This window comes from Cebidichthys violaceus, unplaced genomic scaffold (genome assembly GCF_023349555.1).
Source record: "Cebidichthys violaceus isolate CVI_PGR_0920_01 unplaced genomic scaffold, fCebVio1.0.p SCAF_2, whole genome shotgun sequence".
NCBI classification, from domain to species: domain Eukaryota; kingdom Metazoa; phylum Chordata; class Actinopteri; order Perciformes; family Stichaeidae; genus Cebidichthys; species Cebidichthys violaceus.
The window spans coordinates 11,403,399-11,525,294 of NW_027176372.1; the positions used below are offsets into that span (position 1 = coordinate 11,403,399).

A 121,896-nucleotide genomic window follows, 5' to 3' on the forward strand; every position below is an offset into this window, starting at 1 on the left:
ACACGTTTATAAATAAATTAAAATGAATTTAAAAGTTAAAGACACAAAAGAGGAGGGAAGAGTAAATCATGCCTACACGTATGTTGACTCAGCAGAGACTGTAATATTAAATGAGAAAAGTTGATCTACAGGAGAATAAATGTTTGAAAGCAATAGACAATGACTTGGAGCCTTACTGCATTTTTTCATATTTTGAATTGTAACCTGGCGCCTGAGTTTCCTTCACATAACAACAGACTTTTCAACTATAAATTGATGCTGAAAATTCATCAGAATGCAGGAAATTAAGTATTTGATGCTCAAAAAATTCCAATTCCATGCCTAGTATCTGTCCCTCCCTTCCAATGTTGAAACCAAACCTACCCCCTTGGTCCTGGATATAAAAAAAAAAATCTGAGGAACGTGTGCACAGAGAATGAATTTACAGTTTGAGAAAGGCTGTCTTCTTCAAGTCTCATAATCTGGATGATTTGGATGCACTGTTCTTTGTTTTCCCACCTTGTTTAGTCAGCACATTTTTATGGTCTGCCTAAAGCGCTCTGTAGACATGATGCATCACCCTCATGATGAGCCTTGGGGCTTCGCATTCATCCTCATCTGTGAGTAAACCTCAAGGTTTATAATTCCCCTTCTGTCCTTGCATTCCTCTGTTTTGAGATTGTACTCTGGCCATTAGGTACTTTGTCAAATAAGTCATGGAGGGCCCAAGAACATATTTTTTAGAAAGACACACAGTCTCTGAGATACGTGTCATGGGAAATTGCTGCAGCTCAAGTAATTTCAATATATCAAGAAAGTAGGTTTAGCGCAACATTTCTTTACTGTATTACATCTCTGTTGCAGTTGAAGGACTGTTCTCCTTCAATGAAATAATGTTTCTTTTTGTCTTTGAGTGTGGAGTTATTACTAATCAAATCGTATTAGATACTCAGCCCATGCGCCATCAAAGTTCACTTTAAACAACTCCATATCCTCCACATCCTCACATTACATCTTCTGTGTGTAACCTGTAGAAATATATAAACAAGAAATTGTAGTTTACTCGTATTTCCAGACCATAAACTGAATTTAGTAAAATCTGACAGCTAAGTAGTAGCTAAAGACACAAAATGTAAACTTTTGAGTTACCAGGAGTCATATTTCTCCTGTTTGTGGATACAGATTCTGCATTCACATGTAGAAACTGTAGGCAACGGGTAATATTGACTAATCACATTAAGAGCAGTCTTTGGTTGATTACAGATAAACGGTCTGTGTGGAGAGCAAAAGAGGTGGAATGCATTGGCCGAAAGGCAATCTTGGAGCCCACTGACTTGTAAAATGGCTACTTGTGAAACAATTTGGTCGTACAAGTCGCTCAACTCCAATTCCAGTCTTGCATCTCAAATTGCTAATTGGACAGTGACAAAAAAAAGTAAGCCATGGCCCAAATTTCCACTGGCTACACAGGAACCCAAGAAATAGAACCCCTTGCCCCCAGAGTCTTATGCGTCGGTTAACGGGGCTGACCGCCTCCCCTCAACTACCGCCCCCGTGCCAACCTAACGTCAAGTTTAATCTAAATCTAATTCAATTAAATCTAATTCGTTAAGCAGTCTGTCTCCAGAAAGCACTGAGAAGAAACTGGTATCAACCCTTGATCAAACTCCTGACAAGACAGAAAACAAGCCGACTTCCAAATTGTCCTAGCAATTGAGCACTACAGGGAGAAGTATGTTTGTTGTATGTTTGTATTAGTCAGAGACAGGACAAGGAAGCCTATTCAAACTATAGATCAAAACCATGAGTGTAACTTTTCGCTGATCACTTTGGATTGATGGACTGTGGACTGTGGAATCTCTGTATGACATGTTTTTACTTCAAGTTCTCAGTTAGATGAGAGATGTGATTGCAGGTGTGTTCATGCTAACCAAATGACTATACTTGAGTTATTAGTCCATTTCAATATGTTGATTATTGTTCAGTGTTAACAGTAACATGGATAATGTGTCTGCCTATGCGATGACAACTTGTGATATACACATACTGTCAGTTCGGGCTTTGGGACTGAAAGAGACAGAGAGAAAGCCGTTCATTTAAGAGTGCATTGATATTCATCGCCCTTGTCCTGTTGTATATTGTGATTGCCGATCAATCAGTAAAACACTGAAGGAGAGCTGTGTGTACTGTTGGTTCTTTATCGAGCCACTGCAGTACCGGTGGCAACACCATCACTAATGCTTGTTGTTGGAGACACACTAATTAGGGATGTTAAGAGCAAACTTATAAATGTGCCAAGCATCATAGTTTGTGACTCAGCCCAGAAAATGACACAGAACCATCTGGGCATCAAAGAGATCATCATTAATGTGGGAACTAATGGCATTTTAGTCAGTTTGTTGCCTCTGACGTGGAGGTTGGAGTCATGTTCTCTCAGTGATCAGCTGAGGACCAGAAGCGTCACCTCAGCACCTTCTCACCGAGCAGAAAGGAAATATGACACTGGCCATAGAACTGCTTGTTAAAGGTGCTATATGAGATTTCTGTAGCCTCTCATCAGCTCTCAACATGGCGACAGCTGAGCCAGCGGCTCACAGCTAACGGTGCCAACAGCACAAACATTTCAAATTACTGCAGGAATGCTGACATAGCTAACAGAATTTACATGAGGGGGAACTGGAGGCCACCTCTAAGTTAACGCTAGTGGAGACATTTGACTAACAGCCTTTAAACCCAAATGTCACTGCCAACCTTCTGCATGATTAGTGGAGTCATCAAGCTCCAGGTAAACGAAACACTTATGATCCTTAAGATTTTCCTTATATCAAACCCTGCTATTTGTATTTTTATAGCAGCCATTTTTTATAGCAAAAGCTAGTCAATAATTTTGTTTTCTGCCTTTGCTATGCAGTATTCGTTTTGCTTATGGGCACAAACAATCCACAAGAAACAATGCTCGCACATTCTGGACATGATGCAGAATCTGCTGCTGCATGTGCACATTTTATACGATGTGTAAGACGACATTTGACCACGAGTATAATTTTGATTACTCCTGTCAACATTATTGACCGTTTTCTTTATTCTTATTCACAAAAAGCGTGATACAATGAATTTTTCATTGAGATGCACCATAAGCTGATACTAAAGTTGCTCTTTGTTAAACAATGCATCTGCAAATGTTATTGCTTTCACTAAGGATTGATACATGTAATTTCCAACAGTTTGAAAATACACCAGCTGTTTCCAGCAATGATTGTGTGTCACTAATTCAACACAGAAAAGAAGGTTCATCTTTTTGTCATTATATCATTCTACAGTCCATAAGTCAGAATAACCAGAACAACATTTTTAACCCTGCCCTGTCTGCTGAATACACCACAACGGTGTGGTTGTTAGTCCTCATTACAATAGTTTGTGCTGAATAAGCAGAGTGCTTTGCAGCTACACAGTTGGAATTGAGTTTAAAAGGTTTCTCTTTTTGCTATGGCCTCCTTTTTTCTTCACAAGCACTTTTTTCACAATACTGTGCCAGAAGACTGAAATTTCTTACTAATTATTTGCTCTACTCATTCCCCTCATGCATTTCGCATTATGAATGCTTTCAGAAAACAGCTAAGAGTTTGGCTTTTTTTTCATATTGTGATATACAGCGGCTCAAGAAACCTACCACTTTGCTATGTATAATAGTAGACCTGCATAATTCAACACTCCTCTGACATTCACTTGTCTGTGCATGTGTGTGTGACACACAATGGCCCCTGGCGCTGTAGCTTTGCTTCAAAGAGGGGCTTTTACTGTTTAAAGTATTGGTGAAAGGAGAATATTGATTCCAGCACCAATAGTCTGCGAGGCTCTTCTTCTGTCACATTGTGCTGAATAAATTTACACCATCAAGTGCCTCTTGAAGTCTCCTTAGATATAAGACTGAACCTTCTTATTGAGAACTCCACTCAGCAGGTACCAAAGAATAGTTTCACCTTAAAACTAGGACATTTGAAGATTCATTCTGCAATTGAAGGTCTTATACCACAAAGGTGCAGCAGTAACATTTGATTTTCGCATCATATTTGCCTTCAACTCAGTGATGGAGAAAAGACAGTAACCACTGAAACCTTGAACCACGAGCTGAAATTCTTGCACGACATAAGTTTTTTTCATTTTTTTCCTTTACCTCTTTTCACCTTTTATTGTTCTGTTGTCTAGGCTGTGAATTGTTTTTGGGCGGTGTACAACCACAGATGGATCCGCAGTGGGGTTCTGCTGGTGATTCATATTAATGGACCTGACCCCAATCACTCCTTCCCTTTTTCTTCTTCCAATCTTTCTCCCCCTATGTCCCTCCCACTGCGCACTGTCTTTCTCATCCCTTCCTAACACCCAGGAGACAGATGGACCAACACTCAACTTCACACCATTTAGCTTTTCAAGGCTGCTAAAATAGTGTGTGTGAAGAGGTGGAGTGAGTGAGCTGGGGAAAAAAAGGACTGTGTTTGTGTGTGTGTGTATGTGTGTGTGTGTGAACGAAGAGAGAGAGAGGCATTGCAGATGCAATGCCTACATAAAACATGTCTGTGTGCTTGCACGTCGTGTTTAGTGCATGTAGTTGTGTGTTTGGGTGTGTGTTTGTGTGTTTGTGTGCACATGAGGGTACTGGTGTGAGGTTGGCAGGCAGGGGAATGTGGGGAGTAAATGAAGGACTTAGTGCTCTACACGACTGACTGGTCAAATGTATGATGCTACCTTGAGCTTCCCTGGCTCCAGTCAGACACTCAAGCTCTTCTAGTAATAGAGACTGAGTGCTGCTCTGTACCAAGTCAAAGACCTCCACTGCACTGCCTACATACAGTATAGGTAAATGGTGAATTAATTGTATAAAAAATGTGTTTCTATTACAGTAGTTAGAAGCAGGACACATTGGCAAACATTGTTTACTGTCATTTCTGGCAATATATAATACATTGCGGATTAAATAAAGCTAGTGTGTTTTAATTGTTTTTTAAGTTTTGCCATTATTTATCATGCAAGTACTTTGTATTTAGTTTATTTTTATGTCTCTTCTTCTGAGACTTATGTTTTATGTTTTATGTCTTCTGTATGACCTAAACCAAAAAGGTAAACATTTCTACTCAATTTAACATTTTTGTCAGTGAACAACTTTATTGGGCAAAACAACCACAAAATGATCATATTATTTTATCATTAAGATTAGCATTTTAATGCTCTGTTCTATTCCAGTGTCCCGGTAAGCCTTGACAGTGTGACAGTAAGCCAGCATGCACAATAAAAGGATCCTGAAACTGAAGCAGCTAAATGGAATCCAGCCATCATTCACTGTATTATTTACTCATTGGTTTTCTCTCCCTTTGACAAGTCAAGATGTAAAAAAAAAAGTCCTACTACATGCAGTGTCATATTTTCATTTTGTATGGAATTAAGGTCACAATACAAAACAACATAAAGCTTTTTTAAATCATGCCTTCACCCTTCTCTGCTATTTATAGCTGAATAGACATTGTGGTGAGAATGAAAATGTGTTTCATATATTAACCTTTTAAGGCAACAAGGACGAGAAGTCCTCAAGGTGGTCTGAAACATTGAAATTTGGACATTTACAATTCCATCACAAGTGGGTAAGCTGTGAGAGTGTCTTTCTCTTCTCACTGCACTGCACCTTTAATTTTAAGGTGTGTGACATCATTGAATCCTACGATTAATGTAAGATAAATGCAGAGGACCCTGAGTCCATCTAACTTCACTGAAACCAATCCAAAGCTTTTGGCCAATTGTAACAGGATGTCTCCCTCTATGTAGGATTGACAAGCTGTACTTTGATATCTGAAACCATGATTCTCTCCTTGAAGTAGATGATGAAATGTTGGTGCAAGGGCCACGGTAATGCAGCTGCTGTATTGGACCACGGCGGCAAAGGCAGAGCAGAGCCACAAGGACAAACTCTCATTTTCCCCATTCAGTTCTTTGTTCTGACCCTCACCTGTGGGCACAAGTTTTGACAGTAACTGAAAGAATAAGGTCCTAGACACACATACAGTGGCCAAAATGAATTTTACCCACAGGTCGATTGGCCCCAACCTCAATGACAGCATGTGGATGTGACAGGGCCTCAGGGTCAATGCGCGTTATCTTCAATAATAGGAGCAAGGGAGGTGGATCAGGGACCAGGTAAAGACACCTCCTGGGACTACAGCTGTGGGGTTGGACAGGCCATGGCTGACTGCTGGGAAGAACGTCGGACACGCTGGAGGGACTATGACTTCCAGCTGGTTTAGGAGGGTGTGGAGACTCCCAAGGAGCAGCTAAAAGATTTTAATACTCTATATAATGAGAATGAGACAGTAGATGAATGAAGGATTTCACTGCTGCTACTGAAATTAGAAATACTTACAAAATAAGTTATTTAGAGATGGTTTTTAGGTGTGTCGGTTTTCTTTCTGCAAGTCACAGGGGTTGTGTGGGTGTATGAGTAAGAGATGTTCATGCTTGACTGGGACCTACAGGAGTGTGCCTCAGTGATATTCTGCTTATCTGCTTGTCCACCATTTGCAAGCACATTGGAGACTCCCTATCTGGCTACAGGGAATTGAAGCTGCTAGTGCAGAGGCCCAAATAGCTTGAACATACACTTACTTCTTTAATATTGCCAAATATTTGGTATGCAGCAACACTGAACTGCTCAAAACGTTTGATACACAGAGTTTGGGGACTTGTATCCCAACAAGTTTCTGCTGACCTTGACCGTCTAGTCAAAAGCCACTGATCTAAAGTAAATGCTTCAAGGCTATTTCATATATAGATTCAGCCTATAAGAGAGCAGTGAAAACAGACAATTGCTATAGGACAAAGAGCCCAAACGTCAAACTTCCTCAAGAGTTTGCTTTTCAGCTCTTTACAAGCCAGCGTCTGTACAGATAAAACATACAACACTTAAACATTGGCACATCCCACAAAGCAATCTTTCTTTCAGGGTATCCTCGAGGGATCTTTTTTGAGACCCCTATAACTTCATTCAGAAGAGCACGTAACTTAAAAGTCGTCCATTCATTTCTTTTCACACCTCTGTTGTCCACTTGAACACTGTCTCCCACCACCGGCTTTTATCGATGTGGTCAGGTTACCATGCTTACTGCTCTAGCTCCATGGATGCAAAGGGGTTCGTGCACACAGGTACAGGGAAGGAATTCAAAATTCAAAGCTGCAGTAGCTACCCATTATCAATATACTGAAAGGTCCCTGCAGTTTGGTATATGTCGGCCAAACTAAACAGAACTAAAACTGAGGATTGCAGAAGATAATAATGCTATTCACACTAATAATATTGAGCGTGCAATGGCACATCATTGTGTGAATGCAAATCATGGATCGGCCCTTTCGCTGAAATTCTGGGATATTGAATAGATTTCCTCATCCCTGAGGACAGAGAACATTGCAAACAAGCTGTTATGCAGAACAAGTTACAGGATTGATACAGTAAACTCAATTGAATCACATGGATTAAATGAGGATGTTAATGTGTGTTGTTATCTGAGGGTGTTCTGAGAAATTAATCCAGCGTGTGTGTTATGATTGTTCAGTGATGTTCCCTTAAAAGTTTATAGTTTCAATGATATTTATGATATATATGATGTGACGATATGACAATGGCTAGACGTAAACAAGGGCCAGAACCTGTTGGAGGCATTTTAAACATCTACGCCACCTCTGTCTCGTTTTACTCTGATAAAAACATGATTTATGTCGAAATATTGCTTCTTCTGCCACCTTAAAAGCCTTTACTCCAATCTTGTGCTCCAGATGTTATCTTTCCAGAGCTGCTTGAACATAATATATTTGTAATATGTAAGCAGGGTTTTTTAAAGTCTGACACTGGGGTAAACTTCAAACACTTTGACTACAATTGTGATTATTCGGTGACAAGAAACGTTACAATTTCACAAAGGAATAGATTTGCTATATAACCATGGACATGCAGTTATGTATATTTTTAGAGTTGGGAAGGTGACTAACGTAATAGGTTAAAGATTACTTGATACCCTGTTAAAAATGTAATCAGTAATGTAACTATTTTAATTACTTTATCAAACTTTGGATTAATTTATAATTTGTTTATGTTTTGATTACTTTTCTAAAAAATGTGACTAAAAAGTGGGCAATAAAGCTGAACAGTCTTAAAATTATATACATATTATTATCATAGTATTGATGTAATCAATATTAAAATACAATGGAAAAAAAAAGTTATAGTATGTTAGGTCATAAAAAAGTCACAGTATACTAAGACATTGAAATGTCATAGTGTAGTATGTCAACGTATGGTGTGATGAAAAACATTATAGTATATGTAAAAAAGTCATGAAAGTCATAGTATATTTTGTTGAAAATAGTCTAGCATGTAAAAAAGTAATTAAACTGAAGGTAGATATAGTTATGTCAAAGAAAAGTCACAGTATAATAAGTTAGAAGAAGTTTTAAAACAAGTCATAGTAAAGAATGGCGAAGAAAGACTTTAAAAAGTCATAGAATAGTATGTTAAAACTAAAAATAATATAGAAATAATTAAATAATTGTATTTAGTATGTTGAAAAAAGTGGAAAATTGTATAAACCTCATCAGAGAAAACGTAATTACAAATGTCATAGTATAGTATGCCAAATATGCTAAAAATATGAATATAATATGAATAAAAAAGTAAAAAAATCGCATAGTTTAACATGTCAAAAGAAGGCCTAAAATAGTCATACATAAGTCATAGTATAGTATGTCCAAAAAAGTCAGTTTATCATGTCAAAAAATTGTAATAGTATGGTATGTGAAAAAAACATATTCAAAAGTCATAGTTTATTATATCCATAAAAGTCATAGTGTAGTATGTAAAAAAAAAAGGTAAAGTATGACAAAAAAGTCATAGTATAGCTTGTCAAAAACTTGATACGTTGTTAAAACCGACATATCATAGTGTGTCGAAAAAGTTATAAAAAGTCATGGTTTAGTTTTAAAAAGGTAATTAAAAGGTCAATGTATAGTAAGACCAAAAAAAAACGAAATATCGTCAGTTTTCTGTTGTGTTATAGTATTAAAAAAGCCATAATATATTTTTTAAAGAAAATCATAAAAAGTCCATAGAATAGTATGTCGAAAAGAGTCATAAAAAAGTCATAGCATGTTGAAAAAGTCATTAAAAAAATCATAGCAGATTATTTTTTTTAAAAAGTCATAAAAAAGTCTTAGTATAGCATTAAAAAATAAGTCATATTATAACATTTTGAAAAGAGTCTTGAAAAAGATATAGTGTAGAATGTCAAAAAGGCCATAGAATAGCATGTCGAAAAAAGTGGTAGTATAGTATGGTGAGAAATAAACATGATGCAAAAGCTCTCAAATGTCTTAAAATATTTTATTGAACTGACACTAATTCAGCTGAATGGCTGGAGCTCCTTCCCCATGGATGGTTCGGAGTTCTAACAACAAGTCAAAGGTTTTACAGAGTATATATGTTTCACACAAAATGCACTTTATTTCGTCCCCCCGTAGACACCAATGCAGAGTCCCAGGACATGGCAGGTGCTGTTATTCCTCCCGGTTGTGAGAAAGAGTTAGTTTGTCAGCTCTCACAACCATCAGGTTGAGACTATAGCAAGTCAGAAATAAGTTCAATCAGGAGAGACTTCATTAGAATTTAACAATAATTTATTATACAAGCATACAATTGTAATAGTTTTGGCGATTGGACTCCATCCTGTAGTAGGATACCCGAGGAGTAGGGATGTTGAGGTCAGATAAGGCCTAATCCCCCTGGAGTCCAGACACTATTGGTGGGGGTGGTGAAGGGAGTTGCTGCAATCCGCTGATGAATGAGGAGCATGACTGTGATGCTCATTAAAAAGTCTTATAAAGTAATATAAAAGTCATAGTATAGCCTATAGTATCGTATGTCGAAAAAGTCATAGTATAGCATGTCAAAGAAGTCCTAAAAAAATCATTGTATAGTGTGTCTAAATAAGTCATAGTATAGCATGTCGAAAAAAGTCATACTGTAATTGTTGACAAAGTTATGACAAAAGTTATGGCATTTTATATCAAAAAAGTAATAAATAAGGGATAGTATAGCATGTCGAAAAAAGTCATACTGTAATATGTCGAAAGGAGTCATAAAAAAGTCAAAAAAAGTAATTAAAGAGTCATAGTATAGCATTTCGAAAAAAGTAATGAATATAGTTTTACTATATGTTGAAAATAAGTCATAAATAAGTGATTGTATAGTATGTCAAAATATGTCATTAAAATGTAATAGTATGTCCAAAAAGTGTCGAAAAACTTATTGTAAACGCAGAGTAGTATGTCTAAATAAGTCATAAAAAAGTCAGAGTAACGTATGTCAAAAAAGTCATAAAAAAGTAATTGTATACTATGTCAAAAGAAGTCATAAAATAATCATAGTATATTATGTCAAAAAAGGTCGTAAAAAGTCATAGTATAGTATGTCGAAAACAGTCAAAAAAAGTAATACAGCATGTCGAAAAAAGTCACAATATAGTATGTTGAAATAATTCATTGTATAGTATGTCATAAAAAATAAAGAAAATGTATTTATTTTCATACCTTTTACTAAATCAACACTGGATCACAAAAAAAGTCTTACAGCATGAAATGAAAGGAATCGGTGCACCCAACAAAGAAAAATATTTCAGTTTTTATTGTAAGTTTACTTGTAAAAGATGTTTATAGACTTTAAGATCAGGTGATCGTTTGTCGGGACATTTTCAACACATGGATCAACATAAAACTCCGCTCCGTTCAAAACATCAGACATTTTTATTTTAAAAAGTTACATAAATAAATGTAGGAGTCATCTCTAAGTCACAGAGAGTATTGTTGGAAGAAACAACCAAACGGATTATGAGTATAATGTAATGGATAAATTAGAAGTTGCGCTTTGTAGAGCCTGCTGGAAGAATTTGCAAATTTGATTCAGTTCACTTTTCAATTAATTTGGACCAGTCCAGCAGCTGTAGTTAGTTTTGTAGTGAGGGGCTATGGAACAGAAAACCCCAAATTTGAACGCATGTTTTTATTGAAAATGTAGCAGCATAATCTGAGGGCCAACCTGACATTGTATTGTTAATACCTTTGAGTTCATACAGTAGAAGATGATGGACGACGTTGACAACATGGATGCAGGGGCAAAGTGAAGTAGTTCTGCCGTCTTCACTTTTGGTCGGGAACACAGCACTCATCTGGGGAAAAAAGAAAAGAAGGACGACATGAGAATTTGCATCGCATTCACATACATGTGTGCCTACTACTACTACTAGTACAACAACTACATCAAACACTACTATAACAACTACTACTAACAATGGTTCTTAAATTTTGATGACGAAGCGTAAATGTAGGGAGCCAGCATATGATTGACATTGACATTTTTTATGACATACTATACTTTTACTTTTTATAAAATGTATTATAACATACTATACTTTAACATTCATGGCATTTCAATGACAGTTATAAGGCATACTAGACTTTGACTTTTATTTATGACCTTTCTATGGCTCTTTCATGGTATACTATAATGTAACTTTTTTGTGATGCACCATACTATAATACATGTAATGCAATTTTAATAGCCTACTTCACTGTGACTTTTTTATAAAAAAAATTTACAACAAAGTAGTATTACATTTTTTACAACATTTTTGTGTCTTTGATGGCATACTATACTATGATGTTTATTATGACAATTTTTATGACATTTTTATGGCCCATTATGCTATGCTATATTTTTAAGAAATCAGTTTTATGGCATACTGTAGTTTGACTTTTCTATGACATTCTATAAAATAATTCTTTGTAGTATACTATATTATAACTTTTTTAATGACATTTTTATGATATACTATACTATGACATTTGATGACTTTCATGGCATAATTCACTATGACATTTTTATGCCATAGTATATGACTCTTTTATGGCATACTATACTATATTTTTTATGAAAATGTTATGGCATACTAGAGTATGATATTTTGTATAACAAACTATACTATGACTTTTTTATGGCATTTTATACTATTATATTTCATGACATTCATTATGGCATTTTTATGGCATGTTTATGACTTCCTATATTATGATCTTTATGACATACAACATCATGATTTTTTTAACACCATTTTTTATGGCTATACTATATACTATACTATGACTCCTATAAAATATACATCCTAAATTTTGACTTTTTTCATGACATAATATACTTGACTTTTGGCTTTTTAACGACATGTTGATAGCATACTATACCAAGTTCTTTCATGCCATAGTATATTATGAATTTTGAAGGCATTTTCTTGACAAAACTATACTATGACTTTTCATGCCATTTTTAAGGCATACTCTACTATGATAGTTAATTATTATGAAATTTGTATGGTAAACTATACTGTGATGTTTTTATGACCTTTTTATGGTCAACTATACTATGCTATTTTTTGTAAATCTGAAATTGCATACTGTACTATATAGTTTTAATAAATACATATTTTGATATTCATATTGCTTTGAGGTGTAGGGCACCCCCCAGCACCGTCTCCAGAGTGGTCTCACACTTTTTCGTCACTATCCTGATCGATTTCATCACTTTCTGCTGTATTTTGCTGTATAAAATATGTTTGTTACAATCATTGTCATCCAATGTCTTTTTTTCTAGGATTCCTGAGCATATTTATGGGTGTTTATTTTCGATGCAACCTCAACCTAAATGGAACATGTAAGTCACACAGAATATTATATATATATATATATATATATATATATATATATATATATATATATATATATATGTGTGTTCAGATTTGACAGAGTTAAGAGTCAGCAAGAAAGTGCGAGTTTTGACGCAAATTGGCGCAAACGGTTTGGAATCAGCTACAAAACACACACACACACACACACACACACACACACACACACACACACACACACACACACACACCTGCAAGAAAAATGAAATGTTAAAGTCTCAAGCATGCTGATACCTTTCAACATGCATAGCACACAAAACCAATTATACCCCTCCTATAACGTACACATGCATGCACACATGAACACAGACACACATGCACACACAAACACAACCTCAGCCCAACTTTTATTGAACAAGAATCCAATTACTTAACCCAGCTTCAGGTTCTGTGCCCTCTTTGCTCTTCCACCTTGACAAGTCTGCGTTAATATCTGCTGACAGCCTATGTCCACCATGACCACACACACACCTCACACACACAAGCATACAGCTGATCCCCATAAGAGTCTGATTAAATGAAAACTGTGATGCCCATTTTCTCCATCCCAGGGTCAATGCATACCAATGAGAGACAGAAATCACAGTCCTTGGTATGTGCCTGAGTGTATGTGAATGACAAAGAGAAAGAAGGGGAATTTTCATGCATTCCTACAGCACTGAATAAAGCCATGTGGATTTTTTTCCATCACCTTTTTTAATGTCTCCTGTTCATAGGTCTCCATGACATCTGGATCTTTATTGTTCCCAGTCCATAGATCACTTATTAAGCCTAGTAATGAGGAGGTCATGCATAATTTCATTTGCTCTAGCGCTACCTGGGGACACTTTCTTACTTCACTAAAACCTATGATAGTTTCCTTTTGAAAGGCCATAACTCTCTTTCAGTAGCAGGCATTGGGGTCACAGATGCTAAATGGGCCATTTATAGATTCCTGGTAGAAGGAGAATATTGTGTTGAGTCGTTTCAGACCTCTTATTGAGGCTATTTGACTCCACGTGGTTCAATTTGCTCCCGGTGATATATCTGATAAAGGACCAACCTTTCAAATCATTCTTGTAGCGTTGCTCCAACACACACACACTCTTCCACACCAAGTGTATAAAGGATGTTTAAGAAGAGCGATTTCAGTTAAGCAAATTGAATATCAATGTTATCATCCAATAGATATTCTTACAAGCAGTGGTCCGTGGGGACTGCCAATAATTATGGTTAAATACAATTATGTCCAGAGCAATAGGGCTTCAACCAGGGCACAATTTTGAGCACAGCGGTCCTGCATGCTGTTTTGCAGCTCAATAGTCACATTTTAAACCCATTTCCATAATAATAATAATGGATGTATTTAGCCACTACATTAACACCACCGACTGTATTGTTTGCATTGGAGAAAAAAGCATACACAACCTATAATTTCCCTTTGTTTTGTTTTGCTTTATTTTCATTTGTTTATGTTTGTATAATGCATGTGATAACCCTGCATCGCTCGCAGACGCGCCACCCGACTGGCTTTCATTTGGAGAAATATCAAATCACTGCATGCATTTTAAAAAATGTATGTCCTTGGAGGCGGTTTATATGACAATCAGAGACTCAGAGATGGGGGAATGCTGTCTGTATGATACTGCACATGCCATTTCCATTGGTCAGTTGTCCTGCAGGGATGCTAGCCAAGCTTATCAGTCTGTTACAAATCAGGCAGAGAAATTGCAGCAGTAACATCTCTTCTTTTTCTCTCTGCTCTCGCTCACCAGGATCACTCAAGGGGATTGAGGCGCTAAGAACAGCACAAATCTTTACTTCCTTTTTTGCCTTGCATCTACCTTTGATTTTTCTTCTCTTCTCCCCTCATGCCGCAGAAAAGTTACATGGCCATGTTCTGCTAAATGTGAAACTTTAGTTAACTCATGTGATGTGTTCTAAGCAGCATTGATGTTACATTATATTTGATATTCATATTGGCTGCAGTTTTCAGTTCATGATCCAGCATTAGTTGATCCGTCTTTCGCATATTCCACATCAGAAATGGCTCACAGGTTAAATATCCCACTGCAATGCCTCCCCTCTCCCTCACCTAAATTCCCATTCATGACTGCAGTGATTTTACAGACAACACGTGAAGGAAACGTGGGTGTAGCTTTCACCCAAATTTACCTAAAAGTATGATGAAAGGAATCACAAAACATTTTATAAGGTTGGGCCCTTGGGAATTTGAGTTGCAGTCACGGGTCAAATGTGTTTAATGATGTATTTTTCCTGTGGATAATTAGCCACATGAAAGAGGCAGAGATACTAATTTCACCATTGACAGTAGCCTCAGCACTGTCAGTGGTAAAATTAGACCTGAATGGGACCTGACAAAAGGATCACAAGATAAATCTGAGAGGTCACAAGATGATTGGCAGTATAGAAATTCTCAAAATTATGTTTAATTGATCTGATATTTCTCAAATCTCAGCTTCTTTCCTTGAAATACTGGAGAATTTTAAAGCTAGGGCTAGTAATCCTTAGAAACTAGCAATACTACACAAAAGATAAAATAGGACTCGGGCTGGCCTAGCAACAGGAGACCGGAGACTGTTGTGCTCACACCTTTGCAGAGACCTGGCTCCCTCGTGGCCTCCCGGATAGGGCCGTTGCACTTGATGTGCGGACCAGCAGAGCGCAGGACTCCGGAGGGTTTGCATTGGTGATGCTTGTACGACATAGCATGACTGTATGACATGTCTTATACCTAATGCATAATAAAAGATGCAGCTCCTTTTTGCCCTCATCAGCTCTCCACTGCTGCAGGTGGTGGTGGATGGTGTTTGCGGGTTGGTGTTTGTGTGTGTGGGTGGGGGGTGTTTAGAGGCAGTTTTCAGCCCCTCCATGCTTAAGAAAGCACCATTTCCATATTTCAGATTCTGATAATGGACTGCCTTGCCATCACCAAATTACCCCGACACCACACTGCCAGCCAAGTGAGTGAATTAGTTAATGTCCAAAAATGGCGGTATTTGCACTTCCCTTACTTTTAATGTGTGTGTGTGTGTGTGTGTGTGTGTGTGTGTGTGTGTTTAGGGGAGCTTGTGCATCGAGAGCATGCTTAATGACTTTTTCACCTCTCACACGTGCCTTGAAGACACATTTCAGTTTACATTTGCGGTATTGAATTTATAATTGCTTGTTGGCCATATAACTTCCTTCATAATGAAATGCTTTCATAATAATCAATAAAGGAAATAGAGCGGGCCCATTTAAATGTTGCAATAGGAGAAACCCATCAAGCTGAACCGATGCTTTCAGTGCTGCAGTGTGCTTCCATATCAGTGAGTGTAGCATCTACAGGAGTGGATTCCATTTCAAAAATCTCCACTTGGTGACTTCTATTTTTCTTTCCTGAGTGATGACATGCAGGAGGTGAGGAAGGATGGATGTCTGGCTGCGGTGTTGGAACTGGTCCTGGCCCTTAGGTGCCCCCTTGCCCAATCTCTCTAGCCAGCTCACAGTGATTACTCTCATTTAGTCAGGCCTATTTGTCTTCCCTCTAAAGCCCAACCTGCTCCAAAGATGTAATTCCATAAAAGCATGCAATCAATACACCAGAAACTGTACTCTCATCTATCATTTTTGATAAAAGAAATAAAATAAAAAATAAAATGTTAGGGAAAATGTTAAGTCTTTGCGCTACAGGCTCTGTGGATGTGGGACATACTCAAACATGTATTTGTGAGTGCATGCATGTTTGGGTATGTCTATGTTCAGACACAAATATTGCAAATAAGCCAGGAGTAGCGCAGGTTAAAAAAAAAAATGCTGTCTCAGTCATGAGTGCTGGCACACACAGGTGCACAGGAGAGCTCCGTCCACTGGATGGCACTGTTATGAGGTTTAGTTCAGTTTTGTTTTCAAAGCGATGGCAACAATCAATTCATGGGTGGTGTACTGTGTCAAAAACGAGGAAATATTAATTTCTTTGCTCCTGGAAACCTTAACATTTCCAGGAAAGATATAAATACAATATCCACACAGACACGTATACCCACACACACGGGCCTCATTAATCTCCTCTGTAACAGGACTCTATCCTCTGGCTCCAATATTACAGTAAATGGTGATGCTTATCTGCAAGCAGTCCTGCCCTTGAAATAGGTGGTGTTCCATTCCCAGCTAATTCCACAGCCATTAAATGGTTGGCACATTTTTCACAGGTATATAAATTGCTTTAAGCTGCGGCTTACTCTCAGCACATTGAAATACAAACACGGATGTTCTCTCCTTTTATCTTACTCTGCCCTCTGTCTCCCGAACCCCCCTCCTTTCCCATCGCTCTTCCCACCCCTCCCTGCCACCCTTCCCTTCTCCTTACAAGTGAAACAAGCATGGATTGCCTTCTAGCTTGCAGCAAGGTTGAGGTAATAGCTTATTAGGAGCCAATAAACATCAGTCATTTCCATTTAAGCTAACACCCCAATCATGTTCATAACCACCATGACATAGATATGGCTGAAAATCAATGGCACATTTTACTAGGGCGTCCCCTGTGTCTTGTGCGATCTACCAGATCAAGGAAGTGAGGGGACGCTCTTTCTCATCCGAACACATGCAAATGCATTAATAAATCAACAACAATTTCAGCAAACGCTTGCAGGCTAAATCAATAGGACTCAAAGACAAATAGTCCACACTTACTTACCTTTTATTCAACTTTAGCGTAGCATTGCACTGTGCTGATCTACTGTATTGTTTGAACGCCACACCATGCTAACACACTCTGAAAACGCCTGAAGGCGGCCTCTCCTCCAAAGAGAAGGGTTGTAGATCAGACATTCACATCACACCCCGCATCCAGACCTGACAGCAGGACACCTGCAGCCTCACTGATGAGGGGATGAAGCACTCCTCCCCTCCATACTCTCACATTCTCTCATCCATCCATTTTATATTCTCCTCTCCCCGTGTGCCCACAGCCACAGAGCAGCTGGCCAGTTATTTGTGACCTGCCAGTCTGCGGGTGTAACAAGGTTTCGACGCAATTAAGAATACATTTCCCAGGTACCAACGCAACAAATCACAGGCTTGAGTCCCCGGATACGCACACACATCCACTTTGCCACACGAGTCACACAAATCAAACGGTACACAAATGGCAACATGAAATAACTACTCATTGTTAGAGAAGAAAGGGCAATTATTAATCGATTCCATTTGTGTTGGGCTGAAAGGGGTTCAAACAGACCCATTCTTTAGAGGAAATATTTGCTGTGGTTGTACAGCTTGGCTGGCATAATCACCACCTATTATGTGTGTTGATTTGAAAATAAGAAGCAAAGTGGTCAAATGCATCACAGGCAGCCATTACTGTGTCAGAAAAATAATCCACTGTATGCGATAAATTATAAATATGCACAAAGCAACATGAACTTTTCTCTACGTGTTGATTTTACAATCTTGGCGGAGAAGTGAGGCCGGTAGAAAGAATGTGTTTTGGTTTAGCACGGAAATGGAACGCTGTCATATCAGAATTACAACCTAGAGTTTTCCTGTCCGGTCCAATCTTCTAACCATAGTGCAGCAAATGGCAAACAGGCGAGGATGGAAGGTTTTTTACAATTATTAGATCTTGAATTTTTTTTGTATCAATTTCATTTGGGAAAGTTTGACAGCCTTGTCACTTTTATTATCGGTGTAATGAGAGGAAACATGACCACTTATTTGAAGTTGCATGAATTTGGATTCGGCCGGCTCATTTTTAGCCTTGCATTAGACATGTAATAGTTTCTGGACAAATAAAAAAATACCCATTAAACCTTCATCAATAAACTTGCACCTATTACGTTTTTCTCTTTCACTAAAGGAAGCTTTTGCACATACAATAAACAATACATGTAGGCTATATGGAGATTGTTAACTTTTATTGCAACAGTTATAAAATAGTTATGTTTATGTTTTTAAAACCGATCAGAGCACAACATTTAAAGAGTGTGAGAAATTGCCCATATTACAGCATCAGTCCGGGGTATGTGAGCTGTAAATAATAACACTGAAATGTGAGGGCTGGAATATAAAACATTTGAATTAGTGCACCATGCCAATGAAAATAGCAAATTCAATAGTGATAATGTACCATGCCATGTCTCTTCCCCACATACTACTTCTGAAATGTTTTTGTCTGGATCTAATCACATATGAGCATATCAGTATTAAATGCAGCCACTGTCAGCAGAGAGCAATCACAACAAGCCTTAATAATGAAGCACAGAAAACCTGCTGAAATAATCAATAAACATCAATATGCTATCTAGCGTCATACAGATGACAGGTATTGTTCACACGGACTATGTCTCCAAGCTGCGACACGAAGTTCAACTGACGCTGCTTCTCATCTCGTGTCACATCATAATTTGGCATCGGTTGATTAGACTTTCCTTCATTTATGTTAATTGCAGGATGGGTGATTTCTTTTTATACTCCGCTCTTTCCTGGTTGGCAATTTTCTGGAGTCTACTAAATCAAACTATTAAGAAAATCATAAATTCACTCTTTTATTGTTGTTAAGAAAATGCACACTAAACCGCTTTCAAATTCCACAGTGTGCAGTGAAAGATCCCTCTGATTACTGATTACACATTGTGCATCATGCAATTTAGAGAAGTTTCTCTGGTTCTAAATTGTTTTTAGTTTTTCTTTTGCGCTGCAGGCCATGAGATTTCATTTTGGGTTTAGATCATATATCCCATAATGTGACTGATACAACCCTCACAATACATACTCATAGCATGAAGCACACAAAAGACCATATTGATCATATGTATGGACCAGAAAGGGATTGGAGTGCACCTCCTCTCCTCTTCAAAGTTCTTCCCCCGACTATTCTGAACAACACACTTATCTCTGCCTGATATAGCTTTGTACTGTAAGAAGCACATAATAAGCAAGCATGCGCCATTTGTGTATGCGTGGGGGTTTTGTGCGCGCACATGTGTGTCTGTGTCTGCCTTTCTCACAAACCAGACTCAGCGCAGAGACAGAGGAGGGGGGGTGTGAGGGTGTGTGTGTGGGGGGGGGCGAGTTCGACATCTGCAAATTGAATTCTGCCCAAACGTGACAGTGATGAAGTGTTGTTCATAGCAGCCGTGATTGTCTCTATCTTCACTCCTGTCCGTGAGTATTACAGCAGGTCTGCCTGCTCTGCAGGCCACAACCCCAGCCCCAGCAAGCTCATCTATTAATGACAGTATTGAAAAATCAAATTCATACTAGATACATGTTTTATTAGCCAGAGCTGGCAGGAGAGAGGGTTGGTGTTTATGTGCCTCCATCCTTCTCCCTGTGTGTTTTTCTCTCCCTCTGTTTCTCCTTGTAAGATCAGGTGTCCTTAGCCCTCAGGCCGGCTTTTAATAATAGCATAAGGTGCCGAAAATTGATCTGGCTTCACAGGCGCAAGCTTTTAGGATTATGTCAATAATAAAACAAAGTTTGGCCTTTCCCTATCCTGTATTTCTCTTCAGGCGAGCAGAGGACCTCTGTGTTGCACTATGACTCTCTTTGTGGCTTATACCTTTCAAAAGAAGGGAAAAGGAGGAGGAGGAGCACAGAGGAAAGGGAAGGAGGAGAAGGTGTGGTTACCTGGGGAGATAATAGAATTTGGAGAGAAACCGAGGCGCAGGTCTCTCAGCGGAGCTACGCTTCTCCTACAGAGTGTAAAAGAGCGTCAGGGAAGCAGAGTAACTTAAGGGGAAAAAAGTCAAAAGTAAAGAGGGATGGAGGGTAGGTCCTCACAACAGAAGTCATGTTGAATAAAGAAGCGACTGATCCAATGGAGAAAGTAAAATAAAAGGAGCATGGGAAACATGGTTAGCAGCTTACGTATGTTCAACAGCAGTGCTGGATGCCCTCCAGGTGTGCTGAAAATAGTGCAGCAGAGGAAGGATTTCAATACCCGCTCTTCAAACAAACACTTGAAAAGGTAAAGTGGAAAAATATGGCTCACCACATCCAGTTCCTTGGAAATCAATGTTCTCTGAAGTTTGGGTAACAACAAATAGTATGCAGCATATGGGAGAACCTTCTTTTCTCCGTTCTCTGCTGCTTTTCTTTGCTGTGGGTGGGTTTTCTTTTCTTTCTCCTTTTGGTATTCTGGACACAGAAGCACTCAGGCCCAAGCTTCCTCCTGTGATATGTGCTGTACTGCTCTCGTTCCTCTTTTCCTCCGCACCTCCACATCTCACTAAATGGCAGGCGAACACAGACAAGACTCAGCTGGTTGACTGACTCCTTCAGTTCACACCAACAATGGCTGGCGGTGGGAGACGGGGCTGCTTCGATGGATATAGCCCTTCATAAACTAGAATCATTTCTCTCCTTCTTTCTCCCTCTCTCTTTACGTCTCTTCCTTTTTCTCTCTTAGCACAGGGAGCGGCTGCTGTCAGAGTCTGAGTGATGTAAGGGTAAACTTGCACTGACCTCTCTTCTGGTAATAAGGATGGAGTGACAGAGCCTTCATCATGACACAGGCCAGCAGAAAGGGAAAGGGAGATGGACTGTATGTGTGTGTTTGTGTGTGTGTGAGTCTGGGGTGTACACAGCGTTCGTTAAAAAAAAAAAATGGGTGGCAAAAGGCATCATAGTTTATGAAGGTTAAGCAAAAAATGTCTCTAAATTTCATCATTCTCAGCAAAAGCAGCAAGAGACGACAAAACAAAGAGAAATCAACCTCTCAGCGGCCGGGAACTTCTGAGGTTTAGGGGGAAAATTACATCAAAGCGACAAGCATCCTGGGTAATACTGGATGAGTCTGGTTGCTATGGTGAAGTCCAGCCAGTCCTTTCTGTCTCTGCATCTGACATTAGAGCACTCGGAGATTCGGGGGCCCCTGGTGGGAAAAAAGCTACTTAACATTAACGGAAGGCCCTCAACTCCGCCACTCTGCTTTTCACCTTAATTTGACTGAGGAGCATTCTGCTGTTTATTGAAATGTACAGAACGAGTATAGTGTGTACAGACCAGCCAGGCAGGGGAACTAAGCACGAGGGTAGTTTGGGTCAACAATGGGAAATGTTTTCATGAGTTTGCATGTCCCCTCTTAATAACATAAGGCTTCCTGCCCCTTGAGCCATTAGAGTGAAATGAGTGAGCACACCAGGAACAGCACTTTCTCTGATAACTGGCAAGCATGACTCACGCTGCACACTGAGCCATATTCTCGTTTGACATCAGCTTTGAATAACGGAAAGAAAGAAATAGTTGGAGCTCTTAGGAAATAACTATGTAATGTGAAGCCTGGAGCCAGTTAGCTTAGCTTGGAATCAGTTAGCACTGTCCTTCGTGGCAACAACTTACCGAAGTCACTGTAAGGTTGCAGGCAACAAGTGGCAGATTTTGTTAGCTATAGACAGGGCCAGCCAAATTAAAGGCCAGTCACTTACCAAAGACGGGTAAAAGGAAACATAGAGAGGGGTGAAATTACCTAGAGCCTACAACAACAGCTCTCACATGGTATAACTTAAGCATAATGTACATTTCCACAAAAATAATTCCATCAGTACGACAACAGAGCCATGCAATACTCACCACTTGCTTACCTGTTTCATTGACCTGTTAATTCCATTTTTCCATTTCTGCTTTTCCCAACCAGCATTAAGCTTCCATCAATAAAACGTAATACTTCCTTCTTCTTCTTCTTCTTCTTCTTCTTCTTCTTCTTCTTCTTTTTCTATTTGCATTTCATGGCATACCAAGCACAATGCCGCCTCACTCTGGTTGGACCAGTACATCTTATTCATCTCCTGATGGTCTAAATCTCTAAATACTTACTAAAAGCCTACCAATGAAAAATCAGCTGCATGTGTGGAGTTGCATTTGAGCTTAACATTGAAGGACTGGAATTCATTCATGAATTAAAACTGTATTTCCGTTAGAGAAAAGAAACTGAGGTCAGCAGAGTGGTGAGTATGAAATGACTCTGGAATTAGTGTTGTGGAAATGCGAATACTGAACAGGGAAAACTAGGAATAAAACTCTGTCTCTGACATAAACCTGTTCCAAATAAAGGCCCGGTTTGGTTTACCGACTCATGTAACTCTCAGCAAGAAAGCAAAAAAAGTGTATTTACAAGAGACATGTGGCTGATGAAAGGTCCAAATCTCTATTAGCGAAACTGTGCTTCTTGTGTTGACTTTGTCCTGACTTGTCCCTTTCCCAACCCTTGTTCAACTATAAGGAGCCTTAATGCTACACCCACCCACACACACACACACACACACACACATACACACACACACACACACACACACACACACACACACACACACACACACACACACACACACACACACACATAACATAATCACAAACTCAAACAACAAACACTCTTCTGCATGGCAGGATATCATGAAAGCTTTTATCACACACTCCCACTGGTCAGTAAAGAGAGTGAATGAGTGGGACTGACCTTTCTAGAAACACTAAATACCTGAGGCTTGCATATGTCCTTATTTGTGTGTGTGTGTGTGTGTGTGTGTGTGTGTGTGTGTGTGTGTGTGTGTGTGTGTGTGTGTTTAAGTCAGAGAATGAAAGAAAAGGAAAGAGAGAGAGAAAGAGAGGACTGAGTTTTCACCAGTGGTGCAGCTATCAGCACCAATATGCATCAAGCCCAAAGCAGCCGAGCCCTGATGTCATGGATGACCTTTACGAGATCAGACCTGCCACTTTAGCTACAGATCAGTCCAGGAAGAGACCCACTCACAAACACCTCTACTGCACTTTACCAGCATCCCTCCATTCTCTATTCCGATATACATGTCCCACCTGCTAGTGTGTGCGTCCCTGTTCATGTGTGTATGTTTCAAAGCAAAACAAGACTTTGGGGAGCCTTTAACAAATAAAAGAAGACAATTGAACCCGTTGAAGCAGCTGGACATCCACTTTAAGATTTTGATGCATGAACAAAATATCTTCTTTAGGGCAACTGCAAAAGAAATCAATCTTGGAACACTCTTTCCTTCGCATCTGCAGCACACAACTGTGTGTCAGATTGAAGAAAAGTATCTGAATGTATACACTTGTAGTTAATAATAGGTAGGAACAAAAAATACTGTCAAGAGTGGAAAAATTGTACGCTGCTGCTTTTGCCCTAAATGCAGGTGGTACACTCACTTTTATCCAACAAACCACTTTGCTCAAGCAGCTCAGCGGCTACAGAGGCGCACTGCCTTGAGCTATCTTCCCGGGAGCTTTCTGTGATGCTGCTAGAAGATATAAGTTGGGTCTGTTTTGTTGACGAGAGAGTATGGTATATCTGCAACAAGTCCTTAGCCTACAGGGGATGAGAGAGTGAAGATGAAAAGAGGCGGAAATCATAGGGAGGAACAAACTCGCAACTTTTCTTCTATCCTGAAAATAGCATGTGTTGAGTGAGTGACGCAGTGGCCTTTAAGATGAGGATACATTCCCCCTGAGAGTGACAGGAGCCAGGGAGGGAGGTGGTGGAGGATCAGAGGAGGCTGCAGCTGCGCTCTGCAGCCCAGCTTGTTGACAGGTCATTGCCTCTGCAGGCTTAGCGTCTCACATTGTTTCATTCCCATTTAAGCCTAATCACAAACATTCTGACAGCCCGACTCCATTTTCTCATTTCAGAAAATCTTGTGAAAGCCTGAATTCCATTTAATCTTTCCTCTTTTCATGTGCTGAGCCTGAATTCAAAATCCTATTAGAACCACTACAGCCAACAAACTTGTAAAGAGCCATGAAAGCGAGAGACCTTGTTAATGATGCAAAATTGCAGTACCATTTACAAACAAAAACAAAGGTTTTCTTGGAACATGATGGCAATTGCTGCTCGTGCTTGAAATCTACAAAGGCACATTAAAGTGTTACAATTATCCCATTTGTTGTCTTTAAGATGAAGTCATAATCCCATGATCTATAAACAGCTGTATAGGTCACTATTACAAGTGATCTACTGATTAAAGTCTACTGTTTTGTCCCAAGGGCAAATTTACTTGGCATCTCGTACCAGCACTCATCACTTAACCATCCACAAGAAAGGACGTTATCATCCAAGGACCATCTCTCTCCTCCCCCTCGCAGTCATTAGCATAAGCTATGCACAGCAGTGTTTACCGCATCTGACATCAGCTGTGATAGCAGTGAAATTGATTGCTATTTCAAGCTCCATAGTAGGTTCCTGTGGGTAATTTGTGTGACTTTCCTGCAGCTGATTTTGATGAAGTGGTTTCTGTCTGGACCAGGGGACGACAGCTGCAGAATGTAGAATAGCTAACTGGTGACCTGCGAGTGATACACTGCCTCGCATCTATACTGTAAATGTAAGGTGCATAGTTATGGAAACTAGCTCCTAATTGATGTGTGGAGTATCGTAGACTAACCAGTCCTGGGATCTGGTGCTCTAGACACTCGTTTTGAAGAATGACAGATATTGCAGCCACATCACCATTCTTCAAATTGTGACATGGCAGTGGATAGGCCATTGTTTTTGTTGTTTTCTAAAGCATGAATTGATTTTGGGCCACTTGGGGGGCGGGGCAACAAGCTGTAAAACCCAGCATTGACGTATTATCTCCTCATTATTAGCAAACAGCCTTCCTATTTTTACACATCCAGCAGACACTGAGCAACATTATTTAACAACTTGGATTCACGATTCCGGCCACTTGATGAATGCAGTTTGTCTTTGTCTTTGTATTACACATAATCATTTGATCTATTAATAATAATAATATAAATACATACATGCACATCCTCAAACTGAAGAACTGACTGAATTTTAATGTAGCTTTAAAAATTGACAAAAGAAATTGAAATCACCAGTCTTAGACCCAAACTCAGCAATGGAAGAAGTCATGCCACTCGAAGGTCTGCAGCTTATTCAAACTTTTTTCTATTCAATGTAGAAACAGAATACTTATCAAAGGGTAGAGAAACTGATATGTGAACACAATCATGAATCGTGAATAAGGCAGAATCTTAAATCCAGCTCAGCCAAGATTTTTTTTTAAATCCAAATGATAGCACCTGGGAATAGTCAGTGCTGCAGTAGCTACCTTAAATATTGTATCAACCATAGAAGTCAACTGGTGTCTACTAATGTGTATGCCCAAAGTATTGATCATAGCGAAAAAACTTATGTGAGCTGAAAATAAAACTCAGACTAAACTTTTAAGGACCCCTTTTCAATATGTGCTCGTGTTTTTTTGTTTTTTTTCAATCCATAGTACAGCTAAGAAATACATGAATATACCACTGACAAATCCCCAGTATGTCAAGCTACACTTACAACACTAACTCCATGCAAAATTAGCTGACAGGAAGTGTCAGTGGAGAGCAGGGCCGCCTTTCAATCAGAGAGTCGGCGGTTCGATCCACTGCTACTGCTCTACTAGTTGCATGTCAATGTGTCCTTGAGCAAGCTAAATGACTGTAATGTAATGTAATGATATTTCAGATAGAATATGCAAACAAAATGAAATATAAAGTAGCCACAAGAAGACATAACAGGGTAAATACCAGCTTTTCACACTATTTTACAATAGTTCTACACTTCAAGGACAGAATGCATCTGCAGCTGAAAAGATGCCTAACATGTTGCAGTTTACTAACGTGTCATGCTGTTTGGTAGTCTGCCTGACCCGTGGTATAGTCTTACATATACTTATGTTATGTGAAACTTATATGGTTGATCATTTTGGGGAACATCCCTCCCTTCCTGTGTCTGCGTCTTTGCCCATGATGCTTTTAGACACCATTTATTGGGGCAACAGCAATATTGTGTTGTGCCCCAGTAAGTAAATCAGTAAACAAGTAGGTAAATTATTAAATCAAGTAAAGCTTATTATTGATGAAACAAAGTCAGTACATATACAGTATCTGTGCCCAGGAAAAGGCACAGGGTAGAAGACTGCCACTATTGTGGAGCCGGGCACAATTGGTCACCTGAAACACCGGGAGTTTTTGCAGATGAGTCACAAAAAAAAGTCTGTTTGGTAGTTTTACCATACACTGTTGAGTGTGGCAGGATAATAAATTCATCGTATACTACAAGTCCATCTTTCTCATCCTCTAGCAGTTTAACTTTTCTGCAAACTTTCACACAATGAAGAATGTTTTGCACATGGACTGAGTTAGTCGGCCTGACAAATTATGCTGCCTTCAAAGTGCTGAGAATTACAAGTTGCTCATATGGACAGATACCTTGGGTGACTAAGTGGCTAAGTGGAGAGCAGGGCTGCCTTTCAATCAGAGGGTCGGTGGTTCAATCCCCAGCTACTGCTCCACTAGTCTCATGTCAATGTGTCCTTGAGCAAGACACTTAACCCCAAAATTGCTCCCGTAGCTGTGTCTACGGTGTGTAGATAGATAATGAATTGTAAGTTGCTTTGGATAAAAGCATCTGCTAAATGAATGTAATGTAATGTAATGTACCTTGGCAGGAGCTATGTTTTAAGAGAGGCTTTTAACTATTATATTTTAAAATACATTTTTAAAGGGGATAAAACCTAATAGTATTTTATTCTGCAGAAACTGTTTTTTTTCTGACATAGTATCACTATTCAAGTTGATCTGCAAAATAAAGTAGAGATGGAGCAACATTAGCTGTCATTTGAAGTCAAGTGTCTGAGCACCTGATAAATATCTTGCTCTTTAGCCGTTAAATACTCCACTGTGTTCACCAGCTAGTCGCTAACTTTGTCTGTCAGCTCTTTAGTGCTGAGAGGGTTTATTAGATTTATTAGCGCTTTTACCCTGCAAACAGCTGCATGCTGCTGATGTAAATGACGCTGATGAGAGCGGTGGGTGTGAATCAAAACAGTTAAGTTGCGAGCCATAAAACCCGAAAAATAAGTTATTAGAACTTGAAATGGTCCATATGCTGAGGGGAACTGCAGTCGGGTGATAATTACGTCTGGATTCATCACTGTGAGGCGACTCCTTTCAAATACACACAGTTATTTGATTGTAAAAAATAAAGTTAATTGGAGCAGCTTTAAAAAAAAAGAAAGAAAAGTTATGTCTCCAGTATTTTGTTGTTTACATGTCAATATTATGAGAATTGGGTTGCGCAATGAACAAAATTTGCAATTTCTGAAAGCACAGTAGAAATCCCCGTCATAGAATGTGTATTCTGGGCCGTAGGATGTAATTTATATGGTTTACAATGCAAACACTTATTGTATGTGACAACAACTTTATTGATAAAATAATGTTTTAGATTTAAAAATCAAATTTCATGTTACTGTTTTAAACTGCTTCAACCAATTGGTAGGAGTCACTAGGTTTCAGCAATAAGGACACGATCAAATTGTTTGCCCAAATGCAAATGGTTTTAGATTGAAAAAAATAAAAAAAATTTAAAACTGGATCAATCCAATGGAAACTGAAGTCATCGCATTGTAAACACAAATACAACCTAGAACCAAACTCAATTCATGTCAGGCGATTATGTTTTCTGTCTGTTTTGATGTAGGTGTGCTGCTCCCAAGTATGTAGAGAGAGTGATTTGCATGGCTGCATTTCAGATTATTTTTTCAGACACCAAATTCCAACCGTAGGATTTCCGAAGTACCCCAACATTTCTTAGTGCTTTGGGTATAAAATCACACTTTTACTTCAGTGTGATAATTTCACATACAGGTGCATGGATGTAGCCTGATTTAAAATGTGTGCTTAAATCTCTCTCACATTTCACATCACCGAGTAGAGTGTTGCATTAGACGTGTCTCTCGATCAATCCCCAGAGTAGAAGAATGGTGTTGTCAGAATTGTATATGCTAGTATTTATGTGTATATGTGTGAAGATTCATGAGGGCATGCGTGAATGTGTGTGTGCAGGCATCCATATGCACGCATGCATGCGGACATTCGGGCCTAGGAGCAGGTAATTACTGCACTGTGGTGAAACATCATTATTCACTCATCTGCCCACTAGCACCATCTGTCCTGCTGAGCACCACCTCATACACAATCAGCACCACACCAAGGACAACTCCACCCACACACACACCATCCATCTCCTCGAGCACTGGCTTATAGGACACCGCTCATCACTTCACCTTTCTCTCCATCTATCCTCTATCAATCTCCTTCTTTTTTTCTTTTACCGTATACAGTCTATTCCCGTCTATGCATGACGCTAGTAGGTTATTCTGTTGCTCATTAAGTAATTGAATTTGGGACTGTTCTTGCAGAGTTTCATGTCTCACTCTGATGTATCAAGAGCTACAGCCATATTTCATGTTGCAGTTTCACCTTTTAGCGTGCATTAGTCCAGATGAGATCATTAACAGTAAGTTTGTAAATTGGCAACGATGCACTCCAGCTGCTGTTGGTTGATGGCAAATAACTTCACGAGGAAACATGCGGTTATAATGTTTAGAAAAAAGAGAAAGTAGTGATAAAAGTAGGCAGAAGCAGCACAGTAGGTTAAGACAAATTGAAAGCTCTGACTACAAAATGGGCAGGAAGAGGAAACCCACAACTCAAACTCTGCAGGATACTCTTGCACGTATTGAAAATGTGCAGGCTGCAATTAAAAACAGTGAGATGACTAAATCTATCCTAATGATGTGCCTTATTACGAGTGTCCATTACTCTCCACTTGCTCCCCAATGCTCTGGAGGGAAAAAGGGAACTTTAATAGCAATTTGCAGTAATGCACCACGCCATAATTCTGACTCTGTCTGCTGGCTGCATCGATGGCTGGGTGTAATTGCCGTTTTACTCATAGCTGATGGATTAGAACATAAAGTTACAAGAGAGGAACAATCATGTCAAGGAGATGGATGGATGGGCTCACAGAAGTGAGTGTATGTGTGCGTGTCGGGGTCTGGTAGGCGGTTGGATAGATACTGTAAAGGCATCAAGCTGCAGATTTGGATTGCTTCTGGGAATTTATCCCATTTCCCGACATTCTTCACCCAGTGTCACTCTGATGTACAATGTGAACAAACACATACAGCTCACACACACACACACACACACACACACACACACACACACACACAAAGAAACTCTTCAACATAAAAAGTCCTAACTCAAACACATTTTATAATTTTCTAATTAATCTTGTCAGTGTGGTCAGATCAAGGAGATAACCTCTTCTCAAGTGTGTTTCATAGGTATTCAAGTGTCTCCTCCTCCATCTCAAAGCCTTGAACTAAAGGCTAGTCTGCAACAGAACTTTTAAGTTTCGTACCTGTCAAATTTGATTACCAAGGCCTTCCTGCTTTGCTGTTTCCCCGAGGTCAGAACAAAAAACAAAAGCGCAGAAGGAAAGAGAATAAGTCAATGCAGTCATAAATGTCACGTATTCAAGCATCAAGGCCTCATAAGCAGCAATGTTCAGTATTTTTCAGAAAAGTATATCTGCACAAAGCATTGATAATAAGACATATATGCAGAGGCCAGTCATCCATCACTGCCATATATTATAAAACACTGTAGAAGTATAGAAAGAAAAGACCCTGTAGCCTTAAAGAACGTCACAGTGACTCGATTAAAACCTTCTTTTTCAATAAGCTTTAAATATTCTGCCTTAAAAGTATGCAGCACTGTATTGGACTCCATCACAGCGCTGGTTATTTCGTCTTGCACTGAACGATCTACAGGTTGCCTGGACCGAGTCTGGACTGACATCCAGCCTGTCGATGACCACTTTGTCCAGACGCGCCCAGACGATTAATGCTGCTTTAAAATCTACGGCTAGGTAAATAAATAAGACGCCAAGGTAAATTAAAACTCTGATGCAATTACACCACCACTTCCAGTTAACCCCCTGGCAATTACCAAGCTGTCAGCTGGGATGGATAGGAGTGTGCATGGCAGCACAGGAATGTGTGTTTGCAAGCATGTGCGCATGTTTATGTGAGTGTGTGCGTATCCAGCTGGCCATATAACACCCCACTGCTGATGCAAACTCAATACGCTTAATTAAACTGCACAGAAACTCTATCAGCATACCGAAGTAAAAGCAGCAGGATGCCGCCACAATTGAAAAGTGCTCTTTCTTGAAAGGTCAAAGGTCATTAGTTTAACTGCGTTGATACATGAATAACATTTTTTGACAGCGGCCTGATAGAAATGCACCTTGAATGAGACAAATGCATGCTTTGGAATGACAAGAAAAAGATTGAATTGAATTGAGAAAGACACAATCACGACTGCCGATTTAACTTGAGCCAAGGATGAGTTAGAATCATACAATAGCGCTGATGCTCCAGCAATAGTCTTTTGCAAAACATCAAAGGCTGTAGCTATTTGGCTAGAGAAAGGGAGAGAATGAGACAAAAAGAGAGAAATAAAGAGAGAGGCGAGATGAGAGCAAGGTCTTGGCTTGGTTTCAGACACCCTGCAGTTTGTGTGTGTGTGTGTGTGTGTGTGTGTGTGTGTGTGTGTGTGTGTGTGTGTGTGTGTGTACACCCATCCCTGGGGCCTAGCTTTAAGGAGCCATTAAAAGCCAGATACGAGCCAGGCTGACCTCCTTGCACTCCTAACGATTTTTGATGCCAGTGGAAAAAATCAAAACATATCATCCCCCCTCACAGCCATATTGCTATCATAGCACTTTAATGAAAAAGAATGCAGGGTACTGTCCCAGAGGTCCCGGACAGATAGAAAGGTTAGAGTCTAGAGTTTAGGAGGAATTAGAGGGAGGGAGAGGCTCACAGGACATGGATGATGACATAGGACAACATCAGCTTCCTTAGGGAAGTCCAAGACAATATTTGACCTCCTCAGGCCAATGTTAAACACTGTCCAAACCAATGTCAAATGCCATTCGACACACATGCGTGCACTGGGTGTATGTACACACGCAATCGATCTTGAGTACGGCCATGCAGGGAGTAGCAGATCAATTGTGAATCAAGTGCAAGCACACGCTATTTGCAAAACGCTCTCCTGCAAGGAAGGAAGGCAAACACAAAAAGCACGTCCTCCCTTGTAATGTTCATGCAGATGTGCAAAATTGCACACACACACACGCACACATAAACAACACATTCTCTGAACCCAGTCTCCCGTCCAATCAACGCAAAGCTAATTATTGTGTTTCAGTGGTGTTGTTCCAGCGTGGTACTAGCTCGCCTGTTGATGGCGTCTAGGCTTAAATTACTGCTTTAATTACTGATGCTAATGTTTTCCCTGCTATTAAACATTTATGCAAAGTGGCATCCGGAGATGTTCAATCCTTATCTTCACGGATCCCCAGAGGGCTGCGGGGTGGAGGGGAGTGGTGAGGAGGCCAGGGACTGAGGTGGGAAAGTGCCGTCGCTGCAGTTCCACCCGCTCCTCCACGGCAGTTTGTTGTAAAACACCGGCACTGGCCTTTGGCTTCAGGCCCAGGGAGAGAAACATGACTTTACTGCTGCTGGAAGAAGTGTGCACCCTCGCAAGCATATTATACGCTCTCAGTAGTCCTGAGGGAATTAGACACACAGGGTGGCAGAGCAGAGAGGTTCTGTGGGGTGTTGGCTTCAGGTGAAGGCAGCAAGATAAAGGACAAAGAGAAAACGTGAGGTTGGAGGTAGACAAGGAAGAGGAAGTAGAAAAGTACTTACTGTACATTATGTGACTAGGAAGGAGTCATGTGAGACGGACTGAGAGAAAAGGAAAGGGAATAAAAGTGCAAAGAGATAGTGAAAGAAGCAAAAACATGAGCCTGCTATAGCACATTGAATGCTATTCTGAGCTTTACAGACATCTTATCTTGGCTGTAAGTCTCCCGTAGTGATACTCAGGCTAAAGCAATAACTCTGGGGTTCAATGACTGTCCTTTATTGTTCACTATATTCATCCTCTTCTCTTTGTCTCTGCATAAAGAATACAGACAATTAATTCATCAGGGTGGCATTGTAGCTCAGTTAGAACACCAAGCAAACTACCCTCATAGACTACTGTGGCAAGTTTGACAAACTTGATAAATACATGCAGACACTTCAATTCTCTAGATATCTTGAAAGATAGTTTGCAACATATTGTATTCTTACTCCTTTCTACAGAAGCAAAAAAAAGCCAACGTCTTGATCTGAATAAAATATGAGAGCTCCCCCGGACAAACTACTTGCAAGGATAGTTGTAGCCTGCAAAGAGTTGACATAAACCGCTAAAAAACAACAAAAGAGCTGAATTCACCAGTGTCCTCACAATAACCTCTCAATTGTTTCATTTCATTTGGCTCAATGTTAGAGAGAATCCACTTGTTTTTCCAAAGTGTGTGCCCATGATGTCTGAAGTCCGTGGGGTATCTATGTGTTTATGGTGCAGATATATCTTTGCTTTCAAAGTGTGTATTGCAGGATGATCAAAGTCTTGTGAATGCAAGCTATATTGATAGATAGAACAAACTGTACTTAAAGATATATGAGGAACTTAGCATGTGCATGTGAGCACTGTCACTGTGGGCATGTTAGCATGTTTAATTGTTGCACCACCGGCTTAACAATCACATCACAGAACTTCCAGCATGGCTGCAGACTGTTCAAACAGACTGTGAGGCGAATGTTTTAGGTGATGCAACACATACAAATTCAATGGAACCACATAATTAGATCACACCAATTTCAAATTTGTTAGTGTACTGACAGGTTCTGTCAGAAAGCGTTGCAAAAGTCATAGAAACAGCCTCGACAACGACACACTGACGGAGTGACACACATACAGACAAATCACTGTTGAATTCCAAATCTGTGGTGCATTGTTTATGTTTTTATATTTGCTTAGGTAATACTGAGTGGAACAGAACATGATAAACATATATGTAAGTGTTGATAACAAGTATAGTATAATAATTATTATTTTAATTGTGGTGAAATCCAGGACAATTTGGTTGTGACTGATGAAAACCGTAACATTTTAGTGTTTTACACATAGGCTGTAAATAAGAAGTTGACAAAGTCACCACGACGTCATCCTTTGGTTGACACGAGAGGGTGGAGTAAAGTACGACTGAACGCTGAATTAGACAAAAAAAGGTTACAATTATTGTCACGACCTGGCTCTGCAGCCGTGACACTAGTGAGAGAGACGCAGTCAGTTTGCACCAGTAAAGAGTTAATTGTACATGGCACCAGACATATAAGTCGCAATGGTGGAAGACGAGCCGCCCTCGCTGCTCCATTGATTGAAAAGAGGGTGGATCCTTATACGGGAGCACCGGGCCCAGGTGTCTCCAGTTAATGATCACCATGTCTGGTCCTGCTGGCTTAAAAGAACATAATACATAACCCAGACAGGGAACCCTCACAATTATGTATTTATTTCATGAACTGAAAACACTTTGTGAAAGGGTTACAGTCCCAGAACGGACAACAAACCGTAGTAGCGACCTGTCAAACACAAGGTAGCCACACCCTAAAGCACACTCTACTTTATCGTCAATGTTACTCTAAATAGGACTATAATTTACAAAATAGACATCATGCTGTATTGGAAAAGACTTGAAACAAGCGACTGAGACCATACACATATTTTTACAATGTTCACTGAGGTTAAAAATAAAAAAAAGTAGGTTAATTTTCTCATTGACTTCTATACAATTGGACTTTGTCAACCAATGTCCCCTGTTGACCATTATAAAGAATACAAGTTTAAGAAAGTTCTGTATTGGCTGCGTTTTCAGACCCAGCTTGAAACCAGGACCACCCAGACATACCGGGACTTCTGGACACCATAAATTAGATATTAGTCGCCCAGGGTGGTGAAGGGGCGGTACTGAGCAACTTCAAAGTGTCTCAATTTGATAAAAAAATGTTGAAACACTATCCCAGGGCTTTATGTGTCTGCTTCATGAACCTACAACCGAGAGAGTAAAGAAGAGCTATAGAAGGGAAATAACAGAAAGAACGGAAGTTTCTGCTGAGTGCTGAGTTCAGTCAGAGGCTGAGCTGACCACCAACACACACTCCCACACACATGGTTAGCAAGTCTGTTGCTAACTTGCTCACAGCTAACGCCTGTACAGTTGGTATATTGGCTGTTTGGGGCAATGAACACTGCACACGATCCAGCAGTAACATTCACACATGACACAGGGCAAAAATTTGCTTAGCGTCTGGTCTGAACACGCTTTGTTTTTGTTTTCTTTTTTTTAAGTTTGAGTGACATTGCGTGTACATGTGTGCACAAAATGTCAAAGTTAGCATTACAGCCTGAGGGAGCACAGTCTATCTGTGCAAGTGTATTAGCTTGTGCTGTATGTCCACCACTAAGCCTTATCAATGTCACAGCCCCACTTACTGGCGTTATTTTGATGCATAAAATGAAAGTAGTATCCCTTATTTAAAATCTGAACAGGCAGCAGTATTCTAACTTACTACATATTGAAAGTAGCTATTGTGGGTTTTTAATCGCAGAATTCAACTCAATGTGAAGTTACATTTGACATTAATATTCAGGATTTGTTACCTTAATTAGCAGTCTTACCGTATAATTATCAAATCATTTAAATATACCCTTTTGAAGTGTTTTATTCCACTCACCACAGGGAGAACTCAGGCAGGTACACACTGAGAAATCCCTTAAAGTCCTCAATCATCCTCTCCATCACCTCCCTGAGCCCTAACTAATGTTTCCTCTCTGCACAAAGAGCAGTACTCCCTGGATCTTACTGCTTGTTGTTTCTCAATCCCAGTTTCATTTTCCGGAACACATCTTCACATCCATCCCTCTGTGTGTGCACTTGCAGTGACATGAGCACGAATGTTGGCTGTATGGTAGCATGATAGATAATAGAATTCCACTGTGTGTGTATCCACTGAAAGGCTATTTCAAACCCAACAAAAACAGAGGATTGTGCTGACAGAAAGGAAATCTCTTTTGTGTTGGTCTGGGATAAAGTTTGTTTCCACGAGCCTCAGGAAGTGCTGAGTACAGAAGAAGCAGAAACCTCTCTTCACAACCTGAAGCTTGCATAGCCAGCGTCCTACCTGCCTGTATCCGTTCCTCATTGCCCAAACAATACTTGAGGACTTCCAGCGACACAACAACGAAGTCCAGTCCGGTCTAGTCAAATCCTGTCTTGGCTTAGCAAAGGGTTCACCGTCTAACTGAGCTCTGCACAGCTTGGAAAAAGAACAGCGTCTTGTGCTCACCATCAGAATTCCTGTTTTCTATATTAGTTCTCTGTTGGTTTTTTTCCAGCTGCACACGTTCGTAGATACTTGTTAGTGCAGACATTTGTGCATATGGGTGGGCAAAAAGCACAGTGAAGAAAATATGCTTTAAGCAAGGCTGTTATAAATGGTAGTTTATCATTACCTCACTTCTTTTTTTTTATTGGATTTTATTTGTGTCGCTGTTTCACTGCCTACCCCATCAATTACCCCCCAGGTATGATTAAATTGGAAAGTGCTGTGATATTGAATTATGCCTTTGCGTTGTTTCACGGTGAGTCATTAAATGACTTGTGATTTTCCGCAGTCCTCAGTTAACCACTTATGACACTCCAGTCTGGTCAGTTGAGTTGTGGATCACTGAGAAAAGGGGGAGAGAGTGAGAGAGAAATAACTTACGCTAGTGGTACATGATCGGAATATTTCTGTCCCTTCCTGTCAACTGATACTAAGTGAGCCAATGAGGTTGCTTTCTGATGAAGCCATTTGCATCTGTGAGCTGTAAAGGTTGGGGTTTCTTTTGTGCACGCACTTCCATATTACTATGCACCACGACTTCACTGAATCCCAGGGCAGTGGAAGCTCTAATGTAAGTAGATGTATTGTGAGAAATCAAGCTGTGCTTTATAGTAGAAAAAAAGATGTTTATTAAGTGATTTTTATAAGGAATATAGTCAGAAAAATATTTTCCTTTAGAAAGGCCTCTGTGCAGCAGGCTCTTGTGAATCCCTTCACTTGTACTCATTACCTCTCAGCTGCAAACATACACAAACACACGCACACAACACATACACAATTCTGTTTGTATTTACCATATATTTCTGAGCCCAGCACTTTGATCTCCCTCTATTATTCTCTAGAGTTTGGTTTTCTCTTTTTCAGGGAGGGAGCGGAGTCAGCCTCTCAAGAGGGATTCAAAAGTTCGCCAAAACATCCCCAAATGAAGGAGCTCAAGTCTGTGAAAACTGTTCAAGTACAAACAAGATAACAGAGGCACCATAGGTGCAGGCAAACAGGATCTAGGGCCTTAACAGAGGGAATACAGTGAGAAACTGCTCTCAATTTTCAAATTGTATAAGCATGGTACTGTTAGAGGATAAGAGGTGTATTTCTAGAGATGTTTTCAATGCAGTGTTTATCAAAATGTGCCAGATCTATTTCAGAGGGCATTTTTGCTCAGTGCACCCACACACATTGCTATAGAGCTATACAGAACATGGAGTGGTATAGATGGAGTCAGGGCTGTTATGCCCCTCCCTATTCAGAAGTTATAAAACTGACCTTAACTAATGATTTCTGGTAACCCCAGGTAAATGTCACCAGGGGAATGGACTCCTTTTACTGGCAGCTGGATCCATATGTGTGTCAAATGTCAGGAAAGGTACAAACGTGGGCATGTGTTTGTGTGTGTGTGTGTGTGTGTGTGTGTGTGTGTGTGTGTGTGTGTGTGTGTGTGTGTGTGTGTGTGTGTGTGTGTATGTGCTCTGTCAGACAGTGACCTCCTGCAGCCCTGAGCCGAAAGCGCATCCTCAGCAGAACGAGAACGACGTGAGAAGCCGAGTCTGCAGAATGCTCATAGTTTACACACACATACCGCCTCAAGATTTAGAGCATTAAATACCACACACACAGCCGTACACATGCTTGCCTGCGCACGCCCGCATGCACACACACACACAAACACAAACCCGATACACATACATACTGCAGAGCGGCCTGTGTTTTACACTTTCTCAGCAACATTTATCTCTGCTTTATTTCAGGTGATAAAGCACCCTGATATAACTCAAAGGGGCAGACAGTAGGACAGCATGTAAATGCAGCCATGAAAATGAAAACTGGGCTTCTGCATAATTTCAACTGCCCCCAAAAGAATCGACGTGCTCTGCCGCAAGGAGATATATAACTACTGCTCTTCTATGTCAGCCTCTGCCAGCATGGTTATGCAAACTGCATGCAAATGGGTGTAGTTATTGGAGGCTCTTAAAAAAGAGAGATATAATTGAATATTAACATGTAGAGACAACTGTTAACTCATCGTTTTGACTTTGATTATGGCATAATGCAATGCCGCATTTGTGGTTAATGCAGAATCATCAAATATTCTTCATAAGGATTGGCCCCACGGTTCAAGACAACTATTTTAATCTATTTTCCTTTTAGAAATCGTGGTCGTAATGTCTTAGCGGGACAACCAAGGTCACAGCATTTTGCAATGGACCAACATAACTAACTTCAGCCATCTGCATGCGGCTCGCGAGGTTCGGGTGTCTCGAGGACTCATTGTTTGTTTCCTGCAGCATATGTCACTTTGCCAACTGGAAAATGTAAAATCATGCAGCCGATGAGCTCATAAAATCCCGCTCCCACAGGTGTTCTATAAAGTTGTTGTTGCAGAAGCTGAGTGTTTTATACTAGGAGGTAACCTTCCATCAAGACACTAACCATCCCGCTGAGATTCACAAGGACGAGGAGGTCACGAGAGGCGCCAATAAACGCTGTCTTTTCTTCAGGTGAATGCTCAAATAAAATCTGCTGGGCTGCATAGATTTTGTGATTTCATGAGGTCATGACCTGTGTGTTTACACCTTAACAATTGGTTCTATCGCTGATTGGTTATAGGGTCTTATTTTAAAGTACCCAATTATCTGAGCAGATTATGAAGGGGTTTATACTACATCTGCCTTTCACTATAACCTCTGGCTACAGGATTTATTAAATCAACTACTCAGTCACATGATGACACTGCCCAATAAAGCTTATCAAGCCCATTTAATGCACGGCCCAACATAAGGTGTAACTAGCTGAATCTGTCTTTTTCTCCTGACACCCTCTAACCTCATGGCTGACCTGCTGTCTGCATAATGAGGGAAGGATGAGGTAAGAGGACAGTTAAACAACAGGAGCCGACCCTGCCATGTTTATGGTGACCACATGACATCACCAGCTTTATTTAGATTGATTCAACAGCATCAGTCACAGTTATAGAGGAAGGAATTAAACGTGACACTCATCCTTAAATCCTGATTTGAATTAAATATTGGAGAGTGAACTGGGTGGATGAGAGTGAGAGGAGGCTCCAGATGGGATGAAGATTTCAATATTTGGTGATTTAGTGATGGCAATGGATACATTTCAGGGAATCATAAGTAACGGTTTAGTATGAAGTTCTATGTATTTAATATATCTGCAAAAAAATTCAGTGACTTGTCAACAATTAATAAAATGATCCCATGTTCTCCTCAGCTCCATGGAGCTTTGTCGTGTCTTTATGCTATATTGCACTCAGTAGCTGGTGGAGACCAAAATAGAGAGTGAATTTTGCACTTAAATTCAACTTGACTTCACTAACATGACTAAAAATGATAGCTTATATTGTTCAGTGTCTGGTGAATGTATAAACAGGTAACTGTTTTCTAACATAGCCATATTGACTTTAGCTTCTCAATAATTGTTGTACATTGTATCTTTGGGATTTAGTTGAGACTATTTTTGGAACATCTTTTAAAGTTGAATAAATTCATCATTGGTTTTTAAAAGGGATTCAAGAAAAATTTTAAAAGGCCTTTAAAATTATTTTTTGTCCAGTGTCATTGCATTCAAAAGTCCAAATTCAAAAACAAAGATGTCCTTGGTTCACTTCGAGAGTGCTGCCATTAAACCAAACGCTAACATTTTTATGTTTAATGTTTAATGTTTCTTCCTATGATATGAACCCCCCCCCAATGGATATGTGCTTAGGCAGGAGGGATTCATCTCCTGCTGCAGGAAATGGCCTCGTATTCTTTAATTCATCTGTCAGACTAATTGTCTACCAAGACAGCCAGGAGCACAATGCATCAAACAATGTTGTCCCAGCACAACATTAGTTTGGCAAGTCCAACAGAGAGAGACAAATAAAAGTCACAATTCACATTGATAGCGGTATCAATTTTGTCCTTCCCAAAATTTAAAACTCATTTGCAGGAGATTATTTTTGCTGTGCATGTTGCTTTATCACCAGGTTGTTAAGATGAAAAGCAAGCAGAAAAAAAAAAAATGTTAGTTACTTGACAATCATCAATCTTTTGGTTAAAGCTTATTTAATATAGTCCAAAGACAAATGTGTTTATGGCCAAACTAGTCAAGTCTACACACAAAATGAAAACTCCATTATATCACGAAAAACTATTTTTGTCCCCCCCAAAAAAATCTAAGTGCCAAAACGAGATGTTTTGTTTCTCAGTTGATGTGTCCTCCATCCAAGTGCTACTTTAGCATCTGCATTGTCCCACATTGCACACCACATGCGCAACAAACCCTCACACACAAATTGCATCCAGAAAATTACATCACTTCCCTGCCGTTGTCTGAAAATTACATCTGTCCCTCATACATTCCACCAATCACTCCCCAGGTCTCCTTTTTCTCTCCTCTTCCCCTCTCTTTCCCCTTGCCTCACTATTTTAGGCTTTTCCCTCCACTTTAACTTGCCCTAAATTGCCAGGCCTGAATTGCCCTATGAACAGCGTGGGGTGGACAGGCTGGCAGGAGGTATGTGTGAATGCGTGAGTCTCTGTGTTATCACCATCTCTTTTCATTTTCCTCTCCAAGTGGTGCTGTCAGGAGCCAAACAAGATATCACTCTCCGCCCGCCCCCCGACAGGGAGTCGCAACACAGCATAGAGGAAATGGAATAGAAGAATAAAAGACAAAGGTAAACAAAATGGTTGCCTTCCAGACTCCACTACCTCTGCCGAACAGGACTAATCCCACGATTCTCTTTGTTCCTTAATCCCATCAGCCACTGGGGCCTTGCGTGGCTCTCTGGGTGCAGATAATGGCACCATGCTGTGTGTCTTGATGAAGTTCAGGACCTTAATAAAGAGAATTCACATGTATGTGTAAATGCAGGCGCACTCACAAGAGAAAAGCGACCTCCTGATGCTACAAAGGTTTAACCTTTCTCCACATGATTCTGTAATTGTACATTTCCAATTTTGCCGGTATCAACAACAAAAACTTTCCCTCTCAGCTTGGTTTCACTCCGTGTCCCTGGATATTTTGCTCAGCTCAAATAACCTACCTGCTCTTTGTTTCAAGGTAACTTTCTGAATATGACAACCCCTGACTTTTAACGGTTGTGGCGCGGTTTCATTGCTCAAATAAACCAGCGGTCAAGGAGAGCTGTGACCATCACTGCCAACACTGTGAATCAATGTGTTTAGAACTTCATGTCGATGTTGTAAAAGCAGCCGCACACGGCACAAACAACCGCCTACATTAAAGGCACCACTGGACTCGCGTTTTAATAACTTCATCAACTGTAAATCTAAAGCCAGCTCCAGCCACAACGCCACGCTGCGAGGTGAATCAGGTGCAGCTTTTCTCCAATTACAAAGCATGTCATCTCACTCAGTCTTGTGCGTCAGGGTAGGAAGATATAGGTCATAAAAGTGTGTGATTTAAGCCGATTGCTTGTGAGGATCCGGGCTTGTAACAGCTTCCATTCAGGGAAGGCTAAATGAGGGCACAATGATGCACAAGCAGAGTCACAGAGCTAGTCTTGTTTCACTTGGGAGCCAACATGGAGGGAGTGTATTTTGAGCAAGCATTGTCCAATATAAATACCTCACAAAGAATATGCCTGCATTCATTGTTTTGATGAAGAATGGCATAAACCGGCAAGCTGGCGCGTTTAATGAACGTACAGCCTCAGACGGACGCAGCCGTAAAGTATTCTCCGCTGCCCTGTTCCGTGAAGTTATAAAAGCCAGTGAGAGTAAAGCATGATAGGTTTGTCACAGAGGCAGCAGTGTATTTTGGGAACAATGGGTTTGGAGACCTCCGAGTGCCACCAGGAGGTTACAAATTCAGAAGCTCTAGTGCCGCAAACAGCTTGAGTGGTGCAATTTCATGCTCAGAGTAAATAAAAACGTGTCGGAAATCAGCAACACCATCCACTAATGTTTGTTACTTGGCATCTAGCGCGCCATTTGCAGATGAGCAAACAGTCTCCATACAACATCCCTAGAATGGTAAAAGCCATTGAACGAGTTTTTCTGCTCTCCTCTGTGTTTATAGGCACACAAATAGCCTGGTGCTGGAGTGATCACATAAAAGTCCAGGACATTTGTTATGACCCCGAGAGGATTCTGGTCATGCATTCAAATATAAAGTCCTTTCATCCTCCCTAGTTCCTCCGCAAACTCACAAATGTGTAGGCATGTGCTTTCACCACAGTCATCCAATGCGGCATCCATCTCTGTAACTCAGCATGCAGGGGTTACTTTAGGGGCAACCTGCTCATTACTCCGAGTGTTGTTAGCCAAAGTACACACGCACCAATTCATCAGCACACACCAATTGGTCAGAGCCACTCACTTGCTCGCTTGTTAGCCAGTACTTCATGTCTGAGAGTTTAAGTCTAGCGTAAGTGCCGGCATGCTTTACGTGTGTGTAAGCATATCAGTGATGCAGTGCTTCCTGAGTGTATTTCATGGGATGTGAAAGAGGTGAAGTGTAGGTGCACCATTGTCCATCTGTAATTTTTTCTTCCTCTGCCTGGCCATTTCCAGCAGCCCACTCTTTCCACAGCAGACGATGTGTGTGCGTACGTGCAGACTGCCTAATCTGTTGCTGCAGAGCTATGGCTGGGGGACTGCAGAGGATATCCTTTATCAGACTGATTAGAGAGGAGGAAAGGAGCGATGGACGGTGGGAGGGAGAAAAGACGGATAGGAGGGGGGATAGAGCCTTCTCAGGTAAACACACCCCAGGCGCTGTTCGATCCCAACACTTAAACACACGCATGCTCAAAGCCGCAATCCAATTATTCACCGCGAAACTCGGCTTTCAACAAGCTCTAACCCCATTTAAGAGGTCTCCTCACCCAAAGGATCCTTTTTAATAAACAGTGGCAAACAAGTGTTGACCAAAAGGCAGCAAACCATTGCTCTGCGCCTTCCCTGTTAACTACTTAATTAATCAAGTACTTTGGCTATAATGATCCGGAGTTCATTCTTCAAAGTAACTATTTAGAAGCGAAAGTGTAAGAGAGAAGAGTAGCTTGGGAAGCCTAAAGAGAGACCTAGGGATATTGTAGCAAATAAACAGCCTGGTAGTCTTCTGTATGATGGTAATATGGAGTATTAAGAAATGCACTTAAGCTGCCCAGGTGCTCACACACCCAACATGCAAACAACGCAGCTTAAAAATTTACAATTCACGCAAGCGTTGGTTTACTCTATATAAAAACAATGCCTTTTTAAACTCCATCTTTTTTATGTGAATAAATAGCATCTATTGAGTCCAGACCAGAGGGAGAGTTGCTACCCAGAACTCATTTACATAAACACTTACTGTTCAATGCACAGAGAGCGGGCAGGCTAAAGTAGATTGACTCTCATGTACCCATCTCATTAAACATTTATTAAACATAGTTAAAGCAGAGATTGGGTCTTATTGTAAGAAAACACAGTTTAAAAGCCGCACAGAGAAAATGCAATAGACATTTAGTAAATAAAGATTGCATTTTTCGAAAAGTGGAGGGAATTGAATTTCACTGACCTGTGCTTGCATCACACTTGCTGATATGTTGACAAGTAGTAAATAGCAGCAGGTCTCAGACCTCTCCATTTTCCTATTTCTTCCTTTTATGCCTTTTGCTCACCAACAGCTCTCCTGTAAACCATGAAGCCGGGGCCAGAGGGCCAGTCATCATCTTGTCGTCATCTTGTCATTATCTGATGGGAGCACCGATAACTTCCTTACTGCTTCCTTGTTGGGGTGGGAAGGGTCAAGAGGTCGGCCTGTGTCAGAAATGGAAAGGAAACTGTTGGAGCTCGAGCTGTGCTATATTGATGGCATTGACATATGTAGCAGACTGTGATTTGAATTCGCAAATCCTCATTATAGCCTAAGCCTGTCTGAAGACAGCATTATTAACATAGTGAGAGGCATGCATGCCTCCATGAATACTAAAGTCCTGTTTGCCTTCAGTGGAGGATTTGCTCCCAAATCGATTGGGAAAATATGTACTCTGCATCAGTATGAGTTTGAGAACTTGGCATTGTTGAAGTTAAGTCAGTGTTTTTCACCTACTCAGCACATTAGCAAAAATGTTAAACTCAAGGTTAACATATTCACAGTGGACATCCTTTTTGTTAGTCAATGATTTATCATCGTCATTTTTTTTTTTTTTTTTTATCAGTCTATTTTGATCTCAGGCCCGTCAAAGATCACAATTTCACAGAGAATGATGATCTGGGCGTGACTTCTAGCATTTGAGTCAGCGCCATTTTACTCATCGTTGTCTAATTTACAAAAAAAAAAAAGTCATTATGCATGCGCAGGCATACATATGCACACACACACACACACACACACACACACACACACACACACACACACCATGTGATCTCCTGCTTTGGCTTGCCCTTGCTCCTCTCACTGTTTGCAAACAGAGCTGCCCTGGAAGCCTCTGGCTGGCCTCTCCGCTGCTAATCAGAGCTCCCACACACTGGCCTTTCTAATGCTCCTGCCACAAACACAAGTGCAGTATCCAATATTAAAACAGACAATAACCTTTCTCAAAAGGATTTTTTTTTTTTATGTGGCCAATAGGCCGATGTTATGTGCCATCATTTTATATTGTAGAGTTAAGTCTTTTATCCAGGGCTAGAATATCTGCGCTCCACAGTGAAGCACAGATATTCTATTCTATTCGTGGTGAAGCCTGGTGATATTTATAAGAGTCCTGTAACATGAAATCCCTACTTTTAAAGCAATAGTGGGACATTTGGGGTATTAGGCATATTCACTTTCTTACCAAATGTTCAGTAATATGCAGCCAGGAAACTGTTAGCATAGCTTAACAAAATAACAGGAAACAGGGGGAAACAGCTAGCCCGGCTCAGTTGGAATCTACCTAAGCACCTAAATTCACTAACTAACATGCTATATCTTGTGTGTTTAATCCGCACAAAGGCCGTCCTGAAGCTTTGGCGTCGCTATGAGGCTGGAAGGCATTCAGTGGAGAAGTCACTGTTCCTACCGGAGAGACAGTCCAATACATAAGCCCTTAAAACCACAACTTGTTGTATTTACACGTGCTGGTAGGCCGACTTTCTTGGGTTACAGTCAAGCTAGCTGTTTCCTATTGTTTCCAGTGCTAGGCTAAGCTAAGCTAACTGGCTGTTGGCTCTGAGCTTATATTTATTGGTTGGACGTGAGCGTGCCATTGATCTCCTCATTTAACTATCAGTGAGAAAGTGGACAAGCATTTCCCAAAATGTCCAATATACTTTATAGTGCATTTCTGGATCCATTTTGTTGTTTGATGCTGTATTTATTCTTAGTAGTTGATGTTACATCATGTTGACATTTTTCAATGGCAGGTAGCCTTGACAGGAGTTAGCCTAATACAAAAAAAAAATACATATGTCAAGTGTTAGTGTCAGTTCTTCAAAATTGATGGGAAACATTTCTCTCTCTCGACTCACTATTTTGCCCAATGAAAATCACACTGAAAGATACTGGCATTGATTTCTGAGTTGATTCCTGTCTATACAGCAACAGTGACTCCCATGGTTTCTCAAGTGCAAACTTTTGCTGTCTTGCTGCTGCTGCCCACACATAGAACAGCTGGATGCAACAAGTCCAACCAAGTGCTCTGGAGATTAGTCAAAAGTCATTATCTGGAAATACCGGATATCTAACTGGGGCAGCCAGCTGAGGGAAAGTGGTAGAATATAAGGTTATTCCAGCTAACTCGAAGAAAGAATTCAACATCGGACTGTGTGTAATTCTGAGCGTGTGCGAGTCAGCTAGCTGTGTGCTAGCGTGTAGGTCTCTGTGTGATCTTTTGCCCTCTGGGCTGTAATTAATTAGAGTTGCAACAAGGCCTGATTAGGATTCCTCTGTGATTCACAACCTCGGCGACCTCTCCATCCAGCCTGCACGACTGATTCCAATGTACTGGATGTGTGCACTGCTCATTTAGCTACTTGTCAAACGTGTACTATGGATGTGTGCATTGACCAAGAATGCACAGTTGTATAAGTTGTTTTAAAAAGGTGGGCGGTTTAAAGAAATAAATAAAAATGAAAAAATAAATAAGCATGACTCATTCTTCCTGTGAATGTTGTTATGGTTTACTAGGTACATTGTTTATTAATGTGATTCAGCAGAAATTAGTAAATCCCTCTTTGCATTCTGCTGTGAAGCTGCCACTGGGGATATCTTGAACACCACAGCCTCTTGTCCTTGGCCACTAAGGATTACTTCCACTAGCCAGCTATTGAAATTGTTTCTTTTGATCCCACATTTCCAAATTAGGATTCTAATTCACACCATGAAAAATTAATTACCATTTTCTTGGTTTTCAAAGAGAATGCGTATGATTAGATTCACACACACGGCTGGTATTAAATATGTTAAACAGAGGCTTTCTTTTCTTTCTCGTGGACATTTTTGTTGCTTGGTCAGGGTGCAGCATGTTGAATTAGTGATGACCTTCATGGCGTGACACTCTTAAAGAGGCTGTCTGAGAGTCAGAGCCTAGGTGTAAGAAGGCACTCTGCTCTGCTAATACAAACGGTGCTTCAGCAATTATTCAACAATCCAGCTGAAGAACTAGATTTGTAAAATCTCCGGTCCTGCTGTGACACTCGAGGAGGGTATTATATATAAAATGCATAACACGTTGTCAGAGAAGAAGGAAAACACAGTCCTAGTAGCTGTCATAATGGGGTTTTTTTCTCCTTAGAGCAGGAAGGATAAACTCAACAGTCCATGTTACTCACAGAATTTTAACATCTTCATATCATCCCATTCTGACAGGGAGAAAAAGAAACAGGAATAGACTTATACAACAGGGCTGACAACATCCAATGAAATGATGAAGAAATTATTTATGCCTTTACAAGTCAACATGACTTAAATAGCTTTGATTAACATCTCCTAACACTTATACTTCTGTTGTCTCTCTGCATATCTGCATGTACAGTATATGGGAAAGCTTGTACTGGTAACGTTAATTTAAGTGTTTAGTTTGATCTGAAAGTTTCATTCAACTCTAGTGCTTTGATCAAGAACATGTCTTTACCCTTCGCTGTATCCTTCAAACAACTACTCTTATTGTTCTTGCTAATGAATTGACTGTTCTTTCAGTATTTCATTTATATGACAAATTAAGTGTCTTTCTATCTCGACTGATTGCTGAGTGTTTAACTTCTTTGTCTAATTCATTAAGCGATATTTAGGTATGTAATTAATTTCTTTTGCAGGAAACACAATTGATTCATTAAAAAGAGAGGATTCTCCTTATCGTTTTCCCAGAAGGTTTGCACCCACAATTTCTATGTTCTATTTCAAGCACATAAACTGTTCAGTCGAGGCCAGTCCCAATCAGCACACATTTAATGATAATGGTGGACTCTCACTAAGCTATGCAAAGTTAGTTGACCTTACTAAATTAAAATGAAAGGAAATTAATTTTCATTGAAATTAACAATATGCTTAACAACCAATGGCATTTTAGTAAAGCTTGAAAGGTTTTCCATCACCTCTTGTATGACTATTTTTAAAAAGGATTTTTTTTTTTCACACTGAAGAGTTTCTTCATTGAATATTATTGACAGTGAATAAGCCTTGATTTGTCCAAACTGATTTGATGAATAATCACACATTATTCAAGGGAATAAAAAAAATAATCTTTTGAGCTTTGGGGGTGGGTGATTGAAATAAGGAGAAATAGAGATTCGCCTCTCATTTCTGAAGCCATGGCTATTGATTCTACCACACACTGGAATACTCTATGGTGATCCATTTATCTGTTAATCTGTCTGCGACCAGAGGTGAAGAGCCAAAGCGGACGAGAGCCAGTACACCAAAGTCTACACAACATTCTATAAACTAATTAATCAATGTTGGGCCTTAGCAGAGGCCAAGAAACCTGCGGGAGAACTGCAGAAGAGCAACACTGCCACCTGCTGCCGCTGTGCTCCAATTCATCAAAAAGTAAAGGAATCTTTGGCACCAACCCTAGCATTAAGATGAGAAAACAGGCCTTGCCAAATGTTGTCATATTGTGTTTTCTGGTTAAAAGAGACGACCACTGATTCAGCTGTTGTGAAGCTGAGGGAGATGAGCATATGGCCACAGCAACTAATACTGGACTCATCGGCAATGTTAATTAAAATTCACAGATTTAATAGAGATGGAGAGTTTGGCTTGAGCAGCGTTCAAGGTTAGTGTATGATTTATGCAGGATACATGGATTAAATGTTGTTGGTAATGCTGGAATCAATTTCCAGCAACCTTTACAGCAATCTGTCGGTGGAATTAAGAATTAGCCGTATTCTGTTTCCCATGAAAAAAAATATAGAAAATCAATCTGGTGCTGAACATACGGATATGTTTCAGATTCAACATTGAATAGTCCTCATTAGTCAGTTTCTAGATGCACTAGAAAACAGGTTTCTGTTGTATCTTCTAACTTCTGTATTACTATACAGCATTATCACGTTCTCTTGTAACTCTCTCTGCGACCCAAACATGAGTAAATGTGTCATTTTCTGCACTTCTAAAACTTGTTCAAAATCGTGATTCTAAGCACAGAGGAAAAATTATCAAGCTGATTATACAAACCTAAGAATGCTTTTGTGAGATGTTAGAGAAGGCTAGAAGTCTCCAAGACCCTAAACAGAATATTAGATTTCATCAAACAAAAGCTCACTTTTGCGGCGTCACACAGTAACCACTCAGTATTCCCCTACATATTTCCAGAGAGCCATACAGCAGGAATTCCCAATAAAGGAATCATTCAAAGAGGTCCTTTTTCAAAGGTAAATGTCTGACATTAAAAGCCTCTTTTGAAGTGAAATGAAACAGAATTTTAATGCAGCGCCATCCACCACCTATTTCTGCAGCTTATTGCAGGATAAATTGATTAAAGATCAGTGGGAACTTTATGTGCACTTTGTGGGCCTCTTGAGGCTCGAGGGAACTTCAGCAAATGTCATGCATCTTTCTCAACAACAATGATATGATTACCTCCAAATCCTCAAAGCAGTTGTTGATGTTTACAGCGGTGTGTCATCATGATATTAACAAACCACAAAAATATGTTTAGTTTATCCTCAGTCCTGGCATAGGTTCATGTATCGCTATCATAAAACACAGGCCACTGGAAGGAGTTTATGCCCTACAGCATCTGTAGCAGTGATTAAATGGAAAGTCACTCTCAGTTAATTAATCAAGGACACTTGCCTTATCAGCTCGTATACTTATAAATGGCTTAAAATGTACGCTAACTTGTTTGTTTATTCCGCAGTCTCAACATCGTCCTTCTACTGCACAACTTTCCATATTGCTCTCAAGCTACTCTTCAGCCATGCTTCATCATCCTATTTTTGTTCAGACAGTTTTTGCCCTTATGACCTCTAACTTGTTTTAAGTCAGTCTCATCGCTGTAATCAAGATGTTTTCAGCTGTAGCGGGTAGCGTTTTTTTGCTCCGACCAGCCCACTGTCCGCTTCTTACCCAACACCGAACGGGTGACAAAGTTAGCGAGCTGGTGACCATCAGGGAACATGTAGCCGCTTAAGAGCCGGGTATTTCCTTCAGGAGTTGGTGGAGACCAAAACAGAGCTAAAGAAGAGTGAACGGGCCTGCTGGGCATACATTTGCCACGTGGACAAAAACATGACGATGTTACTTCACATCTGATGCATGTATAAATAGGTCAAATAAGCAAAAACAAAAAAAAAACTAATATTTCTACATATATGTATAGAAATAAATTTGTCATTTTTGGAAAGCGATTTCCTGTTTACATAGCCGATCGCTTCTGATTGGACAGAGCTGCAGACCATTGCTAGCAACCGATTTACACATTTCTATAGTACAATCTTAAATCATACGTTTTAATGGTTCCACCTGATTTGGTGAATCCCTACCGTAACACTAGCAAGGACTTACAGAGAACTTTACACACAATCTTTAATGATGGATTGACAAATAGCTTGTGTAACCTAGTTAAGGACTGACCAGACTACAGTCACTGCTGTGTATCGCCTGCCGAGAGACCAGCTTTGGAAGTGGCACATTCTTCTTGCAGTACAGCGGTGGCAATGCCTTATAGTAATCATTGTCCCATTTCCCTTTGGGTGAGACAGAAACCCTCAAGAATGAGTCTAGCCAGATCTTTCGTGGCCAGTCCACCCTCTTCATTTCCTCTGGCTCGGGGCACTGATGTGTTACCAGTGTAGAAATGTTATTTTTCTCACGTCTTTGCCCAGCAGTGAGCTGAAGCCCCTCTGACCAAAATACACATTGTGTGCTCACGGTGTCCCTCTGCTCTTTTCACTCAAGTCTGTAAAGTGGCTTAGCAAATTGTTGAAAAATGAAGACACACTGCAACTTAGCCTTTTCCCCAAAACAAACTAAATTAAATTAATGATTGGAGCTGTAGACTGCACAGCTAAAGAAACATGAAAAATAAAATTCACCGCAACCAAATAACCAGAATAAACGACTTCCATTTAGGCCCGTAAGTTGTTGACATTTTTATAGGATATAGTGGAATTTTAGTTGAGGTGGCTGAGCCCTGATCAACTTTGATTGAGGAGGGTGTCACTCGTGATCACATTCCTTCTTCTTTTAGGGCTGCTGAGTGCTCCTCAGCTCAGGATGGTGGACATGAGCTCTTGCTGCAAGAGTGTGGACATTTTAAGGAGCTATGTGAGGATTAACTTTTTTATCTTTGTATTTTTTCCACCAGCCTGGCATTTCAACCTTTTTAACATATCATTGTTATTTACACCAACCTTATCTCTCCCGCATCCTCAATAAACGACGGTAAAATACCAGTAATTCATCTTTTACTTGTGACATTTCCAAACGGCGAGACTGGTACTGATAATCTTTCATGGCTACTGATCTTTATACTTGATGTATGTGGAACCTTATTCCTATGACCCAGTTCAAAGAATGGGCCACGTCTTAGAATAGAGTGTCTCGCATGTTGTACAGATTGAAAATCCCTCTGAGGCAAATGTGTAATTTGTGATTTTAGGTGATATATATAAAACTGACCTTGTCTCTCACCCAATTTGAGCTGGGATAGACTCCAGCCACCCGGGACCCTGCAAAGAATAATCGAGTATAGGTGATGGATGGCTTGATGGTTGGACAAAAAAAAATGTACTTGACTTGATTGTGGGGTTAACACAGCATCATTCATGCAGCTTATGAAATAATTCCTGTCTACAAAATATTGTTGTAGATTGATTATAATAAATACTGATTATTTTGTCCATGCTCCCACACCAGCTTGTAGCAGAAAAAAAGACTGAAATTGAACTTTTATCACTAAAGTCTCCTGTTTTCTTTTTCAAAACGGACAGTGTGTAGGATTTTGTGGCATCTAACGGTGTAGTTGCAGATTGCAACCAACTGAATACCCCTCAGCTCCTCCATTTCCAAGACTCGCTCAAAAGTCATCCTTACTACAATAACCCCACTGTTGGAGCAATGGAAGTCATTCGGTGGCTGTCGGTGTCACGGTTTTGCAGTCTGCGGCTCATTATTACCACAGTTTCACACAATCGTGTTCAGAAAACTACGGTGGCCTTCAGGTCACATAAAAACCTGGAAAGGCTCTCACTAGAATCAGTGTTTGGTTTGTTTCTTCTGGGCTACTGTCGAAACATGGCGGTGCAACATGGCAGACCTGGTAAAGACCCCCTCCCTCCGTTGATATGAAGGGCTCATTCTAAGCTAACAAAAACACAAGGAGTCTTAGTTTCAGGTGATTATACACAAATAAGTATGATTATAATGTTCCATTTCTGCTAGAAGATCCCCTAAAATGCTGCACACTGGCCCTTTAAACTCAAGTCAAACATTTTCAGATTACCAGGTTGGTTTATCACTATGAATGTATTCAGTTCTGCTTTATCAGTGGGGAGAGGTTTATAGATTGATGCTTCATGAGGGCGACATACACAGATTACGCCTTAATATTAATTAATCATGCTAGATAGGATTTGCCGAATGTAAATACATTTAATGGATATTGCTTAAAAAATGCTGACCTGCACGCTCACATGTACGAACATGTACTAAAAATACGTGTGGCCGGCCCGGCAATGTAAACAAGAGAGTGACTTCATTTGTTCTGGTAGATATTGCTCCACTATATCTTTACATAGCAAATAGTTATTTGCTGCTATATTAATGCTCTGAATGTCTGATTAACATTTCAACTTTATCATTTTAAACATTTAAACATTGTCACTTGTTTTGATGCAATGTTGTGCAAGCATTTTCTCAGATTTTCAGTTTTAAAATATACAGTATACAGTGACACAGCTGTAGATCCCCCATAGCTGTGTTCACTTGTGATAATAGAGTTTTGATATTTAAGTATGTTTCTTATGACTTAACTATGTGCTGCTCACTGAGTAACAAGTATCACACTTAGCGTAAGTTGTTCACTTTTACTGAAGGATCATGATAAAATCTATACACTTGTAACATTATAAGTGTCCACCACATAGTGGAAGTATTGAGGGCCTGGTAGACAGCAGCAAAGTGTTTGAAAGACGAGTCGGCTGTGACAGAAATTAAGCTTTGGCACTCTACCATAACTTGCTTGGTGTGTGTGCGTGTGTGTGTGTGTGTGTGTGTGTGTGTGTGTGTGTGTGTGTGTGTGTGTGTGTGGAGGTGGTTCTATTCTCCCTTCTTTATGTGAGGTGGGGTGTGATGAATCAGATGCCATTTTGAAAATGCTGTTTATGAGTGTGTGGATTGACGTTGGAGGCGACAAGGGAATGTGGGGAATTAAGGAAGGAGTGTGAGCTACACTTAACAGAATGTGACAAGCGCAAAGTGACGATTTGGCCCAGGAATCGGGATGCTATGTTGTGTGTGCGCACATACACACACACACACACACACAATTCTCACAAACACACACACTCCTGTGGAAAAGTGAGCACTAGCATGAGGGGACAATTTGATCTGTTCCACCAAACACAAATCAATGACTCTTGTGCTCTTTTTTCGAGATAAGCAACACATAAAGACACACATACATTACACACACAAACACACATACACACACAAACACACAGACCTCAGTGCGCAGCTTTCTACAGCAGGGATTCTCAAACAGACAAAACCAAGTCATCCCGAGCCTGCAAGTGGCTGTCCCAGGCTGGTTGTGACAGCCAGGATAGTTGCTATTAGACAGATTAACCTGAGGGATTTCTCCCCAACCCCTACTGCCGAGCAAGGACACAGCATTCTCTGTTCCTATATATATATATATATATATATATATATATATATATATATATATTACTCTTAGACTGAAAGAAACATGGCGCCAATGTGTGAACAAAATGGACTAAACTATGAGTTCACAATCTTTGAATTTTATGCTTTTGTGGTATTATGATAAGAGGAAGAAGAAACTCTCAAGAAAAGATAAAAGTTTTGTCAGATGTTACGCCAAATCTTTGAGATTTAATAAAAATGCACTACAACCACAGACTGCATTATATGTTCAAGCTCAAGAAGAAATACTTATAATCTTCTCTTCATCTCTGTCACATAATATCAGATCATTGCTTCAAAGAATGATGTTGGGATAAGGCTTCTTTATGCTCAAGCATTCAACTTACTCTTGCATTAAAAATAGAATAGAATACACACAGGACCCGCAAGCCAGTCGCTGCTAATCTACTAAAGAGACGAATGATAATAACGTATAGACGTGTGTAAGTATCATGAAAAAGAAAAACAATACACGCTGGTGGAAAAACATCAATGATACAGAGAGGGTGTAGGAGGAGAAGAAAGAGGAGGCGGATGAGGAGGAGGAGGAGGAGGAGGAGGAGGAGGAGGAGAGAAAGGGTGAAATGCAGCAGGACGACAGTGACAGATGAGAGCCGGAGCTGACAGAGCGCTCAGCGATGGCAGTTTATCAGCATCTGGTCCGCAGGGTCACTTCAGCTCCCGGACTCCCTTTCTCATCTGTCTCCATTTCTCTCCCTTCCAGATCTCCTGACCCAACTTTCTTTCTCTCCCTCCCTCCTCTCTCTCTTTCTCTCTCTCACAGACTGACAGTTCTGACAGAGCACCAAAATGTGCAGTCAATGTTCCTTTTCCTTCATGCTCCCTCATATACACACAGTGAGAAACGGCGTCCATGGAGACGCATCCGCACACCAATTAAGGCCGAGAAATACCACTAACAATGTAACAGGAGTTGTCAATAACTTCAGAGATAGATTAACCAAAGGCTTTATTGCTTTGGCATTAACATATTTAAAATGCCAGCCTCCTTGGGCAAGACCAGGGGATTTACGCCGGCTGATTAAATGTGATGTTTCAAGATGAAATACAGCCTTGGTGAAAGGAAGAGGAGAAAGTCGGGGGAGGCCAGGCTCACACTGCATGTGTACGACACCTTAATTGCATCGATGATTATCCCTCCACATTACGCTTTCCCTGCTCATATTTATAGTTGTGTCCAATTTTCATTATGCTCTTCATTATCGAGCATAAATAACCTGCGTAAATGTGCCGGCACACCACGACACGCCCCATAACATTGCCAAGTGATATCCATCTTGTCCCCCAGTGATCCGACATTACCTGGCTGAATTACGTCTATTAGCTGTGCGTGGCCCCTCCCACTCTATCAGGACAGCAGTCCGCAGATGACAGCATTAACTTTTAAGACTTTATAGCATCTTCTTTACCCAACACATACCATTAATCCACTTAATGGCCGCCATGACCCCTTTCATCGTGTTTCGTAAAATAAAAATATGAATAAAGCCCATTACGGTCTCCATTGTGGAGAGTCTCAGCGATAAATCAAAGCAGTTCTATTAGAAGGATTGCCAGGTTGGTCCACACTAAATCATTGCTGCTGTTTGCTTTATTAAAGCTCTTTTTTTTTTGGCCTGTTTTAATGCCTAAAGCTGGAATCTTTAACTTTGAGTCATATCTCAATCCCCTCCCGACCTTTAGCCAGTTGTTAGTGTGAAGGCTCCTGGGCTAATATTTACCCTGGTCTTTAAGTGAGATCTGTCCCTTTCACTTTTGGGATATTTGCTTTCCCTAAATAAAAGTTTCCTCTTGTTTTCATGAAGTGGTGAACCCCTAAGCTGTTGCAAATGTTGAAATATGTGGAAGCACCCAAAGTGTGTTATTTTGTAGTCACTTTATGTTGTTGATTTCCTGTCACTTCCTATGTAATTGCCCTTGGTTTGAACAGACTATTAGTGTTGTCAGCCAAAATGTTCACCACCCACAGGGATGACACTCCAAGGCCAAACATGGTTAATGTGCAAGTGCTAACAAACCACCGCAAACACCACCACGACAAAACCAAAAACTTAAAGCTGCTCTAATCAACATTCTCATATCAACAATGACTATGTGTTTGGGAAAATTGTTGCTCGTGGCGACAAGCCCACAATTCATTATCCCCCAACTCTGCAGATCCTCTCAGCTAAACAAAGCTTTTTAACAATATTTTACTTATTGTTTTGGTTGAGTGGCCAGCTATTTAACTCTTTTGGTTCACTCTCATTGCTCTCGTCAGGGACATTTTCATCTGATGCAGGCAGCTTTTTAGCTTTATTCAGCGAAAATAAGCCACTACTTGCTAACACATTCCCAATACAAATTGTATTTAAAGTTCTTGCTGCACTGCCCCAAGACAGAAAAAAAGAATAAATAACAGATGAGGGTTTATCTGAAGTGGCAAATGTTTAGTTTGTATAATTTGTTTAAAAGGCCACAAAAGGCAAAACTGTATCACTTTCATTTCAGTTTTGTTGAAAACTTTTACTATTGAGACCCAGCAAATACAATATAGAGCTGGACAGGAAGCCCTTTTAACCTTGTCCAAAGTGCCAAACTCTATTAGCCTTGTCTACATTCTGTTATATTTGCAGATTAAATAATGACCATAATGCAGAATCTGCATTCAGAAGGATTCACATCTCGAGACAGCCATCTACTGAGTCAGGGCAAAGGCCAATCACACAGCGTACAAGGTGAATGTGTGTGTGTGTGTCTGTGTGTGTGTGTGTGTGTGTGTGTGTGTGTGTGTGTGTGTGTGTGTGTGTGTAGGTGTGTGTGTGTGTGTGTGTGTGTGTGTGTATGTGTGCGTGCGTATAAAGTGGAAATATTGTGTGGATGAGAAACTCAGGTCCATATACTGTTGAATTATGGAGCAAGCCCTACCTGGAAAGAATGAAGTATTCATGCGCGGTATCAAGAAAACTCAGAGTCCTCTGTTTTCACCTTTCTTCATTCCCACCCTGCCTTCTGTTCCTTGAAATCCGTCTTTGTGGCAACTCAAAGGGGAGTCCTCTGCTTTCACTTCAAAGAATTATCTTCACCTTTCTTTTTCTCCAACGCTGGGGCAAAAATCTACTTCCATTAATGGGTAACAACCCTTGTGATTGGGCGTCACATATAGTTTGTTGTTTGGCCAATACAAACCAGTTTGTGGTAGGACACAGTAATGATAAATGGAATTATCCTTAACAAAAAACGCTATCACTGGCTGTGGTACAAAGGCCTTTCAGTAAATTCTCAATTTGTGGATCTAACACTGCCCTTGAATTGTTTAGGCACAACTGGGACGGCTGGAGGAATTAATTTCAGATATTACCAAACAGCGGGGTACACAGCTCCTCGGGGCGCCCCAGACAAAATCTCTCATCCTGGTTAAAAAAAAAGATTGAATGGGGATTTAAGGAGAACACAGATAATTCAATCTTTATCTGCGGCAAGCCACAATAAAATGTTAAGTTTCCATGGGATCCTCTTACGTCAAAGGAGGACTCTGGAATGAAATGACAACACATCTGAAGCATCTCCTTCCTCCGGTCGAGCAAAAGAGTAAAACACATGCACAGACGCGCACACACCGATACACACACCACATGAAAGGCTCTCATCAACATATCAAAGCTGTTGTGCCTACTGTTCAACATGCTATATTGGAACTTAGTGGAAGCCAACAAGGCAATGTACAGAAGCCTCTCTGCTCACTACTTATATGTATCGCGCTGACAGCTCCTGCAGATAGCAGACAGTTACAGATCGAGATAAGTCCCAGGTGTCAGGTATACATGCACATGCACACAAACATTGACATGTTTGGCATTCTGCTCCATATAACCACCCGCGCCTCTCTCACTCGCATTTGCACCGGCACAATGCATGAGAGAAAGTTTCAGAGCAAGAGATAACACGGGAAGGAGTGAGATGAACAACTGGGGCTTAGCAACATCAACTCAAACTCCCTGGGATACCCAACAACAGCATATAGATACCTCTCCAGAAAAGCTCCACTGTAGCATTAAAGTTGTCAAGATGCATTTAATCCACCAGTTCGGAGACCGTTGCACTGAGTCAATATGCAATTTAGGGCAGGTTGGCAGAGAACATTGGATTGATTGATTCTGACCTTTTACCTGACAGTACCTGCTGTACACATCCTCCACCAAATAATGAAACGTGTTGAAATCCCTCTATCTTTAGCTGTGGCACCTTTTCTTCTCCCAAATAAGCGCCTGTTGTTAATCCCACTCATATGTCTGGCTGTGGGTCTGCTTTCTCTACTTTATCTCTAAGAGCAAGGGGGGGGGGGGGGGTGATACCATCCGTATTGATTTGTGCAAACATGCACAGGCACACACACACACAAAGACACACAGAAGCATTCTTATGTGTGGCTGTGCACAGCTTTGCTATAACCCCTCATGTTTTAATGTTTTTAATTGTGATAGAAAGTAAAAAAATAAATACAAATCTTATTATCATTATATACACACAGACAACGAAATAACCAGCAATATTCTACCATGTAACAGAGGCTATTTTAGTCTTACAAGCAGGATGGCGGATGGCAATGTCAGCCGGTCAGTCAGTCCAAGCACACTGAAATATCTAACTAGTTGATGGATTGGCATGAAATGTGGTAAAGACAGCCATCCCTCAGGATGGATTTTAATCACTTTGGTCATCCCTTAACTTTTCCTGTAGCGCCATCATCAGGTCAAAATGTGTGCAATGCTTTGGTTTATGACTAAATACCTCCAAAATACTGACTACCATCAGCCTCACCTGTACTTTAGTGCTAATTAGCTAATGTTAGCATGCTGACACACTGAACTTAGTTGGTGAAGATGGTAAACACCTAAGGCTACATGCTAATGTGTTGCGAGTATGTTAACATGCTGATTTTAGCTCAATAGCTTGGCTGCAGTCTCTTAAGTCTTAAAATAGGTGCAGTCGTAAAACCGATTTTGAATGCTGTCGACGTCAACAAGACAAAGTCTGTATCACATCAGTCCCAAGCTTAAAGTGAAGCAACAGCCTCTTCCAATGAGAAATGTAAGCTATCAAGCACATTTCTAGCTGATACTACTCATCTGTGCATTGACAGGTTATAATGCCCAGTTGGGAGGGTTGCAGTACAAAGAGACACATCATCCTTCTCCCTTCAGATGTGGTGTGAAGAAAAGAATAAAAAAAAAAAAATCCCTTCCGAGTTGCTCTCATATCAATCCATCAAACTAAAGGACGCCTCACGCAAACTAGAAAAATGCCAGTTTCTAAATTAAATTCTCTTGTCTCGCGCGGCGCTCAACTCGAGAGAGGAAAAAAAAAAAAAAGAAAAAAAAAGGCCGGTCACATGAGGGTTTAAATGAAAATCTATTTTCTGGCCTGAAAATCAAACTGGCCATCATTCTGTCCTGCCTCACCTCTCTCTTGGGAACACGTCAAATTTATAACATGTAGTCATTTTCTCAGCTGTCAAACCATGCTTCTTACCAAACTCTGTTCCTCAACACAACCTGTCAACTACGAATCCTAATCTGTGTGTGTGAACAAGAGTGTGTTCTATGAATGAAGTACAGTTTTTCAAAAAAAATCTTGAATTACAAGGGGATTTCTTTCTTTTTATTCATTATAACTCTGTGTGTGTGTGTGTGTGTGTGTGTGTGTGTGTGTGTGTATGTGTGTGTGTGTGTGTGTGTAGGGGTCCAGAAAGAGGTGGCATAGCAAAGTAGGTCATGACAGAGGTTAGTACTGGATTAGCGACTGTCACTGGCAGCACAGGAGAGTGCAGACACCAGGGCAGCCCTCTCCCTCTCACTCACAGTATCTCTCTTTCATACACACACACACACACACACACACACACACACACACACACACACACACACACACACACACACACACGCCATTTCTGAAACTCTGCGGCGTTCTGTCATGGATCTGAGCCAGCATGCCGTGACACGCATGGAGGGCAGTGTCCAAAACAGGCGGCCGTGTCCAGCCTGTCTTCCGTGCGTATAGGGGCACACATGCATGAGACCATGTTTGCATATGACAGGGCTGCTCGACCTGCCAGAATCCAAACTGTTTGCCCTTGCCAAAGATTAAAAAAAAAGTTACTTTATTTTGAACACTTAAGGCTCTCTCATTTCGTCGATTTCTTTTTTTTGGTATTCAAAGATTTGCTCCATCTAAGCACAGATGAATCTTTGTGGAGCCTTTGTATCAGTATCCAGTTCTAAGAGTTGACTTATGGAAATCCGTCTCATTACTTCTGCCTTCTTACGGTTCAAACTCTCACATAAAAACATAATGATCCAAGCTGTTTCTGTTGTCTCTTGCGTAAGTCAACGATTTTTTTTTTGATGTTCCAAGTCTCATCAGTTTCCATCCCCAGAAAGTCGGGGATAATTATGGGAATAAAAAGGCTCGCTATCAGAGCAGATTAACAACATCTCACTGGGCTGAACTCCTCACTCCCTTTTATCTCCTCAAACGCAGTAGAAGAGAAGACGAGTTACGCAACTCCCACCTTAGGGACCCAGCCGACTTTCCACCCAACGTCTGTCTGCCTCTGCATGTCTAGGGCGTCTGCCAGTCCTCTGCTATTTGATGTGTGCGTTTGAAGCAGCCATGCGACCGGGGCGAGAAGGATGCGTCTGTTGTTCACAGCTCTTGTCGCTGTGCTCTGTTCCCTGGGGGAACGAGTTTCAAAGCATGGCAAAGTTGGACCTTTCCTGCTTCTACATTTAACACCTCCTCAAATGGCAGTGCCAGTGTGCTGGATGGCTTTCTTCCTCTCTCTTTTATCAGTCCTCCAAAGACCCTTCTTTCCTTTGCAAGGGTTTGAAAGACCTGTCCTCCCTCCTACTGTCATTTGAGGGAAATTAACGTCACCTCATTTCTGCAGTACCCAAAAGCCACTTTAACACACAAGGATCCAAATGTGGTGTTCTATATTGAAACAGTATTTCATCATTCTAGCTTGATCAAATGTTATCACACATCAAAAACACTAAAAAGTTACACGATTTTTAACGTGCACTCATTAGAAACAGCTTTCATTACCTAAATTGAATTTAGGGTTAATTAGTCTCTGATGGTGCTGGGTAAAATTTCCACATGAAAAACTTTTGACTCTGGTGTTCTGGTTTGTTCCTGCATCACATTACAACCTAAATGACATGGCAGGCCTATGATAAACCCTCTGTTTTATCATATATTATTATAATTACTTTATGAAGGCTCTGCAACCCTGCTACCAAAACCTTACCCTACCAGCGGACATCAGACAAACTAAATTGAGGTTATTGTAATTTCCATAAAATCACGAGGTTCGACTCCCTTTGTCATATATTCAAACAGTGTAACATGCATGAGAATTGCATAAATAAGCGACGCAAGTGGAGCAGGCATGATGTATTTTTGTAGGCCAACCCCCGATGTTAGCATCACACTGGTTCCTTCGACAAAAAGCCAATGGGATTTTTTCATTGGATTTTGGAATATTGCGGAAAATAAGCTCTGTGGCAAACACAAGTTAGTGAAACTTACACGCTCTGTTCAGCAAGATAATCTTCACAATTGAGCATCACTTTTATTATTTTTGAAGCGTGAATGCAACCGACAGAAGTAAATAGCTAACCAACTACACCACGGTCGCACGAGTACACATAACGAGGCTGTAAAGACTAACTAGTCAGCGTGAAGACGTTTTGTAGTCTCTGACCACTTGTTAGCAACAGCCGTTTTCAAGACACTTAAGAGCTTCAAAATTCATGAGAGGGACTATCTACTGTCATAGAACAAAACATGTACTGTATATCTCTTAAACTTGTGTTAACCTGAGACCTTATTTCAGGCATCTAAACAGAAACCCATTCAAAAAGGAGACCCATTTACTTCAAGAAAAATGGTGACTCATTCCTGCAGCACCCTATGGGAGCACTTGTCTTTACTTGAATGTAACATTCAAACTGCTTTGGTATGACTCTGTTGTTCATATTGCATTTACTTTACTATATCTGTAGTGTCTAGATTGGATTACATATTAATCTCAGTAAGAGGTCAGAATGCAAGTGTATTGCATTTCCCCCTTTCAAAGGGTATGTACACGCCACTGTTAGAAGCACAGCAGAAATCCAATTCAACATCTCTCTCAAAATGTAAGTATACCCCTGCTGGCATTTCTGTAAAAGATTATTTGCTGAGCATTTATGTTGTTGTGGAACACTTCCAAGGAAAATGCATAGAAAAGCAACACGCAGCAAATGTAATAGGCAGATTGAGCAATCTACAGCAGGGGTGTTCAACGTTATTCAGGCCAAGGACCCCCAAACTGATAGAGAGATGGAGCAGGGTCCCCCTACTATATATATTGTATAAAATTGTGTTTTATATTAAACTGGACCTAGTGCCATGTATAAACATTGTTATTGTGCATTCAATACTAAGCTATTCAAATAATACATTTTTATTTTAAACATGTGCAAGGTACAGTGAGTAGGGCGGCCGTGCCACTGCCATTTAGAAACATACCTTGTATTATAATCAAGCATGCAAGCTATTCAAATTGACGTTTTTATTTTCAACATAAATGTGGAAATGAAAATGAGTGATGGTCTATTAGTACCACTGCCATTCATAAAGATACCTGTTATCTTGTATACAATACTGAACTATTAAAATAATGGACAGATTCATGTTTGGGAAAAAAATAAATAAAAAAATAAATAATTGTCTAATCAACCCAAAATTTCGCAGACCCCGTGCAGTACCTCCGTGGACCTGCAAATATAGATCTATATAGTATATAGACATTCACACATAGATACATATATACACACACACACACACACACACACACATATATATATATATATATATATATATATATATACATACATATATACATATATATACATATATATATATATACATACACACATATACTGTATATATATATATATATATATATATATATATATATATACATATATATATATATATATATATATATATACATATATATACACACACACACACACACTCACACACACGTCATATGTAGAATACCACAAATACAGCTAAAAAATATAGAGTGGATGGTGGGGCTATTATATGCGACAGGTCTATCAATCTGAAGATTTGTGGTTTTAAAAGTTCTTCAGGTCACTCTCTTATTAAAATGTATTTGGATTTATTGACCACAGGATCTTTTTCAAGGAGAACATGCAGTTGCCGAATACCTTTAAATTCAATGCTGCAATGACAGCTAAAGGGGGAATGCGACACATTTTATAAATTATTCCTGCTGCTAGGACAGTTCAGCTGATGCTGTACTCATGAACATGTACCTCTATTTCCTGCAGGTGAAAACTGGAGAACTGACCCCTGAGGGTCACTGAATGATGGAATACCTACCACCGCGCCATACACAATGAATAGATACAGACTTCGTTCAATTTTAAGATGTTTTATGTTTTTTTTGCCCCCAAAAGTAGCAAATTCTGCTTTGTTCATGTTATAAAATGTATTATTTTAGTGTGACAGTTCTACTAAGTATTAAAGGGCTCTACAAAATAAGAGCTTTATTGTCTATGGTAAAGCCCCACATTTTACAAATATTCACTATGTCCATGTCATATCTTATACGCCCCAAAATGGAAATCATCAGTTCAGTCAGTATCGATATTTCCTCCTTTCGAGCCTCCTGCACATGCTCTTTGTTATACTTGTGTTCTTTCACAGGGCATTACATTACAACACACCATGTCCATGGAGCAGCACCTACCAATACTACAAATGAACGGTTAAATTCAACCACGCAAGCAGAGAGGTGATTGCACACGGCTGTGCTGCTTCCTCCGGGGGCCTGACGATAGAGTCATTATATGACATAAAATTATACAGTGTGTCACTTCTCATTTAAATTCGGCCCACCCTCAGATACTGTAGGCACACTACAATTAAAAAGAACAGCTGCTGAACATGACAGGAGTCAAGTCAAAACCTATGCAAGAAAACAAGGCTTTAATACAAAGCAAAATCAACTAAATAACTACCAGAGAACATGTCGTGTTACATTTTGTGAAACAGCAGCTTTATATCTGATTATCAGAATATTAGAGATTAGTATTGACACATCATGCATTATCTGAATATATTGCCCAACATGTACTCAATGCATCCAGGGAAGTGAAAACGTACAATATGATTCTGAACATAACATTTTTGTAGTTTGTTTTTTTTATACATTGTCATGATTGTAATTTTAGACTGCATATTTTAAGATCCTGTAAGACAGAGATAGACAGACTGATAAAGACTAACTTCTCACAGTTGCCTCTTGACGCCGCTTTAAACTCACCACTTATAGTCACTGACAGACCTGGAAGTCCTCTAAGCTACACTTTGTGACCAGAACATGACATATGGTGTTTGTCAGCGCGGGAGCGGTGCCAGTCAGGACACCAGACAGCATGGGTTGAGTTGGGTATGGTTATGGGTGACGACGCTCTCTCTCACCTCCCAGGCGCCGTTGTAAAGGGGAAAGGTGGCCAGGTGGAGATGTTCTCTGTACCTTTCTAGTGCTTTAGGCCTTGGCCTTTTTCATTTCTAACTACCAACTGCTCTGCTGCACTGAGGGCTCAAAACACAGTGAAAAGCAAGTTTCTCTGTATTCCCCCAAGATCTCCAGTTTTAAAATTGATGTGTTCAATAACCAGGGATGAAAGTAAAGAGTAGCACAGGCAGGATCTATAATTCAACCAATCTGGTGTGCCAAGGAGCCTGGCACACAGCCAAGAGGGATAGAGGAGTGGCAGGCCAGATAGAGCGCTCTGCCAATGCTGTAATGCCTGGCACAGGTGCATTGTTAAAGACACCGTTAAAATGATTAATTTTCAATCCAATAATCTGCAGTGCACTACAAGATGTCCACAAAAGGTCTATATAGTTTCCAAATGACTGCTAAATATGTTTTTCACCTTGAAACAGGAGCTGAACTTCCAGCTCTGGAGAATATCCATCACAAATGGCTATTTGACTAATAACACTAATGACAAGTCTGTAATCTTGGACCGATGATTCCCAGTCTGGAGCACTTTAGCTGCTAAACTGGAGAGCAAGGTGTTGCGGGACCTTGAAGGTACCCTGACGGTATTCACGGTGATGTGAGGACAGTCTTTTTGGTGGCGCTTTGAGAAAATGACTGAATGTTGTCTTATTGATGTTGGACACTGGGGTTGACTATCCAATTATTTCAGGAATTCAGAATCATCGGTAAATAACAGCTTGAAGTCACGCCAGGTCATGAAGATAGAATCTCTGCACCAATCACTTTTCTTGATCTTTGACATCGCCCGCTTAGGCTAACAATAATTGTCAGATTTAGAGATTTGAGTCAAATATCATCTAATGACTTTTCAGCAGACCTTGTTGCACCGAAGCTTTTCATCCCTGGCCTTTGATTTCCAATGAAATAATGAATTGTTCAGTTTTCGGCTCACTTCAAAGCTCTTAATTGAGTTTGGGGTGTTGCTGCGTGCCCTCAGCGCCATCTCAGAGTTATTATACTCTCAAAGCCTCAAGCTATCTGGTAGAATTTCACAGGAACGACGTAAAAATATCTATATCGAACGTTATTAAAAGAAAGTGGTCTTGTAATGCCCGGGTGTCATCAAGAAAAGTCTGATCAAATTTAAACATCACTTCATCCCTTTAGCTTTCAACTATCGAGGCCTCGACGTATTAAATATTGAAGGGTGGATTCAGTTCTACCATTTGTCTTTGAAATCTAGCATAACAAAAAGTTGATCAGATGTGTACCATTTTATGTGAACATGTCTTTATGTGTCTCCCTCCTATGGCCGGGGTACCATGTGCGGTGTCCATGGCGTTCCTGTCCACGCTCTACTTTACGGAGGTGTCCTCTCCCCCCCGCCGCAAAACCCGTGTCTCCCACCCGGTGAACACCCTCCACAACGCATGTGGAGAGCGGGGCTTTTTCTCCAGTCCAAACTAACCCCACGAGCGGGATTTGGAACATCTGCTCGGCGAGGCCATGTTAACTGAGGGAACTGTTTCGACTTATTCTGTTTGACTTGAGTAAATTAGGTTATAATTGTCCCCCTGACAGTGGGAGTTCAGAGAGGAACAGTGCGACATTGCTCCAGACACGTCAGGCTGGTTACGCGTCTCTGCAGTCACTGCCCACCATGTTCAAAGTTCAGACTCAGTCTAATGAGAATGCCAATTTGGATCCTGGCTGGAGGAAAAATGTTAAAGAGACAACATGCTGGAAACTTAATCTATGTATTTGTCCGAACCATCATTAGTGTGCAAAGCACGTCTCTGGCCTCGTTTGAATTCAGCCTTTTTGGTTTCATAGTCGCTTTTAACATCTCCAATAACAAACCTTGCGAAATCCCCAAATTCGTTATTATTCCCACAAGGCATTATTTGGATGTTCCCCTTCAAACGATGTGTTGCTATTTTGAATTTAACTTCAGAGGTGTCAGCCATGATACGCCTCTGTTGGAGCTCCATCATATCTCCTCTTGAAGTGGAGGCTAACAAGACTAAGTGGATAAGGGATATCTGATTGCCTAGCCATTAAGTCTCCATTAAAGTGTGAAGAGTTTTAAATGGTAGTTTGATGAACTGGAGCTTTGCATAGCAACAGCAGGACTTCTTAACACGTGGCTGTGGAAACTTTCTCCACATCAAAAAAGGGCCAGACAGGAGCGGCAGCTGTGGAAGGCCCCCGAGGTGAAGAGAGGCACCGTGGCGCAGCGCTGCCATAAGTTACGCAGCATTTACTACCTGGAGGGCTAGTGCAACTGGCTCGTCACTCCACAACTAGCTTGTAAAAAGGTCAATTTCTGGCCCAATACTTGCTGGCTCTGTCTTATCAACTGAAGGAAATAAAGCTTCATGACCCAAAACCCGAGGCTCCTCTCTACAAAGATGGGGAAGTTGTGTTCTTTGTAGCGGGTGTGTAGTGTGGATGAAACATGAGTTGCAATGGCCTTTTGCTGTGCTCCAACCTGTGGCTGCAGTCCTACAGTGCCCTCTACTGGCTGAGGACAGACATGGCCGAGAACATCCAAATAAATCAAAATAAATAAAGCATTGTTACACTTGGGAAGTAAATAAATCTCAGTAATGCGTTTGTTTAAGAAGTGTATTAAAAGTTGTCTTTATTTACAAAGAAGAAAGATTTAGGAAGAAGTTGCTGGCTCTGCTGCCCTAAGAATTGTTAAAAGTATCTCCTATTCTAATGCTGACTGTGCTGTTGTTATCCGGATTGTGTGTAGACTTACAGCAATCCATTTCCTCATTATTTTAACACACTGCTCCCGAACACATACAATCTGCTGCTAACATTTCTTATTGAAATCTAAACGGAAACATACATCCTCACTCTGTGTAACAATTTGACACAAAAGGCTGTTAAACAGCAGCCAGTACGAAGCCGGTTAACAAAACTGACACAAATAAGAAGTATAAAAAAGACCAAACCATAGAAATTTAATTCAGTTTTCAGTTCTTGTCTGGCAGAAGAGCTCCATTATGCATAATGATTTCCTGACAAAACAAGCAAAGAACAAAAAATCACATAACCGTTCAATTCTCATCACATATCTCATATCGACGAAGCTCTACTCTTATATGGTTTCATTGTGTTGCAGTTTAGTACGCACCTTCTTTAAGGGTTTCTGTTCGCCTGTTCTCCTTGTCGTGATGGAAAGCTTTGCTGGGATCAAACCTACGACGAGGAGGACCGGGGTGCTTCGACTTCAGCTGCTCCAGATCGCTCTTCTGCCGGCTCACCTGGGACCGAAGCTTAGACACCTCCTACGCAAACGTAAAGAGAGGATGAAGGACAGGCTCTTGAGAGGAAAGCAGTCGGTGCTGTTCTCATGCATCACCTGTTTTAGGCTGACATTCTCATCTTTCAGCTTCATCACATGTTTGATCTTCTGCTTCTGGTTCTGGTGGCCCAGCAGACGGGCGTAGGCATCGGACAACTTGTTCAACTCCTCCTGGTTTGCTCCATTTTCATTGAGGAGTGCATTTCGCTCGGCTGCAAACGCATTGAGCTGCTCCTGTGGGCGCACAACCGCATGAACATGGAGAGGATTTTTAAACTCAGCGACAAGCTGCTATAACAACAACGACATACAGCTGGAAACAAGGTTGATGAGAGCGGTGAAACTTAATCAAAACTGTGCTAAAAAGACCACTAAAATGCTCCTAAAAACTGCAGAGATGGGTGATAAATATCTGTGGTTGCATCCCAACAACAAACACCTTTCACATTGCACATAGTTTGGGCTATACTGACATTTCATATTCGACCTGGTGTGGAAATGACTGACCTGGAAGGGCCTGACTTTCGCAAACAGCTCCTCATATTGTTTCCTCCAGTGTTCGGTCTCTGAAACTTGGGAGCTTAGAGGAAAGGAATGAGGAGTTAAAATGTGCTAATAATTAAAAAACAAACAACTCATGACTCAAAATTGCACACATTAAGAATCCAATCTTGCACACCTTTTCTCCTGCGCTTCATTTATTTGTCTTTGAAGTTCCTGCCGCTGCTCCTCCAACTCCCACTGCAACGTGACCTTTTCCTGAGTCAGTACCTCCACCTGCTCCTGCAGAGCTCGTCCATCTTGTCTTAGCTCTTCCAACTCGCGGTGCTGAGTCTGTGTCTTCTCCTCCATGAGGTCTAATTGGGCCTGGAAAATCAAACCCTCTTGTTCAACCTCATCCGGGCGAGGCTGGTTTCTGTCCTGCTCTGCCATGTTTAGTTGATGTTCAAGAGCAAGCCTGGACTGGTCCATGAGTGCTACTTGAGACAGAAGACTCTTCCTTTCCTCGTCTACTCTCTCAAGCTCAATCTGTAGCCGGACCACCTCTGACCTGACCTGCTGGAGGTCTTCTCTTTCAGCCTCCAATGCTCCCCTTTCCCCCTGAAGGGCTGTCTGAACTTGAACTTTCTCTTCTCTTTCTTGTTGGAGCTGTTCCATTATTTCCCCTTTTTGCTGGTTGACCTCCTCTAGCACTTTCTGGGCCTTTTCATTCTCATTTTGGAGCAGACTTCTCTGTTCCTCTAGGTTCCCCCGTGCCTCTTCTCTCTCTTTTGTCTGCAGCTGTAGCTCCTGCTGTAGCTGATTGATCAGGGCGGCGTGGCTCGTCCCCATGGCCTTTATCTCCTCATCTTTTTGTGCAAGGCAAGTTTGCACCTCCAGCAACTTTCTATCAAGTCATGGAGAAAAGGGAATGTATAAAAAAAAAAAAAGATGGAAAAGTGACAGTTACTTTAACGCAGACTCAGGGATTTCAAAGCATACCTTGAATTCTCCTCCCTGGCTTTTGCCTCAGCTAACTGCCTCTCTTGGTGCTCCTCCAAGCCCTCCTTCACTCGGTTGACCTCCTCCTCTTTCTGTTGAACGATTTTGTCCATCTCCTCCTTCATCTGTTGCGTCACTCTGTCCATATCCGCTTCCAGTTCTTTCTGTCTCCCCTCTGCTCCCTGCAGAGCCTCTCTGGTGCTGAAAAGTAAGCGGAGCGGTGTGTGAAGGCTACACATTGACTGAAATTTAACCTCAACACGAATCCAACTCACATTCCAGAAATACTGACAACCGGAGCGCTCACCTTTTCAGCTCTGTGACAATGTCTCCCATCTTGCTCAGTGAGTTGGCGTGTGCCTCTTGGAGTTCCATCATGGCCGAAGAATGCTCCTCTTTCAAAGCGGCCACATCGTTGCTCTTACTAAAAATGATAAGCACAGTTTTGGTGTGTTTATAGGTGGTAGGTCTCTTGACATTACTGATACAATCATCTATCAAAAGATTACCATTTACATCTTTTATTTTGGTCTTTTCTAAATATGACAGACGTCTTATGCTTGTGGAAATGTACCTTAAATAATAAAGAATTCTGAAATATTGGTCCTGTCAATAAATCATTAGAATATCTGAAAGTCTCCCAGCGATGCAGTAGAGCGAATATATGTAGCCGCTAAACCAAACAGTCGATTGGGAGAAAAATTAACCTACTTTGGTCATCAATAAACCGTTTAGGACATTTTACACGGCAAAATACCAAACATTAACCGGTTCCCAGCTGCTCAAATCTGGCAATTTGCTGCTTTAGTTGTCATGTTCAGTGCTGGGGAGTAACTAGTTACATGCAACAGAATTATGTTAATGAATTACAAAATAAATATCATTATAAATCAGTAACAGAGAAAACTTGTGCAATTAAATTACATTTACTAATAAAAATGTTTGTGATAACAAAAGGGGTTACATCTGATTATATTGTTTTCGAACAATTGCGTATGTAGTATATAAAGTGTATTATGTTATCCAATCTAAATTGAAGCTATATGGAGGAACTTTAATGAATGTTTGACAGTAATAGTGTTGAGTACTGAACACGGCCTGGTTTCAATTTATGTTTTTAGGACTGTCCAGCTTTATTACCCAGTTTAAACATTTATTTGAAAAGTAATGAAATGTAATACTGCTAATTTACATTACATTTACATTACTTTGAAGTAACTAAACTAGTTAAATTATTTATTACATTTGAACAGGGTAACTAGTAATCTGTACCTTATTACATAGTAACCTATGATAATAAACTGAATATCCTTGACTTCTGGTTGGATAAAACAGGAAGGGGTCATCCTGGGCTCTGGCATTTCATAAACTAAAGAATAAATCCCGAAAACAAAACTGACAAAATAATGAAGTGATAAAGAAAATATCTTTTAGCTGCAGTCTGGTTGTAAGGTGCACATAGAAACACTACTATTTTATCTGTCTCCACTCTTAACTTTCTGATCAAATAAATAAAGATTCCCTCCAACTGGTGCCCTGCTTCCCCTCACATTTCAAAGATGAGGTGGTGAGGTTACTTGCAATCATTGAAATTGGGCTTACACAAAAATAGACAGTGACCCACTCTCTGTGTCAGAGCTGTGATGGTCCGGCAACCTGTCAATTATTTTTCTTTACTTTATGCTCAGTGGATGCCGGGACACGCTCCCAGCTGCCGCCGACTCTAAATAATAGCAAGCAGGCGGTGGCAACAAATCCAAAAAAAAGTTTGGTTTTCCAAGTGCAGTGAGGAGTACGTCGTTAATGCAAGCATGACTTTCAGACGTCACCGTAATACGTTTTCTGTCAACACATCTCATCGGTATGCGTGGCCTTTGGTTGCTCACCTGTCCAACAGTGCCCTGGTATCACTCAGCTGTCCCTCCAGCTCGTTGTAGTCCTCCTGCAGCCTCTGGAGGGACTCCTGATTCCTCTCCGACACCTCCTGCCTCCTCTGCTCCTGGTCCTCCAGGACAGCAAGCTCTCCCAGCACCTCCTCCATCTCCTCCTTTAGCTGTCTCAGCCGCTCCTCTGCCTCCTCCCTCTCCTGCTCCACCAGCACAGACAGGGAGTCCACAAGTGCCTGTCGGAAAGAAGAAAGAGTCAGTCGCAGCTCAGGTGATCTGGCACTGAATCTAAAAAGAACGCGCCATGTGAGACTAATAAAGATTGTGAAACCTTTTCTTTTGTCAGTTCTTCAGTAAGAGCAGCATGTTCTTGCTGGCGTTGAATCTGAGTACTTTTCTCGTCTTTTTTAGCTTCCTTTAGCAAGAGGATCTCTGTTTTCAACTCCTCCACTCTCCTCATTCCCTCCTCCTGAGTCTTGCCTTAAAGAAAAAATACAATATATGCATTACATAACCGTCAATGTATTTTTGCAATTTAAGTTATCATCGTAAATGGATCTTGGTGAACATACTTCTCTCTTCCTCAGAGAACATACACCTCTGTTCCAGATGTGCCACTCGCTCGTCCAGCTCCTTCTCCGTCCTTCTGAGCACCTCTCTCAGTCGAGTGAGCTCTGCCTCCTGCTGTCGAACCGTCGCTTGGGAATCCTGAACTTTTTGGTTGGCCGACTCCATTTGCTCCTCCATGTCACTCACTGACCTTTGTGAAGATTGAAGCTCCAGCTCTTGGGTCTCCAACCTCTTCTCCACCTCCACTAAAGCATCCTTTGACGCCTGCAGCGCTTGCTGGAATTTCTGTGCATCCTCCTCTTTTTGCCTTAACACACCCTGAATGGTTTCTAGCTCAGTAGTGCGCTGGTCCAGGTCAGTCTCTAGTTGCCTGTGGAAAAGTGGAAAATTAGTGTCATGGTATAAAGTGCAGATCTAACCTGCTTGGAGAAACCATTAGGTGTTTGCTTACGTCACTTTCTCCAACTGAGAACCAGCAACAGTGTTCTCCTGGGTCTTCTCTCGGAGCTTCAAACGGAGATCCTATAAACACACAGAGAGGTAAAGCATGCTTCTTTTTTTTTTAATAGAAACTATCATGTAAAGATGTCCACTTTTGTAAGAATTGTTCTATAGGCAGAGTTGATACCTGAATCTGATCATTGGCTTCGTCCAGGTATTCCTGCACAACTCTGATCTCCTCCCTCAGCTCCCGTATAACAGCTGGAAAATAACACCGAATAATTAGTAATAGGATAAGAAAGCAGGCACACACACATGCAGGAACACTGCTACCTGTAACCTGTGGTGTTTCTTTGTACATCAAGGGCATTAATACGGACATGTATACATCTTGTATGCACAAGACAGGTGGACAAATCTGGCATACAGTCCAGAGATTCTTTTTTTTTTTTAGAAGCTATGGGTAAACAAAGAGAAAACGACCGGGCCATACACACAGAACTCACCTTGCAATCTAGCATTCTCATTCTCCAGCTCTTTGTTCTGAGTTTTGGTCACTTGACGAAGGTCCTCTATAAAAAGGTAGAAATCATATTCCTCAATATATGCAAGCATGTTTGTATTGCTAGTAGCACTATCTGATGCTGTTCAATCTTACCCAAGTCTTTATTCCTGTCTTTCAGAGCAGTGACAGTAGCCCTGGCAGCTTGCAGGTCAGATTCTAGCACTTTAGCTTGGCCTTCAGTGTTAATCCGCAGGACATTTAACTCCTGGACAAACAAACAAACAAACAAACAAACACACAAATACATAAGCATCCACTGCAGCTGAAAATGTGATTAGCTTTGATCAAACTTATTGAGTTTTTATTTATTAAAAGTACACAAGTCATACCTTGTTTTTAACATCCAAAGTGTTCCTGGCCTCCATCAAGTCCATTGTGAGAGAAATTATTCTCTTTTTTGTGGCGTCAGCAGAAACCTAAAAAAAAAACATGCACTCAGTCACATTTTTTACGCACATAAAACTTTTTAGCAGCTAAGACACTCATCAAGGCGTAATCAAGACAGGATTTCTAAATATACAAAAAGTTTACATCAAAACCAAGCACACCTTGTTTTTTAGGAACTCGTTGACCTTCTTGAGCTCTACCAGCTGTCTGTCAAGTGTGGTAACATTGGCAGCGAGGCCCGTCTTCTCCCTGACTGCAGCCAGCAGCTTGGCCTCCACTTTCTTCAGATCCTCTTCTAGAGCCAACAAGCGACGGTCCTGCTCCCCTCGCTGCTGAACCAGTGACCTCATCTGGACGGAAACAAAGCTACGGTCATGACGATTTCAACATCTGCAGTTATAGGAACAAGGACCGTGTAAACATCTGTCGATTTACCGTTTGCTCAGTTATGACAAAGGACACAAGCCACTGATAACAGAAAACATAACATTTTTGTGGTAAACCTTATGTAGTGTAGCTACCTCTCTCTCTAAGAGTTTCTGCTGCTTCCTTTCCATGGTCATGGCATTCTTATCCTTCTTTACACTTGAACCTTCAACCTAGGATTTCACAAGACATCAAGTGGGTTACTTTTTTTGACAGGAGCACATTTTGAAATAGCTGATCTGTTACTGAGGAGCCGGGTAAGTGGAAAAGTTATTAGCGTTACACGCTGAAAAAAGACAACTTACAAGACCATCAACCGACATCGTCCTGCGGACAGGTGACATTAGGGCATTTCTGGAGGGCGATGGTGGTGGCATAGCGGCTGGAGATACAGATAACGAAAACAGGTGGCAGAAAACGTTATGTTTTAGCTAACGTTCAAAGTATTCTTTCCTTGTTGCATTTTGCTAATCACGTGTACCCACCTGCCTTAACAATTCTGAATCGATCAGATTTGTCGAAGGAAGCTGCTCCCTTCAGGTCCCCAGGTTTGACCTCATAGGACCCCGGAGCAGGAGCACAACCTTCGGCCAAGTGCACAACATTAGCCAGGTTACAGATGCAAAGTTACTTCTTTGTTGGTTTAGCCATCTAACATACGTTAGCTTGCTTTGTTTTACTTGGTTCCACTAACTTTGAGGGTAACTAGTTAACTTTGTGTTACCTTAACATTACCTAACTGTACGCATGTGAGCTAACATAAGCTAACTACTTAAAAGCTAACGTAACTGTTGAATAACTTGAGAGGATAACTTGCCAACATGCTACTAGCTACTGTGGCTTTTGAACGTCACTTACCTACGTTCTCGTTGAACCTTTTCAAAGGGGCTCTTGAAAAAGACATTTTTTATCCACCGTATGTAACTATTTTTGAATTTCCAACCGTATCGACGAAGCTGCAGCGCAGCTCCCAATGACACACAACAACAGCTCGACCGCTGAAATTTCAAAATAACGTCAGACGTACGTTTACGTACGTGTGGCCAATAGGCAGCCAGTCCTAGATGACGCCGTCCCGCCCATCTTTTTCTTCTTCTTTCTTCTGTTTAACGGCAGCTTGCATCTTTTTTGTTGCATTACTGTCATCTTCCGGTTTCAGTCAATTTCTATGTTCCCAACCACTTTCACCATCAATCCTGTTGCTCGCAAGAAGTTTGTAAAGCACCTAGTTCTATCCCATCTAAACCGTCTAATACGTTATAAAGTATTTGTAGCATTTATACTGTCCATCCAATCATTATTATCCATAACGACTTTCCTGCACCGGGGGTTGAGCCTTCCCAGGTCACATCAAGTGAGTTTCATACCATAGCAGTATAATATGTTTCTAAAAAACGACATATTTCTTGTGCACCTATCACTTGTCGAATTGTCATTATATCCATTAAGAATTATTTGAAACATAGCTTATCTGTGTTAGAACGCATAAACGTGTTTAGTCATATTCTGGGTTTGTGAAGATTTACTGTTGTTGCACCGAAGGAAATTATCTTAAGTATTAACATTACAGAAATGCTGAGGTCATGAGGCTACATTTAATTTCAATTTCAGTTTATTTTCTATAGCTTAAAATCACAAATTTAACTCAGAGGGCTTTAAATTTACCCAACCAGATCCTACTAACAAAGACATTTTTGAGGAGCCACCAACCAACACCTCTGAAATATTCTAGGTATTTAAAAAGAACCCGAAAAAAAGCAACTAATCTGTTTACTGCTTGAATACTGAGTGAGGAGCACTGAAAAGTAAAACCCTTTGACAAATCATAAACAAGACTTCTTTTTTTCAGTTAAACATTTTTTTTATTTCATGGAAATACAACATAATTCCAAATCCTTTGCAGGACCATTGTTGTACACTTTATATTCTTTTTCTCCACTTTTTTGTACTTGAAAACATGGTCACTTGTACAACAATATCATAAACAAAGCCTCATGTCACAAATGGAGCCATTGATGACAATAAATTACACTTGCCATGCTAAGGTTTTGAGATGATACATTGGTACCTTCATTTGAACTAGATCAACCTTTAAATGAACAATACGTCGGAGTTGAATAAATATGATAAAAAGACACTTGAGTTACAAAAGAAAGTTTGTTCATTCAAAACAGAGCAGAACAAGATCACAGGGCAGTTTGGGGATGGTTACTTCTTAATCATTAATTTGTTTTCCTTCATATGAAAAAAAAAAATAGGGACAAATTTAGCATGTTTTGATGACACTGCTAAATCTAAAGCAAAAGTCCAACAATAGTAAATACTGACTATATTTAATAAACTGCCCTTTAATTATAACTGACATTTTAGTTATGTTGTTTTCCTTTATGTGCAGAGTATTTAATAGGTCTGCTAGACCAACATCATCCATTCACACTGAGAACAGGTTAATCTAGTACAGCACTGTCTTTATACAACCTAGAGGTATTTTCTAATCTTTTGTTTTTTTTCGCTCTTGAAAAAGTCAACACATTTACCCAGATGAGGTGTCTTTCCTAAATTGTAAATAATACCACTGTATTCATGTACAGAATATAAAAAATCTTTCCGACAGACAAAAGAGAGAGAAAAAAAATACAGTTGATGAGGTTTCCAGCCAGTAGTAGAGAGGCAAGTATACCACGGATGTGTAAATTAAAATATTAATAATTAAAAACAAAAACAATTACAACACTAAACACTTCACTTAGTTCAACAGTGAAATTTACAGCGGAACTTGTACAGAATTAAAATGTGTCAGGAGGAAGCAAAAAAACAAACAGATGTGGAGGAGAGATAAATAAAAGCAAATCAAGAATGCGATGTACCTTCATTCCTTTGAAAGCAAGCAGGTGAAGAAGGATTTAAATGCATCATGGTGATAGACACTGTGGACCATGAACAAGGGCAGACCCGATTATCACACAAATGAGTGAAGAGTTCGCAATGTATCACGATAAACAGGTTTGGGTCATAATAGAGGACACGCATAATGGTAGCACAGGGCGGACTGATGCCTGCGTTAGTATGATTAGTAGCTGTAGAAGCACTTAAGAGCACCATGTTAAAAGATCTTTATATAACTTAGAAAATATGCTATTTTCTCGCATTATTTAGTCTTTTATTTAAACATTATTAGATTTACTTTTGTCTCAGCTCTCGATTGGAAATTCTGAAAGGCGTTTATGAGTCCCAGCGGCCGGGACTTCCGACAAGTGGCTTCGGATCACATGATAGAGATTCTCTTTTGGCATTTGTGTCAGTGGTCCAATCTACAGGTGTGCAGCGGAAGGAATAAGAGGAGGCATGCATGAGTCTGAGCGAGAGCCACACAGACGGTGAAATAAAAAAGAAAAAGGTGTGACTATACACTTCCGCCTCTGGCCTGGTCCACTTCTAAGGGTTAATTCTTTCAAAGATTCAAAGACAGCCACATTTTAGATAGAGGAACAGTTTGAGAGGATCTGTCTTTGGATTCTTAAAGCCAGTGTGCAGCCATCGTGGTAATCTACACCTCTACAAGACCAGGGAGAGGCAGAAATTTGAATCACAGCTATGTGTTTTGTGTGTGTGTATGTGTGTGTGTGTGTGTGTGTGTGCGTGTGCGTGTGCGTGTGCGTGTGCGTGTGTGTGTGTGTGTGTGTGTGTGTGTGAAGGGTCTATTTCAACAGGTGGTAGCCAGGGATTGGTGTATAGGAGGCTGGAAACAGCGAACGTGCTCCACAGTGGAACTGTCCGTCTCCACCGCCTTCATGTACTTGTTGAGGATGGCAAAGATCTCATTGTTGAGGATCTGGTACTTCCTAATGCGGTCGGCCATCTTCTTCAGGGGCTGTCAAGAAGAAAAAAAACGACAGAAAAAGGAATAAGTCAGACAATATTATGCGGTGTGAGTAAATGTTGTGGTTAAAAGTTTACCCACCACATTCTTGATGATCTCGTCCTTGCCGTCCTGTCTTTGGACTTTGAGCAGATGGTAGCAGAAGTCAAAGAGGTCAAAACGACGCTGCTGTCCCAACAGCACAATGATGGCACAGCCGGCCCAGTTCAGCCCATCGCCGAAGCACTGCCTGATAGGCAAGGCACGTAAAACACATGAGTTGTTTTCCCATTGAAGTGAGGGCAATTGACAAATTTAAGAAGTGTCGGCAAAATCAAATGCAATTTAGTGCACATTTCCATCAACTAAAGTTTAGTCGAGAAGTTGTGACAATTTTAACTGTGCAACAGTGTCTCATTTCTTCTGAAGTCTACCTTCTGTTTTTATCAGCTGCTGATGGTGAAAGGGAAAGGGGTTGACAATGTGAACAAAAATGTAACTTCACTCTTTTTCTATTTTATTTCTTTTTTCTCTTTCTGAAGTAGAGCCATGTCATACGTGGCAGCATGATGAATGCTTTGCCCACGGCAGTAGGAGCAGGAGGAACATCAAGGTGAGCTGAAAAAGTTTTCCCTTAAGCTTTATGACAACAACATGTTAACTTTTCCACCAAAGTTAAGAGTAAAAACGTTTCCAATGTATTTTTTTCTGCCAGATTTCTGCCATTTTTACTGAATAAAAAAAAAGCAACTTCTCAAACAAACAAAAAAGCTCCACAAATTCCTCCCTTTTTTTTTTTAACAGACTAATTGTATTCCATATTGACAAACCAACATGCATCACGTTTGGCTGCAGATGTGGTCTGAAAAAGACACACAAAAAAAAATACTACAAATGCACTCCTACTGTACACAAACCAGCCAGGTGCCACTTACTCCGCTGTGAACTCGTGTGTGCCCACAGGGATGCAGTAGACAAACTGCATGGCGCTCCACAGGCGATGGAACTCCATACACTCGTCGACATGCATCACGCCGTTGGTGGGCGGAGGCCCGCGCCACACCCCGTCCTGCAAGAAGCTGCGGATGCGCGTCAGGATGACCTCGAACATGGAAAGGCCGCAGCACAGACGCTCTTTGGTCAGCAGGTCCCCCTCACGGGCAATGGCGATTTGCTGGTGAAAAGAACAGCCGTGACACTTCGTGAATATTGTAAGTATTGACATTTTAAGGGAGGCACAGTTCATCAGGTATGATACCAAATACTGGGGAAAATAAAGAATCACGTCTGTCTGCCTTCATAAAGACAGAGTGATGTTGAACTCACCTGTGGGGTTCCCAACCTCTCAATTAGAGGCACAAGGTGGAGAGGGGCGTACTTGGCTTCCAGCCTTTTCATCCTCACCTCCAGACGCTCTCCCTCTATAGAACACACAAACACAAGGAGGGACATGTAGACGCTGTACAAAAATGACAGATAAATCAATGGGCACCGGGCTGGACGCGATAGGACGAGTAATATATAGTTTTTTACCCATCTGCCTCGCATTTAGTGCTTACAACCCTTTTGTATACCTTTGATGTAGACTCTGGGAAGAATGTTCTGGAAGGGAGCGGCATGAAGCAGGTCACACACTTCCTCCTGGGACTAAAATTGAAGCACAACACAAGAAAGGGTCATTTTAAGTCAAAGAGCACCACCCACTTTGCTTTATGAACACCCTTAGAGCATGCAGGTAACCATAAGGCAATGTTGATTTTAAAGAACCCACCCCCAAATACTCCAAGCTGAATTTTTTAACTCAAAATTATATATCTAAAGAATGATAGCTTTTAAAGCATATTTTAAATGTTTAAAGTAAACACTGCCATGAGCTCCATATTCTGACGGATTACTCAACACTGTTGTCATCTTATTATGCAGAGAAGGAGACAAGATAACAGAATGAGTGTGTGTTAATCAAGCCATGGTGAACGCAGGATTATACATTTATCACAACATCCCATCTAATCTGCTTCAGCAGCAAGATATCACGTTTACAGCTATCTTAATAAACTCAAACACTTCTGGGTAAAATGTCAGTGTGTTAGTGGTGTTCTAGCTATGTGAGGTCATTCTTAATTATCTGGGTGGTTGTCATGATGACAGTTAGTTAGTCAAGACAACATGCTATAAATCTAACTATATGCAGAGAAGCAGCACCTTGAAACTATTTTGAAACTAAAGGGTGATGAATGAAAAAAGAGCCATGCACAGATCAAAAAAGAAAAGTAACACACACACACACACACACACACACACACACACACACACACACACACACACACTTACAGGTAATCCAAACCAACATACGCACAAACACCCAATACACACACAGGTCAGTGCAGCCAGACAGAAATGGTAAAGAGAGTGACAGCTGAGTAGTGTCATGTAGACAGCAGCACAAGCACCCAGAACCAGAAGAGCGTATGGAGGAAGAAGTGCAGAGTTTAGCACAAGACTGTACCGACAACCAGCCAGAAATATATGATCCCCTCTTCCATGGAAGACAAGGACTTAAAATATGCTCTACTACAGCAGCCAGATGTGTGGTTGCTTTTTTTTAACATATCAAATTCTTGAAAAAAAATGTCTGTCTTTAAATACATACACTCCTTTTCCTTTAAAAATAGTGTTTTTACTTAATTCTTGGTCAAACAAAAAAGGACAGTAAAGTGTCTCTTTGCTTGCATGGCTGGTTGGAGGTGAAGCCGTTTGTGCCAAACTAACATTGTAGAAGAAGAAGAAACAGAAACACAGCAGCCCAAACCAATTAAGAGATAGAAGAGAAAAAGACATTCTGACTCTGTGTTATTTTAAGATAAAACCTAAATCCTTACCACCTGTGGTAGTTTCCAGCGTGAAATGAAAAATAGAGTTGCATTTCAGAAAAAAGACATCAAAGATCACACATACTCGGGGCCACCAGGACTGGGGGCCTGACAGTTTCTGTCCGTCTTATTTGATTTAGGATGTGAATCAACATCGTAAATTGGGCAGAAACCTCCAGGCACCCAGGTTATTGGTCACCCACACAAAAACATGGCAGTCAAGACAGCGACACAGTGGTGGACCCTGAGCACTGAGCATAGGACCACAGAGGGACCAACACTGGAAAGGTTGGGAAAGCAGTGGAATAAAGGGGGGACAGCTAATATGGCAAGGATTAATAATACTTAAATAACATGTCAAAACAACAAAGAAAGATAAGGAAGATAGGGTCAGGGGTTTCATATGGTGATACAAAGTAAGAAGGGAAATGGAAACTAAAGGAAATGGCTTACCAGAGCTTGCTCGATGAGCAGGCAGAAGAGGATGGCATTTCCCACCTCCCTTAAGCTCTGGAAGACATCTGTCTTCAGCTCTGCATATTCAATGATATCCTTGAGCTGATGGTGGAAGAACTCCAAGATACCTGCAATGGCAGAAACAGCCATGACACCTTGTTAAATTCACATTTTTGTAAAAAAGAAAAAAATCTATTATTGAACCTCCATTTTTATCTCTAATGTCAAACCTGCAGCCAAGCAGTAAGCGGCCGTTAATACCTCATTATGTCATTGATAATCTATCGCTACCAGGATGAATCTGTGGGAAGTCAGCGGGTCTACCCTGACCCACATTCGGTCCGAGCATCAGGCCCCGAGGCGGGACGATCGTTAACTGCTGACAGTAAGATCACAGGCAGTAAGCCAGGTACAGAAATGAGTGTACAGAACATCAGTAATCTACAGATTACTGAGCGCTCCTCATAAGGATATCCCATCTGACTTCGCTCTGATCTGCTGCACGCACAGAGCTCCGGCCAAATCGCACAGAGGCAGGTGAGGAAACACACCGAGATGCAAAGTAAGTAGGCAGAAAGGTAGAGCATCTTTTACACTTATAGGACACTTACGTGTGCCTGATTTGAATTTTAAAGCATTTCTGTTGACAAATGGACACTTTATTGGTGTATACCACGCTTTGTGTATATGATGTAATTTTATCGAAATATACCACCTATCCCAAATTTTATTACCATTGCAGCAGAGTTACTATTTTCCCCCGACCGTGTCCCCAATCGGCTCACCCCTCCGAACTGCTTTACAATGCCGGCTGTTTGATTCTTGTTGATGTAGTGGTTTATATGTTGTCAGCATTTTCTGCTCTGTGCTGCAAATGTTTAACTGCGGCTCCAAGTAATCTTTTATTTCAGTAATGGCTCCAAGTCCTGACTAAGCTCAAAGAGGTAGCATGGGCACACAATTCGAGAGCGGTTGGCAAGGAGGGCGACTGAGCTAGAATTAAAATGGGAATGCGTGGAAGTGAAGTACCGACTGTAGCAAAAAATAAATAACAAAAATAGACCCAGTTGCGCATTAATATTAATCTGACTCAAGTGGGGTTCAGTTTTCAGATAAATTACTTATTGCATTTCTGTCTTCAATGTGTCCACCACCCTTCTATTCATCTAAAAGTAATGAACAGAATAAAAACTGATGTTATAAACTGAAATAACCCCACAGGCACTTTATTCACTCTAACAGTGGAGACTGTGAGCTCACCTGGAGAGCCATACTCGTGGCGCGGCAGGCGGCAGATCTTGGGCATGACTTCTATCAGGGTTTTCACGTACTGCAGGATGGTGCCCTGTAACTGCAGAGTGACACGGAAGATAGATAGAACACAGCAGGTAAATGGGAAGAGAGGGCACAAAGAGAGAAGAGAAAAAAGAAAAATCACAGTAAGAATCCAGCAAACTGAGGAAGGAAACATGTTTTTAAGGGTGTCATGGAAAATGAAGACAAATACCAGGCTCTTGACAATCTTGAGCAGCTCCTCCATCACTACAGCAATGCCTTGGTAACCAAGGAGACGGCAGATGGTCTTGAAGTGGGGCGGGCCGACAAAGTTTCTGTAGGAGCTGTATATGTGGGAGTAGGCAATGTTCAGAGGCTGCGAAAGAGAGGAGGACACAAGAGGAACAGAAGCCGGGTTAATCTGAAACAGTAGGGAGACGGCTTTCCTTCATACATTGTAATTCAAGAATATTTACTGCACTAAAAAACTCAAGTCATCAGCGGCGCCATACCTTGGACCCATACAGGTAGTAAGGCTGCACATTAGCTGGCTTGTCTCTTTGAGGCTCCTGGGTGAAGGGAATGGCTGTGCGCACAAAGCTGAAGAGAAAACCATGTTTAAAACCCAAAGGAGAAAAAAAAAACAAGCTATTAAAGAAAATCTCTGCGACCATGCACCGACAACACCGACCGGTTCGTGGATCCGTTGTAGCAGTAGTTGGGCAGGAAATCGAAGTTGAGCTCCCAGAAGACGTGGAGCGTGATTCGCCCGTAGGGAGCGGAGACGTTGTGGTTGGCCTCGCGGAACATGGCGTCGAAGCTGTCCAGGGTCATGTGCTTGCACAGGAGCCGGTGGGTTAGTCTGTTGATCTCCAGCAGCCACTCCAGCTCCTGTTGGAGGAGGGATACAGGATTTGTATGAGAAAACACACAGTTTAGTGAGGATATGAAAGGGGAAAGCTCGGCTTTGTTAGTGTGTATCCTCTCACCACTATGGAAGTGAGGTCCTCGCTCTCAAAGCGGCTGATGGCATGGTCCAGGGACTTGTACATCGCCGCCGAGATCCTCTGAGTGATCAGACGGTTCAGGTCAATAGAGCGACCTAGCAGCTGCAAGAAACCAGGAGGAATGGTTAAGAAATACAGTAGAACACACAAATAAGTTGCCAAAAAGGTACAGGAGCGACAGAGGTACCTGCACGTGTCTCTGTTTGAGCAGCGTCTCGTAGCGGTTTGACGGCGGGTACGGGATGATCACGCCATAGTTTTTACACTCTGCTCTGAAGCGCTTGTCTAGGAGGACGCTGTGAAACACGTAGCATGGGATGTATTAGATGAAGTTCGGGAGGACTGCTACAATATCTGCCACTAATTCCAAACGTAGAGAGAGGAAGTCACTTCTCCTACTGTACCTTCCAGCCATTGCTTTGTAGTAGGCAAATATCTGATCTGCCAACTTGTAGACAAACTGGTCAAAGCAGAGGTTTACCTGAGAACAAGAAGAACACTATGAAGGCACTGTCTAAAAAAGAAACACAGATGTAAAGATCGCTGCATTTGAATTGTACTTTTATTCAAGTGATGGTCTTAAGACCGTACCTCGGCCTCGATTTCATCATAAAGGAACTGCTTCTTGAACTTGGTGAGAGCGTAGTAGCCGCTGTCGTTGTACAAGTCGAGAGGATACAGCACATATCTGCAGGAGGGGGAATGGTGGTTATAACGCAGTCCGTTTTCTCAAGGTACGAAACCCAAAAACAATGGGAGTTTTGTCTTACTCCATCATGGAGGGCTCCTTGGTCTCTAGGATGTGGTCAGTGAGGATCCAGGGCATGGACATCTCAATGGGGAACTGGATCCTGCGACCCATGGTGAGCTCCAGGAAGAACTCTCTGAACCACAGCTGGGACAGGTCGCAGCACTGCTGCAAAGCCTCTGGAACGGTGGAAGGACACACAAAGTGAACTTGTTTGAAAACACATCAGGACATTTTTACAAGAGCTGCTTCAATACGACCTTATTTTTAATTTTATTTTTACACAATACAATCTATGCTGACAGCTTCTACTCACCGCTGAAGTTGAGCAGGTGTGTGAAGAAGAAGGAATGTTTGTGGAAGTCTTCTATGGCCACCACTATGGGTCCGTCCAGACTGCTGCGGAGAGTCTTCTTAGACCCGCTCTTATCTGCTATCAATGATTCCAGCATGGTGCGCACCATGTACAGCTGCAGAGGGAAGACAAAGGTAAAAAGGTGAAAACGTTCCTCGCAGCACGTTTCAGGGTGCTGATGAAATCAACCATTGTTAATAATTTGCCACCACATTATTAAACATGACTCTGATTTGACTTTGCATATAGCATAGAGTCGATGCACTATTTTGGGAGGAAAAGGAATGTGGAAATGATTTTTAACCTTCAGAATAAAAGCCCTGAACCTAAATTGAGTTATTCAGTAAGTCAGAAGATATGTGACATTGAAGCTACTGCATTTCGTTTCGGCTTCTTTCCCCAAGCACCCTGATCCATTTACCTGTGTGCTGGAGGGTCCTACAGCCCTGCGGGGCACTTTGATGTCAAATCCACCTTTTGGGTCCTTCTCCCCCCTCAGGCAGGGGTCATTTGGGGGTTCCCTCACCCCATCCCAGTCACACACAGTCTTACGAATGGCCTGAAGAACACTGCCGACGAAGAAAACAGGATTATTGAAGTGCTTTAGGTCTTTACGGGTTAAAAAAACACAAGAGCCTTGAGATTAACTTTAATGTACATTTGATCAAATCATCATTGTGCGCGCACGTGTGTGTGTGTGTGTGTGTGTGTGTGTGTGTGTGTGTGTGTGTGTGTGTGTGTTTACCTGATGAGGACGTTCTTCTTCTTGCGTACAGCCTGGCGCAGAGGCTCTCGGAGGGTCATCTGAGCAAAGTCCTGCAGCGCTGCGTAGATGGTATTCCTGATGGCCTGGTTGAACACCGACTCCATTCGGCCCATCAGAACCTGCACAGTTCATTACACAGCACTGTGATCATCATCGCCATCTTGGTCACAAAGGCTACAACTCAGTATTAATGGAATGATATGACATTTTGGGAAGAACACTTGTTGACTCTACTGCAGAGAGTTAGATGAGAAGCCCAATACCAGTCTGATATCTGTCTATTAAAGAAAACCACTCAGCTCTGAATAATAATGGGCGTCCCATGTGGTTATCAACAAAAGGTTCCATTACCTAGTTAAAATGCTGACATATACATACATTTATTGAATTAACTCCCTCCTCAAAAAATTAAGAAAAGCCAGGATAACACTTTCCCCCTGTTTCCAGTCTTTATGCTAAGCTAAGCTATCCGACGCATATCAGTGCGCTTTTGATCTTCTCATTTAACCCTGAGCTAGAAAGAAACTAAGTGCATTTCCAAAAACGTCAAACTATTTGTTTAAGGTGAACAATGGATGACATCAAAGATGTTTGGTGCACAGTTTCTCATGTTACAGGTACAATTTTCCGACTAAATAAGCTGCATATCCATTCATATGTGTACAGAGAACACGTCCTTTGGCCATCAGCTGTTCAATGCATGAATAAAAGAGCTACTCAACATCCGTCGGGGTCACCGGTGTTTTACCTGCAGCCCTTTGATCATGGCAATGACCTCCACCAGGGCAAATTTCTCCTCGCTGGTGTAATTGTATCGCGTGGCTCGTTCGTACTCCTCCGCTGTACCTGGACAGTCCTTGTTGCAGAATTTATCCGTGGGATGGACCAGCTTCCAAGAGTACTGAAATAGACAGGCAGAGCTATAAATACATCAAACCTACAACGATCAATTTCAAAACCACAAAACTGTTCATACCTAAAACCCCCAGGCATATTGACTGCCGCACAAGCGTTTTTTCCCAAACACACAAACACAAATCGACCCCTCGCTTTGACTCACAACTTCCATGACGTGCGTGCTCCACTTGGACAGCAGCTGCAGACCCCTCAGAGCGAGGTCGAACAGCTCTCTGTACTCCTCGTCGGACTTCTGGCTGTCCAGGCCCGAGCCCGTCACCACTTCGCTGTTGCTGTAGCGCGCCAGCTCCGAGATGAAGCGGATGTGGTCCTCCCTGATCTGCACCATCTGCTCGCACAGGTTGTACTGTGGCGAGATGCTGCTCTGGGTGCACGTCCACCTGGGCACAAAAATGGAAAAAGGTGGAGGCAGGGCGGGAGCAGATGGCGCGGTGGTCAAGGATTGCTGGTTTTGTGCTTGAGAGCATTTCTGTACACTACGTATATATAGATGGCTAGACACGTCCTCTTACTTGGACTTGTTTTCTTCGTAGTGGGCACTTGTCTCAATGTAGCGGGACAGCTCTATCTGCATGTCTCCAAACAGTGGCACCACTTGAAGCTGAAAAACACAGGAAAAAATGATTAAAAAATGGCTCACACTCAAGTCACGCACACAAACACAACCCTGGATGAAAGAGATGCTGAAAAAGCAAAAGCCTTACTTTGAAGAACTTGTCAATCTTGCTCAGGTTGATCCTCTTTTTGGCATCGAGTTTATAGATGTTACTCACGTTCCCATCCATCAGGTACAGACCAAAGCCCATCACCTGACACACAGAGAGAGGTGGTTTGTGTTACGCCGGCATGGGACGCTTAGCCAGCTAAAGATCACAATGGTGACTGTGTGTTTACCTTAAGCAGCATGTGTTTCTCGCTGGGTGTCAAATACATCTTGTTCTCATAATAGTCGACACAGATGTTGACAATGTCGGCCAGAAGCTCCTCGTAGCCAGGAATCACCTCCAACTGTTGGTGCAGGCACTACACACAAACAGAGACCGAACAACAAGTCACCTTCACACAAATTCATCTACAACGGCGATGGGCAGATGAAGTCTTCTGAGGCTTCGGGGGCTTTCTTTCTATTTGTGCCGAAAAAAGCCTCAAAGCCTCAAACGCAGCAAACACAGTGACATCTTGTGGCTTGCCAAATGTATAACATCCTACTACAAGCGCCACAACTCCTACATATAAAATATAATAGCTGACATACAACCTTAATGTACCTTATTGGTGTAGTGTAGGGTTGCGAGTTGCAATGTGATTATTAAATGAGCTTACTCATCTTATTGCACTGGCCTGTTACTTGGTATCAGATGGAAATGTTAATGTGTAGTGTACATCGCAATATTCCTCTCTTCTTGTCCCACGGATGTGCCGATCACAACGTTAGGTGGTAAAACTATGACACTGAATGAAGGGCTTTCCTCAATTGACACAAGCTCTAACACAATGTATTGAAAATGTACCATTCACCCATCTCTAATTTACTGAACAGGATTATTCTGCCAACTTGGGGTTCAGTGTCTCACTCAAGGACAGTTCAACACGAGTACAGGAGGAACTGGGGATCGAACCGCCAACCTTGTGGTTTAAGGATAACCCGGTCTCACACACGTCAGTAAATACCCCTCTAGAGAATTTTTAAGCTTTTAAGTGTCTTAAAAAAAGGCGGTTGCTAACAAGTGGATTTAAAAAGGACCACAAAACGTCACCACTCAGACTAGTCTGCCTTCACAGCCTTGTTGTGTTAACTCGACCGTGGTGTAGTTTGTCTATAGCTTGTTAGTTTTTTACTTCTGCCGATTGCATTTACACTTCAACAATCATAAAAGTGGTGCTCATTTGTGAAGAATATCTTGCTGAACAAAGCGTTTGAGTATCATTAACTTGTGTTTGCCACAGAGCTTATTTTCTGCAAGAAACAATGAAACAATCCCATTGGCTTTTTGTCGAGGGAACCACTGTGATGTTAAATATCGTGGTTGGCCGACAAAAATATGCCATCCCTGCTCCATTACTTCACTGTATCTCTACATAGCAAATAGTTGTTTGCTGCTATAATAATGCTCTAAATAACGAATTTAGCACCTTTAGGTTTAGGTTTAACAGTCACACACAAAACAATCTTACAAATAGTCTCATCCTCATCTTTCTTTGCCATCATTATCTGACGGTGAAGAGCAAATATGCAAGTTGAATACAGCAGTCAGATGTTAATGTTTCAGTTAATATCTAAATTGCCCCATAAGACGCTTTCATTCAGACAACCCGTCACGTCACCTTTGAAGAGAACAAATGTAAGTCATCTGCTCAGTTTGTGTAGAAAGTCTGGAGTATCAGGTTAGAATGTTGCTGTAAGTCTATATTATTACAAACATAAGACACACTGAAAAATTCAGCCTTAGTTACACGCGGCACGGCGTACAAAATGTCCAACTAATTAAAATAGTCAACCATCCGTCCTCCATGTCCTTACATAGTCGCAGATTTTTACACCACAGGTTGTAAAAACTGGAGTCTGCCCACCAACCTGAGTGATCCTGTTGTGGTTGGCTAAAAACATGGAGAGGTTCTGTGACTCCTGGATGGACTGAGGGTCGGCCATCTTCCTCAAGAATTGAGCAGCCCTGGAGGCAGACGAGGAGAGAGAGAGAGAGAGAGAGAGAGAGAGAGAGAGAGACGTAATCTTGGCTCAAACTAAACTATTCTACATTAGGATTCCTTCATTTATGGTTTGCTACCTTTTGTAGGCAGAGTGATCATTCTTGACGCTGCACTTCATGTTCTTCAGCTCGTCCAGCACTGCAAACATGTTAATAAATTTGCCCAGGGTGAGCAGGTAGGCCTCAGACACGAAGTCCTTCCTTCTCTCAGCGTGACACAGACGCTTCACCTCGCTACAGAAACGCTCTATGGCTTTACGCTGTGAAGACAAGAAAATCAGGAGATTGTTAGAATTTTAAAATAAACTTTCTGTGTCCCAAAAGACACTAAACATGCAAATTCTGAAATGAAAATGTACGTCATTGTATGAACCCAATTGTAGGCTTTTTTTTCTCAGGCAGCCGGGTCTTACCTGGAAGTACATGAACTTCATGAGCTTGGTGACTTCAGGTTCTAAGACCTCCACCGTTTTCTCATAGATCTCCACTCTGTTGGGCTGCTCGTTGCATTTCACCTAGCAAACACAAGAGGGCGCCACCAAGCAGTTTGATTTTGAAGCAGCAGTACAGCATGTTAAGTTCAGCTAATTCATTCAACATTATAGTTTGTTTGCAGGTCAACATAATTTAAAAACTCACCTTGTTTATCAAACAGGTGAGTTTTTAAACTCTCATATTTTTCCCCACAGTAAAGGTATCCTGTTTTAATGTATGTATAAGCTGCAATAGTCCAGTTTGGGGAAAATCATATTATGTGCAATAATGAAGTCACCCATGTAACAGAGGGGAAAAACGCTGACAGCTCAGCTTCTAAGTCGGTGACTGAGTGACGTCAGGTTTCGTGTTCAGCAACCTCTGCCATGGTTACACGTTTCCATGAGGTTTGTCTGTGTTTTAAGAGTGATGAGGTACTTGCATGTTAAACGTTCCAGTTTGACGAACAGTTTTAGGACTGTTGTGTGTGTGTGTGTGTGTGTGTGTGTGTGTGTGTGTGTGTGTGTGTGTGTGTGTGTGTGTGTGTGTGTGTGTGTGTGTGTGTGTGTTACCTGGGGAATGGCTCTGGAGCAGCTTCTCCAAGTGTAAAGCATCACAGCATACTCATGTCCTTCCTCCAGCATCTCATTCTGCACAAATAATACAGACAAAACATTATTAATGCACAGTTACAGGGAATGTTCAAGTGGCAAAAGCCTTGAGAGAAATCCTTTAATTTCTTGCTTAAAAAGAACAGTTCACTCCAAAATCAAAAATACATATTTGATATTTGTTAGTCTGGATTGTTTTGGTGCAAGTTACTTAGTTTTGGAAAACCTATACAATATAAAATATAATGGGCAATAATGTAAGAACTGTCAAAATAGTTCCTTAACGAAACTGCTAACAAGGCATGTGAATTATTTGAGTAACCTGGCCATGATTTCTGGAAAGAAACATTGCTGTTTAGTTTTTCTTTATTGTATTTTTTTGGCGCTTGGAGCACCACAGGTCGAGTCCCATTATATTCAAGAGGAGGCAGACATCTCTACGGCCGATATCTATAAAACTGGGCAACTCACACCAAACGTGTATTTTTGGTTTTGGGATAAACTGTCCCTTTAAGGTACAAAATATCCCCAACTTCTCAGACGAGTCACATATTCCATGGATGAATGGGGCTCGATAAATATTTCAGAGGGGGGAGCATTCCTTCTCATTCAGAAGTAGGTGAGACAGATTTCTCAATTACTCCGGCTAAAGAGAGGAGTGACCTCAAACAGACCAGCTTCAACCTCAATAGCGCTTCCTGACTAAATAAGGTTAAATAAAGCGCTACTTCCCCTCTTTGCCAGTCAAATCACACTCTCCATTCATTCACCATCAGGGGAAAAAAGGTTTACTGGTCTATTGGCTGCCTGATCCACCAGTGTGTAAGGGAGGTGTGTGTATGAGTGAGTGTGTGTGTCTGTGTCTGTGTGTCTGTGTGTGTGTGTGTGTGTGTGTGTGTGTGTGTGTGTGTGTGCCCTGCCACGGGCCTCGCCAAATCCTAACAAAAGAGCCAAATGATAATCAATTCACAAACAACAAGGCTCGCTTTAAGGAAGTGAGGCTGCTTCCCACAGTCGGCTTAGTGTTCACTGAAAGGAGAACAGCAACTATTCAAGACAGACAAACAAATATTGATTCAACCAATCAGATGTGAAGAAAAAAACAACGTCATGACATTTTATTTTTTTTTAAACTGGAGCACATTTCTCACCATGCTGGAGTGGACTGTAGCTTGCTCTATATAACGGGCGATGCCGGTCACAAACGCATTCCTGTCTTCAAAGTTGGTGTCAAAGTTGGCCTGTAGAAGGAGGGAGGAAACAGTTAATGGGGGTCTGTTGGAAATGTCTGAACCACTGGGGGGCGATGGCGGCAGCGGCGAGCATGTACCTGGTACATGATGGAGGAGGGAGGGGGCTCGATGCATGGCTGCTGGTCCGGGAGGGGCAGCTCCTCCAGCAGGTCCACGTTGGACAGGGCATCCTCCAGGGTCACGTGGGTCGTCATGGTAACAAGGCGTCACTCACACACAACACCTGAGTCTGAGAGAAGACAGAAAAGAGAGAGACAGAGAGACAGTGAGAGAGACAGAGAGACAGAGAGACAGGATATGAGATAAGGACGCAGAAGATGTGAAGGTACCTGTACTGCTTTCAGTCTGCAGTTGCTTGGGGACATGTAGAAAGATTGTGTGGCTTATTTGATCAAATAGAGAATAGTGATTAGGTTGAATAAATATATCCACATATTGAGTCAGTACAACTAAACACCGAGTACCAACAAAGAATGCATGAACAATAATTAGCGAGTGAGCGGAGAAGTTGAAACAGTTCTCTGGCTGAATGCATGAAGTAGATAAAAGTCCTGGGTAACCTGTTGAAATAGTCGGCTAAATTGTTCGCTAAAAGTAACCGGAAAATGGTTAAAAATCGAATAGGTAGTAAAGGTATAGCTATAGTCAGATGATGCAATGATAATGCAAACAAATCCGCCCAATATTCTGTCGACGTGTCTAGACTCCACTTCCTCTTCCGAAGCCCCGGTGGGGCTGTGCGGTGGTGCAGCGTGTCTGTGCAACACGCACCTGTATCCTCTCTCATTCGCTCTAGGGAAATGGAGAGCAGAGGCCCCTCACGCTATCCTTTTCTACCTTTTCATTTGACTAGAAGCTTCTTCTTTTCTTGAAATGCCAAAACCTGGAATTGTCATTGATGTGAGAGAGACTCTATCGGTGACTGACATTTGACAAACACAACATGTGCAGTCCTGCAAAGGCAGTAGGCATCAGGCAAGCTGACATTTTGTACTTGTATTAAAATCATCACAGGGTCGTACGCTGTATACGACTTCAAAATCCACAGCTACTATAATCACCGTCCTCCATCCTTAGAATAAATGGCGAAACCCGGTTGAAACAGCACCGCCATTGCTGTGCCCTCTTCCTCCTCTTCTTCATTATAAAACACCAGTCCGGCCGATGCAGTGGGTGAAAGCAGTGTGTATGCATGCTCCCACCCGTATACATCACGTGCCTCTCGGTAATGTGTGTTTTACGTCTGACCGGGCAGGCAGGGCTGACAGGGCCGATAATCAGCTTAATATTCACAGCCAGAGAGAGAGCTCGGCTCCAGCTGAGAGGGCCAGGGGCCAAAAGAGGAAAGAGGCGAACGTGTCCGTCTCTCTCTTCTTCGCCAAAATTGTAAATGGATATTAGTCATTTCAGATTCAATACTGTTAAACTTAGTTTACGGGGTCTTACATAGTCAAACTGTTTTTGTTTTTTTTTGTTTCTCCTGGAAGACACAAATGAACAGATAGCTGAACCACAGTTATACTTCTACACACACTCTCTGTATACAAACGTCTAAATGTAAAGCCAAAGAGTAATTTCATTACGCACTTTCAAAAGACTATGCCTCCATTTGTTTTCCTCTCAATTTGATCCCCATCACAATGACAGCGTCTTCTCGTAGTCAGTTCTCTGTTCTCGATGTCTATACTTGCAAAGCCCGTCGCCTACCTAACACATCCACCGAGACACGCTGTTGTTGACCATGCCCACACACATAGCACGATCACAGACGACACAGAGCGAGGAGGCGGGTGGAGTTTCCTGTCAACATCAGACCGTCACAGTTAACAAAACACAGAGGTTATATTTGCATGAGGTAAACCACCGGTCTTGAGGCCAAAATTCATACCGAGTCATCGAACTTCTAATGAAACTTCAGCGAGCGTCACTTCCGTGCATCGGCACAGAAAAGACCGGTCACATATAGATGGTAATACGATTAATACATTTAGAGTGAGGCTTACTGGATTCTTAAGTCAAATCTATGTTGTCATGTCTCATGTCTGTCTTTTTTTTTTTCCCTGTATTCGTTCCACTGCGGTGACTTTACAACCTGGAGTCACACACCCTCTGATGCTTTAGGAAGACTCCGCTGGTTATTTTTAACTGTTCAGCTTATAGAAAATGAAACAAGCAGCTCGCTACAAGGGGTTCTGTGAGGCCGACACACACGCTCAGTGCTACTAAACTCCCATCTGTGCTTGGGAATACAGACGGGGACTGAAGCCTGGGTTGGCTGAATAAACTTTCCCACCCTGTACCCGTCTCTGTTCGACAGTTGGCGTGCGTGTGTGTGTGCGTGTGTGTGTGCGTGTGTGTGTGTGTGTGTGTGTGTGTGTGTGTGTGTTTCACAAAGCAAAGGGCCCCTTCATTCCCTTCTGGACACTTAGTAACCGAGCCGCGGGCCTGTTTCACACCAGAACGTTCCAAGTGAGGCTACACACACACACACACACCACAAATTTTTCTTTTTCCAGAAATTCCATACAATAGCACTTTGAACATCCATAATATGCACAGCAAAAATGCCCCCAGGCCAATCTGGCATCTCAGCTAAAGCTACTATACATGAGGAGCTCGGGTGAGATCTCATGACAGCACTAAACCATGAGGATCATGGGGCTTTGAGGAAGTGCTCAAAATATTACACCTAAAAAGAAGAATGGGCAATGAGGCAGAGTAGGAAAAGCACCGAAATAGCAAAGAGCAGCGTTTTGTAGAAGGAAAAATCTCGACCGGTATGTGCTGCGAGGCGTGTGTGTGTGTGTGTGTGTGTGTGTGTAATACATCTTGTCTGAGAGAAAGACGGAAGGAGAGAAAGTGTGTCAACTCCAGGGTCACACCACTCACAGGGATCTCCCCCTCAAGGCTAGTTTTGTAATATAGATTCATCCTCACAATAAGATGAGACCCGATGAGCGTGGAAGAAAATCTTTTGGACAAGCGCTCACACATGATCACACACACACACACACACACACACACACACACACACACACACACACACACACACACACACTGTCAACACTGGTCACATGTGTGTGTTCCAGCAGCATCTGTGCAGTCCACAGTGCGTCCCTGTCCACAGTGCGTCCCTGTCCACAGTGCGTCCCTGTCCTGTGCGCGACGCTGGCTGGCTGGCTGCGGCATTCGACGGGCCGATTGTCATTTTTGCTGTCGTCTCATGAGCCCCATGATGTCACGCTCCACTTTTAGAACCAAATAACAATGAACATCACGCACAAATATGCATTGAGGGGGGAGAAGAAGAAAAACAAAACATAAGCCTAGCTCACGTGACCGAGCTTGACAGACAGGGAGGACGGTAAAACAAAAACCTAAACTAACATCACCGGCCTTTAAAGTCCTTTAAAGTCGCAGAATATTATTTTTTTGTTCATAGATTTGTGGTACTTATGATAGCGTGCAGGATGATACTGAAACTTGTGATTTGTGACAGACAAATGGTTTCTGTTCATCATATTTGTCTCCTCACTTACCTCTACTTCTCTTTTCTTTCTTGGTTGGTTATTTATGTCTACAGGCCTTTGTCTTTCTGTCTTTGTCTCTCAATTTGCTCAACTGAAAACAGCAGCAGCATCCTCAGCTGCTTAACAGGTAACAAATACATTGATACTGTTAATATGGTACGGTAAATAAACACAAGGCTACTATGACAAAGGAAATACCAATAGGCATGCCATGGCGATATCACTAGGGCTGAATTGTTATTTTCATCTCAGAGCTCAAGACGAAGTCGCCAAACGTCTTGCTTTGTCCGACCAGCAGTCCAAAACCCGAAGACCTTCCATTTACAATGACATAAAACAGAAAAGGGGGAAAAATACTCACATTTGGGAACCTGGAGCTAGTGAATTTTTTGGGCACGTTTGCTCAATTTGCGATAAATCATTCCCTACTGATCGGCTAATCAATTAATCCATTCATCATTAACGAATAAGGGGAAAACCCTGAAGACTGAATGGCACGAGCGACCAATAATCTACGCATCTGCAATCTTTTATACCACATCTATTGGGTGTCTGTCTCTCCTCTGATGCTCTTGCGGTTTTGGACTATACAATAAGAAATGACTGGAAATAATACTGGGGATTTAATTTACTATGGATCAGTATCAGCAGCAGCAAAGCATCCACAGCGAGTCATTACATCACTGCTTGTTGGCGAGGGGGCTGACATACAGATTTACAACTCAGCAGCAGCACGTTCATGTTTCTACTCAAAGTCCACTGGACGGATAGATGGTGATCATCACAGGATCGAAATGCATTAGATGGCAGTACGGTGCTTACACCTGTGTGTGTGAAACGGAAGTAGGTGAACCTGTCATTTGTGCACCCAGTAACAGGCCTGCCTGCCATGATGGCTGTGAAAACGTCTCCGAAGCATTGGCATGGTGTGTGTGCCCTGCTGGCCGGTGGGTCAAGGGGAGGCGATACGGGAGGGGGGGGGAGAGAGAGAGAGAGAGAGAGAGAGAGAGAGAGAGAGAGAGAGAGAGAGAAAAAAAAAGGGCGAAACATGATGAAAGGGACTGAAAGCGGTGTTGTGAAATTGAGCCGGCTGAAGCATCAAATTCACTCCCCTCTCTCCTTATCATAGCGGACATCTCTTTCCTCTGTGCGGAGATAATAAAACAATCCTGTTATCAGGTCAGAAAATCGCTGCCTTTCCCGTGATCCATCTTTCACCAGCGCACTTGCTACACAGGAAAAAAAAAGCTCTCCTCACCCCACCCATCTCAGTGTGAGCTACGATGCCGATGTTAGCTAACGGGGATCCCATTCATGTGTCAGAATAATCCGCGGAGGGAAAAAAAAAACGGGGACGTTCAATCCGGGTCACGCGGCGGCGATTTAACAGCGATCGGGCTGAATATCGTGTTTGTGCACGGACGGATAAGTAACGGGAATGATGCACGGTGCGAGAAAAAAAACCCAGCCCTGTAGTGTCTCCAGCCATCATCACTACCGAGCGCACATCACCAGCCCCGTTCATCTTTAGCGCTGCGGCTCCATCCATCGCTACATTTGCCACATACCTGTAAATTGCATGTCCGTCCGGCGAGATCCAGAGACGGGCGGACGGTGTCGCGGTGTGCGACGGCGATCCAATGTTTGCTGATCTTGTTTTTTTTTCTTCTCTTCTTCTTCTGTGCCGATTGATGCTCTAGTTTCGCCCCGCTCCAACCCAGAGAGCTAATCCACCCCACACAAAGAGCAGAAAATGGCTGCAAGTGCATTTCCTTAAAGGGACAGTCACAGCGGAATGATAGATGATGAGCCCCCCCCCCCCCCCCCCCCCAACACACACACACACACACACACACACACACACACACACACACACACACACACACACACACACACACGACATGTTGATTCTATTCATTTTTGTTTTGGGAAGGGAAAGAAAACATACATATACTACTACATATATATTACTGCCATGTAGTGTATATAAATGTTGTTTTATTGAATTTAAAAAAAAGTGGTGATACTGGACAAAACTAATTAGTAATCAGACCCCTGGTGGCAGGATGTTATTGGGTTCATATTGCCCCACTTGTCATTTTATTCCTAATAAATCCTTCAGTTATAATTGTGTTTAGCTTGTGCTTATATTTGTTTGAAATAAAAAAAAACATTTGATCATTTCAAATGTGTATAGAAGTTACCCGAGGGGATGAATAAAGTATCGTCTAACTATGTATATTATACATGCACTGTAGGCCTATAGGCTAACCCATGTATTCAATTATTTTCATTATTAAGATGTTTGTTGGTTCAGTGACTGGCTAGATGACTGACATATTGATTTATTGAGTTAATTGGCTGCATGGATGAACTCAGTGAAATTAAAGGTGCTCATCCAATGCATACGTATATCTTCCTATTAATACATCTGTGCTCATAAACCATGTGCTTCTTATCTTTCTATGGCTACACTTTCCTAACAGCTGGCCCACATTAAAATAGGTTCTATAGGATGAAATAGTCTTTTAGATGTGCATGATGATCAGGGAATTTTCTTCTAAATATGTGTTTCTGTTGTTGTAGATGTTAAAATCCACCTTATGTAGATATTGTGAGTAGGTCTTTCTGGGCCAGAGATCATAGCATGGCCTGTAGTTCCATCTTTGGCCACTACACCTGCAGAGCACAACGCCTGGGTCGAGTTGATTGACAGCGGGAGATTGATAATTTACCTGTTTTGTTGCTAAGTGTTCACTTGAATAGCACGGAGGAGGATTATATTGTGCAGCGGTTTGAAGTGTTTCATTAATGTGTACTGCTGAAAATATGCAGAAAACGTATGTGGAAAAAAAACAGGTACAACAATGGATCCATTTAATTATCAGTGGTTTCACCCGTTGACCACCTCACCTGTTTAATGTATAGAAACCTTGTAGAATATTTGAAACCTTAATATAAACGTACAGTAAGCAGCAGTAGCTGAGTGAATGGACTGTGTGAGTCTTCTCAGGAATAGACTGTATACAGAGATACAGCAGGAAACAGATAAAGTGCAAAATCAAGGAATTTCAAACTATCTTGTGTTTTGTAATCATCTTAACCAAGACAATGTCACTGACATTTGACAAGCAATCAGTAATACATCAACAAATAAAATAAATAGCTGTTTTCATAGTTTTCAACCTCAAATCTTATCTTCACAGGTCTGAGAGGGAGGCCAGCTCATGCAGGAGGAGAGCAAAGGATGGACGATCTTCTGGTTTCTGAGAATGAGAACGTGAAAACAAAAGCGTTATTGCAAAGCGTATTTTGCACATTGTGTGTGTTTCTTTGATGTCAGCAGTTCCTCTACTAAGAATCATTGCTTGTGCCCACCTCCTTCCAGCACCACTCCATGAGCAGGTGGATGGTGACTGGGGCCAAGCGTGGCTTCAGGAGCCTCAGGCCTTTGTTTAGGGACTCCACAACTTCACCATTAGAGCGGTTCTCATAAGGAAGACGGCCCTCGTTGTACACCTCCCACATGAGCACACCTGAGCAGGGGAGAACAGGGAGACTCCAATTGTTATAGAATAAACACACCTATAGAGAGATTGACTGTTGGTCAGTTAAACCAAAATCAGTTCTTGTGTGTCTGGTTTACCATTTGCATGTCTGTGGTCGTTTCATGTTAGTTCTTTGGCATACACTATTTTGAATGATTATGACAAGTCTCATCCAAAGTAAGAGGACTGACTGTCGACTTAATTATAGATTGCCTATAGAGCCATGTGCTTATCAATTCAGCAGTACTATTTAGCTACATGCAGTCTTGCATTGTCCACAGACTTCATATATATTTAAAAAAGGAGACACCATCCCTGCTACTTAAAACACATATTTTTGTCCAGTCCAATATTTATTACTCACCTGGATTATTTTGAAAATCAATTACTAGAAGTTGTAATTAAACCTATTTATTTTTACCACACTTGCCAGTTTAAACTCCTGTTTTGGTGATGGTCCCAACACTATTAACTTCTTGGAGATCACTGCAAATCCACAAGTTGGCATTGCTCCATGAAAAGAACTACCAATACTTGTCTGTGGCACATGTGTAGACATGCACAAGGACATAAACCAATGAAATATATTAAATTAAAAAAGCTGTCTTTTCTTCAGAAATTACAATCATTTTGTTTGCCTCTTAAAGTGGTTCCAAATCATTGCGGTCTTGTTTAGCTTCAAGTTTCAGCCAGCGTCGATATGCTATCATGGAAAGACAAAGGATTTTGATGTGTAGTCAACCAGCCAACAAAACCTGCTGTTTTCCTGTGAGAGATACATGTGCATTCTCAAAATATATAAATGATTAAAAAAAGTCAAAGGAGGGATGTTGTATAACTACAAAGACAACAAGTCTGACACTCAAACACACAAACTAATTAAAAGGCACGGAGATAGACGGATGAACAAACCGAATGACCAGACGTCGGACTTGCTGCTGAACTTGCAGTACTTGATGACCTCTGGGGACGACCACTTGACGGGGAACTTGGAGCACTGGGAGCTTGTGTACTGATCATCAAGCACAAATCTATGGTATACGGAGAAATCATTTGCTGACTTTGAGCTATATAAACATAATAAAGGTGTGATTAAAAAGTTCCACACAACATGGTGGACATTTCAGAGCTTCAGTGAGGAGCGTACCTGGTCATACCGAAGTCAGACACCTTCACCTCATTGTTCTTTGAAACTAGACAATTCCTGGCAGCCTGCAGAAGAAAGAGAAACAGAGGAAGGATTAACTATTCTAACGGAGTGGAGATCCATAAGTGTATCGTACAAAAATTCTGATCTGTTGGTTTACCAGATCTCTGTGGATGAAGTTGGAGGTCTCCAGGTAAGCCATCCCCTCACTGGCATCCAGACACATCCCCAACATTGTTTCCTGAGACAAATGCCCTTTCCTGGCTCGCAGGTAATCTGACAGGCACCCGTTGTCCATGAACTCAAACACCATACACATGGGGGAACACTGGGTGCGCACGGCATAGAGCTGAACCAGCTTACAATGGGACAGTCTCCTGGCAAAACACGCACAGACACACACATAAGCGGAGTGGTTCGTTTTGCCGGACCGACACGAGGCAACTTCATGAATCGCACTTACATCATGACTCTCGCCTCTTCTTTGAATTCCTCGTCTGACATGCACTCTTCTCTTATCATCTTCACGGCCACCTTCTTGTCCCTCCACCTCCCTTCCAACACGAGACCAAACTGGCCGCTGCCTAACTCCTGACCCAAGGTCAGCTCCTCAGGGTCCACTTCCCACTGATCTGTTGAGCAGCAAACACGGATAATCTTGTGTTGAGATAAGTGTAACATTAGTTTAATCAATGACAATCAAATAATTATGAAAGTTCCGGGTTTGTTGCACAACACCAAACAGGTCAGATAATTGTCAGGGAGTGCTGAACGCACCCTGGGTGAGCATGCCTCCGTGAGAACCACTAGAGGTCAGAAAAAAATCATCAAGTTTTGATTGTTTTCCCCTCCAGTTCAACCAGCTGACCCATTTATATATCAGCACATCATCTAACCTTCTGAGGGATCAGCGATGTCCTGAGAGCAGTTTCCATCTTGAGATACTGGGTGTCGCAAACGAGTTATCAGGCCTGCCGCACAGATGACATATCAATATATTATGATGTTTTAATAAATAACAATAACCCTTTTGTAACAATGTTCAGCTGTTTAATCAACTGAACTTCCTTTTGGCAACCAATACAATTGTATGTGTGTGTGTGTGTGTGTGTGTGTGCGTGTGTGTGTTCATACAGCGGCATGCGGTAAGCCAGCATATTTACCGGCAGCATTGTGTTGATGGTAATGAATTAGCTCTGGAATGGTGCTGAACAGGTACTTCTCTGCCAGGTAGAACCTGGCCTCACCAGCCTCTGTCTGTTTAATTTGATAATGTTTCACTCTTGGATTCTTCTCCCCATTAGACCTAGCAAAGTAGCAAAGAGATGCTTTTATGCAACGAATCACACATGATAGCAAAGGGAGCATTTTAAGTGGGAAATGTTCACAGTAAATAACAATCAGCAGCATATGAGATGAGAAGAATGTCATTGATTCCAAGTCACGTTCCTTCTAAACATAGGCTCCACCAGGCGTGTCGACCTAGTTATTCTGGAGCAATCTACACCGTTTTATTGTGTAAATGTTTATACAGTTTTAAATTGGATAAGTGGGGTCAGGTTGGTGATGTAAGTGTATCTCTGTATGCATGAATGTGAAAGAATGTGTATATCAGGCTGTTCTTAAATGGACCCTGATACCAACTAATGGGGGTCCAAATAAACAATAAACATGTCATCAAGTTTATCAGATGTATTTATGTTTAGCACCATACTATCTGCTAATCATATGTCATTATTGTACCAGCTAAATACATAACAAGGAAGTAAAATTACCCCGGTGCTTTGGTGAAGACTGACACTGTGTAGACTCCTGCCTGTCTTGAGTCACGCACCATGAACGCGCCTTCTTTTCCCTAAAAGTATAAAACCACATAATATTATCACAATGAAGCAAAACATTTGTCATGTTAGACATGTTTTTTGATTGTTGGTTGGATATGCAGCTGATACCAGGGCATTCATTTTGAGTGACAGATGATGGATAGCTGTTCTACCTCCTGCTTGCAAAACTGAGCAAAAAAGCTTCACAGCAGGAAATTCAACATGGGAGGAAACACTGTGGTTGTGAAACATTTTTTCGTGTCCCATGTCATCTCACATTGATGTTGTGCAGGTGCATTTGCATTCACTTTGCAAATGTGAGACTGCCGTAGGTGGCACAGTCACAGCAAAAGTGCACTGCGTTGCATGAGAGCAACATCCTGCTAATTGTCATCAGAATTATTATTAGGAGCAATTTTTTCTGTCAAATAATCACTGGATCCTTAAACACTGACGTTGCATTTACCTGTTTCATTAACAATTCCTCTGCCCCCCCTCTGGTTATGTTTTTGTTGTACCATCTGTGAGAAGACAAATTAACCACAAATAAGTTAATTGTATAAAGGGCAGAACGGATTTGCAAATTTTCACATGTTAACAATGAGAAGCACTCACTCAAATCTCTGAAAGTTGTTGCCAGATTTTTCAGCTACGTACCTACTGGGTACAAAGCCTGTGTTTCTGATGAGGGGTCAGGGAAAAATATTCATTAATAGTACACTCATACGCATATCATCCTTACTATAAAGGTGCTATTTTTTTCAGTGTAAGTTGTTACGAAGTCTGGGATCTGTATGCGCCTCACCCCTTGTCGTCCCGTACGGCCCACCACTCGCAGTGGCAGTTGTTGATCAGGGTGTACTCCTGGTCTTTCTGAAGGGGCAAGTCATCGTTTCTGAGCGGTGTGTAGTCCTGCAGGGCGATGACCACGCTCTGTTCTCCATCATGCCATTCCATCTGGCAGAGATAGCGAAAAGAAAACGGCATCTAATAATCTAAAATCTATAAGGGATATTATTCTGCTATATGAATTCCAACAAACTCTTCTGTTTTGGCGATATACTGTATGCTGTGTGCAACACCTTTAAAAACACAAAAAATGCTTCACCGCAGTGAGAGAAAAGGCACGGCGCAGACAAAACTCAAAATGGATGTAGACACCCCAAAGAAAGTTACTTAAACTTAACAAGCTAAATCACAAAGCTATTTGGGTCATATTAGATTGAACAATGAGCATAATGTGTCGTACAGCACCCATGAAATCATCAGCTATAGAGGAGGCACAGCAATCGCAGGATTGGAGCAAAGATACAACAAACCGAGCTGTGAAATCCTCTGTGCCCAAACCAAACATGCATACAGTACAAGCAACAGAATAATAATTTCAAAAAAGTTATTTTTGTCTACACCCTGCAATCTGAACAGTATTGACTAACACAACAATAATATTTCAACAGCACGTTATATATGCTTTTCAAAGTGTTACCTCTGGCTCAGGGAGTTGAGGAAGTGGCTTTTTAGAAGCTGTGGAATGAGAAATATACAGTTAGTGAATGATTTTACACCCACAATGTACAAAATTGTAATTTCACACTGGATTTTGTAGCTTGCTTGGTTATGTGATACTACTAAATGCAGATAAATATTTGCCTTAAGCACATGGCAGAAAAATCACATTACTTTACGTTATCTACATGAGGTTTTTTCCCCATGGGCATATGAATGATGTCACACTAAATCGAATACACAAATTAGACTTGTGTAATACATAAAACAAGGAAAAGAGAAGAAATAATACAAACCATAACCCACTGGGTCATACACATGACAACCTGCCGCCAGTTTCTCTGTTTGTTGGCAACATCTCCATTTTCCCTCCATCCAGAAGTTTGGGTGGTATTTAGCGACCAAATTGTTGTGCTTTGTCTCTACATCAGACATAATAAATTAAATATAATTTGAAATATCGAGCTCATGAATTACAATAAAGGATTTTACAATAATTTCTTGCACCACCATTGTTTGTGCATACGATGTGGTAAAGTTGCTCACCCTCTTTCAGAGCTCTGACCCATCTCTGACGGCAATCATTGTCCGGGGCGAAAATGTGGAGGTAGTAGTTGTTGTGAAAAACCTGAAGAGACATTTGTATTTGAGTAAATGTTTTTGTTCTTGTGTTATGTCACACTTACAATACATGCTGAATCATACATTATACTTACTGTATGTAACACTATATTTCATTATTGTGTATAACTCACCTGAAAAGGGTACTTGTAGTTGCATGGTATGGGAAGATCGCTACACACAATCTCCACACATTTGATTCTGGACAGCTCGATGCAACCTTTCAGCATGGGCTTTCGCTAAAAGAACACAATCTTAACTTTATATCTGCTATATGTGGATGTCATTCAAATGATAGTTGTTTCCACTGAGGCCAGGTTTGCAAACTCAGCCTCCAGATTGCGTAATTTCAAATCAAAATATGGCGTATTAAGTGCATACTTACTCCCGGGCGGCGTTCAGAGTACTTCAGGTCTTGGGTGTCCAATACAAAAAACCTCTCCTTGTAGTTGCATGGTGATGTTCTCTTCTTTTGTTGAGATTTTTTGATCAAAGTTCCCTTCAAAATCACCCTGGGGAACATGGTGACAGCTATGAATAATGCTCAGAAAACACTGGAGGCTTGGTAACTTGATAGAAGCCGTGGAGCTTCCGGCATAAAGTTGTTGCACTCGGTAAACCACATCCTTACGGCATCAAGTGGGTTGTGCTTACAATCACACACACACACACACACACACACACACACACACACACACAAGCACTTGCATGTACTTTCTCTAGCTATGTTGCAATAAACCAGTGTGTGCAGCAATAGGAAGATGATTCTTTAATCTCTGCACTTCTGAACATTTTCCACCAAAAGTATGCAGCTTGTATTGTACTCTGACACCGGCACAAAGTTTTGGTAAAAATGTAAAGACTGGATAGGGGTGTTCATTTCACAAAATATTGAGAGCATAAACTAAAACTCATTATAAACCTGAAAGCAAGATTACCTACTATGTGAGGTCATTTCCACATTTGTTGAGGCCATGACAAAGATTTAAAGAGAGTAGTTTATATAATGTTGTTTGGACCTGTACTCTACACATGTATGATTTGCATTGTTTCTTTGATGAAGCCACACTGTCATCATATCTGTCTTTGATTTCATACAGCACTCGTGAGATGTTTTCCGTTTTTTGTCTTTTTTAATCCCTCTCTGTCTCTCTACCTTACAATAATCACAGACAAATAGAGACAGATTCTAATTGAGGGATCAAAACTGAAACTCTTCATTCTCACAAAACATGGAATAGCACCACCATCAGGAATATATCATATATTCACTATGTTAAAAACATTTTTTTTTTACATTTCAAAATAAACTTTGAATAAAGATTTGGAAATGTAAATTAATTTAGTACAATTTGAGTATTTCAATATATACAATCAAATAATCAAACAAAATGAAAATGTAGAAAGTTTCTTTGTTTTCATGATTAAACAAAATCTAATTAATGGACTTTATACAATAATGTCCACAGCTGTCTGCAAAATTATCCTGTGCTGGACTTACATTTTAGTGACTTTACAACTGACTTCATGACTTTCTTAACAACTAATATATTTTCAGTTTGTTATTGTACAATATCTATTTACATTACTAATTTCTGTACTTTTTAAAACCTGATACAATGTTGCAATTGTATACCTCAAGCAATTGTATTTTAGTTTTTTAACTCTGGAAATTATTTTGTGCATTTTGCTTGAAAAGTGTTCACATAATCTACAATAGTAATTACAAGTATTAGCACTATTAAAATTAGTAGAAGTGGTAGTAGCAGTATTACTATTCCAGGTTTTTGTTCATACGAAGGCCGTTTGGGAAAAACATGTTTTAGATGTAGCCTAATGGCATACATTAACGTTACTGTATGGATGTTTTATTATCATAGAGGACAGAAATGTGTTATAATGAGCAAGCAACAAATGATGCCCTAAAAAGAACCGTTCCTTTTGACGTTGCATCCTTACCACCATCACCATACGAATCACGCTTTTATCACTACAAGACAACCTTGGCATTATAAACACAAAACGTGTGTCCAGCCGGCTCTGCGTTTGTCATGCTTCTAAATATTCGACTACTCAGTGTTTGGTATGTAGCTCAGGTACAGCCCAATCCGCACGACCACATGTCACGAGTATAGTTCAGCCAATGGGATTGGAGCAGAGACGAGCGGCGATGTCAGTGAATGGAAGGAGCTAAACTAGTCATGAGCTTAGATATTTCTGTAACATTTCATATCTAAGGTCTACTTTCAGCAACTAAGGAGTCGTTTTAAGAGGTGTGTAGAAGAATCGTCGCTGTTTTTTTTTTTGTCATTTTCTGTTTGTGGTAATGTTACCGACGTAACGAAGCTAGGTAGCAGAGGCTTGCAGAGGTACTGCTAGCCCAATACTAGCCACATAGCTAGTTAGCTACATTCTTCCTCTGAACCGCAGTGGTTCTGCTAACACCTAACTACTTCTAGTTGTAGACTGAGATACACATTTGACAACGTGAATATTGGTTTAGTTATTGATAGTACGTGCTCAGCAATTGTTAGGACCATTACCTAGGCACTAACGTAACTAGCATCGCTCGCTTATTACGTTAGCCCTCACCCGGGTCTGACAACTAGCATGCTAACTTTGTTCTTGCATACTTTTCATGGGGAAGAGGTTGACGCTTCTGCGAGTGGAAGCGGCCATATGTTGCCTCGGTTGTCGGCAAACGCACAACACGTTTTTTTTCCCCAAAGGTAGAAATTTAAATAGACTAATGTTGTAGACGTGTTGTATTTTAACTAATTTGTATGTTTTTGTGGCAGCTACAGACACATGCTAGTTTGTAGATTTATATTTAACGAACAAAACTGAAGAAATTCATGGAACACATCGTGAATTTAACTACTCGTCGTATTTTAGTCGTTGCTTATACAAACACAGAACCTATGGACTGGTCACAGCAATAACAGTTAAGCTTACTTAACACATTACTGCTTGGAAATACTTACAATACTGATGCCTTTCTGTGTAATGAGTGCTCGTACTCTTGACACAACATATTGGCCTGGAGTGTTGCACAACTTGTGTGCTCTTGTGTAACATTTTCTTTGCTTTTAGACATGACGCTTTTTAAAAACTTACAATACAGCAAACATTGTATTGAGGAAACCTGAAGTCGTATATTGAAACTCACAACTAGGGTACAAAATGCAACTGATTTCTTATTAAAAAAGCGAAGAACTTGTTTTGCATCGCTTGGTAAAGAAAACGGACTGATTTAACATTTTTGTTACTGTTTCAGGTCAGCATCATGGGTGAACCACAGCAGGTTAGTGCCCTGCCTCCTCCACCTATGCAGTACATCAAAGAGTACACAGATGAAAACATCCGCAAGGGTCTGGCTCCTAAGCCACCTCCACCCATCAGAGACAGCTACATGATGTTTGGCAACCAGTTCCAGTGTGATGAACTCATCATCCGGCCACTGGAGAGTCAGGGCATCGAGAGGCTCCATCCTATGCAGTTTGACCACAAACGGGAGCTTAAGAAGCTCAACATGTCCATTCTTGTGAACTTTCTGGACCTGCTGGACATCCTTATCAAGAGCCCCGGCAGTATCAAGCGTGAGGAGAAGCTGGAGGACTTGAAGCTTCTGTTTGTACACATGCACCACCTGATAAATGAGTACAGGCCACATCAAGCCAGGGAGACATTGAGGGTGATGATGGAGGTGCAGAAGAGACAGAGGCTAGAGACAGCTGAGAGGTTCCAGAAACATCTGGAGAGGGTGGTGGAGATGATCCAGGGGTGCCTTGCCTCGTTACCTGATGACTTGCCACAGATGGAGGGTCCGGATGGCGCTGGTCATGGGCCAAGGATCGTGTCTGCAGGAGCTACTGTTGGTTCTTCTGGACAGGCCCCCAGGCTGAAAACAGAACCAATGGATGTAGAGGATGCAGGTGCTAGCTGTATGGCAGCAGGTCACCAGGACAAGAGCGTCCCTACGTCAAAGAGGGACAACATTTTGGACAAGGATGCTGCCATGTGCAGTATTATTGATGAAATTGCTTAAGTTGTCTGTTGAGTAATCGTGTTTCTTTTTTGTACACCTAAACTGTGTTTGTTTTGTTTTTTGTATGCTGTATGTACATAGAGTAAGTATGAAAAAGTTTGCTGTGTTTTCACTGGGCCTGAAATCTTATCTGGAGTTGGATGGCATTTTATTTAAAAGCCATTATGTAGATATTAACAGTCCCTGTGAAGATATTTGAAGGATGTAAACATTACACAGATAAACTGGGTTGCCAACTTTCCGTTTTTGTAATAAAACCAATAAAGACATTTCAAATTCCAGTAGAAGTGCAATGCAGTCACTCTAGTGTTCATTAAACCATCAATGTTTTTAGGGAAACTGCTTCATACCACAGATACCTAATGTATTTCAACCTATTATGTGTTGACGGTCCATCATGTTCACACATCATTTAAGAGCTGTCACCACTTTGCACTCTAGACTCTAGAGAGAGTGGTCGTGGAAAGGTCAGTATGTATAGACTCACTCCTCCCTCACTTTAGTTTTCATGGAATCACAGAACAATATATAACATTTTGCATGTTGCCTTGTTTGTGTAACAGTTTTTTCCAGCAGCAGCAGCAGCGGTTCAATGTTGTCAACTCTACCAAGCATGCATTTCCTTAGAAGGATCCTAATTTCCTTAATTCAACACAGTACATCTGAATGTTGAAATATAGCTATTTGTATGACTTCTGTGACAACAGGCGGTCTTATTGGTTTGTGTACAATAATCCAGTAAAAAGCCAAGTCTAGTCCTTGTGTAGCAGAGAGTCAACAGAAATAATGTTTCATGGGTGAAAACAACAAACTTGAAACCTTTCAGTGTGTTGAGTAATATGTGCTTGGAAAAGCTGCGTAATGCACATTTTGGACTTTCTATATCACAAGTGTCAAACTCAAGGCCCGCGAATCCGCCAGCAAAAAAAAATAAATTAAAAAAAAAAATACGAAAAGTTAGATTTGATAATAAAAATATCCCCATGGTCGAAATTATGAGATGGTAAGTCAAAATTATAAGATACTTAAACACAACAGTCATAGAAGCAGCTCTTTGGCTTAGGTTACCACATTTGACATAGAAATGGATTGTGAGTACATTGAAGATTACTTTATGATACAGATGAAATCTATGGGTGTATCTAATGGCTGTATTTTTGAAGCAGTGCATGCTAAAAGGTATGTGAGCAGGTGAGCTCCGACCAGATACAGGCTTTTAAAAATGTCAGTTTGTGAAGAAACACCATCGCAGACCGAGTTCAGGAACTAGCAGGCAATCTAACAACACAGCTCGCTGAAGAGACGAGCAGGTACTTGTCTTCTTCATTAGCAGTTGATGAAAGCACAGACAACACAGATACAGAGCATTTATCAGTGTTTATAAGAGGCTGAAGGCAGACTTGACCGTCAGTGAGGAGCTCTTGGATGTAGCTGCATGAATGGGACGACGACAGGGAGGGACATCAGTGATGCAGAGAGGCGACAATAGCTTTGAACAAAGTTAATGTAATAACTTGTACTTGATGATATTTGTTTTTGTTATTTGTTTTAAAAGTTTGATCTTTGATAAGGTAATGTGGGTTTCTTAACCCTAAATTAAAAGGATTTATGTTATAACAGAAATGTGCTTAAATATATTTTTACATTTATATAACTACATTTACAATCTTTTTACACTTGAATAAGCAATAATCAAATGCAGAGACAGTTATTTAACAATATGTTAGGGAGTAGTTACAGTTATACAGTCTTACAGATACAACCGACCCTTTGAGGGCGACCATGATGCTGATGTGGCCCAGGGTGAAAATGAGTTTGACACCCCTGTTCTATATGTATGTGTTATAATAAGCATGGGACAGCTGTCTGGGTGTCTTTGTGGCCCTCAGAGATAATGTGAATCTAAGAAGTGCCTGTTTTACCGGTCACAGGCTAAAAGCTTCATTTAACTCAGGGTGACTTCCATACACTGACTTGTGTAACATGTACAGAAACTTAGCCTGCATGCAGTTTGCACCTCCACAAAGGCGTTTCAGCTCTTTTCTGACATTACACAATGTTGCCATGTTTGCACGTGGCTTTATTTCCCACATATGTAAGTGAAAAATGGGTCCATGTTGAGGTCCTGACACCCCGCCCCCCGACTGTTATTATCCTCTGCTGGGATTCCCTTTTACCACGAGAGCGTAATGTCCATATTCTGCACCCTTGAGTTGAATTATTATCACTCCAGTCACTAGACGCACGAGCCTATCAACTCTTGCTCAGCACCCATCAGATGTTTTTATTCTATAGAATATAAAAAACCAAGAACTTTTGTCGCAGAAATTATGTTACGAAACTCGGCATCCTTGGCTTTCACAACAGGGCGGAAAGCCATCCTCTCAGCCAATAGGGTGGCGCGCTGCTGCGCCACGTGATCTTTATTTATGTAATGTAATGGTGTTACATAGTAACCCACCTTTGTGGCTGTGGATACATCGAAACAGGGGGCTTGAAATCCAAACAACGACTGCTTAAAAGAACAGAGTACTGGGAAAATATTCTGGCGTGGGTTCGTGTTGCGTGTATGGGGTTCAGAGCGGCGCGTTGAATTGGGAGCGGAGTTTTATTCAGCGTGAACGGGGGAGACGTTAGGAGTCCCAGACCGAAGACGAAGTTAGGGTTAGAAATGGACAGTGTCAATGGATACATCTTTTTTTATCTGCAAAGGGAATTTGTAAGGTGAGGAAAATAGCTCAAATTTACTGTATCGCTAGCTGTCAGTGTGTTATGTCAATGGTCCATGTAATACTATTACACAGACGAGCCTCTCCGTCCGCATCGCTTTGACGGGGAACAAGCAACACTTTGCATTTGGGACTTTTTTTTGTATTTATTTATTTTTTTCACCGGTGACATAACCCATCCACCATGGATCTACTGGAGTGTCCGCTCTGCCTCTTTCTGATGTGCGAGCCGGTGACCATGTCGTGCGGTCACACGTTTTGCCGGAGATGCGTGGAGGGCTACCTCCCGTCCAAATGCCCGTCGTGCAAAGAGAGGTTAAAACAACGAGAGGTGAAAAGCATGAAGAACAACGTCTTGCTCATCAGCGTCGTGGAGAAGTGCTGCCCCGGCGAGACGAAGACGACGTGCCATTTACAGGAGAAGCTCAAAGCCAAAGAGTTCACGGACGCTTTACGCATCGCAAGCGAGGGGCTCCACTTAGGTAAGGGGACGCGTTCGGTGACACCCGCTACAGACAGCAGTCGCATCGCAGACTTATGTTTGGGAGGGGGGGTCAATTAGGGACGAACATATTAACAGTTACCTAAGGGCACGCTTTCATAAAGGGGGGCAGACGGTTTGGTGTCCCACTTATACGCACTGCTCGACAGTTTTGGCTGTTGCCCCAGTGATGGTGACTGGATGGTGCGTCCCGATCTGCTCTCTAGAATACAGTCATAGTGTGCGCAGCAGTGAGATGCAGGAGGTGAAATGACAAGAAGCGCAGATCTGGATGACATGGGATTCACTATATCCCCTGTCTAAGGCTATCGATGACCTGAATGTATAACTGGGTCAGTGAACTGTCTCCAGTGTTTCTCTGTGTTTCAGTAAAACACAGCAAACACCTAAACTGCACAGGAGATAATTGGCCTACATTAGTCTGGTCCAACATTTCCTTTATGTGAGTCACACACAGTGTAGGATGCAGTGACAGCAGCCACAACAGCTGCCCGGGTCAGCTTTCTGGACACCTCTGCTGTTAAGTTAGGGTCGTAAATGGAGGGAATGGTTATGAGGAAGTGGTGTAATATTTTCACAGGTTTCATAGAAACACCAAACAGATCTACCGTATCTGTGCTGTCACTGATCCTCAGCACTGCATGTGCAACTGACCTTATTTTCTCCATGCAGCAGTGAGGAGGTTAAGAGGGACAACTTGTGCCCTAGATGAGTTTATCTGGTCAGTAGGTGTCCTGGGGATCGTGGGAGTGTTTTCTGTTGAGTTACCTCCACGTCTGCCATCTCTGCCAGCCCAATTAAACACTGCTGCTTCCCTTGCTCCAGCCCTCTTTCATCCTTGTGTAACAATCAGTTTTTCCACTTGCCATTGAAGGTTTTGGGGGTTGTGCCTCGACTTTTTCTGTTATTACTTCATAATGTGGGCATTGTTAAGCACCGGCTGTAATTAAGGCCTTCCAACAAACGTGGCTTGAACGGAGCAATGGCTTTAGGTAACAGTGACTGTCTCGAATGTGTGTCGCAGGTGCATTTGAGTATTTGTTGTACGCGACACATAAACAGTTAAACGTCAACAGAAATGGGAAGTGATTGTGCGCATGCAACATTTATGTAACAATTCAGTCTTAACTTTAGGAGGTGTGCTTCAACAAAGACAATCTATTTTGGGTGGGGACACACCCATTTGTGAATGATACATAAACTCACCGTTAACGTAATGTTGTTTTAGGCTTGTGCAAATGTTATTTACACTATTCTAGAAAGCTTATATAAATTGTACTAAGATGTGGCTAAGAAAGATCAGTAATGCCCTGCTGTGCAGTGTTTGGATTTTCCGTCATGTTTCAAAGCAAGCAGAACCACAGTACGCAGGCCGCTCCGTGCCTGTCATTACATGTTGAATGATTGTATGTAGAAAGGCGTGTATATAGATTTGAAGCATTAAAGCCACAGCTCTGCAAGTAATATCTCCTCCCTTTCTCTTTTTCTTACTCTCTCTCCTACCCTTATCTTTTTGTGTGTCCTTAGTCCCCAATGATCAAAGTTTGAAGCTGCATAGAGCCGAAGCTAACTGGGGCCTGATGCGTTTCTCCGACGCTCTGACAGACCTCGACTACCTCTGCTGCCTTCGTCCTAACTGGACCGAGGTGAGAGACACGGAGTGTTGTTCAACACAAATCAATCAGTCAAAGCCGTGCATTAAGAGTGCCATATGTAAAGCTGTCCTTACACTTCAGTTCACCCCTCTGTGCTGCTGCAACCTCCGCTGAACTGCACTCTGTCAGTTGGTTTTGTAACATGCATGTAAACAGCACACACCTTGTCTCAGTGTGCAAAGCTGAGGCCGTTAGAGACATTTTCTCCGCTTGTATTGCTGTTATGTCATTTACAAAGTTATGCAAACAGCTACTTATTTCATAATGTCATTTTGCCAGTGGGTGGCTCCGTGTAAATGCAAAAACACCCACTGGATAAAATCATTTATAGTTTAATTTTGTCTCCCCTAGAGATGTGTTGACGCAATTCAGATTGATGACATTGCATAGAAGAAGTATTGCGTGCTCTGCAGCGAGCTGCTTTAGACGCATCATTTGCCCATACAGACAGCGCTGTGCTGACGTCTTCTGTTTGTGCAGGGCTTCTTTCGTAAAGGGAGTGTGCTGCTGGAAATGGGTCAGCAGACGGACGCCCTCATCCAGTTCCACCATTGCCTAAAACTTCAAGCTGACTTTGTCCCTGCAAAGAGCCAGATCAAGAAGGTTTGTTTGAGGGTGGTGTTTGTATAGATGGATACAATTCCACGTGTTGTTGTTTTTCCCTGCAAACTGACGAGACCGACAAGGAACAAGTTTACTCGAGAGACTTTGGCCTTTGAGTGTAAGCTGCAGTATAAACCGATTAGCTCACAGCATTGCTATCAGACCTGCACACATCATGTGCTCATCTGTGAGTTGATCGATTCACTCAGTTCCATAAACGATGAGTCTGTGTTGATTGGAATAGATGGAATCTTGTCTGATTTTTCATTATAGCTCACATTATGGTTCATATGTTTAGAAGCCAAAGCTTTTCCATATTTTTTTTGTGGTTGCTTTGCTTAAAAAACATTTATTTTCAGTTCAATTTCAATTTTAGTGGAGTTTTGGTCGTGTGAATTTATTCTTCCTACATGTATATAGTTATTAAATTATTGTTGTAATTTTCCATTATTATTAGTAGTACTTGTAGTGCTGGTTGTAATCGTATTTTAAAATTGTAACTGTCACTTCAATTTAATATATCTTTAATTTTCAAAATTAGTTTCAATGCATTTTACGTGCAAAGTGTATCCAATATTTACATCCACACTGAACTTAAATTGTATTCTAAAATGGCCAACAATGGCTTTTTATCATTTGATTTTAGTTTGCAGCACTGGGTGAAAACAAACATCATAATACCTTTATGTGACTCATTTGTATCTCGCCATGAATTCAAATGGCAGATTCTGGAGGCGGAGGGCATGGCAGTGCCGGACGAGGTGTCCTGCCTCTTGCAAGTGGTGTCCGAGTACTTGAAAGGGCCCTGCCCCATTACCAGCCTCAGCGGCTCTCAGGGGCCGACTCACCCCGAGGGCCTCAAACATCCACGCGGGGATGACGGAGAGGGAAAAGAGGGGAGAGAGGCCCACCAGGTGAGCTCTCATGTGCACTCTAGTGTCTGGTTAGAGCCATTAGCTGCTTAAATGCAAACAGTAAACCCTAACTTGCAAAACTGTTTGTCTCTCTGGCTCCACGATGAAGCACGACACGGGTACCGAGTGCTGCCTCAGCCTCTGCCAAGCTGTTTCCTTCCTCCCTGCTGCTGAAGAGGATGAGGAGATGATGATGAGGAGGGACGACGGGCATTGCAGGGGTACGCACGCACACGCACGCAGACACACATTTGTTATAAATTGTCCTCATTGTGAATCATCGTCGCTACAAACAGCTTTACCACAACACCAGATGGTTTGAAATTGCATAATAATTACTAATTCTTCCTCAGCGGCGCAAAATCACCACAATGCTTAAAAGTCTCTCTCTCTCTCTCTCTCTCTCTCTCTCTCTCTCTCTCTCTCTCTTTCTTAGGTGAAAGCGGTCACAGCAGAGAGAAGACTCTGGGAGTTCTCACCGTGTCAGACTTTGAGTGCCCTCTCTGCATTAGGTGGGTGTCCCAGAGCATTGGCTCTAATCAATAATGCATTGCTGTCTGTACCTTGTCTGCTCTGGTGTCATATCAGGTTGAGCCTATCCTCCTCTCTGGCCGGTTAATGTTTAGCGCGCTAACAGTATACGCACACAAACATTCACCAGACGTACAGCCGCTGTGCAAATAACATGAATGTCCTTCCTCGAGCTGGGCCGCGTTAACATACGTCTCTGTCTGTCTGAAGGTTGTTTTTTGAGCCAGTCACTACTCCCTGTGGTCACACCTTCTGTAAAAACTGCATAGAGAGGAGTCTGGACCACAACCTCCGCTGTCCACTCTGCAAACAGCCACTACAAGAGGTAACCACCTACAGACACGTTCATACGCCTATTTTTTACTTAGAATTCAGCTCCGGCGGGTCTTTGTGACGGTGCGGGAAAAAAATATTTTCCACTAATCGTACTTGATTTTTCATACAACTCATCTGCTTAATTCACATAAAGGTACAGCCCGAGAGAACTTCCTGGTTCCTCACTCCTATGTTTTTTCTTGTGACAAACGATCACACCTATGATAAACAGTACTGTCGTAACAACTGTGTTTATAAATGTATCTACTGGCATACACAGCTGAGACCACGTTCACATGAAATACTCAATTAATAATCTATATTTTGTATCCAGAAATGCATTTCAGAACTACAAATTTGAATGCTTGTTTTCTTTTTCTTTGTTGCAATACAGTGAATTGTTTTACTCTAACATATATAGAATTTATACTTTATTATAATTAGGATACAAAAAAAAAGGTAACTGCATTCTGTTCAGCGAGGTAGCTGTCACGCACAGGTAGAAATAAGCGGTTCATCAAGATTATTCTATTTGTCGAGAGGAAGAGACTGTTTGTTTGTTTCCGCATTTTTCTTTTCGTTTTTTTAGGTTTACTGTCTAAATTTTTACCAGGTATTTAGTAATTGTATCTGAATACATTTTTAAAGTAACCCTCCCAGCCCTGCTCATAAGCATCATAATGTTGCTATCATGGCTGATTGATTTCACTTTTCTCCTCCCAGTACTTTAAAAACAGGAAGTACAACCCCACAGTTCTGCTTCAGGACATCATGACCCGCCTTTTCCCCTCCCCATTGGCTGAGAGGAAACAGGTCCATGACGCCGAGATGGCTGAACTGTCCAAGTACGCACCCACCTCACAGGATCTACACTTGTGATTCATTCGAGCAACTTACATCGCACCTTATCCTCACAATTCTGTCCCTTATTTATTTGTATTTACTGTCTCCTCCTTTTGTAGTCTAACTACGGACATCCCTATATTTGTTTGCACGGTGGCCTACCCTGGAGTGCCGTGCCCCCTGCACATCTTTGAGCCTCGATATCGGCTGATGATGCGCCGCTGCATGGAGACCGGCACCAAAAAGTTTGGCATGTGCTGCTATGAGCATGGCAAGGGGTATGCAATTTACTTTTTTTGTTGTTTTAATTATCCATAGCAACCTATTTAATTGAGAATTCCGATTGTTAGCTGCATCAAAATATAGGCAGTTTTGAACCAAGCGAGGTAAAGGCCTTGTACATTCACACAGGTACGGCCAGACTGTCGAGGCATGGAGAGAGTGTTTAACATTTAGCTAACTGTGAAGCTTCGCAGCAGGCTAGGTGGAACCTGACGGGATCGTCAGCACGGCTAGCACAAGCAGACAGCCCAAAGTTATATCGGTCATGAGTGACCCCGAGTGGGTGGCAAATAGCAGCATGGTCACCAATCTGGTGTGAGAGCTGCTGGATATTTTCATCCTCCACCAGATATGTGTTCCTAGTTCCCCTGTACATAATGTTGTAATGGTGCATTACATTTCAGGCACAGTTACTGATACAAAAATCCAGTTATCTAAACTAATATTGAAATATGCAAATAATATGCAAAATAATGTCTGACAAACTGTAACATTGCAGTTGTTAAATCTTTTTTCCAGTAGTTCTTGTGAGATTAGTTCCCCCTTTTCTTTAACATAAATTGCAGTGACAAGACATTTTGCTGAGCTTATACCAAGATGAGGTATTTTGTGTAGACAGTGTAGGTAAAACAAGTATTTGTCACTTTTCAAAGTCCATGAAGCCCTGCTTTACTGACTATGTTTACATGCACCAAATATTCAAAGTTTTACCTTCATTCTGAAAAAGACAATATTCCTAATAAGCTGTTTACATTGCTTATGAAAATGAATATGCCATTAATTATTCCCCTTTACATGCAGCCGTGCACATTCCAATTAATGTAAAATTACCCCAAGCTGCCTCCTCATCACTGGGACTAGTGAATCCCATGTCAACGCCATTCTCGCCTGCGTTTGACAGTTTGATGCCCTAACAAGTCGTTTATTAAGCCAATTAAGCCACTATGGAAAAATGGTATGGCAGGTGACACTTGAGTCCTTTTGCTTCTCTATGCAAAATCTTTTTTTCCTCCCTCATTCCTCAGAAATGTGGGCTTTTCTTTAGGGCATGCATCTCTACTCCAGCTTTGCAAACTATTGACTAGTTGGTTTGTGTACAACACACAGAGCCAGTCGTCAACTGGAACGAGGCCATGTGTAGTAAAGTGACGTAAAAACCCCTACTGAGAAGCATATTCTGAATGCGCTGTAGACTTGTCCACAGAATGCTCCTAAAACCTGAATAATAACGACATATCCCACATGTGAACATGGTCATTGTGTGGTGTTGGAGAGATTAATCACCTTAGTGATTCGCAAGCAGAGGTATCCGTATCTTTGATCAATCAGGGGTTATAAACTGTATTTTTATATAAGACTTTTGCAAAATGTATATACTCATATTCTTTCATACAGTAGTTGTCCCTAAAAGGGCACATAATATCAAATGTTTAAATACATTTTTTGGTTAAAAATTATCCAGATTTTGTTTGACTTAGATGAATATTAAATGTTTGTTTTGACTAAAACAGAAAAAAAATCACATTAATAAATAAAGGTACTACGGATTGAAGACTTTCATGGTTTTGCCTCAGGTTTGCAGACTATGGGTGCATGTTGGAAATCCACAGTCTGGAGCTGCTGCCTGATGGCCGGTCCTATGTGGACGCAGTGGGTGGCAGCAGATTCAAAGTGGTCAAGAGAAGTCAGCGAGATGGCTACCACACCGCTGATATAGAGTACCTGGAGGACCTCAAGGTTAGGGTCGCTAACTACAGCAACATTTATAGAAGATGCACAAGGAAAATATCTCAACCTGGACCTCCTCTATCTCTTCTCTCGTCCAGGTTGATGGTGGTGAGTTGGAGCTTTTGGAGCATCTCCATGACAGCGTGTACCAGCAGGCTCAGGACTGGTACCAGCGCCTCGGCAGCCGCATTCGCGAGCAGATCAACAGACAGTACGGCACCATGCCAGACAAGGAGGAAAACATTCAGGTTGGGGCTTTTACTGTAACAACAAATGTCTCTATCCGTATCCAGGAACAACTGAGCAAATATTTCTTTGTTTGATTTTGTCACCACTGAAATCATAATATTTCCTTGCGAACCCTAGCAGCATTTAGTGGCTAATAAGCATGGACACTTACTCCGAATCATACTAAACATTCCTACAAATCATTGCCTGTCATTATTTTCTTGTTATTTTTCTTAAATTCAGTTTTATCCATGCTCCGTTCATCTATTCATTTCAGCATGGGATGGAAAAATATTTAAATCTAGCTTTCAATAAGTAATTCTGCAACAACAGTTGTCCAATCCCACTGCACTCAGAGCTCCATTACTGCATGGTGGTAACATTAACTTTGACAACATTAAAACAGACACTATATTCATAGGGATGTAGTTTCAGTTGAACTGATGGAAAACATTGGCTAAGTTGGAAGGTGAGAAAGACACAATGTAGAAATCCAAAACATTACAGTATGCATGAAAAGATGACTTCAGGTCCATCTTCATTTAGATAAATGGCTAAATAACTTGATGAGCCCCAGTTGTATGTATATGTATATGTGTGTATACACAGACGTACCAAAAGCTTAAAGCAACATTACAGTCGCTCAGCTGTAAAATAATGTGTGTTTTGTAACCCTTGGCCCAGACTTCTTTACCATGGGAGTCGGGACTATCATCAAGGTCTTCATCTTATCAAACCTTCTGGATACCCAGTGCCTCCTTACATAAAGAATGCCAAATGTGAAGGACTCTTGATGCCATGCACTCACTACGAGCGACAAAAGCAACTAAGCGTGGCCGGCTTCATTGAAGTGTTGCTCAACCGCTCGTTGGCGTAGCTTTAAAAAAGTACTGGGAACTGGCCCACGGCTGCTTTCTCTATGGAACGGAGCGGAGCGAAACAAAAACACATGATTGGCTGATGCACAGACTTCCATTGAAAATTACTTGTAGCCTGTTGCTGTGTCGGTGACCATCCATTTCTTCACATTTCATAAATTTTCGACCACAGTTGGGCAACGGTAATGCTAAGTGATTCGTACTAAAAAAGGCTAATGTTAGTGTAATGTAGATGTGGTACGTGATGCATTGTCCTGACCAACAGGTTTCCATTCTAACCCTTCCTATCCCTCTAGGCCTCGTCCAACGGTCCCGCCTGGTGCTGGTGGCTGCTGTCTGTCCTTCAGCTGGACCCCGCCTATCAAACCACTGTCCTGTCCCTGTCCTCGCTCAAAGACCGCTTGGGACACCTCCGCCTCGTCCTGGAGTACTTCTCTCAGAGCTAGACCACCACAGCTCAGTGGTACTGTGACAACATCTTAGCTGAGAGTCAGTGGAAACCAATCAATGCATCCACACTGCAGAGTCTCCTCTGAATCACCTGGTCTATCAATACACCCTTTTACAGTTCGTAAAGAATCAGGACGTACGTAAGCGCGCGCATGCAATTTGACAACGAAAGCACTGTCGTTTTTTTGATCAGTCCAGTGGTAGTCAACATGTTTAATAACTTGCAGCCACAGACGTCGGCAGTGTTACGGTTAAACGAGTGACCGTGTTAGCTGGTGACTCTCGGCGTCTATGGTTGATGGCAGCTGTTGAAAACACAAACGGAACATGAAGGTGTCCCAGTAAAAGCCTTCCAATTAAATTTGAAATATGTTGAATATCTATGCCAACCATTTACTCACTATTACTATAATTGAGTCTGCTGTTGGAATACCGATTCTGACAACCAGTCGTTTGGATGCTGGCAACAGTTTTAAGTCAATGTTTAAAGCTCGCTAACTCTTCTGGATGGCTGAGGGCCAAACGCCACTTCCGTTGCCAACGTGCGCACGCAACCTTTGATGACGTCTGCTGTAAAAGGGTCTATAGCAGAAAGATTTTCAAAAAAAAAAAAAAAAAAAAAAACAGTGCAGTTGTACAGAGTTGGGTTTTTGCTGTTTGCATGTTATCTTTCTTACAATTTTTTTTTTCCAGCGAGGAATTCAAGGGTTCAGAGGTCTTTCTTAATACACGCTGGACTTGCTGCAACAGTAACAACTACAGGGTTGACCAAAGATGCTCATTATTTTGGTCAAAAGTGCTAAATTATTATTTGTTGATCAGCTAAATCAGCTCAAATAATGCTGTTGAAAATAGGCACTAGGTGTCACTGTTGTTTCTCCAATTATTATGAACATGCGGCATCAGCCAAGCTAGTACAGTGTACTGCACCGTCATGTGTTGCCTCGTCAAATCACACTCGCATTAACATAGCTTAGTTCGGAGTGAGAACAAACAATAGCACACACAATTTGTGGAGTTTTTTTTTAGGACTATGCACACCACAGGATTAAAGTTATTTGGAGATTGCTGAAGGGCACTACTTGTAATACTTACATTTGATCTGCTACCATCTATTGGCCTTGGCAGCCATTGACGATGGCATATTTTACATTATTGAATAAACGTAAATGATCCCTATTTAGTGTTAAATATTGCAATAATAATTTATAGTTTCACATGGAATGGCAGCAACTGGAGTATCTTTTTATGTTTTTTAAATAGCTGCTGCTGTGACTGCTGGACGTCTCTCTGGATGCCGTTAGTCATCATCTGGTGTGAAGTGAAACAATGGCAATGAGGGGACGCAGTCAGCTTTGTTTTACAGTATGAGCCGGTGTGATGATGTGTGGTGATGGACGCAGCACTGTATGCATGTGTGTGTCAGCTGTAAATAATGAGTCTTTTTTTTTTTTCCTTTCGTCGCCATCGCCATATAGCGTGTTATTGTGTTTTAAATTTCACATGGCGTGGTGTCGGCACTGATGACCGCTACCGTCGCGTCGGCTCCCTCGACTCAGTGTCAACATCTCTTGTGCAGAGATGGCTGTGATATAATTAAGTTAGGGTCAGACTGCGGTGCCTCTGTGTAGGTCACATCACCTGCGTCGGGCCCCTGCTGCGTCTCCCCGTCTGTCTGGCCCCTCTACACCACCAGTCATGGTGCCTTTGAGTGCCTGGGCCAACTCGCAAGGAGACCTGCAAGTCTTAGAGTTTTCTACACCACATATGTGATGCACTTTTTTTGTCATTGATTTTTGTTGATATAGTGCTACATTCCATGGAATGTTGAAGCTGCAATGTTACGTATAGTTAATTTACTAACAAATACAGGCTTAACTGGGGGAAGCATAAAAGCTTTTTTTTTTTTTTTTTAACTTTATAAACGTGCCATCAATATTTCTATGTTGTGCATTTTCAAGGAATAGTAAGCTAAATAGTCACTGTGTTTATGTTTGTCTACATCACGGACTCCGACGTTTGTCTTCAACCCTCATGCCTTCTGAGTGGTGGATATTGAACTACCATCTTTTCACGGCCAACATATCACCTCAAAGAAATAGTCCAGCAAACGCACTAATAGAAGCAGTTTGTGTGATGCAGAACAGCAGCCTTGCTAGTGTGATATTGTAGATCGTTTAGAATAAAAAGGGGTAATCTTGAGACTTGATACGCACAAAATAACGTCCCACTAAAGGGCGAACCAATGGATGGACTGATGGATTCTGGGGCAGCATTGGTTGCGTCACAGACAAACCACTGAACACTGACCTGGGAACTTACACTCTACTTGAGGGAAAATAACCCATCTTTTTTTTTACCGTCTTTTTAAGATTGGTTAATCAACCTCAGTTAATATATGCTGATGTTTTTGAAGCCGTCCGTGATTGAAATTGGCGTCAAAGACTTTAAAGTGCCAGTTATCACAACATGTCTCCAAAGCTAGTATCGTTGATTTCACTGAAAAAAACATACACGCATCAATAAAAAAAGGTCAGTTTCTTGCTGCTACATGACACGACTAAAGCTCACTCGCAAATAAAAAAAGGGATTGAGATTCTTATAACATTTTTGTGAATGACCGGCCTTATGAACCCTTTGTGATAAATGCACGACTACAAGCCCACAGCCTGTTGGGCATCTCATCGGAGGAGAAAATATTTTTGCACAGTGAAATAATTTTGTGCATTTTTGATTATCTCTTTTATCAAATCACGCATATTTCTGTGCGTCTCTTTCAGTACTTATAAATGTCACATTTCACTGAATACAATGGTGATGTATGTGGGTCACAGCCATCGGTCTCATATTCGTTTTACTTTGTTTCAAACTGAACTTAATCTCTGCGCCAATGTGCGATTTTACATCCTGATAAAATGCTAAATACATTTGAAAAAATAAACGATTGTAGCCCACATGGTTTTGATCCAACTAATGGCCAATTTAATGTCTAATTTGCCTTATCATCTTTTGAAAACTAACGTGTCTCAGCACAGTCAGGACTTTGCATGCCCTCAGTATAATTGGGCTGGCAGAAAATGTCCTCCAACACAGTTAAAAACAATTTGCACCAAATCCACATTCTCTAATGCAGAACACGCGTTGTTGCTCCCTACACTCTGTGCTCGGATCACTAACACATTTAAAACACACTGAAACTGAAGCAATTTCTGTCTGATTAATTTGTATTCAGTCCTCCACCTCAAAGCCAAGGGCAGTAAATTATCTTCATCGTATTATTGTTTATTCGCTTGCCCCCTTGATGACTTTTTAAATGTTATTATAAATAAAGCTTTTCAAAACAAATCCTGCGTCGTCTTCATTTAATGTGCCCGTTAAGTGTCTGAGCGATTTGAATGTTTTTTTCGGTCATTAAGGAGAAATTACAAGCCAAATGGAAGTGGCAGGATCTTTTGCAATTCGCAGCATGACAGAAAGTGGTAGAAAGGAGGGGCGATGGAAGGGGAAACGTGTCTCACATGCCGATAACGAGACACGTTTGGCAATGAAACGGTTATAATTACTGTGAGAACGGTGAAGTGCTGCAGCTGCAGCAGAGTGAAAGAAGCCTTGGGTTTACTCTTGTGATTATAAATTAGAATTAGCATTGATAGAATGGGTATTCCCAGCGAATGTCCAATTGGATGATTATATTTAACTTGACTGTACTGTAAGAAATGTACCTATTATGATTCATGACGTTTGTTATGATCCCTCATGTGCCGCATATCTGAAATATTATCTTTTTCTGATGTATAAAACACCTCAATTTC

The 121,896-nt window shown here is 41.3% G+C and overlaps 5 protein-coding genes and 1 long non-coding RNA gene across 8 annotated transcripts; 2 read left to right on the forward strand and 4 right to left on the reverse strand.

Annotated features, from left to right (window-relative positions):
• Positions 1 to 20,408: 20,408 nt before the first annotated feature.
• On the reverse strand, positions 20,409 to 22,450 carry LOC137875865 (uncharacterized). Its single transcript, XR_011103406.1, has 4 exons — positions 22,364 to 22,450; positions 20,773 to 21,009; positions 20,649 to 20,686; positions 20,409 to 20,473 (listed from the first exon to the last, which is right to left on the reverse strand). It is a non-coding gene; the product is annotated as an uncharacterized lncRNA (long non-coding RNA).
• A 44,016-nt stretch (positions 22,451 to 66,466) lies between these two features.
• On the reverse strand, positions 66,467 to 73,843 carry hmmr (hyaluronan-mediated motility receptor (RHAMM)). Its single transcript, XM_068715375.1, has 20 exons — positions 73,762 to 73,843; positions 73,389 to 73,487; positions 73,209 to 73,285; positions 72,999 to 73,076; positions 72,639 to 72,827; positions 72,420 to 72,506; positions 72,184 to 72,295; positions 72,032 to 72,097; positions 71,713 to 71,786; positions 71,536 to 71,606; positions 71,087 to 71,454; positions 70,846 to 70,994; positions 70,515 to 70,750; positions 68,936 to 69,052; positions 68,629 to 68,829; positions 67,826 to 68,533; positions 67,654 to 67,726; positions 67,204 to 67,380; positions 66,976 to 67,129; positions 66,467 to 66,859 (listed from the first exon to the last, which is right to left on the reverse strand). The coding sequence occupies exons 1-20, from the start codon at positions 73,805 to 73,807 to the stop codon at positions 66,843 to 66,845; spliced, it is 3,099 nt and encodes a 1,032-aa protein (XP_068571476.1). The 5' UTR covers positions 73,808 to 73,843; the 3' UTR covers positions 66,467 to 66,842.
• Positions 73,844 to 74,748: 905 nt separating this feature from the next.
• Positions 74,749 to 95,481, reverse strand: cyfip2 (cytoplasmic FMR1 interacting protein 2). 2 transcript variants are annotated; one of them, XM_068714396.1, is made up of 30 exons: positions 95,302 to 95,481; positions 90,281 to 90,432; positions 90,102 to 90,191; positions 88,912 to 88,989; positions 88,279 to 88,380; positions 87,944 to 88,125; positions 87,733 to 87,829; positions 86,052 to 86,180; positions 85,862 to 85,966; positions 85,670 to 85,758; positions 85,300 to 85,537; positions 84,988 to 85,140; positions 84,219 to 84,358; positions 83,895 to 84,042; positions 83,435 to 83,588; positions 83,141 to 83,297; positions 82,962 to 83,058; positions 82,775 to 82,851; positions 82,558 to 82,666; positions 82,353 to 82,472; positions 82,055 to 82,254; positions 81,876 to 81,963; positions 81,596 to 81,739; positions 81,349 to 81,439; positions 80,086 to 80,216; positions 78,337 to 78,409; positions 78,089 to 78,183; positions 77,698 to 77,936; positions 76,865 to 77,012; positions 74,749 to 76,774 (listed from the first exon to the last, which is right to left on the reverse strand). In XM_068714396.1, the coding sequence occupies exons 2-30, from the start codon at positions 90,395 to 90,397 to the stop codon at positions 76,607 to 76,609; spliced, it is 3,759 nt and encodes a 1,252-aa protein (XP_068570497.1). In that variant the 5' UTR covers positions 90,398 to 90,432; positions 95,302 to 95,481; the 3' UTR covers positions 74,749 to 76,606. The 2 variants fall into 2 exon arrangements, with proteins under 2 accessions (XP_068570497.1, XP_068570498.1); XM_068714397.1 differs by lacking the exons at positions 74,749 to 76,774; positions 76,865 to 77,012; positions 77,698 to 77,936; positions 78,089 to 78,183; positions 78,337 to 78,409 and adding an exon at positions 78,417 to 79,644.
• A 1,124-nt stretch (positions 95,482 to 96,605) lies between these two features.
• Positions 96,606 to 105,427, reverse strand: itk (IL2 inducible T cell kinase). 2 transcript variants are annotated; one of them, XM_068714398.1, is made up of 18 exons: positions 105,363 to 105,427; positions 102,764 to 102,890; positions 102,513 to 102,617; positions 102,304 to 102,385; positions 102,054 to 102,179; positions 101,738 to 101,775; positions 101,057 to 101,208; positions 100,867 to 100,932; positions 100,718 to 100,772; positions 100,204 to 100,283; positions 99,592 to 99,734; positions 99,325 to 99,399; positions 98,892 to 99,060; positions 98,589 to 98,805; positions 98,429 to 98,493; positions 98,194 to 98,312; positions 97,112 to 97,269; positions 96,606 to 96,999 (listed from the first exon to the last, which is right to left on the reverse strand). In XM_068714398.1, the coding sequence occupies exons 1-18, from the start codon at positions 105,410 to 105,412 to the stop codon at positions 96,934 to 96,936; spliced, it is 1,893 nt and encodes a 630-aa protein (XP_068570499.1). In that variant the 5' UTR covers positions 105,413 to 105,427; the 3' UTR covers positions 96,606 to 96,933. The 2 variants fall into 2 exon arrangements, with proteins under 2 accessions (XP_068570499.1, XP_068570501.1); XM_068714400.1 differs by lacking the exon at positions 105,363 to 105,427 and having other exon boundaries at positions 102,764 to 102,955.
• On the forward strand, positions 104,540 to 106,707 carry med7 (mediator complex subunit 7). The gene is made up of 2 exons (XM_068714401.1): positions 104,540 to 104,651; positions 105,656 to 106,707. Exon 2 carries the CDS (start codon positions 105,665 to 105,667, stop codon positions 106,424 to 106,426), a length of 762 nt encoding a protein of 253 aa, XP_068570502.1. The 5' UTR covers positions 104,540 to 104,651; positions 105,656 to 105,664; the 3' UTR covers positions 106,427 to 106,707.
• Positions 106,708 to 108,873: 2,166 nt separating this feature from the next.
• Positions 108,874 to 121,423, forward strand: lonrf4 (LON peptidase N-terminal domain and ring finger 4). Its single transcript, XM_068714402.1, has 12 exons — positions 108,874 to 109,637; positions 111,185 to 111,303; positions 111,793 to 111,915; positions 112,641 to 112,829; positions 112,939 to 113,050; positions 113,266 to 113,341; positions 113,571 to 113,685; positions 114,399 to 114,520; positions 114,638 to 114,796; positions 116,375 to 116,537; positions 116,627 to 116,776; positions 117,931 to 121,423. The coding sequence occupies exons 1-12, from the start codon at positions 109,340 to 109,342 to the stop codon at positions 118,078 to 118,080; spliced, it is 1,776 nt and encodes a 591-aa protein (XP_068570503.1). The 5' UTR covers positions 108,874 to 109,339; the 3' UTR covers positions 118,081 to 121,423.
• The last annotated feature ends 473 nt before the right edge of the window (positions 121,424 to 121,896 follow it).

Bases quoted from the DNA above. Each gene is read 5' to 3' on its own strand.
- hmmr (XM_068715375.1), bottom strand. From the start codon at position 73,807: ATGTCTTTTTCAAGAGCCCCTTTGAAAAGGTTCAACGAGAACGTAG. The intron at 73,488-73,761 runs GTAAGTGACGTT...ACTTGGCCGAAG, and splicing joins AAGGTTCAACGAGAACGTAG to GTTGTGCTCCTGCTCCGGGG. The intron at 68,534-68,628 runs GTATGCTTTGAA...ATGACTTGATAG, and splicing joins GCCAGGGAGGAGAATTCAAG to AAAGTTGCTGGAGGTGCAAA.
- cyfip2 (XM_068714396.1), bottom strand. From the start codon at position 90,397: ATGACGACCCACGTGACCCTGGAGGATGCCCTGTCCAACGTGGACCTG. The intron at 84,043-84,218 runs GTAAACACACAC...CTTCGTCGGCAG, and splicing joins AAGAAGAACGTCCTCATCAG to TGTTCTTCAGGCCATTCGTA. The intron at 81,440-81,595 runs GTATTTGTCTTC...GTCACTCTGCAG, and splicing joins TCAAGATTGTCAAGAGCCTG to TTACAGGGCACCATCCTGCA.
- itk (XM_068714398.1), bottom strand. From the start codon at position 105,412: ATGTTGTGTCAAGAGTACGAGCACTCATTACACAGAAAGGCATCAGTA. The intron at 102,891-105,362 runs GTAAGTATTTCC...CATGTTCCCCAG, and splicing joins CACAGAAAGGCATCAGTATT to GGTGATTTTGAAGGGAACTT. The intron at 99,400-99,591 runs GTAAATATGCTG...TCTGTGCGGCAG, and splicing joins CCATCAACACAATGCTGCCG to GCCTGATAACTCGTTTGCGA.
- med7 (XM_068714401.1), top strand. From the start codon at position 105,665: ATGGGTGAACCACAGCAGGTTAGTGCCCTGCCTCCTCCACCTATGCAG.
- lonrf4 (XM_068714402.1), top strand. From the start codon at position 109,340: ATGGATCTACTGGAGTGTCCGCTCTGCCTCTTTCTGATGTGCGAGCCG. The intron at 111,304-111,792 runs GTGAGAGACACG...CTGTTTGTGCAG, and splicing joins TTCGTCCTAACTGGACCGAG to GGCTTCTTTCGTAAAGGGAG. The intron at 111,916-112,640 runs GTTTGTTTGAGG...TTCAAATGGCAG, and splicing joins CAAAGAGCCAGATCAAGAAG to ATTCTGGAGGCGGAGGGCAT.